The sequence below is a fragment of the Amblyomma americanum genome, chromosome 2, assembly GCF_052857255.1.
Source record: "Amblyomma americanum isolate KBUSLIRL-KWMA chromosome 2, ASM5285725v1, whole genome shotgun sequence".
Taxonomy (NCBI): Eukaryota; Metazoa; Arthropoda; class Arachnida; order Ixodida; family Ixodidae; genus Amblyomma; species Amblyomma americanum.
The window spans coordinates 207,621,210-207,765,388 of NC_135498.1; the positions used below are offsets into that span (position 1 = coordinate 207,621,210).

The 144,179-nt window shown below is 48.4% G+C and overlaps 1 protein-coding gene, 1 long non-coding RNA gene and 1 pseudogene across 2 annotated transcripts in view; 2 read left to right on the forward strand and 1 right to left on the reverse strand.

Moving 5' to 3' along the window:
• Positions 1 to 1,242, reverse strand: part of LOC144120347 (uncharacterized) — a 4,993-nt pseudogene extending 3,751 nt beyond the window's left edge.
• Positions 1,243 to 5,352: 4,110 nt separating this feature from the next.
• Positions 5,353 to 101,499, forward strand: LOC144120348 (uncharacterized). The gene is made up of 5 exons (XM_077652715.1): positions 5,353 to 5,362; positions 6,801 to 7,015; positions 31,442 to 31,615; positions 85,970 to 86,151; positions 101,235 to 101,499. Exons 1-5 carry the CDS (start codon positions 5,353 to 5,355, stop codon positions 101,497 to 101,499), a joined length of 846 nt encoding a protein of 281 aa, XP_077508841.1.
• A 39,360-nt stretch (positions 101,500 to 140,859) lies between these two features.
• Positions 140,860 to 144,179, forward strand: part of LOC144119434 (uncharacterized) — a 6,790-nt gene continuing 3,470 nt past the window's right edge. Inside the window, exon 1 of the long non-coding RNA XR_013312365.1 lies at positions 140,860 to 140,933. This is a non-coding gene — a long non-coding RNA (uncharacterized LOC144119434). The remainder of the gene's footprint in view (positions 140,934 to 144,179) is intronic.

Genomic DNA, 144,179 nt, shown 5'->3' on the forward strand with positions numbered 1-144,179 from the left:
ACTTGTAACTGCGCTAGAGATGTAGGTTCTGCACCGGGGAATGCTTTCGACTCCTGCTCTTGGTTAAACGAACCCTGAACTGTACGGGCTCGATTAGAAAACAAGTGCGGCAACAAACCACTTCACTCGCTCACTGTGCAATGCTCCTCGCAGATCGTAGCAGACCGAGCGCATCCAAAGACGCAGGATACTCTTATTCGTCGATCGCAAAAGAACAACACATCTATGCTTATAGCATAATCGAGGAGTACAGAACTACAAACGGAAATGTTGAATGCTTGGTAATTAAACATCTAAGTTTCAGCTCGCTGCCATCTACAGAGAGCCAGCTGTCTGTATACGCGCCTTTATGGACATTCTTCTGGAATTACTGCAGTTTTCTCAAACAAGTAGGTTTCCTTTCTTAATCGTTCGTGACCTAAACATAAACGCATGTAGTAGTCATCAATACGGGATGGAATACAAGAGGTTGAATGTGTTGTATGGATGTGAGAACTTGGTTGCTGTACCCACACATGTTAGTTCTAGATCACCTTCAACCATAGATGCTTGCGTTACGAATATCAGCCAATCAGAACTAATGGGCAGAGTTATAATGTGCGACATAGACGATGATCTTCTCGTGTTTAGTATTACTAGTCGCCTTACACGCAGAAACCCTCCAGGGGTACAAAAATACCGGAAAATAGACGACAAATTGCTCCGGAAAATTTTTTTTTAGGTTAGGCTATATACTGGGCCAATGTGTACGATTGTAATGAACCTAATGAAGCATGCAAAAATTTTACAGCAGGTTAAAGGTTTGATATGATGATGCGTTTCTATTATGCAAGAAAAATAAAGTAATAAAAAAGCCACGGATTGCTGCTACACTTTACAGAAGAAGAGAACAAATGAGACGTACCATACTTTTATTGCTCAACAGAACGTAAACCTTTTCAACGATTTAAAAAGGTCTTGGCAAAGGACAGTGTTAATTGGAGAGGCATGGGAGAGGCCTTTGCCCTGCAGTGGGTGTAGTGAGGCTGATCATGCTGATGCAACAAACTCAATTCAGACTTAAGGAAAGAGAAAGAAAACTATTACCAAAGCTGCTTTTGCCGCCATCATACCAACGCAAAATATAAATTGGGAAACAGTGAACAAACTCACCAGCAGAAAGAACGTAAGGACAAACCTAGAAGAGGTGGAGATAAATGGAAATAAGATAGCGGGACAGAAGTTGGCTACCATGAAGACCATGACTACCATGAGTATTTTATACAATCAGCGAGGGCAGATAACTCAACCGCAGGCAGTAGACAATCGACAACACACGTTAAAGGGACGCTGAGGAGAAATTGAAGTTGTCTTGTATCCATAGAATACCAGCTCCTGATCACAAAAACGCCACTCTTCCTGAAAACAAAGCTCTTGTAATGTAGAAAATAGCAAGAACCAAAATACAGGTATCGCCGCCACAGGCCAATCTGGCATGTACAAGCGTGATGACTTCCTAGGACAAGAGGCGCCACCATGGAGGAATTTTTCTTACTTCATGGATGTCACGAATCTCTGAGACTTGCTAAGGAAGGTTGCGCACCGCACCGCTACCCGGCAGAAATCACGGAGTCTCCGTTTGCGTCGCGTTTCACGTCACTCCGTTCTGTGTCGTCATAAGAGTTCTCCGTGTCGTCATAAGAGTTCTCGAGTTTGAATCGGAGCGGCGGGAAAAAGTTTTCGACTTCGAATCCAAATTTCTTTGAAATAAATGCATCTTTCGCTCCAGGACAAGCGTCAACAAAGCCATGAAATGCCGAACTATCAGATATTGCTAACAAAAAAATTTTGATAGGGTTCTCCTCAGTGTCCCTTTAAACCCGTGCCAAATTCGCTTCTTTTCCATGATTCTTCGCTGGAAGACGCTGAAGATTTACTTAGTAAAACAAAAAGTGTGTTGCCGCTGGGTATGATGAACTTAAGGCCAAACCAATTAAGTACCTGTCCCAGTTGTTAAAAAAATGCTCTCGCACACACTATTCACTTAATGTTCCACACTGATATCTTTCATGAGCAACTGAAGATTGCAAAGGTTGTGCCGATATACAAGTGTGGAGGTAGAAACGCCCTTACAGACTACCGACCAATATCAGTATTACCTGTTTTATCAGAAGATTTTGAATGCGCTAATAATGACTGTAAGACAAAGTCCTTAGAAAAATATAGTATTATATCTAGTTCCTAGTTCGGATTTAAAAAATCAAATTCTTCTTAACAAGCACTACTTCACGTAAGGGAGAAAATCATACGGAGTATTGAAAATACGGATTATACATTAGGGCGGTTTCTTGACCTGCGAAGAGCATTTGACTCGGTTATTCACAACATGCTACTTCATAAGCTGGTATGCTGTAGAATACGTGCCACTTCACTAAAATTAATACAATATTATCTTGACACATGCTTCTAATTTACGAATGTGAATACTTACTTCTCTGCTTGGTAGATCGTAACGAATGGAGTACCGCAAGAATAATTATTAAGGCCTACGCTGTTTTCGTTATACATCAATGATACTACTGCATTTGCCAACACTCCCAGTATAATTATGTTTGCGGACGACACCAATGTATTTTTTTCTGCATCGAAAAAAGGCGAAATCGAAGAAATGGGTAATGGCTTTCAACACGCAATTTCTGAATGCCTAAATGAAAGCTGCCTACAGTTAAACAATTTTAAAACTCAATATATTATTTTTTCTCCTCCAAATAAGCGTGACAAACACGTGATGCAAATTATATATAAAAGAACGAGCATTCAGCAAACATCCGAGCAGAAATTTAGGAGCTTGATTCCACGAAACTCTAGCAAGGACATGTCATGTAGAGCAGTTGGCCGCCGATATAGACCGATCGATCGGATGCATTAAAATAATTTCGCTAATGTTTTCTTTCCGGTTAAAAAAAGCTCTCGTTTACACTTCAATTAATTCAAAGCTTTCCTGTTGTTCGCTAGTTTGGGGCATCACTACTCAGCATAACTATAATAAATTGATAGTATTACAAAAACCAGTGGTGCGTATTTTTGACAATTATATAGGGGGCATCCACGATTTACGCAATAGGGAGCTATTTGTAAAGCACGACATGATCATGGCCAACCAAATATACTTGTATAAAATAATTCAACTTATACACGGCACACACAAATACAAATATCTCGGCGTAACAGTTGATCGCCAGTATGGTTTCAAGCACCAAACAAGAATGCTCCCGAAGGTTAGAACAAATCACGGTAAACAGTCATTGATACCTACCAAACAATCTATATCCTAAGTAAACATGAGTGCTTAATATGTTGCACAGATAGCGTTGCTAAATTAAAGAGAACGGAGAGAACTTTCCTTGCGACAAGCTCACGCGTTATGTAGACTGTTTTTTATTATAATAAGAGCATTTCCTTTCTGATTCACTGCATTTCTGTTTTGTATCGATAGCTACATCACGGTAGATTTAGAGCCTTCAGCGTGGCGGCGCTTTGGCGGTGGCGGCGCCGCCGAGCTGTCGCGTAGTTGGTCGCGTGCTGCAGAGCAGCTGCCGGTGGTGCGGCGCCGTGGCTGGTCACGTGGTTCATCACGTGGTTGGTCGCGTGACCAGCCGCGTGGCTGGTCACTTGACGCGGAGCAGCTGCTGCTGCCGGCGGCGCAGCGCGCCGGCGAAGCCAAGCTGCAACGTCTGTGCGCATGCGCCGTGTCAAGTGGGACGAAGATGAAGAAGGAACGTCCAGAGGAACGGAGCTGCGAAAGACTGACTGCATTTCAACTGAGCAACTTCCACTCGGCCACCTGTAGTTATCGCGTCACTCCAGAATTAACAAGAGCTAAACCACCGCCAATTTTTTTTTATGCGCTGTGTGTACTGCGGCATCAGTGAGCACTGAATACCTGTAATGCGTTAAAATTCTTACGAAGTTTGTCTGGGCATACGATTTTTTGTCAACTCTGTATGTGTGAAGTAATGCTTGTATTTTTTTCCTGGTATATTGTAAGTTATTTTCTTTTTGATGTCGAATGAAAAACCGAAATTTCTATGCCAAGTGCACCTTTTTTGCTACTCTGTAGGAACAAAATGGGGGCAAAGACCTCGACAGGCTGTATTAGCCCTTACTTTCTGTCTGCGCAGAAAATTCCCTGAAAATAGCATGTTTTATTTCATTTGATTTTTTTTTTGAAACAGCTTGTGAGTCACACTAAATGAGGAAGAAGATACTGCAGAAAAGTGCGTCGCGGATTTCTCTTCATGCAGAAATCAGCCAATGCGAAATTGCTGCGTTGTCTTCCTGTGCGGCTTTTTTCTTCGGAGCCACCAACCTGGTGACGTCCACTTGTGCACTCGACACTTTTTAACCGGTGACAAGACCCACGCTGCTGGTGGATCACGCCTGAAGGCGAAAAAACAACGAACATGAGAGCTTTGGCACACGGACCGAATGCGATCCAGCGTTTGTCTACCAGCCGGCGTCGACGACGTCGCGACAGTTGGCAGGTGTCATGTCACGTGACAGAGGCTTCTTAGTCTCGCTTCGATTGGCGCTAACAGCGATATCACAAAAATGACGTCGATGCGTGGAAGTTCCGCGAGGGATTTGAATGCGGAACGGTTTCGGGTATTTCATTTGCGATTTTTTCTAGAATGCAGCCACGTTTGTAATCACAAAAAAAAAACGTTGGTAGTGTTTCCGGGGTAGTCTATCCATATCTCGAAGTTGGCCATTTTCCTTAAGTGTCCCATTAAACTGTTCTCTGTGAGCGTGCTCACGATTCCGCGCACCAACGTCTTCTCTAATATAAAAATGGCCGCAAAATGATGAATCACCCCCTTATTTGTTGCTCTGTCTTGCCCTCCCGTGCTTGATAGCCTCTTCCGTCTACTTTCGCTCATGCTAGCGAAGTGATATTGCACCCTTTGTAATGGGCGGGCATTGCGGAGAACGAAGACAAAGGCGAAACGAAAAACAGAACCAAATAAAAAATAAAATAAGAAATAGCACGATCTGGACGGATCTACACTAAGTGCCAACAATGCTCACCGCATCGCTAGAAACGAAGTGTCCAACGCCATCTAGAGATTTCACCCCATGGAGGGTGGCGCCCTCAGTGTTCAACGGCGGAGTGCACTGTTACGTATGCGCTTAAAGTTGCATCGTGACAGTGCGATGCAAATGGGCTAGTTGCGGTTACTGAGCTGACCGCGCACAACACAACGCCACCATATCAGCCACCATTTCGTTATATGTACAGCCTTCCTGATTTTTAATAATATAGCTCGAGCGTCGCCCAAACTGCTGGTCAGCGCCTTATAATGGCAATTAAGCATGCAACAGGGTGAGAATTCGCGTACGCGCACGAAGGGAGACCGTCGTCTGCTACGCTGTTGCGACCACAGGGACACACACACACTGCCACAATATCTGTTCGGAAAAAAACCGCCGGGCAGCAGAGCACATGTGCATGACTATACTCGCGGACAACTTTCTGTGGCTATGCAGTCGAAGCTACGAGGGCGAGGCGCGAGGCTTCCACAAGGGGGCTATTATCAAGCTCTCACGAGGGGGAGAGGCGTTTCATCCGGCGGCGCGCGCCCGTACACTCCGCAGCATAGCCAGAAAAAGCTGCCCGAGAGTTTAAGACGTGACACTGAGACGTGCTTTTTCCCTTTTTTTCCTATTACAGGAGGCCGCATTGGTGAAGTAGAGTTAAGTAAAAAATAAAAGGAAGGAAATACAGCTGCACACAGAAATCATTGCCTGGAATGCGAACCTTCTGATTTGAGCACATCTCTGCGAGGTCGGAACCCGATAAAAGCGGCACCATAAGGTTCGCATTCCAAGCGAATGTGGTGCAGCGATATATGTAGCAGGGCGGGGAAGGCTTTTCCCACTTAGGTGGCTGACGTCCAGGGCGCCGTTCCTGCTAGCACACGCAGTGCTTGCCCCAATGCCCGAAACAACAGCGTGCTGCCTATGATTTGTCCTAGAGCTGGACGAGACCAATACAGTGCTTGTGCAGACGCTAGACGGCGCGGATTGATATGTCCGACACAGCTTCGCACCACCTGTTGACCTTCTCCTCACGGCCGCCAGTTTTGTTGGTTAACCAACAGCCTCGAGCACAAGCTATGCCCTTTTTAGTGCACGCCGCGTCGGATTCCGCAGTGACTGGGGCACTTGTCAATACCGTAAAGCGCCGACTCCAATCCGTGCGCGTGCATGCAGCTGCCACCTATTCATCAACTCGGCTCTCGCAGTTTATGTAGTAGCGACAACCCCGGTAGGCAAGCTTGCATGAGACTGTCGTGCCTTAAAGTGCGACCAACCCAGGTGGCTCTGAACGATTCCGTTCGGCGCCACATCATGCGAACTAACAGCTGTGCCGCCAACATAGGGCAGGAACCGCTCCGGCCAGTCTCACGTGTCCTGTGGTGCCCAGGGATTTTCGCCAAAACGATGCTAAAAACCGCTTTCTACGCCTGTGATGTGTAGAACAAAGTCGTCGCTTCTGCCTGTGAATGCATGCAGCTTATAGGAGCGACAGCTTCGTTTGTGCTGCTGTACGGGTTGCAGCGAGTTTAAAGAAGCGTTGCAACTCAACACAGGAAAAATCGACACACAGACTGCTGACAAGCGCTGACCAGGTACTACATGGGATTCATCGACGAACAGTTGAGTAGTTTAAAGCCTAAAATATGTTAAACTAAGCTTCTCAACGACTGCCGCTACTTCATTCGAAGATTGTTCCGCGACGATCTTGTTTCCGCGCGCAGGGCAGCCCGACGGGACGGAGATTGTGTTCGTGTTGCGTGACTACTTCGCAAGGCTGGGTCTCGAGGCGTGGCCAATGGCCGAGCAGCAGCCGGTGGGCGAACGCGCAGTCGCCGAAACCACCGTTTCCCTTAGCCGCTGGCTGGGCCTGGACGCCCTGTTCCGGCTCTTCCTGGCCCCTCTGCTCCTCGACGGCCAACTGCGACACCTCTACCAGGTAGTGCTGGATCGCCTACAGGCGGCCCAAAGTAAAATCACTCTAGGGCAAGTTGAAAGTAAGCCAGCATCGATTGTTTACGGCATTTTAAGACAACGAGGCTCCTTCGCTCCAACTGAAACTGCTACAAGCTACACGCAGTAAAAAAAAAGAACGTTGCATTACGGCTATCTCCACCACTCGCCATTTTTTTCCAACGACAGCGTCGACGTCAAGGCGGTTTTTTGTTGGCGGATCATTAAGCCTATGCTACACCTCTGTAGACTTGCAGTCAGGGATCACGAAATAAATTTTGACCTTTACTGCACGAAGTTAAATTGAGCGGCAGAAAAAAAATGACTCTTTAAATCAATTTTCTGAGCCAAGGTTAAGAAGGCACCGAAGACCACTTCATCATCATCATCAGCCTGACTACACCCACTGCTGGGCAAAGGACTCTCCCATGTCTCTCAAATTAACTCGGTCCTTTGCCACCTGCGCCCACAATATGCCTGCGAACTTCTTAATCTCATCCACTCACCTAACCTTCTGCCGCCTCCTGCTACGCTTGCCTTCTCTTCGAATCCTTTCCGTCACCCTTAAGGACCAGCGGTTGTCCACGCTTTGAATGCGAAAGCATGTTTTAAATTTTTTTTCTTTTTCCTCTTTTTTTCTAATGACACACCTGCTCATCTTAATACAAAAGGGACGATTGTTGAGCTAGTTGGTTGATGATACTGAAACGAAACAGCGCGAAAACAGGGGCCTAAGAAAGGAAGAACACAGATACAGTAACTGTGTACAGCGCTGTATTTGTATACAGCGCTCGCTTACTACTGGGTGTATTTCGTGCGAAAAAACGTTAAATACATAAAGCAAGCACAAGAAAAAACACAACAGTGCTGATATGATTTGGTAGTATCTAAGAAAGCTGCTTCTTTCTTTGATAAGTGAAGAGACGGTTCGCTCAAGCATTCGCCTCTTCTGTGGTGGATGATAAAGGCTTCATAGATATCCCTTTGTACCTGGCTCGTATACGTGCTCAGCACTTTTCACTGTCCGAAATGAGGAACGCAACAACATGCAGTCATGTGTTTGGGAATAGCAACGGCTTTGCTATTCATCAAGTCATTTTCTTGCTCCTTTAATCTAGCGTTAATGCAACGACCGGTTTGCCCGACATAAGTAGCACCTCAAGAGAGAGGGATTTCATATATAACTTTGCTTCTACATTCCACATGTTGTGTCACGTGCTTTATATTGCATTCAAATCGTTTTTGCTGACCATCATGAAATAAACCCAGTTGTAAGTAACGCTGTGTCTGTGTACTTCATTTCTGTAGTCCCGTGTTTGGACTCTTTTTCGCTCCGACATTATTCTTTATATACTTGGTTGGGGCAACCTAAATAGATTGAAAAGTAATAAGCCCCTGCCTGCAGTCGTAAGGCAACGCATGTACTACGTTCATCGTAATAAAAGCTACTCTGTTTTGTGGCTTGTCTTTTCCGCGGTCGCCTTGCAATCTGAAAGTCCTGGGTTCGATTCTCCGCACCTTCGGAAGAAATTTTATTCTTATTTGACAAGGATTCCTGGTTTCTGGACGCCATTTTACCTTACGGTTCACTGCTGACGTAATGCGATACCCCGCTGACGTTATCAGGGATCTTCGGGACCACTGCTGCTGGTCAACGCTGACGCCTGGTTTTGTTGACGGTGAGCTATATTATGCTTTCTCATTAAAGAATGCGTATTTCGCTGCCGGAAAAACTTTGAAACGTTAGCTGTTGGGGTAACTGCTAATGCGCAGCGCCCGGGTTCGCATACTCTCGGTCTTCCTCGATCTATTGCATTATTTGTAGGCCCAGCACTGAACGAACACCAACAAATAGCCAGGAATGTCCATATAATAGATTTCTACTGGAAGCGCGCTTTCAAGCACATTTCATCAGTATCCCTTTGAAAGCGACGTCCCCTTAATGGAACGCATTAGAGAAATTATGAGGATGAGAAGCATGACAACTTCCCCGCTGACAGTGCACTTTTAAAATGTAATAGATTGCTCGCCATTTTTGAGTCAGGCTGCGGCTGTAACTCGAGAAACTCGACGATATTTGTCCTGAAAGACGCGCAACGCCAACTGGGACATATCCATTGTCGTTCACCTCGATGTTCTGCAGAAATAACCTGCCTACATGGCTAGAAATACATGCAGTGATTCACTTTTTTCGCTTTTGCACAGGCATGCGACATACCCAAAATTGCGATGACCAAAGTACTTCCAGAGTCCTTCAGTACTTCTTTATGTTCATGAAACGTGATATGGGATGGGCGTCGTTCGATAGTAGACAAGCTAGCAGTACGAAAGCATTTGAGGAGCGATTGAGAAAAATGGGGAAAAACAGTGGGCTAGGAAAGTTTTCAGATACCTGTACATAAGGAATGTTGACACGAATTAGAGAAAGCGAACTAGGAAATGGACAAGCAAATATCTCCACAGCAGTAGGGGGCAAATGAATTATCTGTTAAGAAAAAGGTTAAAGAAACAGAGAGATCTCTGTGGAAAACAGGGATGCTGACGAAATCGGCACTGGGAACATACAGAATCTTTAAGCAGAAAATTGCATAAGAAAATATCTATGATAACTGTAGGGGAATCTCGTTGTTGTTTGAGGCGAGGACGGGAGTTTTGCGGACTAAGACATATACAGTCAGGTACCACGAAATAGACACGTGCGTTGCGTGCGGAGAGGAGGAGGAAACGGCTGAACACTTGATACTTTTCTGTAAAGGCCTTCACCCTACAGTGGAAAGCAGCGGGGCTGATTTACCCAAGGCATTGGGTTTTAAGGACAGTGAATGGAAAGTAGATTTTAAGCGGGTAGAAGTTACCAAGCGAAGGTTGTCTGATTGGTGGCTAAAATCAAGACAAGAGTAAAATTTCATAAGTCATGGCTAGGTGGCTTGAGCCACCACCCGATTTAAAGGGTTCAGCCTTATCCATCCATTCATGCATCCATCCACATCCACATCTCCATCCATCCATCCATCCATCCGTCCATCCATCCGTCCGTCCGTCCGCCCGCCCGCCCGCCCGCCCGCTCATCCATCCATCCATCCATCCATCCATCCATTCCATCCATCCATCCATCCATCCATCCATCCATCCATCCATCCATCCATCCATCCATCCATCCATCCATCCATCCATTCCATTCCATTCCATTCCATTCCGTCCGTCCGTCCGTCCGTCCGTCCGTCCGTCCGTCCGTCCGTCCGTCCATCCATCCATCCATCCATCCATCCATCCATCCATCCATCCGTCCGTCCGTCCGTCCGTCCGTCCGTCCGTCCGTCCGTCCGTCCATCCATCCATCCATCCATCCATCCATCCATCCATCCATCCATCCATCCATCCATCCATCCATCCATCCATCCATCCATCCATCCATCCGATGGCTCAGTCGAGGGTGGTGGCTCGTGACGCCGTCGGAGGAGGACGCTTTTTTCGGAGCTCCAGCGACTACGCCCGAAGCTAAGTGCTTTTTGGTATTTGCGTTTGTACATGCTGTAGGGGCGGTAGTTTTAAACCATGTTAAGATCAGGAGGGCTAGCGGAAGTGCGTGTGCCGAAGGTTGATGTGTAGGAATTTTGGCGGGCTTTTACGTTGCGTAGTGCCTGTAGTTTTTGTGTAGGAATTTCGGTGGGCTTTTACGTTGCATGGTGTCGAAAGTTTTTGTGTAGGAATTTCGGCGGGCTTTTACGTTGCGTAGTGCCTAAGGTTTTTGCGTAGGCTTTTACTTTGCATAGCGCTGAAGGGTTTTGTATTAGAATTTTGGCGGGCTTTTACGTTGCATAGTGCCAAAGGTTATTGTGTAGGAATTTTGGCCGGCTTTTACGTTGCGTTGCCGGGCGGACGATGGGTCGGCAAGGTAGGAAAGTCAATGTGGACGGGGATAGGGAGTTAGTGCAGTGCCAAGAGTGCAGTGCCGTTGGTGCTATTTAGACGAGACCAAGTTCAAGAGCTTAGCCGAGGCAGATGGGGCTAGCTTCGCGTGCATATATGCAAGCATTTTGAGGAGACCGTTCAGACGTTCAATGGGGAATGGGCAACTAGGATTAGGAAACATAAAGGGGACCTGAAGGTGGAACGAGAGGAACGGATTAGGCTAGAAGCTCAGGTCGCCGAGTCGCAAAAGAGGGAGGAGGCTAATGCAAACTGTTGGAGCGAATTGTGGGCGAGCTGAAAGAGGAGCGGGAAAAGCGGGCCCAGAAAAAAGAGCAGGTAGAAGCGCTCAGGTCGCGGCCTGCAGGGCACCCCGGTTTGGAGCAGTGCCATGTGGGGGACGAGGATCGTCGATCCTACAGTGCTGTACGTAGCGCAGCAAGCTTTCAGTGGGGAAGACAGAGGGGTAAAATGGGGCGCGGAGACTCGCGACAGCAGCATACGGCAGCAGGAGAGACGGCTAGTGCGATCCGGAGGGCAACAGTCGCAGTTAGGAAGCGAACGGTTAGAACGCAGGAGGGTTCTGGTAGTCGGTGACTCGAACGTAGCGAGGGTTGAGGGAGGCGTTCTGAAGACAGTGAAGGCGGACAGGCGGGTGCAGGTGGAGCCCCAGTAGGGAAATGCATGGTAGTTGCAATGACAAAAGCCCAGGAGGTGGTAGGGGGCAACATTGATGGCGAACACCTTGTCGTTATCCACGCTGGTCTCAACGATGTGCTGAATTGGAGGAGCCAGAATCTCGAGAAACAGAAGTGGGGATGCGTTGGCTTAGAGAGCACAATCCGAGTGGTCAAGACGCAGGCTAGCGAAACGAAAAGGAGGGTCATTGAGGCTAATCATGTCATTAGGTTAACGAGTCAACGACTAGGATACGGGGTAGTGGATGTTAACAGGGAAGTGTACGAAGTCAAGCCCCACCCTTTTGCACAGAATGGCATTCACTACGGTGGTGCCACTGGCAAGAGGGTGTGTAGGATATGTCTCCAGGCTACAGCCTTTTTGAGGGGCCCCAGAGATCTGAGGCGACCAGTTTAGAGAAGGAGGAACCAAGATCCAAGGGACGATGGAACCATAGGAGAAGAAAGAGACACAAGCGCGAGGGCCAAGTTAATTCTTATATAGGTTTCATTAACATGCAAGGTGGCAGGAATAGACTGAAATGGGAGGAAATAGAAGACCAGTTAAGAGAGCAGGAATTAATTGTATATGGCTTAGTGGAAACGCATCTTAGAGACATGGAGCAACCACCCTGTAACCCAGACTACGCATGGGAATGTTAAACAGAACAGAGGGCAGCGGAAAGGGGGGGGGGGAGTGGAATTGGGACATTCATTCATAACGGAATGAAATTTCCAAGGGGTCAAACTGGGATGCAAGGAGCATTTATGGCTAAAAGGAAAAGTTGCTGGGGAGCAAACACTCTTTGGCTTTGTATACCTATGGACAGGAGCTGATGCCAAAGAAGAAAAGAGGAAAATGTTTGAATGTATTGCAAGCGACATTGATGAGTTAGGAGGACAGGGCGAGATAATTATATTAGGCGAAATGAACGCACATAGAGAAGACCTGGATGGGCACTCAGATTCGACATGAAGCAAGCTGCAGGATATGTATGACCGGCATGGTTTAGTTGTATGCAACAGTACCGAGAAGTGTGAAGGGCTCATAACATGGGAGCCCTTTATTTCCTAATTCTTCGGTTAATCCACGTCGTCTTCTTCCCACCTCTTTCCTTCAAAATTTTATTTTAGACTCCTTATAATACGTGACAAGGGCACCCTCTCTCAAAAGTTTATCCATGAAAAACTGCTCACGTCATACTCATCTTCAAGGCATCCACCAAATCGACTATCTTCTGTGGCGATTCTGGACCCAGCACACTACACACCGCGGATGTCCAGCACAAAGCAAGTGCACACCGCTAACATAGCACACCAAACTACGTTTTCAGAACACTAACACTCCATTGCCGTTGTCCGTGCGGTGTCCTTAATACACATGTTATGGTCCACAACACAATCCCTTGTATAATCACATAACACCAACAACAGCAACAACCACAACAAGATAAATCCCAGAGATACATTATTACAGCAACAACAACAAGATACATCCCAGAAATACTTAGAGCTGCTCAGTTGGCACTATCTGCAGAGGGCTCTAATTTGTAGCATATGACCTCCATTTTGCCTTTCCCGCCCGAAAACATCTCTCCCTTGATTTGGAGTAGAGCTGTGACCGTCTGTCTTCATTCACATTGGGCTTCATTAGTACCTCATACCCCCCTGCATTTTTCTCCCCACTGCACGTGGGCACCTCGGCAACATGATCTGTCTTCTCGGCCATTACCGAGCATGCTACCTTGGGGGCGTATCATGCGGCACCCCTTTCTTCGCACTTCTTCAACATATTTACATGGAAACCCTTCTTAGTGTCATTTATCAATAATTCATAATCCATGTCATTTTTCTTCCGCGTCACAAGGTACGGGCCTTTCCATTGCATAAGTAACATATTATGATCCGTGGGCAGCAGGACGAGAACCCTGACGCCCGGATTCAGACTCCTGTGAATGGTTTTATTTTCATAATATCCCTTATGGTGTTCACGCGCCTTTTCCAGGCCTTGATGGGCAAGCCTGCACGTTTCCTTTAACCAGTCCCGCAACTCAAGAACGTACGTGTATGTTGTCTTGAGATCTGATGCAATCTCTTACTTATGCCAAAAGCTGATGCCAACAGCTCCCTGAGTATTGCAAGTGGACTTCTAACGGTTCTCCGATATAACATCTCGGAAGGCGAGAAACCAAGACCCGTTTGCGGTACTTCGCGGTAAGCGAAGAAAAGAGCTGGGAGATATATATCCCAATCAGTAGGTCTCTGCAGGCACATTTTCTCGATCATAATTTTGAGGGTGCCGTTGGACCGCTTTACAAGGCCATTACACATGGGATGGTAAGGCGTCGTCAGTAACCGCCTTACTGACAAAGGCGGTTAACCTCCTTCATTAATTCCGATGTGAAGTTCGAGCCCCGGTCATTCAAAATATCCCTCGTGAACCTCCAACGCGAAAACATTTCCACAAGACCCGCCGCCACTTGGACACTGTCAATAGTTCTCAGTGTAATAGCGTCAGGATAACAAGTGGCCACGTCAACCAGAGTAAGCACATATCTATTGCCTTTGGCGGATACTGGAGAGATTGGCCCCACAATGTCAATCGCCACTCGCTGAATCGGTAGGTCGATGGCTGGCATCTTGCCCAGAGGTACGGGACCAACTCTTCCCTTCGGAACTGTGCGCTGGCACACGTCACATGAGCGAACAAAGCGCTTAACGTCACTCTGAACACTCGGCCAAAAGAACTCCTCGGTGATCCTAGACACCGTTTTTTGAACACCCTGGTGTCCGGCCTTAATGGCGTCATGACGTAAGCTCAACACGGTCTCTCGCATATCTCTCGGTAACACCAGCTGTTGGACAAGCCTTCCTGAATAAAATATGCATTCCCTGTGCAGAAGACCATTTACTAATTGATATTCGAAGGACGTACGACTCTTCTTCCTTTTCACATTTTCTCCGACTCTTTCGAAGCAGGTTTTTCTCTGCCTATCTGCCTCCTCTCTCTGCCTCTTTGCCTCCTCATCATAGAGACGCATCGCCTCTTCCTTGCTTAACCCTAGCTTGAGCGCCAGTACAAACGTTATTGCCAAATCCATACTTGCTGCCGTCGAGAGATCGGAAATATCCTAGACAAATAAAAAAAGAAACAGGGAAATGAATCCTGGCACAGACTCGCCACTTATCTTTGTCACGGATCTCCCCGGAGAACACCCGGACCGAAAGAATGGACTAGGCGACAGGTGCACCCACACAAACGGACATTTAATAAACCTTACGTTACACACACACCAGAACACAAAACTAACAAAATTAACAAAAACACAAAGAATTAAAATACACACGACCCGGGAACACTGCTACCAGCGTCTACTATTAGCGTTCTACTGTTAGTGTTCGGCGTTCGTGCTCACGGTTGGTTCGGTGCGGCTGCGGCGTTGTATGGATCCAGTAGCCGGCGTCCAGGCGGCGTTCGATGTGCTTGGGCTGGCGTCGCTGGCGGCGTCGCTGGCTGCGTCGTATAACCTCCAGGTACAAGCGCCCGTGGAGGTGATGCCGGTGTTGGCGTCGGGGGCACCACCCGGATGGGTGGCAACAGCGCTGGAGACACACCTGGCCGTAGCAGGTGGTAGCGTCTTCCGTTGACTCCCCGAAACGGACTCAGGCACGGCAAGAAGTCCACGATGCGAAACCGCAGAACGCGGGCTCACCGGAGCAGTAGCCGGAGTCGCTCTCTTCCAGCCGATGTGTCCCTGACCCGCTGGAGCCTCCGCTTCTCTGTTCTTTCCCCCGTGCCTCGCTCTCCCTCGTTTTTTTATAGCCGTGGCGTTACTCCACGTAAGCCTTGTCGTCGTCTTCTCCTTCTCTTCTCCGCCAATCATCTCTCTCAACCTCACCGAATGCTTCTTCTTCTTCTTTATTCTTCGGTTAATCCACGTTGTCTTCTTCCCACCTCTTTCCTTCATAATTTTATTTTAGACTCGTTATTATACGTGACAGTCAGCCCGAAATAAATTTTTTTAGGCGCTATCTTCGCTGTCGTTCTGCTCCGCGGATTGCAGTAACCACTTCATAACATCTGGTGGAGGTGCTGCGTGGCCTTCCATGTTCCGGTCGCCCCCTTCAAGTCGTGACGCCAGCTCTCAGCGCTTCTCACCCGACGGCGAGCCAGCAGCTCAGCGAGCCAGCCGACGTCTCCGGCGAGAAGAGCCTGAGTTCGGGACCGTGCTGGACTGCACCAGACAGCGAAAAGACGCTGCTACGAGCACCGCAACCTCGCTGAAGATGTTAACACCGATCATACAGCAGCTGCCGCGGGTGCCGCCAACATTCAATGGTTTGGCTTGGTTTATGAAGATTTAACGTCCCAAAGCGACTGAGGCTATGAGGGACGCCGTAGTGGAGGGCTCCGGAAATTTCGACCACCTGGGGTTCTTTAACGTGCACTGACATCGCACAGCACACGGGCCTCTAGAGTTTCGCCTATATCGAAATTCGACCGCCGCGGCCGGGATCGAACCCGCGTCTTTCGGGCCAGCAGCCGAGCGCCATAACCACTCAGCCACCGCGGCGGCCTCCAACTTTCAATGAATCCCTAGGCGAAAATCCCAAAGAATGTTTGGACCAATTTTTGCGCGTGGCATCATTCAAGAAGTGGGATGGTGCGGCAAAAATTGAACACTTATTTTTCTCATTGGATGGCTCCGCAAGCATGTGGTACGAAAACCACGAGTTGTCCCTAACGACATGCGAGCTATTCAAGAAGAAACTACTCAAGGTAATCAGTGCCGTGAGGAAAGAGAGCCAAGCGACTCCTCGACTCCAGGATCAAGCTTCCGAATGAGCCCGTCCGTCGTTACGTCTAAGAGATCAAGCGCCTATATCGCCGCGCTGACCCCGAGATCACCGAGGAAAAGAAAGTTCAGTTTTTATGCGCGGCGTAAAACAACAACTATTTGGTAGCCTCGTCCACCAGCCGCAAAAACAGTCGAATTCATGCAAGAAGCCTGCACGATTCAGAGACCCTCGACGTCCAAGCTCGGCAGTAAAATCGCCCTTCCTCTGCCTGAGCAATCCGATCGGACACGACGACCACCACCAGCGAAAGCTTGCGGGAAGTTATCCGCGAAATCGTCCGAGAGGAGCTACGCCGATTACTGCCACCCTACTCACAGCCGCAAGCAGCGACTCTGATGGATGTGGTACGGGAAGAAGTTCTACTGGCAATTAGCACCCCGACGGCCACAGAACCCCGGACCATGACCTACGCCGCTGCAGTAAGGACTCTTAAGCCCCAACGACAACCCCTTCGTGCTCTCCGAGATGAGCCACCCTTTCCACAACGCCGCCTCCCAGCACCCGCCCGCCCAGCCTATGACCAACGCACAAGCCCCCGGAAATGCGACGCCTGGAGGACTTCCGACAATCGACCGTTGTGCTTTCATTGCGGTGAGGCAGGGCATATTCTTCGTCACTGCCCGTACTGACGTATCCGTCTGCAAGGATTTGCCGTTGACGCCTCACAACCACGCTTCGGCGAACGTCCGCTATAAATCAACGAGTACCTGCGTCGAGAGGAGTACACGCTGAACCGCCTTTGCGCTCACCATCATCGACAACCTCGCGCTTAGCGTCGCCACGCCGCAGCTACTCAGCCGCGGTACGAGGAAGGTCTCCCAGCGCCAGTAGGGAAACTATAGACAGCAACCTCTGGAGTTGAGGTTGCTCACGAGCTAAAAGCCGAAGATCCTCCACTGACCACGCCCCATGAAGACGCTGCACCCGCTACGCCGCATGAAGAACCTACACTCGCTGCACCGACGCCGCACAAAATGACAACCCCGACCACGACGCAAACCGCCATCAAAACGACGTCACCACCCAGAAAAGCTTCGACCACACGCCGCACCCGCGACTCGCATACGCGACGAAGCCGTGACCCGACGCCGAGGGCGACATGCAATCCAATCGCCAGGAGATTCGACTTAGAAGTGACTGTCGACGGCCGGAAAGTTACCGCTCTAGTCGACACCAGAGCCAATTACTCGCTGATAAATGGAACATTCGCTGCGCAGCTGAGAAAAGTCACTACGGCTTGGGACAGCCCAAAAGTTCGCACCGCAGGCGCCACCTCATTACACCATCAGGACGATGCACACCACGAGTGACTCTCAAAGGACATACCTATCCTGCGACCTTCGTTGTGCTCCCGCAATGCTCCCGCGAAGTGATCTTGGGCATGTATTTCCTTAATGAGCATCAGGCGGTCATCGACCTGCGATCCAAGCTGATCACGCTTTCGGCGGACGAGGCAATCCCTTCGATGAAAAGTCTGGAAAATTACGTTGCCCAGAGTGTCCAGGAGGAAAAAGTGAGCTTCCCACCCCGTTCAAGTGTTATCCTGGCCGTGGGCACCACGAAATCCAATAACGCTGAAGCCATCATCGAGGGGAATATGCAGTTTCTTCTAGACCGAGGAATGAGCATCGCAAGAGGAATCGCACTTTTCCGCAATGGCCAGGCCGAAGTACTGCTCAATAACTTCGGCGAAGAATACCGGCACATTAACAGCGGAACGACGATTGCATTCTTCGACGAAATATCCGACGTACGAGACTCCTTCGCCATCTCCGACCCATCCGCAGAAGATTCGCTTGACCAAAAGAACTCGCAAACTTTCGACATCAACCCAACAGTTGCGATCCTGTCTCGACTGCGCCAGTTGAGATTCCGCCTTCAGGTGGCGATGAGAGGAAGCTACTTGATGATAAAATCGGGGTTTCTTGATGACCCGGTGGTTCTACTCGCAAACATTCACATTACTCAAGGAAAGGAGAAGGTTAACTATTTATTTACAACATAGGTAAAAAAAACGAGAAGAAACAAAGCAAGGAGAAAACTATTTACATGACTAAACCGTGGATCAGACGAATTCAGCCCCCGCTCAACCCAGAGCGCTTGGTTTTAAACCCTCTGTCTCCGCCCTTAGCGGGGACAGCAACCAATAAGATAACAAACGACACCCCTCACCAATCAGTGGTCAGGGAAAGGAAAATAAGGTTTCCGCCAACTAATCACAGATTGGGGAAAGAGTTCTGATTAAACATTTGGGAAAGGAGAGGTTGCAATCAAATAGACAAACAACACAAATGCGACTTCCGTTCCCCACGCCACCCACGGCACCACAGACGCTAGAAACATGTGCCGACGAGGCGATGACTCAGGTTGTTGACAGCAACAAAGAGAACACAGTCGTTAAGGGAAGTAGACAGTCGTTACAGGAATAGTGGGTTTCCGGTCACTCGGCTAATACTCAGCCGTATCTCGTGCGCCCCCGAAACCTCGTCCACTCCTTAACAACCACATGTCGTCAGCTGTACTTGGTTCGCGTTTTTCCCGGCAGGTCATGCCCGTGACGGCGCGGCGTAAACGAGGACGTCCGCTGCACAAAGGGGAGGCAGGGACGGGACGGGCCCCTTTGTTGGGGACTTCCGACCCTGCTGGAGCGGCCTGCGGACACAATATCAACGAGTTCGCGGAAAGGTCAGCGAACTCCACACCAACCCTGCCCCGGAACAGACAAGACCAGATCCGCAATCGGCTTCGAAGCTACATCGAGTGTTTTTATCGCCGAAGGTCCGACAAACGCCAATTGCCAAGCATCGCATTATAACGGACCAACACGTCCGACCTCTCCGTCAAGGACCCTACCGTGTGTCACCGCGAGAACGACAAACCATCTGGGACCAAGTCGAGGAAATGTTTCGCGACGACGTCATCCAGCCTTCAAACAGACCATGTGCGGCACCTGGTTGTTCTAGTGAGAAAGAAAGCCGGCGCACTTCGATTCTGCGTGGATTACCGCCACTTGAACAGCATAACAAAGAAGGACGTCTACCCCCTCCCACGCATCGACAACACACTGCACCGGCTCGGTAACGCCAAGTATTTCTCATCGATGGACCTCAAGAACGGCTACTGGCAAATTGAGGTGGACGAAAGAGATCGCGAGAAGACAGCATTCATCATTTCGGATGGGCTCTTTGAGTTCAAAGTGATGCCATTTGGTCTCTTTTCCGCCCCAGCGACGTTTCAGCTAGTAATGGATTCAGTGTTGGCAGGCCTGAAGTGGCACATTTGTCTGGTATAATTAAATGATATCGTTGCCTTCGCCTCGAACTTTGAAGAGCACCTCAAAACATTTCGAACAGTACTAGACGTCATCAAGTCGTCTGGCCCTTACCTTGAAAGCACAGAAGTGCCACTTTGCCTATGAAGAGCTGCTGTTTCTAGGCCACATCGTTAGCAAGGAAGGAGTACGCCCAGACCCGCAGAAAACAGCTGCTATTGTACAGTTTCCACCGCCGGCCGATGAGAAAGCTCTGCGCAGATTCCTCGGGCTGTGGGCGTATTCCCGACTATTTGTGAAAAACGTTTCGCGCATCGCCGACCCCTGACCCTACTGACGAAGGCAGACGTGCCATTTAAAAAGAGAAGCGCCGCTAGCCGAAACCTTCAAAGAACTTCAGCATCGTTTACAGTCCCCACCGATCCTCGTGCATTTTGATGAAAACGCCAATACTGAAGTTCATACCGACGCAAGCAGCGTTGGCCTAGGCGCCGTCCTCGTTCAAAAAAGCGACGGGCTGAAGAAAGTCATCGCATACGCTAGCCGTTTCTTTTCCAAGGCCGATGCTAACTATTCGACAACTGAGGAGTGCCTTGCCATCATCTGGGCTACGTCGAAAATCCGCCCCTACTTGTACTCTCGACTGTTCAGGGTGGTCAGCGATCACCACGCGCTCTGCTGGCTTGCCAATTTGAAGGGCCCTTCTGGCCGCCTCATTCGATGGAGCGACAGCCAACATCAAATGACATATGACGAGCCGACGGCCGGACATCTCAGATTTACTCGCACACTCCACTGCATTCAAGTCAAGTATTACTGGTCCCGACTGTATGCCGATGTTGCGCATTATGTGAAAACTTTTCGAGATTGCCAGCGACGTAAGACCCCTCCCACACAAACAGCAGGTTTTCTGAACCCCATTGCACCTCCCTCAAGGACCTTTCAGCAGATCGGCATGGTCTTGCTTGGCCCCTTTCCAAAGTCGAAGTCTGTAAATAAGTGTATCATCATAGCGACCGACTACCTGACCCGCTACGCCGAGACGAAAGCCCTACCGAACGGAACGGCAGCAGAAGTAGCCAAATTTTTCGTGGAGTGCATTCATCTGCGACATGGTGCCACCGATGTGCTCATCACGGACAGAGGAACAGCGTTCACGGCAGAACTAACGCAAGCCATCCTGCGTTACAGCCAAACCAGGTACCGGAGGTAAACTGCACACCATCCGCAGACAAACGGACTGACCGAGCGCCTGAACAAAACGATCGCCGATATGCTCGACATGTATGTCGATGCCGAACACCAAACTTGGGAGGTCATCCTGCCTTACGTCGTCTTCGTCTACAACACCGCAGTACAGGAAGCCACCCAGATGACGCCTTTTAGACTCTTCCATGACAGGGAGGCCACGACCACGCTAGACGCCATGCTGTCCAACGATACTGGAGAAGAAAACGTCGACGTCGCTACCTACCTTCAACGGGCAGAAGCTCGAAGGCTTCCCCGATTATGGATCAATTACCAGCAGCGGACCGACGCCAGAAGCTACAACTTACGAAGACGCAACGCGGAATACTAGCCAGGAGACCAAGTCTGGCTTTGAAAGGCCATTCGCCGCCGTGGATTGAGTGAAAAGCTTTTGCGCCGCTATTTAGGCCCGTACAAGGTTCTTCGTCGGCTAAGCGAACTGGATTATGAAGTCATCCCTGACACAATGACTGCATCCCAGCGACGCCACGTACGACTAGAAGCTGTCCATGTCGTCCGTCTAAAGCCCTATTATGCGCTGTGTTTCTACCACACTCTGTTTTTATTTTCGCACGATCCGCTTTATTTGCTGCTAGTCGTCTTATTTGTTTTAATGTATGGAGCCCATGCTTTTTTGAGAGGGCAGTAATGCCGCGAATGTTTGCTGGTCTGTTCATTCTTCAAAGCTGCCGCCACGCCACTTTATTGCTTTGTTCGCGATGCAAGGAGCGACCAGATTTATCTCGATTGATCGCGTCCAGGCAGAGCTGATTCTAAGTTCTTCCAGAATGTTCTAGTAACTTTGCACGCTTTATCTTGAAAGTTCGCTATAAGCTTTAAATTGAGCACGGCCGACAGCAGCGGGCATTGTGTTCGGCGACCGCCGAGCTCGTTTATTGCTACGCCGCCGCCGAGTGATTCAGTCCATTGTGGGTGCAAGTCAGCCCAAAATAAAGTTTTCTTTAGACGCCATCTTCACTATCGTTCTACTCCTCAGATTGCAGTCACCACTTCGTGGCAATATGCAGTCGACAGATAATACGGTTAGTCGCTGGGAACATAGGGTGAGGCCATAGAAAGCGTTTCGGCAGAGCTCCAAGATTTGCAGCGTTCGGGGCGGCCAAGACTCAGCTCATTTGCGAGTACCGACGCCTAACGAGTCGGCAGTTGGCGCTGAAGCTGTCACTCAGCAAACGAAGTGCGGATGCAATCATCCCTGCTCTTGATTACTCAAAAGAGTGTTCATGATGGGTTCCGCGCTGTGTTACGGTGGACCGCAAATCGCTGGGAAAAAAAACATTTTTCTGGGCTGTTGAAATGTTTCGAAGCTTAGGCGCAAGGGTTCTTTTCCAGGATTGTGAGAGGTGAAGAAACCTCGGTTCACCATTTTGAGCCCGAAACCAAACGACAGTCGATGGAATGGCGTTATCCTCAATCTCAACAGAGGAAAAATTCAAAGCAACTGCTTGCGCCGGTAAGATTATGATCACTGTGTTTTGGGACTGTGAGAGTGTCATACTCATTCATGTGATTCCATGAGGCAGCACCATTAATTCTTAAGGTTATGAGATGACATTAATTAAACTCAAGAAGCGCTTACGGCGACTTCGGTGCCATTACAACCCAGGTGATTGTTTAATTTAACATAACGCTCGGCCTCACACAAGTTTGAGAACTTCGGAGCATATCCCTAAACATGGGAAGGACTGTGTTACGCCGTCCGCCCTACAGCCCTGACCTAGCTTCATAAGACTTCTACCTCTTTGGGCCATTAAAGGATGCCAATCTAGGAAGGCATTTTGAGGATGACCAAGAGGTGATTCGCACAGTGTAGCAATGGCTTCGTGACCAGAACAAGGAGTGATACGGACAGGGCATAAACACACTTGTGTCTTGCTGGAGGACGGCCACAGCATAGGACTGAGATTGCGTTTAAAAATAGGCAGTGTCGGAGAACTATCGTTATTTCGATTCTGTTAGTTTCTTTGCGTTCAATAAACAATTGCTGAAAAAATAGTGGTGCATTACTTTCTGGGCGACCCTCTTGTCCTTTCCAATGTGCGCAAACAAATACTGGCAATTTCTCGCAAATGTCGAAAACCACTTGCCTGCCGGGGGCAGGCTCAGCGGCGTTCCAGTAATCGCCTTATTCTAGGTTGCGCATGCCACGTGACATATTCTGTCCCACCTGCGCTGCGGCGAGCGCGCTCACCGTTCGTCGCTTGTCGCTGCTCTTGCCGAGGCGGGTCGGAGAAGGCCACGTAACTTGAAAAAAAAAAACCTCTCACAAAAGACAATGGGCAAGAGAAGGAGTGTTCACGCCATAACTACTGGACTATCAACTGAGACTTATTAGAATAAAACATAGTCCCAGCAATGTCAGCAGAGCATGCGCAACATCCGCATCACAACTCACAGCGAATAGGGCGTACAAGATACACATCTACCGTGACCGGCCTAAAAAAGCGGATCCTTTCTCGAGTAAGCGCACCGAGGGTGTGCTACTGCAATCTTGGCCGGACAAACTGATATGGTATGCTTCCAAGATTTCTCGCTCTTGCTTTTCCTTGCCTCTACCAAGAATCGTTACATTGCTGAACAGTGGATAACACCCAAATTCATAGCAATGGCGAGGCGAGTTGGCACCGTCATCAGTCCCCAGGGAGGAGTGGAGCTCACGCAGCCGGTCATTAATCCACCGACCGGTTTGGCCTCTGTATACCCTCTCGCATGTGAGGGAGAACTTGTACACGACCTTTGCGACACACGCCGTGAATCGGTTCTCGTGCTGCGTTGTGCAAACGTGGTTCCTTTCTCTGCCTCGAGAAATGCGCGAGCACAGACCCGAAAGCTCGCAAGGGGCAGAAAAAACCACACTCACTCCTTGCTTCGCCGCAACTTTTTTGATGCTGTGGCTCACTTATGCACGTACGGCATGACCTCAAGTTTCTTGCGTTCAGTTGCTCCAACATCAACCCGTTTCGTCCCTTCTTTCTTGAGCTTCTGAAGCAGCGATTCAGCCACTGCTTTCAAAAGAGGCTTAGTGAACCCCGTGGCTTCCAAACGTTAGAACTGATTGTCAAGGCTCCTTTGAATTGCGTGGTGACAGCTTTTTTCCAGTGCATTGCGGAATCAATTCATCGCAATCCCTCTCTTTATAACCTTAGAGTGTGCAAAACCGAGAGGCAACAGAGCGTTCTGGCTTCAAGGTAAAAACATCCAGCATAAATGGACATCGTCAAAGAAGGTTAGTTGCTGTTCTAGGAACCTGATAGAATGATTGTTAGGGAGTAGTTCATGAGTGAATTTAAGGGTGCGTGAAGAAGTTTTAAAAGCAGTCAAAACATCGTCTACTGCACCAGGCAGAGTGTCATTAGGCAAAAGCTTTAAAGGTACTAAAAATACTCCACGTGCCGAAAAACTTGTCCCTTGTCTTTTGTGTCCGTTTTTTTTTCAAGTTACTATGAGCCAACTGGCCCGCATTTCAACCCTTCTGAAGGCAACGTAGCATGTGCCCCACTGAGCAACGCACCGCAGGCACGCGGTTTTTTAATTGTACGAGAAATGGCCAATATATATTTGCGGAAAACTAGCGGGGTATTCTATTTTCTAAATTCTAAATACCACGCTATCAAAAGGAGCCTTGAAAATCAGTTCCAACGTTTGGAAGCAACGGGGCTCCCTAAGCCTCTTTTGAAAGCAGTGGCTGAATCGCTGCTTCAGAAGCTCAAGAAAGAACGGACGAAGCGGGTTGATGTTGGAGCAACTGAACGCAAGAAACTTGAGGTCGTGCCGTACGTGATAAACTGTTACGGCTATTAATAATGACCAGAGATGGGCAAATACCCTCACTTTTATTTTTACCCTCACCCTGACTTTTGAATTTGTGGCCCTTCCTCACTCTCGCATTCATTTTGAAGTTATCCGGTCCTCGCTCACCCTCACGCTCACATAAAACATTTTCTGGTCCTCCCTCGCCCTCAGATCGTCGGCCCTTCCTCACCCTCACTAACAACTGCCTTAACATTTGAGTTATTTTTGTAGTCGGCAACTTCTGGCGATATTACTGAGTAATGAAGATATAATACAAGCCCTCAAAGCATTACTGGACGCGAGCCTAGATGCTTATATTGTTGTGAGTGCGTGTACGTGTGTGTCTTGTTTGAGATAATACGTGGGACAAAACCGTGACAGTTACAAGTTGAGCCGAAAAATATCATTCTGCCTTTACTTCTGGCACGCACTGCATGCATACAAGTGCCCTGCAGTTATTACATTTGGTTTTTATCCATGCACTGCTAAAATGAGTCAGTGCGTTGTTATGTCTGTGTCCAAGCACTAATATATGCCAAGAACATTTAGAAAATATTGCAGTCGCCTTTACAGCGACAATTACAAGAAGTTATATGCACAGAATTGACACAGATCAAGGAAAGTTTGTAGGTCGCTTAATTACCATTACCCGATGACACTGCGACAGCACTTGGTCTTTATAATTTCACTGCTTCTAATGTCCCATCAGAACAACAGCATGAGAGACTGGCAGTTTAACATGCGTGATAGCGGGTACGTCACGAAGACGCCGACATTGCAAGCAAAGCTTGAGAGCTTGCCAGTTTGTACAGGCGTGATGAAAAGATTTCTCTGAACTGATTGTTCATCTTAGGGAAGTGTATGAACCGACTGCTGCGTTGCGTCTGCTCCGATAGCGGACTCAACAGGCAGCAAAAAGCCGAGTCAGAAGTCGGGCTGCAGGCACTCGGACATCGTGGTCGACGCCTTTGCAGAGACGGGTCAGTGATTTATTTACATCGACTCTATGACCAGCGAATTCAATTCATTCTAACTCCAGGTCACCGCCTGAATACAGCAGTTAGCGAGTGGCGTCAAGGCCATAAACGAGGCAATCTCCCCTGCGGCGGTGCACCCCACCACCGTGATCCCCCCCCCCCCCCCCCCAAAAAAAAAAATCTGTTCAACATGGCTCCTCGCTAACAAATTGAGGACTGACAGTGGAAGTGAAGGAGCTTTAGTCGCAAGCGAGGGACCCTGCAGTTGCATATTCAAAGCCTCACTAGCCTAAAGGATGTAATAGCTCACCAGGAAGCTAGTCGCGCGGCGAAACTGCCGTGGTTTAAGGCATCCTGCCATAGGGTTATGATGCGACGGCGCCGCCCGCCTCGTTTACTGCCACCTTTGTGCATCGCAACATCACAGCTATACAAAACACACCAGAGGACACTAAAGAAGACTACACACTAGTGGATACAGTACCAAGGAAGAAGGGGGACGCAAACCTTTTCGTGTATTGCTCCCCGAAGAAAAAGGGCACTGGCCTGGTCAACCTGCTGGTCAAAACCCTTAACCTTGCATCCAAAACACAGCTGCTGGTTGTCGACGACTAACGCGCAACAACAGTCATGGGGGTAAAGGAAAGCTACCCCTAAGGAAATATGCTATGGGAAAGAATACAGAATCTAGGACTATCCATCCTGAATAACCCTCCTGGAATGCACACGTTAAGCAATAGTGTCCGCGTGGATACCTCCCCGGATCTGGCTTTAGCCAGAAACATTAAGGACGCTAAGTGGTCTAACACAGGCCACCATTAGGTAGTGATCACTACATAATATCTACATCATTTCACACTACATTATACAAACCCTCATTCATAAAATCAACGGTTACAGAGCGGGATAGGTTTAGGGATTTACGCCGCTTAACCGCTCCCAGAACCATAACCATCCTTTCGGAATGGGTCGATTGCCTCAATAAAGACACAAAAGCTGCCACCGTCTAGCAACCGGTTGAGGAACAGAGTCAGATTTCTGACTCTATAGGCTACTGCACACGTGGGAGGGCCACCTAAGCCTGCAGAAGCGGTGGAAACAGCAAAAACACAACAAATCTCCGCGCAAACGAGTTGCACAACACGATCGAAAGATAAAGGAGTACACACTAGAACTCCAAGAAAACCAGTGAAGCCAAATATGCGATAAAATGAACGGGTGGATGGGCTGTAATCAGACGGGGCAGCTACTACGCCACCTATTAGACCCCACCCAGACCACGTCTACCCAACGCAGTCAGCTCACAAGACTGGTACACCAGTACACGGGCAATAAGAAAGAGATCAGGAACCTACATAAGCGATACCTCAACACTACCCCGGGTAACCCACTGCCGGATTACCCCAATGACAAGTTAGACGCAGACATCATGGATGCCAAGTTGTGGTACACCCTCAGTCAACTCCGCACCACCTCCGCGGCCGGACAAGACGGAGTTACAAACGAAATTCTGAGGAACCCCGACCACAGCTCGGTCGTAGCTCTCACAGAGCTCATGAACGCCTATTGGCGCGATGGCAAAATCCCACAGGTTTGAATACACGCTAAAGCCACCTTCATTCCCAAACCGGCCAAGAAACTCTCTATAGAGTACCTTAGACTCATATCAATCACTTCCTGTAGAGGCAAGTGAGGGAACGCACCTACAATTGTTTGCGGAAGACAGCGACCTATTTCCCCCCACGATGATATCTTCAGAGCGCGTCTATCTACACAGGATGTCTTGCTCGAATTCAAGTCAGACATCACTGACCCCGTGCAAGGAACGGGCACGAAGGCAGTGCTGGGGCTAGACCTCAACAACGCATTCGACAACGTCTCTCACGAGGCTATCCTCACGAACCTATCTGACATTAATCTCGGGGTACGGGTATTCACATATATCTGCTCCTTCTCAGAGAGGGCCGCGGGGTTAGCAGTGGATGAGATCAAGTCTGACCCCATCCCCCAGGGGGCAGAGGAACACGTCAAGGTTCAGTCCCCTCGCCTTTGCTGTTCAGTCGGTCCCTCATGAAACTTGCCTCAAAACTCGCCGCAATGCCCGATTGCATCATACTCTCCACGCGAACGACATTACTCTGTGAGTAACCACAGGGACTGAAGGCCAAGTGGAGAGTACACTGTAGCAAGCGGTAGACACGGTCGAAACATACATACGCCCAAGCGGCGGGCTTCCCGTGCTCTTATAAAAAATCTGAACTCTTCGTACACAGGAACAAGTCCAGAGGCATACACCTAAAAAAATACGTTCCCCCGCCCCCTTTAAACGTATGCGTATCAAGTTTGCCGGTGAAGGAGGTTTCCACCATGCGCATCCTAGAGCTATACATGAACTTCAAACCAACCGCAAAAAAAAAACCCAAACTATTGGCAAAAACCACAGACGGGGCTTCAAAGAAAAGGATATTTTTCGTCAGGTTCAGGCCTTCGTTCTAAACAGAGTCGTATACTCAGTCCCCTACATCCGCCTTTATGCAGCGAAGAAGAATAGAATCGATAGTATCGTCAGACGAGCGTACAAGGCTTCCCTCGGTCTACCACGTCAAACGTCAACAGAGAGGCTCTTAGGGCTCGGCATACAAAATACGCTAGATGAACGATGCGAAGCACACCTCTCGACACAAGCGGAGAGGCTCACTCGCACTAGTACGGGCAGAGCCATTCTCTCCCGACTAAGAAATGTCAACGCAACTCCGAGAGGAGGCGCGACAGCTCAGCTACCGAAACATATTCTAAGAACCTTCTTATAAAACCACTTCCCAAGAACATGCATCCGGTGCACGACGAGGGCCGTCGTCTAGCCAGAGCACGCGCTCTGCACGAAAACTACGGACAGCACTCGGGAGTGGTGTACGGAGATGTTGCGGAGTACCCACTCAGCAAGGCCTACGCATTGGTGGCGGTGGATGGGCCCGACACACTGCCTGCAGCCGCGACTGTCAAAACAAGCTCCCCTTGAGATTGCGGAGGAGGCGGCAATATAGCTTTAGCCATAGCTAATACCACCTCGGATATTGTTTTCAGCGACTCAAAATTCGCAGTTCCCAAATTGGCGGGATCCCAATAGCACCCATCACCCTTAGCTTTCTTAAAAAAGCAGCCCAACCTACCAGACAGGTCGAACTGATTTGGGTGCCGTCCTACTCGGACAGTCTGGGGAAAGAGGAAGCTCCCAATAAAGCCCGAGGTTTCCTCAACCGGGCAGGGGGCTCGCCTATTCATCCAGGGTTTACGAGAGACGGCATGACCTCTTTCAAGACATTACCCACCACTACACCTCGGGCAGGTGAGTTTATCCCCCTCCGGCTAAAGCGCTTTCCAAAGCAGAATAAACCACGTGGAGAAGGCTTCAAACGCGCTCCCTCACGAACCCCGCGCAACTGTCACACATGTACCCCTCGCAATACGAACCCCTAAGTTTCAGCTGTTGCGGACGCACCACTTACGGCCACATCTTATGGGATTGTAAGGAAGAACCGCCTTCGGCGGATCTAGTACAAATCCCTTCTCTCGAGGGGTGGGAGGCTGTGCTGGCCAGCTCAGACCCAAAGACGGAAGTCCGGGCCGTCGAGTGGGCCAACCAGGTCGCCAACAGTCATGAACTAACGGCCACCTAACACAACCCTCCGGTCACCGAGCTCTTATTGACGAAATAAAGCGTATTTTTAATCAATTACATGGTGATCAAGAAGATTTCAGTACAGAAAGAGTGCACTGCGGCTCTATTGAAAGGGGTCCTTTGTACCCAGGTTCCTAGTTGGAGAATTCAGTTTAATTAAAAGCGTCCAGTCACTATTGTTTTGGTCACGTATCCAGCCTTCGAAGCCCGTCCATCAGGACGCCCCCGACAAACTCTCACCACTTCCGGCAAAATGCTGTCCAGGCTGGTGCTGCAGCAGTGCTAACAATCACGGAAGGCGGCCCAAGTGGTGGCGAAGGTCAGAAACCTGAAGCACTGCTCTCCGTGGGAACTAAATGCCGAAACGGTACTCGCGGATAAGGTTCCGCACTGGGGAAGACTAGAAGCCTCTTCAGAGCCGCAAGTATGCAGGCGCCGTTGCTCTCTGTAAAACCTTCTGCCGCGTCCGCCGTAAATCACGCAGACCACCGCCGCCCACCGTCGCCGCTGACGCACGATACCATGCCGCTGTGGCTCAAGTGGACAGCCGCGATGAAGTTTCCTAGGCAGCGGACGGCCATTTCAACGCAGATCTCTCGACGAACATAAACAATTTGAAACCTAAGAGCAGCAAGAACCCGTTGGAGCAACCGGGAGGATTTTTCCAAAACGAGATGATGTCCATTTGTTTTAAAACCCCCGTCTCGAATCTCAAAATATTTCGAGACGTAGCACGACCGACATTAAGCCTTACCTCGGGTCGAGTGCTTTATTGGGAGGTGTTTCGTGGCGTTTCCTAAAAGCTTTGTAAATATTTTTTTAATGTATATAGAATACATTTTCAGTGTAAATATCATCATGCTAAAAAAGCTTTGGCGACCGCGTAGCGGCCTGAAGCAGCGGCCAGCGGGACTGATTTTTTTAGCGCCGCTGTGGGTTAGGAAGCCGCGCCTCCAGCTATGACGTTTTTTTTATTGTTTCGCCAGTATCTGCCCCAGGTGATATACCGACTTTCCACCGCAGTTAGGCATTTATCCTGTCGCTTTTAATTCAGGAAACTTTAAAATCAAACGGGTAGCTAAAATGCAGCATTTGGGTTGAATAATGGTAATCACTAACTCCCAGAGGCTGGAGTGAACGAATCCTGTGGTTGCCATTTTAGTGCCCTAACGCTTCCAGCCGAATGAGGACTGTGACGTCAATGTGTGCTTACAGGTCACGTGAGGCATGAAAAAACTCCAATATAATCGCTGCTTCCATACTCGTCATTCCGGCCCTTGAGGAAGGCTGGCTCAAGCACTGCAGTAAATTATAACTATGAAGCAGCAATTATATAGAAGTTTTTCCATGCCTCACGTTACACAAAAGTACTGTGACGTCACTGCCATCGTTTGGCTGTGGAAACCAAAACCGAAACAAAATGACAGGAAATATTCGAATATAAATTATTAAGCGCCCGTAGGCGAATATTCCATTGTGATTCATGCGTACTAGTGTGTTCCGCATCGTTGTAGATAAAAAACTTGCCACCAATATTAGGTGTCTACACTCATTAAAAAGTGAAGCTTAAGAGTCCTCCAATTCTTTTTACTTTTATTTATGGACAATGGTGCGATTCACGCTGCATTTGAGTGTCATCCAAAGAAAATTATTCGGTTTGGTCTTGAGCCACTGACCCGACCGTGTCGTCGAGTAGCCGTGAAATCTGTTCACGGAGCGTCCAGAGCATATCAATGCTCTCGTTAACTTGTTGCACAAAATTTTGATGTATAATGTGTATGAAGTATACAGCCAATCAACGACAGCCGTCTTCTCTGAATGACATATAGAGGCGCACCACTTCAACAAGCAATGAGGGACCACCAATTTTGCTACTATTTTTATTCTGATGTCACAGTCTGAAGCTCCTGGCGGTGTCGGCCCTTTGTGTTTAGGGAACTGGGCGGCAGTATGTGCAGCGCGTTTCGCTGGGCCGCAGGTGGAGCAGCCAGCCCTTGTGGTTTCCTGGTGTGACCTGGCGAGTCCGCAGTCTTCCCCCGTCAAGCGGCTCCGGGCGCTGGCGAGCGAGGCGGTGCTCCTTCTGGCACCGAACTCGCCCAACGCCTTAGACGCCGAGAACAGCGCCTTTCGCATCGCATGCACGCTTACCAAGGTGAAGCTACTCTGCTCTAGCCATGGCGAATGTGTTTCAACTTCAGAATTGGAATAAGGTTGTGCCAGGCTGGTTTGAATGAAGGTGAATGCGTTCTAGTCAGCTGTTCCCTCTGTGCTACTCTTGTCGCGAGCTCAAAATTAGCGTTCTGTTCTTTTTGGGAAGATTTGTGTTAGTTGTTTTCTGGAATTAGCTAACGAGTAATCAGCACGAGGTACGCCCATTCTGACAGCTTCACTCAAAGACGGAGATAACGAAGACCAGACGACCTTACCGATGAGATCTGAAAGAATGGTTTCCTCGGAAGTCTTATGATCTGTCGAGAGCTGTGTCGTGCATGCATTCGCTTATACCGGCGTAAACTTCGCTGCAACGATTGGGAGGCTTGCGACGGTCTTTAGAACGGTCTTCACGCCTTAGCCTGGACCTGCATATCCGCACATCTAGCGCACATGTGATAGTTCTGATTAACATATGAACTTCGAAGATACAGATCCCCCGTGTTACTTCGAGTGGTTCATTTTTGGGCTACATTGTGCTCGAAGGAACGGATTCTTGTTATCGATTTTGTTGTGCAGTGTGCCATCGACCTTCTTGAGCCTATGATGTCATTTCTATCCAAGCGAGCTGCAGGTAACAAAACGTGCTTCGACTACGCAATGATACCACCCTAAAACCAGCATGCTTTTCAAGGTGAAGTACGCCAAGAGCTCTAACACTGGTCGTATCAGCGAAGAATGCAGTATGCTGCTCTTTCGGCATCTTAATCCCGAACCCATCTCTACAATTAGGGAACGAACTTTGGCTGTTTAACTCAGCATTTGGCACGGATCAGCGTATTCCTTACATTGCAGAATATAACGAGTTTTTGACGGACAGTACGTGTTATGAGAAAGAACGAAGCCAGAATAGTAAACTAACATTAAACTGATGTAAACCTGAATCAGCAGCCGGGTGAAAAACGGTGCCTGGAGAGTATTATTGATTGTTACCACGACTATTTTGCTCCGATCTCCTCACTCACTCAGACAGACACAGCCCATCGAGCGCCAAATTACAGTCGCCGGCTATTAAAGATCGACGTGCAAACCTCGTTATCATGCCTCTTCGAATAAACATGATGTAATCCGCCGGCGAGTTAAAGAAAGGTTTTAAAACGACGGCCTACGGCCATGGGTGAGCCCACGGGCGTCGCCTGGTGTTCTGTTAGCAAAGAAAGACTGAACCCTGTGGTTCTGCATACATTAGAGAGCCTGAAACAAAGTAATGAAAAAGTCATCCTCTGCTTCGCATTGTTGAGAGAAAACAGATGCAAACCATTAATTTTAAATTTACCCAAGGTTTCGGGACCAACTCTGTCCCTTCACGGGTGACTAAAGTGTGCCAGCAGCAGCAGCGGGTTGCTGTCTTCGCTCTCCTGTTGTGAGCACCTGGCGCAATCCTCTAACGTGCGCGTAGCGAAGCGTTCCTGGAGTCCTATTCATCGCCTCCTTTGTGAGCCGTATGTGCCATGGCTCTACATGTCGCCTCTTGAATAGGTTTGGTTCCACGGCCGAGACGCTCACCTCTTCGAAAGCTATCCGGTGGTCGGCGCGCTTGCAGTGTTCGGCGAGGGGGTTGGATTCTGAATTCTTTAGCCGGATGCCATTTTTGTGTTGCCTTATTCCTAGGTGGAGGTTTTTTGTTCCGCCGATGTATGAAGCCGGGCACTCTGAGCATGGAGTTTTGTAGATGACACCCGGTTGTTTTTCTCTGGGGACGCGGTCTTTCGGTCGTGGTAAGAAACGGCTTATTGACGAAACAGGTTTGTGAGCCACGTGGATTCCATTCCTTCCGACTTTACGTGTGCGTGCTACTGCCTCCCTGATTCCCCTCACATATGGAAGCACCCAACCTAAAGAACCCAGCCAGACGGACTTAGTTTGCTTTATGGGTTTTGGGGGTTTAACGTCCCAAAGCGACTCAGGCTATGAGAGACGCCGTAGTTAGGGCTCCGGGAATTTCGACCACCTGGGGTTCTTTAACGTGCACTGACATCGCACAGTACACGGGCCTCCAGAATTTCGCCTCCATCGAAATTCGACCGCCGTGGCCGGGATCGAGCCCGCGTCTTTCGGGCCAGCGGCTGAGTGACATATCCGCTCAGCCACCACGGCGACTCAGACGGACTTCCGTCAAAAATGGTTTCGTTCTGCTACGCATTGATTCGCTATACCAGCTGCTTTACGCCACCTACTTTTCATCGACCGATTTAAGCAGTAGTTGTTGAAAGACTGAAGCAGACGAACACAATTGGGAGAAGACTGCCGCTATTCTGAATTTTTAGCATAGCGAAGATGTATAAGTGGATACGTGTACCGGCTTGGTGGACGCCTGTTACGCACACGAAGTGACATGTGTGGGGCCACAAGGGCCGGCCGCGCGAACGCAGAAGGGATCTGGTACAGCGGTGTACGTATCCGCTAAAACGCCTCCTGTATGCTGAAAACGTCTATTAATTGGGACGATCCGTACGCGTGTAGAGTGCTTGTCTCCTGTAGCCTTTGATGGCCTGAAGGACCCTGTTAGAGTCTAGACGGCCGGTGAGAACAGGTTTATTGCCGACGGCTTGTCAGTACACACACAACAGAACATAAAGAACACGCCCCTCCCCCCCCCCCCCCCCCCCGCCAGGGCAGGCTATTTATACCATTGTGGTGGCGCTGAGGTACAGACGACCATGGCCCCCTGCTGGTTATAATATGCAACACTTCCCCCCCCCCCTTATTTTGGATCGCTACCAAGCGATCATTCGTACCCATACCTTTCGTGCACTCGCCGGGTCCTAGTGGGTCGCCGCAGGGGCACTGGTCCTACTGGCTGTTGTGTGGAAGTCTGCTCGCTTACTGACCGCTCTCCCAAGGGGCCCGACGCCTACACGGACGTGCCGATGTCTAATGTACCTTTACTCGGTGAAATTTCGGGTACCGTCTCGCTTTGAGGCTCTCCATTCTCCGACAGCGGCATCTCAAAGCAGGGAACCCTTGACGATTCTACTTAACATCTTGTGTGATCTGCATGACAAAACCGAAGAACCCCGCCTACACGTACCAGGAACGTCACTTTTGACACCTTCTTAACAATTTTTGCAAGCCACCAGCTCACCCTTTCGTTGCAAACGGTGCGGACATATACCTCTTCGCCTGGCATAAACTCGCGGCCTTTTCCCTTTCTCGCATCTGCCGTGAGCTTATTTTTCTCACATCTGTATTTCCACACCATCATTCTGCATGGTTTCAGCATGGGCAGTCTGGTCCAAATTTTTCGTCCGAGAAACAGTTCTCATGGAGTTGATTCTGTGAATGAATGAGGCGTCGTCCTGTATGAAAACAGAAAATTATCGATCCAGTGCGGTAAGGATCGCCTTCAACCAGCTCTCTCATTTTCGAGCTGTAATTTCAAGATACCTCTCTTTGCGGTCTGCACAAGTCTTTCTACTGCATCGTTGGACTGAAGGTGATATGGTGGCGTGAAAACTAAATTTACACTATTTTGGGCTTAGAATTGCTGAAATTCGCTGCATCTGAATTGTGGACCGTTGTCTCTAACCACAACACCGGGTAGGCCATGCGCCGAAAACAGCTCCTTACCGCCTCCACAGTGGCGAAGGCTGATGTGCCATGCATTACTTTTTTCTCGAGCCATTTTGAGTAGGCGTCTCCCAGCAGTAGCAATGATTTTCCTTCTACTTCCGCAAAATCCAAATCAACCCTTTCCCACAGGTTTGCAGCTGTTGGCCAAGGTTGAATCGGTATTGACTGAGCAGAATTCCGCCCACTTTGACAGACCTCTCATGTTCGTACTATGTTCTCTAGAGCTGTGTCACGATTTGAACACCAAATCCAACTTCGGGCTAGCATTTTGATTTTCGTCATTCCTGGCCTGCTCTCATGCATTAAAGACAGAACACTGGCCGGCGAACTTTCGGAATAACAACCCGATAGTTTCACAACAAACAACCCTGCTTCATCGACAGCTCATGTCGACGATTAAAATACGGGCGGTATTGCGCTTCTGTTTCTTGCGGCCAACCTCGCCACGTCCTGTCGACTACGGCTCTCAAAACCCCCTCCCTGCTTGTTTTTTCAACTACTTCCTCGGCTTTGAAGGGAAACTCCGATAGTGACGAAATAAATTTAATTTCCTGTTCGTCGCTAGCAATGTTTTCCAGTGGTACCCACGATAAACGGTCTGCGTGGCCTACTTGTTGACCCTTCTTGTACTGATAAGAGGCCAATAAATTTTTCCATCGCTGCACTTTTGCAAAGCCTACTTGACTGCTGTGTCTCCTCGGATCAAATAACTGCGTCAGCGGCTTATGATCAGTCACTATTTCGAACTGCCTACCGAGCAAGTACTTGTGAAAACTTTTATGTCGAAGATTACGGCCACAGCTTCGCGCTAAATTTGGGCATAGTTTCTTTCGGCCGCTGTACGCGTGCGGGATGCGAAAGCGATGGGTCTCTTGTCGTGACCCTCAGTATGTGCGAGCACCGCTCCGTGGCTATATGCCGATGCGTCACACGTCAGGCGGAGCGGTTTGTTTCCGTCGGACAAATCTAGCACTGACTGCTCACTAGCACTGACTGCTCACTTAGAGGAAACTTGCATTTCTAAAAACTACTGTCACACTTTTTTGTCACTCCCACAGACAATCTCTTCTGAGCAGCTTGTAGAGTGGTTCTAAGGTCTTTGCTGTTTGGGAAAAGAACCAAGCGTAAAAGTTCACCAGTCTCAGGAAAGCCTTCAGTTCGGAGACGCTAGTCGGGGTTGAAGCCCTCAATATGGCTTCTACTTTATCTTTCGTGCAATAAATGCCGCCGGCGTCGACTTCGTGAACTAGGTAGCCGACGTGGTGTTTCAGAAATTCGCATTCATCGGCGTTGGCACGTATGCCATGCTTCCGCAGTCTCTGTAGCACCTGTTCAGTACGTCTTTGCGGTCGGCGTATGCAGCACCGCCCTCGAGGCTGATGTAACTTTGCTGGAGAGATCACCGATAAGTTTTTCTGCTGCCATGAAACTTGCTAGCGTGGCCGTAATTTTGAAAAAGAGAGACAGAAACAATGTAATTATAGGCCAATATCCGTTTTGCCCTTGTTCTCTGAAGGGCTCGAAAGTGTTATTCATTTCCGTGCTCATAATTTCATACAAAAACATTATTATAAATGGCTGCCAGTACGGGTTCACCAAAAATAGATCAACAGAACAGGCAGTACATGATCAAATCGAGTATATATTAAGGAATATTGAATCCCAGAAGCTTACATTAGGAATTTTGTAGACTTTAGTAAGGTTTTTGATACGCTTAATCATAGTACTCTCTCTGTAAAGCTTGAACATTACGGTATACGCGGTCATGCCCTTAATGTTTTCAAATCATATATGTGCTCGCGATCACAATATGTTTCCATCAATAACTGCCATTCTGAAGTTCTACAAATTTCAAACGGTGTGGCCCAGGGCAGTCTTCTAGGTCCTATACTTTTTAATATATATATATATATATATATATATATATATATATATATATATATATATATATATATATATATATATATATATATATAAACGACATAGTCAACATAATCAAAGAGATAAAATATATCATTTATGCTGACGACACCAGTTTATTCTGCTCCTCCTCAGATACGAAACAACTGACAGACACCGCGAACACAGCACTGGATAACTTGAGGGAATGGTCTTCATTAAATTAATTATTAGTAAACCGAGAGAAAACAAAGGCAATATTATTTCATTCCAAGGGCAAAGTAATCACGAATCCTCCACCAATCCTTTTCAGCGGCACAGAACTATAATACGTCGAGGCATTCACCTCCCTTGGCATATATTTTGCTCCCACAATGTCATGGAATACCCACATTAGCAAGATATAAACCACCCTGTCTAATTTCATAGGTATCATCGCTCGTAATAAACATATTTTGCCCGTGAAACCGAAGCTCGACCATTTTTATGGTTTTTTCTTCTTATATATAGGTGATTGTTACTTGGTATGAGGAAGTACTACTGTGTCAAATACACAAAAAATTTTACACTACAGAATAAAATGCTACGGATCATTTCAAATGCTTCTTTTGACGCCCCGACTCGCCCCGTAGGACAAAGTCCAACATAGAATCTTGGGTTGAATGTCAACATAGGACCCGCACCGGACTAGAAGAAATGAGTGTGCGCGGTGGAATATGGTGTCAGCCAGGTTGAAAACACTCGCCACGAAGAGGCCCGCACCCGAGTGGTGGGCGTACTAAACGCCGTTCATCGCGTACCTTCCCCCTCAGCGTTGTCACGTGTAGAATTTAACGCTATCAAGAGTCTCCGTGAAAATGAACACATTGTGATTCTACCAGCAGATAAAGGCAATGAGACTGTTCTCCTGGACAAGTCCGATTATGAAAACAATATGCTATCTCTTCTGGAAGACGGTGAAACATATGTCCGCCTCACGAAAGATCCAATACTAAAGCTGGAAAGAGAATTACAAAAGCTGCTGTCCGGCGTTTTTCTGGCCGTTCCTACGAACCATAAGGCACTCTACTACAGACTGCTTAGCCGCAACGGATCCGCACCTGCATTCTATGGATTGCCCAGAATTCATGAGCCAGACGTTCCTTTGCGTTCCATCGTGGATTACACTCGCTACCCTCTGCATAACCTCTCGAATTTCTTGCACCGGGTCCTTTCTCCGCTCGTTGGTCAGAGTACCAGTCACGTCCGCAATTCGTACGAGTTTGTCGAGAAGAACAGCAGCACCTCAATTGATGAAGATGAGGTGATGGTGTCGTTTCACGTTAAGACTCTGTTCACGAGCGTCCCAATAGACCTTGCTGCCAGCGTTTCCACCACTGCCCTCGCGGCCGATGTAACTTTGCCGGAGAGATCACCGATAGACGTACCGGACCGGCGCAGGCTAATAGAGTTCTGCCTATAGAACACGTACTTCGTTTTCAAGGGCAATTTTTACAAACAGAAGCACGGCACCCCCGTGGGCGCTTCAGTTTCGGTTACGGCTGCAAATGTCAACATGGAACACCTGGAAAAGTTGGCGTTGGCCTCCTTTGTCTCTTCCCCGAACTTGTTTTTCCGCTACTTCGATGACAGCCTTTGCATCATCCAAAAAGGCGTGGTGAGCGAGTTTCTGACCCATCGTAACAGCCTGGAAAGAGCCACTTAGTTCAGTATAGAAGAAGAATTGGACGGCAAACTACCATTGCTTGATGTCCTTGTTTCACGTGAAGAGCAGGATCTATCTTTAAGCGTATACCGAAAGAGACGCACACTAGCCGCTACCCCAATTTCAACTCAGTGCACCTTACCAACCAGAAGAAGGCCGTTGTTAGCACGTTACTGCAGCGTGCGAAAAGGTTGTGCTCGAGGCCCGAGGATGTGACCCTGGACGCGACAAAGGTACGGGATGACCTCAGGTACTGTGGGTACCCCAGGCGCTTCATCAACGCGGTGGAACGTCAGCTGTCAAAACAAGGACAACCGGACGCCCGCCCTCGGCTCAAGAAATGGGCTTCTGTGCCGTATATCCCGGGAACTAGTGAATGCCTAGTACGTGTCCTACGGGAGTATGACGTGCAAGTGGCACATGTCCCGGCCAGAAAGATGCACCATAAACTTGTAAAGGTGAATGACAGACTGCCAGAGGAAAGATTCCCCGGAGTTGTTTACAAAATCACCTGCGCAGACTGCAATGGTGTGTATATCGGGGAAACTGTAAACTACCGAAAGTGATTACAGCAGCACGCTCAGGACGTAATAAAGAACGAAAACATTCGCAACAACGCCTGAGCGGAGCACTCTGTCTTGAATGGCCACAAAATTGACGCTGACAAGGCAAGGATCATTGTAACGGAAAAAGTAGCAGCATCACGGCTACATTTGGAATCGCTTATCATACAAAGTACATCACACACTTTAAACCGGAACGACGGAAATCTAAACCCGATATACGCACGCTCCTTGCGCCGATTATTCCACTATATTTAAACGACCCGTGTTTGGTGATTATTTCATTGTGAACAAAGCATCCGTGTGGAAGCCGAAACTTCAAGAACGAACCTTTTTTCACTGGTTGGCGTCTCCTATTTTTCAAAAAGTCTCAGGCACTCGCGTTCGGTCTTTCCTGTTATGAGAACATCATCGAGATAGCACACTGTGGCCTCCAAGCCAACCAATATACGATCCATTAAGGATTAGAAAATGGCAGTGGCGCTCGCGACACCAAACGGTAAACGCGTGAAGGGAAAAAGGCCTGGGTGCGTGTTTATCTTTTGCGACTGTTGCGAATGGCTATCCATTTCAAGTTGCAAGTATGCCTTTGATAACTCAAGTACACTGAAACAAGTCCGCTCTGCCAATGACGCAAACACATCTTCCAACAATGTTAGCGGGAATGAGCTACTGTTATACAGGTATTTAGGGACACATGGTAGTCGCCACATAGCATGACGGCTATTCCATCACTCTTCAGAATTGCTACAACAGGCGTTGCCCATTGGCTTTCGCGTACCGGGTACAACATACCTGCCGCTTCCAATTCCTTCAACTCTTTTTCAACCTTATCTTTCATGGCGTACGGCACTGGCCTGGCTTTATAGAATACTGGTTGTGCTCCCTGCTTCAAAACAATAGAACCCTCGAACCCTTTTATAGTTCCAATTGGGGCCCGTGAATACGTCTTTGTACTTACCTAGCAGCAAATCCTGTTTAGTGATTGCATTCACTCTGAATTCCTGTGACCAGTTTAGTATAGTTGTGCTTCAAGCAGTCTCGGCCAAGCAATGCCGGTATTGTGCGCCCTTGTTCATTCGCAGCTACCACTAGCGGCAGTGTAAAAGAAGCGCCACCATGAGTTGCAGTCACAGTGACACTCCCCTTCAATGGCACACTTGAGCCATTGTATGTCCCTAGGCGAAATGGCACACGCTGATATGGCAGATCTGAAAATGTTTCACAAATTCTTCATCAGGTATAATAGATACCACTGAGCCTGTGTCTATTTCCATAGCAATGGTGTGCCCGTTTACGTTCATGTCAACTTTGTACGGATGAATTCTTTATCCAAGCGCGTACAATTCTAAAGTAGACACTTCTTCCGCAGTGAAATTGATTTGCCTTGTGGCACACATGCTAGCTAAATCTGTCCGAGAACAACTGTAGCACCTTGCCTTGATATGCCGACAGTCCTGCTGGTGATGGTGACCCCCACAACGAAAGCATGACGGTATCCTGTCCTTGTCAGCGGGAACTTTCATTGCGCCCGTCGTCCCCCTTCGCCGATTGTGGCTGGTCGACCGCATAGTCCCTGCACTGTCGCCACGTTTCCACCTGACGTCCTCCTCCGGTTCTAGTATCACGCTGGGTCCTGGTAGCATCTCTCTCGCGTGGCTCTCAGCGGCTTCCATGGACGTGGCGATAACGCACGCTTTATCCCACGTTAGGCCCTTGCCGTCTTCAGCGGCCAGAAGTTTGCACCGAATAGCCTCGCTGCGCACGCTCACGACAAGGTACGTGGACTCAGAGTGCCTGAGACAAAAACGTTTCAAACAGGCAGTTCGTCGCCAATCGCTGCAATTTCACGATGAAGTCGTCAGCTGTCTTCCGGGGTACCGGTGTGCGTTTATGAAGGTTATAACGCCCTGTGAATACCGAACAATTCGACGCGTAATGATTCAGAAGCGCCTGTTTTATCTCTTGATAAGTCGTCTTTTTGGGAGCCTGCGGAAACATCAAGTTCCTCAAAGTGGTATATGCGCCGTCGCCCAGTATAGTGATAAGCACGTCCGTTTTGCTTTGCTCGTCCAACTTACTCTCGCGAAAGCCTCGCACCGCTCAAGGTAGAAACCCATGTTACCTGTCGTGCTACAGAATTCCGACCGGCGCCCGATGAACGGCTGGTGGCCAGTGGACGGTGCTAGTTCTTGGACGTCGTTCATGATGGCAGCTGCGCTTTGATCCTAGAGTCACGGCCGGCGAATTCGTGGTTTCCTCGTCGCCATTGTTAGAGTCTAGACGGCCGATGGGAACAGGTTCATTGCCGGCGGCTTGTCGGTACACTTCACTTCACTTCATTTTATTCACCTTAAAGACCCCCTTCAGGGGGTATTACATAAGGGGTGGGTTGATATGTTGATCAACAAGTACAAGTGATTTCTTTGAAATAATTGCTTAGCGTATCTGAAAATGCAGACAGGTGTGTGATGGCAGCGATATCGGTGGGGAGGCCATTCCAGTCCACAACAGTTCGGAGAAAAAATGAACCTGAAAAAGTTGCAGTACGCGACACAGGGCGGGCGATCTGAAACGGATGGGCAGTGCGGTGAGATATGCGGTTCGGATGAGTAATGTAGGGTGATTGATTCAGAGAGCTATGGAAAAACTTGTGGAGCAAATAGAGGCTGGCAATGCGGCGGCGGTCTGCGAGGCTTTCAAGAGCGGAATTCTTCTTCAGAGCTGAAACGCTGGTGGTATATGAATATGCAGAGTGAATGAAACGAATGGCGCGGTTCTGAACTGATTCGAGTGCATTTGTTAGGTATGCATGGTGTGGGCTCCAGATGGGGCTGGCGTACTCAAGTTTGGGTCTGATGAGGGTTTTATAAGCGAGAAGCTTCACGTGTTGTGGCGCATGACAAAGATGACGTTTCATGAATCCTAGAGATCTGTTAGCAGATGATATGATTGTGGTAATGTGTGTTCGCCAAGAAAGATCGCTGCAGAGGGTGACACCAAGATTCCTAAACGATTGGACGCTTTCTATAAACGAGTTAGCAACTGCATAGGAAAAAATAAGAGGGTTGTGTTGTCGATGAAAGGAAATGAGTTTCCATTTGTTAGCATTTAGCGTCATTAGCCAGAGGTCACACCATTTATGGACGCTGTTAAGGTCGTTTTAAAGGGCCATTTGATCAGAAATGTTAGTGACAGTGCGATAGATTACGCAGTCATCAGCGAAGATACGAATTTTACCTGACACATGTGAAGCTAGATCATTAATATATATTAGAAACAAGAGTGGGCCGAGCACAGATCCCTGAGGGACGCCAGATTTAACAGGGAGAGCGCTTGAGCGGTGGTTGTTAATAGAAACGAACTGAGATCGGTTAGCTAGAAATTCTTTAATCCATTGCAGGATATTGGGGTGTAAATTTAAAAGGGCGAGTTTTAGTATTAGGCGCTGGTGAGGTACCTTGTAATGAACATGAACACGGCCCCCTACCAAGGCAGGCTATTTATACCATTGTGGAGACGCTGAGGATGGCTGGACGGACCGGTTACTGCAATAGCTTCACTTGAGCAAAGAGAGTGGGAAAGGCCAGAGAAGATGGTTCCTAGTGGCACGTCAACAGGACCAGATGATATTTCGATTATGGTTATAAAAAAGCTAGGACCAAAATCCAAGCAAACATTAATACAGGAAGTGAATAAAATGATAGTGGATGGGAAAGTCCGCGATGAATGGCGATGAAGTAGAATGAACATGGTATATACGAGAAAGCGGGACAAAGCTGACGTAAGTAACTACCGTCCCATAACAGTGACATCTGTGGTGTACAGGGTGGTGATGCTCATTATAATGGACAGATCGCAGGCTTGAGTGAAAAACGAGAAGGTGCTAGGGGAGCTACAAAATGTGTTCCGGAAAAAAAAGAGGTTGGAGGACAATCTGTTTTCGTTGACGCAGTGTATAGAGATTGCTGAAAAGGAACACAGGCCCCTATGGCTAGCATTTCTGGATATTAATGTAGCCAACGACCACGTTATTCAAGAGTATCTGTGGGACATACCGGGCACATTGGATGTGGAAGATGGTGTAATTAATCTTTTATAAGATGTATATAAAGTTACCAGAGTGCTTATAAAATGGGAAAAAATGTGTCAGAGCCTGTAGAGATACAGCGGGGGCTTTGGCAAGGATGTCCTCTGTCTCCTTTGTTGCTCATGCTGTACCTGCAAGGATTCGAGACCAAGCTAGAGAGGAGCGGACTAGGCTTCAACCTTTCTTTTTTCAAGCAAGGAGAATTGATTAAACAGTCATTACAGGAACTAATATACGCCGATGATATAGTGCTAATGGCTGACAGCAAGGAAAATTTACAGAAGTGGATTGACATATGTGGTACAGAGGGAGCTAGATTAGGTTTCAAGTTTAGTAAGGAAAAATCGGCAGTCATGATATTCAGTTATGAGGTCGGCGAGCATAGAATACAGGGGTTCACGCTAGTAATAGTGGATGAGTACAAGTATCTTGGGGTGTGGATAAATAACGGCGGTGAGTATCTGACAGAGCATGAAAATAAGTAATGAATAAAGCTAGTAGGAATGCAGATGTCTTGAAAAATAGGGCACTGTGGAATTACAATAGGTATGAAGTGGTAAGAGGGATCTGGAAAGGGGTGATGGTTCCTAGCTTGACTTTCGGTAATGTGGTCCTGTGCATGAGACCAGATGTTGAAGCAAGGTTAAGAAATTAAACAACGCTCCGTAGGGAGGCTAGCTTTGGGAGCACATGGCAATACACGAAATCAGTGGGTACAGGGTGATATGGGATAGGCTTCGTTCGAGAGCAGAGAAGCTAGCAGTAAGATAGCATTTGAGGAGCGATTGAGAAAAATGGGGGAAAATCAGTGGGCCAGGGAAGTTTTCAGATACCTGTATATAAAATATGTTAATATAAAATGGAGAAAGCGAACTAGAAAATTGACAAGCAAATATCTGGACAGCAGTAGCGGGAACATCAGCAATTATCAGTTAAGAAAAAGTTAAAGAAATAGAGAGAGCTCTGTGAAAAACAGGGATGCTGACCGAATCAGCACTGGGAACATACATTATTTTTAAGCACGAAATTGCCAAAGAAAATATCTATGATAACTGTAGGGGAAGCTCTTTGTTGTTTGAGGCCAGGACGGGAGTTTTGCGGACTAAGACATATAGAGCCAGGTACCATGAGATAGAAACGTTGTGCGTTGCGTGCGGAGGGGAGGAGGAAACGGCTGAACATTTGTTGGATTGATTGATTGATTGATTGATTGATTGATTGATTGATTGATTGATTGATTGATTGATTGATGGATGGATGGATGGATGGATGGATGGATGGATGGATGGATGGATGGATGGATGGATGGATGGATGGATGGATGGATGGATAGATGGACGGACGGACGGACGGACGGACGGACGGATGGATGGATAAATGAATGGATGGATGGATTGAAGGATGGATAACGCTGAACCCTTTAAATCGGGCGCTGGTTCAAGCCACTTGGCCATGACATGAAATTTTACTCCTTTCTTGATTTTACCCACCAATCAGATAACCTTCGCTTGGTTACTTCTACCGCTTAAAATCTACTTTCCCTTCACTGTCCTTAAACCCCAATGCCTTGGATCAATCAGCCCCGCTGCTTTCCACTGTAGGGTAAAGACCATTACGGAAAAGTGTCAAGTGTTCAGCCGCTTCCTCCTCCTCTCCGCACGCAACGCACAACGTGTCTATCTCGTGGTACCTGACTCTCTATGTCTTAGTCCGCAAAACTCCCGTCCTGGCCTGAAACAACAAAGAGCTTTCACTACAATTATCAAAGATATTTTTTTTATGAAATTGCCTGCTTAAAGTTTCTGTATGTTCCTAGTGCCGATTTCGTCAGCATCCTTGTTTTCCACAGAGATCTCTCTGTTTCTTTAACCTTTTTCTTAACTGATAATTGCGGGTTTGCCCCCGTTCTGCTGTCCAGATATGTGCTTGTCAATTTTATAGTTCGGTTTCTCTATTTCGTGTCAACATTCCTTATGTACAGATATCTAAAAAATTTCCTAGCCCACTGCTTTGCCCGATTTTACATAATCGCGCCTCAAATCCTATCTTACTGCTAGCTTCTCTGCTCTCGAACTACGCCCTTCCCATATCACTCTGTACCCACTGATTTGGTGTATTGCCATGTGCTCCCAAAGCTAGCCTCCCTACGCCGCGTTGTTTGATTTCTAACCTTGCTTGAACATCTGGTCTCACGCGCACTGCAGCACCGCATTACCGAAAGTCAGGCTAAGAATGATCACCCCTTTCCAGATCCCTCTTCTCACTTCATGCCTATTATAATTCAACACTGCCCTTTTTTATGACAGCTGCATTCCTACTAGCTTTATTAATTACAATTTTTATGCTCTCTCAGATACTCAGAACCTTTATTTATCCACACCTCAAGATACTTGTACTGATCCGCTACTTCTAGCGTGAACTCCAGTTCTATGCTCGCCACCTTCGTCATTAAATATCATGACTGCTGATTTCTACTAACGAAACTTGAAACCTAATCTATCGCCCTCTGCACCACATATGTCTATCAACTTCTGCCAATCTTCCTTGTTGTTTGCCACTAGCTCTATATCATCCGCCTATATTAGTCTCGGTAATGACTGTTTAATCCATTCCCCTAGCTTGAAAAAAGAAATGAAATACACCGGCTAGAAGTAGTTGGAGTTTTTCAAAACTTCTCCAACATAGCAGAGCCCATAACAAGCCTGACAATACATAAACGATCTTCGGGGCTCAGAGCAGGAAAAAAACCTTTAAAAAGCTTGGAAACCATTTACAAAGCACGCCCAGACTTGGATGCATCGAAGTGGAGGCCGACGAGGAACTGCGCAGAGAGGGAATCGATGTGATCCTTGGCGCGTTCGTAGCGCACTTGCGGTAAGGTATCGTACAGGGGCCTAGCCAAGGGAGGGTTTCAGTGTCAGAACACCCCCCTAAATTTTCTTAGCGCTGTATCCTCCCCGCCCCCTTCCTTTCGTCATTTTTTTCGCCCATTCTATATATCATGCCACGACCATATATTAATACTGCTCCTTTTCCTCGCCCTGCAGTCCGAATTGAATTTTAGACAGTGGCTATTATTTTAAGGAATGTTCTGGTACATTTTCGTTCTCTGTTCCTTATTCTCGAAAATATTGATGCACGTTGTCGCGGCTATATTAGGAAGCGGACGTTATTGCAGAAAACAGTCACTCTTCGCCATCGAACGACGAATGGCACCTCTCTTAACTATAGGCGCAGTTAAAACAAACGTATCTTTTCCCGTCAGCCTACTTTTTCATCCGTAGCATTGTCCTGAAATGACCATAAAATATCTCTAAAATAAAAATTGATTTTTTTAAAGCACTGTCGGGGCCTACCGCAGGTTCACATGCATGACGTAGAAGTTCTGACAAATTCCATTTGTTCGCAGTTGCTTACATTGTAGCAGAAAAGAAGTTTGTAAATGGTAAATATTGCAATCAGTCGCATTTTTTCGTACCAGTGACTTTTTGTGAGACAATAAATGTTCTTTACGAGTCAGGGCTCCGGAGACCTACGTGTACTACTTTTTTTTCTGTAGCTATTACAGTGAAGAAAACAACCGACTCTACGGCTTTATTAAAGCTGGACAATGACAAAGAAAGATATTGTTTAGGCGCTTCTCTATTACTTTTTATGTATTTTTTTACCGGTTGTGTATAACACCCCTGAAAAATATTTCTGGCTACGCCACTTGCATCTTCACGCGTGCGCTTACGAAAGGCCCACAGTTTCACAGTGCGAACTGAATTATACCCCATCCGTAAAGGAATGCCAAAATATTTAGTCGGCTAAGCAGAACGTTCAGTTGGGCGAGTTGGTATATATGCATCTTTTGTAAATCAGCGCGAGCAACGTCGGACAAAAACAAGAAGGACACGGGACGAGCGCTGACTCTCAACTAAGGTTTTATTAGCAACACCTCGTGCTTATAAAGGGAGAAACATACACAGAGTACATAACATGATGGGCTAAGTGAGATAAAACTTGAGGTAGAGAAGCACGCGACGCTCAAAGGCCACCAAGACAAGCTATCTCTTTGTCATTGAGAGTGACTGACGGTTTGCTCACACACTTTGGATCTTGACTGATATTGAATGCTTCCATTATTTCTCGCGTGCTTTGCTCACAGTGCGTGTACAGCACCTTCGTGCTGCGACACATGGCTGTGCATTTTTTTCTTCTTTTTCATTATTTCACACTTTTTACAGTGGCTCACCAAATATGAAAGTTCATAGTTGTTATCTAGATCATTTCTGTGTTCTTGCAACCTTTTGTTTAAGCACCGTCCTGTCTGCTCAATCTACCGGGCTCCGCGGGAGATTGAAACCTGGTACACAACCCCTTTACGACAAGCGACAATCTTGTTTCTGTCCGCGGTGCCATAACCTTTCTTTTTTTCCGACGCTTCCTTCTCCCTTTGGATCGGCGGACATAACTGCTTTAGTTTGATGGGAGCTAATATAGATACATGAACTTCATAACGACTTGCCATATTTTTCAGCCCATGGGTGATGCGATGTAGGTAAGGAAGAACAGCAACTTTTTTCTTTTTGGTTGTCACGAGTCTTCTTCGTGTCCTGCTGTTTAAACCACTTGAGCAAACGAAGGCCTCTGTTGTCGTGCAACTTGTGCACCCGGCAAGCCTAATCTTGAAGAGTTGAGACTGGAAACTGTCCCTGACATCCAAAAATAAAAAAGAAAAAAATTGCTTTTCTTCCTTACCTACATTGCATGACCCATGGGCTGAAAATGTGGCAAGTCGTTATGAAGTTAACGTACATACGTACGCATTACGTACGCTATTTTTCGAATTCAGCGTCCGTGTTCTTGCTTAGGCTAGGAAAAATAGCGTTCTCAACATGGCGGCGCCCACGTCGCCTGCTTGGGAGAGAATTCGTCAATGTTAGTGGGTTCTTAGGCATATTCATAGCCTTTAAATAGTACACGTGATGTTCGCTATGCCTACCCTCCCCAAGAGGAAAACGAATGAGGCATAAACTTTCCCAGTTTTCGATTCGTGTAATGATTCCACAGTTCATAACCTTAACGAAACACCGCCGACTGTGGATTGCCTTGATTTAGATTTTCACGCCAGGGCATCCTTTCCTAATGTACTCGTTTCGGCGGCAGGCAGAGGGGCCCAAAAGAAATCAGCATGACGCTATCAAAACCTCGTTCGGTTCAGTTACCTGCTAGAAATCGGGCCCTGACTCGACTTTTCTGGCCATGGAACTGGCTGTCTACGCGATACGACTTCGATAACCTTGGCTGAATGCGAATGATCTGTAACAAAATATTTGCACATCTTAACCGGATGGCGCCACGGCGGCCTGCAATACCGTTGCGTTCAGGTTGGCATACGATATACTAAAGGTGTTTATGCGATTTCTGCTTTAGCCTTCCGCTAAATGCTTGTGTATAGCGCACGTACACTCCATACGAAACTCTAAAACTCTCCAATATTCTTGTGGAAATCGGCCAGCCGGCTCTGAAGTTAAGACGATGACAACTGCATCACTCCTCCGACCACCTTAGACCCTGAAAGAAGATATTGACTGGGGACAGTGCAACGCGTGCCTCTTTCGGGCGCTGCGAGCTTCCAGTCAACAAAACCTGGGCTGCCAACGAGGACTACAGTGTACAAAAGGCGCGAAGCTTCAGTTCATCGTCGGCGGGGCGTGCAGCCGGCTCTGCGATGGCGGTGTCGTTAAAGCGCTTCTTGCTGTTCACGCCGGTGATTTCTTGCAACGCCTCATGCCGATATTCTCGTCGCAATAGCGATCCGGAACTGAATTTTCCACGGCGGAAAATGCATCACTCCTCCGTCCGCCTTAGAACCTGAAAGAAGTTATTCTCTGGGGACAGTGCAACGCCGGCGCCTTTGGATACTGCAAGCTTCTTGTCTACAAACCCTTTGCTGCTAACGAGGACTACAGTGTACAAAAGGCAAGAAACTTCAATGCATTGGTGTGGCGTGCGACCAGCTCTGTGATGGCGGTGTCGTTCAAGCGCTTGTTGCTGTTCACGCCAGTGATTTCCTGCAACGCCTCATGCCGATATTCTTGAAGCAATCGGCGAGCCTGCTCTCAATTTGCCACGGTGGAAAATGCACCACTCCTCCAACCTCCTTGGAACCTGAAAGAAGTCATTCTCTGGGCACAGTGTAGCGCCACCGCCTTTGTACGCTGCGAGCTTCCAATCAACAAACCCCATGCTGCTAACGTGGACTAGAGTATGCAAAAGGAACGAAGCTTCAGTGCATCGTTGGGGCGTGGAACAGGCTCGGCGATGGCGGTGTCGTTCGAGCACTTCTTGCTGTTCACGCCGGTGATTTCTCGCAACGCATTATGCCGATATTATTTTCGCAATCGGCCAGCCGGCTCTGAATTTTACACGGCGGAAAATCCATCACTCCTCCGTCCGCCTTAGAACCTGAAAGAAGTTATTGTCTGGGGACAGTGCAACGCCGGTGTCTTTGGATACTGCAAGCTGCTTGTCTACAAACCCTTGGCTGCTAACGAGAACTACAGTGTACAAAAGGCACGAAACTTCAAAGCATTGGTGTGGCGTGGGACCGGCTCTGTGATGGCGGTGTCGTTCAAGCGCTTGTTGCTGTTCACGCCTGTGATTTCCTGCAACGCCTCATGCCGATATTCTTGAAGCAATCGGCGAGCCGGCTCTGAAGTTGCCACGGGGGCAAATGCGGACCACTCGTCCGACCGCCTTTGAACCTGAAAGAAGTTATTCTCTGGGCACAGTGTAACGCCGCCGCCTTTGGACGCTGCGAGCTTCTAGTCAACAAACCCTGGGCTGCCAACGAGGATACTGTGTACAAAAGGCACGAAACTTCAATGCATCGGTGTGGCCTGGGATCTGCTCTGTGATGGCGGTGTCGTTCAAACCTTCTTGCTGTTCACGCCGGTGATTTCTTGCAACGCCTCATGCTGATATTCGGGTCGCAATCGGCCAGCCGGCTCTGAATTTTACACGGCGGAAAATGTATCACTCCTCTGTCCGCCTTAGAACCTGAAAGAAGTTATTCTCTGGGGACAGTGCAACGCCGGCGCCTTTGGATCCTGCAAGCTTCTTGTCTACAAACCCTTGGCTGCTAACGAGGACTACAGTGTACAAAAGGCACGAAACTTCAATGCATCGGTGTGGCGTGGGACCTTCTCTGTGATGGCGGTGTCGTTCAAGTGCTTCTTGCTGTTCACGCCGGTGATTTCTTGCAACGCCTCATGCCGATATTCGTGTCGCAATCGGCCAGCCGGCTGTGAATTTTACACGGCGGAAAATGTATCACTCCTCTGTCCGCCTTAGAACCTGAAAGAAGTTATTCTCTGGGGACAGTGCAACGCCGGCGCCTTTGGATCCTGCAAGCTTCTTGTCTACAAACCCTTGGCTGCTAACGAGGACTACAGTGTACAAAAGGCACGAAACTTCAATGCATCGGTGTGGGCGCGGGTCCTTCGCTGTGATGGCGGTGTCGTTCAAGCGCTTCTTGCTGTTCACGTCGGTGATTTCTTGAAACGCTTCATGCCGATATTCGTGTCGCACTCGGCCAGCCGGCTCTGAATTTTATACGGCGGAAAATGCATCACTCCTCCATCCGCCTTAGAACCTGAAAGAAGTTATTCTCTGGGGACAGTACAACGCCGGCGCCTTTGGATACTGCAAGCTTCTTGTCTAGAAACCATTTGCTGCTATCGAGGACTACAGTGTACAAAAGGCAAGAAACTTCAATGCATTGGTGCGGCGTGGGACCAGCTCTGTGATGGCGGTGTCGTTCAAGCGCTTGTTGCTCTTCACGCCAGGGATTTCCTGAAACGCCTCATGCCGACATTCTTGAAGCAATCGGCGAGCCGGCTCTGAAGTTGCCACGGGGGCAAATGCACCACTCCTCCGACCGCCTTGGAACCTGAAAGAAGTTATTCTCTGGGCACAGTGTAACGCCGGCGCCTTTTGGACCCTGCGAGCTTCCAGTCAGCAAACCTTGTGCTGCAGCGAGGACTACAGTGTACAAGAGGCACAAAGCTTCTATGCATCAGTGTTGCGTGGAACCGGCTCTGCGATTGCGGTGTCGTTCAACCACTTCCTGCTATTCACGCAGGTGATATCTTGCAAGGCTTCATGCCGATATTCTTGTCGCAATCGGCGTGCCGGCTCTGAAGTTAGCACTGTGGCAAAAGCATCACTCCTCCGTCCGCCTTAGAGCCTGAAAGAAGTTATTCTCTGGGGACAGTGTAACGCCGCCGCCTTTGGACGCTGCGAGCTTGTAGTCAACAAACCCTGGGCTGTCAACGATTTCTACAGTGTAAAAAAGGCACGAAACTTCAATGCATCGGTGTGGCATGGGACCTGCTCTGTGATGGGGGTGTCGTTCAAGCGCTTCTTGCTGTTCACGCCGGTGATTTCTTGCAACGCCTCATGCCGATATTCGTGTCGCAATCGGCCAGCCGGCTCTGAATTTTACACGGCGGAAAATGCATCACTCCTCCGTCCGCCTTAGAACCTGAAAGAACTTATTCTCTGGGGACAGTTTAGCGCCGCCGCCTTTGGAGTCTGCGAGCCTCCAATCAACAAACCCTGGGCTGCTAACATGGACTACTGTATACAAAAGGCACGAAGCTTCTGAGCATCGCTGGGGCGTGGAACAGGCTTGGCGATGGCGGTGTCGTTCGAGCACTTCTTGCTGTTCACGCCGGTGATTTCTTGCAACGCATCATGCCGATATTCGTGTCGCAATCGGCCTGCCGGCTCTGAATTTTACTTGGGTGGAAAATGCATCACTCCTCCGTCCGCCTTAGAACCTGAAAGAAGTTATTCTTTGGGGACAGTGCAACGCCGACGCATTTGGATAATGCAAGCTTCTTGTCTACAAACCCTTTGCTGCCAACGAGGACTACAGTGTACAAGACCAACAAAGATGCAATGCATCAGTATTGCGTGGAACATGTTCGATGATGGCGGTGTCGTTTAAGCACTGCTTGCTGTTCACGCAGGTGATTTCTTGCAACGCCTCATGCCGATATTCTTGTCTCAATCGTCGAGCCGGCACTGAAGTTGTCACGGTGTTAAATGCACCACTCCTCCGACCGCCTTGGATGCTGAAAGAAGTTATTCTCTGGGCACACTGTAACGCCGGCGCCTTTGGACGTTGCGAGCTTCCAGTCAGCAAACCTTGTGCTGCAGCGAGGACCACAGTGTACAAGAGGCACAAAGCTTCTGTGCATCAGTGTGGCGTGGAACATGTTCGATGATGGCGGTGTCGTTTAAGCACTGCTTGCTGTTCACGCAGGTGATATCTTGCAACGCCTCATGCCGATATTCTTGTCGCAATCGGCGTGCCGGTTCTGAAGTTGCCACTGTGGTAAAAGCATCACTCCTCCGACCGCCGTGGGACCTGAAAGAAGTTATTCTCTGGGCATAGTGTAACGCCGCCGCCTTTGGACGCTGCGAGCTTCCTTCCAGTCAGGAAACTCTGTCTTGCCAGCGAGAACTACAGTGTACAAGAGGCACAAAGCTTCAGTGCATCAGTGTGGCGTGGAACCTGCTCGGCGATGGCTGTGTCGTTTAAGGACTTCTTGCTGTTCACGCAGGTGATTTCCTGCAACGCCTCATGCCGATATTCTTGTCTCAATCGTCGAGCCGGCTCTGAAGTTGCCATGGTGACAAATGCACCACTCCTCCGACCTCCTTGGGATCCGAAAGAAGTTATTCTCTGGGCACAGTGTAACGCCGCCGCCTTTGGACGCTGCGAGCTTCTAATCAACAAACCTTGGGTTGCCAACGAGGAGTACAGTGTACAAAAGGCACGAAACTTCAATGCATCGGTGTGGCGTGGGACCTGCTCTGTGATGGCGGTGTCGTTCGAGTGCTTCTTGCTGTTCACGCCGGTGATTTTTTGCAACGCCTCATGCCGATATTCGTGTCGCAATCGGCTAGCCGGCTGTGAATTTTGCACGGCGGAAAATGCATCACTCCTCCGTCCGCCTTAGAACCTGAAAGAAGTTATTCTCTGGGGACAGTGCAACGCCGGCGCCTTTGGATACTGCAAGCTTCTTGTCTACAAACCCTTGGCGGCTAACGAGGGCTACAGTGTGCAAAAGGCACGAAACTTCAATGCATCGGTGTGGCGTGGGACCTACTCTGTGATGGCGGTGTCTTTCAAGCGCTTGTTGCTGTTCACGCCAATGCCGACATTCTTGAAGCAATCGGTGAGCCGGCTCCGATGTTGCCACGGGGGCAAATGCACCACACCTCCGACCGCCTTGGAACCTGAAAGAAGTTATTCTCTGGGCACAGTGTAACGCCGCCGCCTTTGGACGCTGCGATCTTCTAGTCAACAAACCTTGGGCTGCCAACGAGGACTACAGTGTACAAGAGGCACAAAACTTCAATGAATCAGTGTAGCGTGGAACCGGCTCGGCGATTGCGGTGTCGTTCAACCACTTCTTGCTCTTTACGCAGGTGATTTCTTGCAACGCTTCAAGCCGATATTCTTGTCGCAATCTGCGTGCCGGCTCTGAAGTTGCCACTGTGGCAAAAGCATCACTCCTCCGTCCGCCTTAGTGCCTGAAAGAAGTTATTCTCTGGGGACAGTGTAACGCCGCCGCCTTTGGACGCTGCGAACTTCTAGTCAACAAACCCTGGGCTGCAACGAGGACTACAGTGTACAAAAGGCACGAAACTTCTATGCATCGGTGTGGCGTGGGACCTTCTCTGTGATGGCGGTGTCTTTCAAGCGCTTCTTGCGGTTCACGCCGGTGATTTCTTGCAACGCATCATGCCGATATTCGTGTCGCAATCGGCCAGCCGGCTCTGAATTTTACGCGGCGGAAAATGCATCACTCCTCCGTCCGCCTTAGAACCTGAAAGAAGTTATTCTCTGGGGACAGTGCAACGCCGGCGCCTTTGGATACTGCAAGCTTCTTGTCTACAAACCCTTTGCTGCTAACGAGGACTACAGTGTACAAAAGGCAAGAAACTTCAATGCATTGGTGTGGCGTGGGACCAGCTCTGTGATGGCGGTGTCGTTCAAGCGCTTGTTGCTGTTCACGCCAATGATTTCCTGAAACGCCTCATGCCGACATTCTTGAAGCAATCGGCGAGCCGGCTCTGAAGTTGCCACCGGGGCAAATGCACCACTCCTCCGACCGCCTTGGAACCTGAAAGAAGTTATTCTCTGGGCACAGTGTAACGCCGCCGCCTTTGGACGCTGCTACCTTCTAGTCAACAAACCTTGGGCTGCCAACGAGGACTACAGCGTACAAGAGGCACAGAACTTCAATGAATCAGTGTAGCGTGGAACCGGCTCGGCGATTGCGGTGTCGTTCAACCACTTCTTGCTCTTTACGCAGGTGATTTCTTGCAACGCTTCAAGCCGATATTCTTGTCGCAATCTGCGTGCCGGCTCTGAAGTTGCCACAGTGGCGAAAGCATCACTCCTCCGACCGCCGTGGAACTTGAAAGAAATTATTCTCTGGGCACAGTGTAACGCCGGCGCCTTTTGGACCCTGCGAGCTTCCAGTCAGCAAACCTTGTGCTGCAGCGATGACTACAGTGTACAAGAGGCACAAAGCTTCTATGCATCAGTGTGGCGTGGAACCGGCTCGGCGATTGCGGTGTCGTTCAACCACTTCTTTCTATTCACGCAGGTGATATCTTGCAAGGCTTCATGCCGATATTCTTGTCGCAATCGGCGTGCCGGCTCTGAAGTTGGCACCGTGGCAAAAGCATCACTCCTCCGACCGCCGTGGAACCTGAAAGGAGTTATTCTCTGGGCATAGTGTAACGCCGCCGCCTTTGGACGCTGCGAGCTTCTAGTCAACAAACCCTGGGCTGTCAACGATTTCTACAGTGTATAAAAGGCACGAAACTTCAATGCATCGGTGTGGCGTGGGACCTGCTCTGTGATGGCGGTGTCGTTCAAGCGCTTCTTGCTGTTCACGCCGCTGATTTCTTGCAACGCCTCATGCCGATATTCGTGTCGCAATCGGCCAGCCGGCTCTGAATTTTACACGGCGAAAAATGCATCACTCCTCCGACCGCCTTAGAACCTGAAAGAAGTTATTCTCTGGGGACAGTTTAGCGCCGCCGCCTTTGGACGCTGCGAGCTTCCAATCAACAAACCCTGGGCTGCTAACATGGACTACTGTATACAAAAGGCACGAAGCTTCTGTGCATCGCTGGGGCGTGGAACAGGCTCGGCGATGGCGGTGCCGTTCGAGCGCTTCTTGCTGTTCACGCCGGTGATTTCTTGTAACGCATCATGCCGATACTCGTGTCGGAATCGGCCTGCCGGCTCTGAATTTTACTTCGGTGGAAAATGCATCACTCCTCCGTCCGCCTTAGAACCTGAAAGAAGTTATTCTCTGGGGACAGTGCAACGCCGACGCCTTTGGATAATGCAAGCTTCTTGTCTACAAACCCTTTGCTGCAAACGAGGACTACAGTGTACAAGAGCAACAAAGATTCAATGCATCAGTATTGCGTGGAACATGTTCGATGATGGCGGTGTCGTTAAAGCACTTCTTGCTGTTCACGCAGGTGATTTCTTGCAACGCCTCATGCCGATATTCTTGTCTCAATCGTCGAGCCGGCTCTGAAGTTGCCACGGTGTTAAATGCACCACTCCTCCGACCGCCTTGGAAGCTGAAAGAAGTTATTCTCTGGGCACAGTGTAACGCCGGCGCCTTTGGACGCTGCGAGCTTCTAATCAACAAACCTTGGGTTGCCAACGAGGAGTACAGTGTACAAAAGGCACGAAACTTCAATGCATCGGTGTGGCGTGGGACCTGCTCTGTAATGGCGGTGTCGTTCAAGTGCTTCTTGCTGCTCACGCCGGTGATTTCTTGCAACGCCTCATGCCGATATTCGTGTCGCAATCGGCCAGCCGGCTGTGAATTTTTCACGGCGGAAAATGCATCACTCCTCCGTCCGCCTTAGAACCTGAAAGAAGTTATTCTCTGGGGACAGTGCAACGCCGGCGCCTTTGGATACTGCAAGCTTCTTGTCTACAAACCCTTGGCGGCTAACGAGGGCTAGAGTGTGCAAAAGGCACGAAACTTCAATGCATCGGTGTGGCGTGGGACCTACTCTGTGATGGCGGTGTCTTTCAAGCGCTTGTTGCTGTTCACGCCAATGCCGACATTCTTGAAGCAATCGGTGAGCCGGCTCCGATGTTGCCACGGGGGCAAATGCACCACACCTCCGACCGCCTTGGAACCTGAAAGAAGTTATTCTCTGGGCACAGTGTAACGCCGCCGCCTTTGGACGCTGCGATCTTCTAGTCAACAAACCTTGGGCTGCCAACGAGGACTACAGTGTACAAGAGGCACAAAACTTCAATGAATCAGTGTAGCGTGGAACCGGCTCGGCGATTGCGGTGTCGTTCAACCACTTCTTGCTCTTTACGCAGGTGATTTCTTGCAACGCTTCAAGCCGATATTCTTGTCGCAATCTGCGTGCCGGCTCTGAAGTTGCCACTGTGGCAAAAGCATCACTCCTCCGTCCGCCTTAGTGCCTGAAAGAAGTTATTCTCTGGGGACAGTGTAACGCCGCCGCCTTTGGACGCTGCGAACTTCTAGTCAAAAAACCCTGGGCTGCAACGAGGACTACAGTGTACAAAAGGCACGAAACTTCTATGCATCGGTGTGGCGTGGGACCTTCTCTGTGATGGCGGTGTCTTTCAAGCGCTTCTTGCGGTTCACGCCGGTGATTTCTTGCAACGCATCATGCCGATATTCGTGTCGCAATCGGCCAGCCGGCTCTGAATTTTACGCGGCGGAAAATGCATCACTCCTCCGTCCGCCTTAGAACCTGAAAGAAGTTATTCTCTGGGGACAGTGCAACGCCGGCGCCTTTGGATACTGCAAGCTTCTTGTCTACAAACCCTTTGCTGCTAACGAGGACTACAGTGTACAAGAGCAACAAAGATTCAATGCATCAGTATTGCGTGGAACATGTTCGATGATGGCGGTGTCGTTAAAGCACTTCTTGCTGTTCACGCAGGTGATTTCTTGCAACGCCTCATGCCGATATTCTTGTCTCAATCGTCGAGCCGGCTCTGAAGTTGCCACGGTGTTAAATGCACCACTCCTCCGACCGCCTTGGAAGCTGAAAGAAGTTATTCTCTGGGCACAGTGTAACGCCGGCGCCTTTGGACGCTGCGAGCTTCTAATCAACAAACCTTGGGTTGCCAACGAGGAGTACAGTGTACAAAAGGCACGAAACTTCAATGCATCGGTGTGGCGTGGGACCTGCTCTGTAATGGCGGTGTCGTTCAAGTGCTTCTTGCTGCTCACGCCGGTGATTTCTTGCAACGCCTCATGCCGATATTCGTGTCGCAATCGGCCAGCCGGCTGTGAATTTTTCACGGCGGAAAATGCATCACTCCTCCGTCCGCCTTAGAACCTGAAAGAAGTTATTCTCTGGGGACAGTGCAACGCCGGCGCGTTTGGATACAGCAAGCTTCTTGTCTACAAACCCTTTGCTAGTAACGAGGACTACAGTGTACAAAAGGCAAGAAACTTCAATGCATTGGTGTGGCGTGGGACCAGCTCTGTGATGGCGGTGTCGTTCAAGCGCTTGTTGCTGTTCACGCCAATGATTTCCTGAAACGCCTCATGCCGACAATCTTGAAGCGATCGGCGAGCCGGCTCAGAAGTTGCCACGGGGGCAAATGCACCACTCCTCCGACCGCCTTGGAACCTGAAAGAAGTTATTCTCTGGGTACAGTGTAACGCCGTCGCCTTTGGACGCTGCGATCTTCTAGTCAACAAACCTTGGGCTGCCAATGAGGACTACAGTGTACAAGAGGCACAAAACTTCAATGAATCAGTGTAGCGTGGAACCGGCTCGGCGATTGCGGTGTCGTTCAACCACTTCTTGCTCTTTACGCAGGTGATATCTTGCAAGGCTTCATGCCGATATTCTCGTCGCAATCGGCGTGCCAGCTCTGAAGTTGGCACCGTGGCAAAAGCATCACTCCTCCGACCGCCGTGGAACCTGAAAGAAGTTATTCTCTGGGCATAGTGTAACGCCGCCGCCTTTGGACGCTGCGAGCTTCCTTTCTGTCAGGAAACTCTGTTGCCAGCGAGGACTACAGTGTACAAGAGGCACAAAGCTTCAATGCATCAGTGTGGCGTGGAACCTGCTCGGCGATGGCGGTGTCGTTTAAGCACTTCTTGCTGTTCACGCAGGTGATTTCTTGCAACGCCTCATGCCGATATTCTAGTCTCAATTATCGAGCCGGCTCTGAAGTTGCCACGGTGGCAAATGCACCACTCCTCCGACCTCCTTGGAACCTGAAAGAAGTGATTCTCTGGGCACTGTGTAACGCCGCCGCCTTTGGACGCTGCGAGCTTCTAGTCAACAAACCCTGGGCTGCCAACGAGGACTACAGTGTACAAAAGGCACGAAACTTCAATGCATCGGTGTGGCGTGGGACCTGCTCTGTGATGGCGGTGTCTTTCAAGCGCTTCTTGCTGTTCACTCCGGTGATTTCTTGCAACGCCTCATGCCGATATTCTCGTCGTAATCCGCGATCCGGCACTGAATTTTCCACGGCGGAAAATGCATCACTCCTGCGACCTCCTTGGAACCTGAAAGAAGTTATTCTCTGGGGCAGTGTAACTCCGCCGCCTTAGGACGCTGCGAGCTCCTAGTCAACAAACCATGGGCTACCAACTAGGACTACAGTGTACAAAAGGCACGAAACTTCAATGCATCGGTGTGGCGTGGGACCTGCTTTGTGATGGCGGTGTCGTTCAAGCGCTTCTTGCTATTCACGCCGGTGAATTCTTGAAACGCCTCATAACGATATTCGTGTCGCAATCGGCCAGCCGGCTCTGAATTTTACTCGGCGGAAAATGCATCAATCCTCCGACCTCCTTGGAACCTGAAATAAGTTATTCTCTGGGGCAGTGTAACGCCGCCGCCTTTGGACGCTGCGAGCTCCTAGTCAACAAACCATGGGCTGCCAACGAGGACCACACTGTACAAGAGGAACAAAACTTCAATGAATCAGTGTAGCGTGGAACCGGCTCAGCGATTGCGGTGTCGTTCAACCACTTCTTGCTGTTTACAGAGGTGATTTCTTGCAACGCTTCAAGCCGATATTCTTGTCGCAATCTGCGTGCCGGCTCTGAAGTTGCCACGGTGGCGAAAGCATCACTCCTCCGACCGCCGTGGAACTTGAAAGAAATTATTCTCTGGGGACAGTGTAACGCCGCCGCATTTAGACGCTGCGAGCTTCTAGTCAACAAACCCTGGGCTGTCAACGAGGACTACAGTGTACAAGAGGCACAAAGCTTCTATGCATCAGTGTGGCGTGGGACCTGCTCGGCGAATGCGGTGTCGTTCAACCACTTATCTCTATTCACGCAGGTGATATCTTGCAACGCTTCATGCCGATATTTTTGTCGCAATCGGCGTGCCGGCTCTGAAGTTGCCACTGTGGTAAAAGCATCACTTCTCCGACCGCCGTGGAACCTGAAAGAAGTTATTCTCTGGGCATAGTGTAACGCCGCCGCCTTTGGACGCTGCGAGCTTCCTTCCAGTCAGGAAACTCTGTCTTGCCAGCGAGAACTACAGTGTACAAGAGGCACAAAGCTTCAATGCATCAGTGTGGCGTGGAACCTGCTCGGCGATGGCGGTGTCGTTTAAGCACTTCTTGCTGTTCACGCAGGTGATTTCTTGAAACGCCTCATGCTGATATTCGTGTCGCAATCAGCCAGCCGGCTCTGAATTTTACTCGGCGGAAAATGCATCACTCCTCCGACCTCCTTGGAACCTGAAAGGAGTTATTCTCTGGGGCAGTGTAACGCTGCCGCCTTTGGACGCTGCGAGCTTCTAGTCAACAAACCCTGGGCTACCAACGAGGACTACAGTGTACAAAAGGCACGAAACTTCAATGCATCGGTGTGGCGTGGGACCTGCTTTGTGATGGCGGTGTCGTTCAAGCGCTTCTTGCTGTTCACGCCGGTGATTTCTTGCAACGCCTCATGCCGATATTCTCGTCGCAATCGGCGATCCGGCACTGAATTTTTCACGGCGGAAAATGCATCACTCCTCCGACCGCCTTGGAACCAGAAAGAAGTTATTCTCTGGGGACAGTGCAACGTCGGCGCCTTTATACGCTGCGAGCTTCTAGTCTACAAACCCTGGGCTGCTAACGAGGACTACAGTGTACAGAAGGCACGAAACTTCAATGCATCGGTGTGGTACGGGACCGGCTCTGTGATGGCGGTGTCGTTCAGGCGCTTGTTGCTGTTCACGCCGGTGATTTTCAGCAACGCCTCATGCCGATATTCTAGTGGCAATTGGCGAGCCGGCTCTCAATATGCCACGGTGGAAAATGCACCACTCCTCCAACCTCCTAGGAACCTGAAAGAAGTCATTCTCTGGGCACAGTGTAGCGCCACCGCCTTTGTACGCTGCGAGCTTCCAATCGACAAACCATATGCTTCTAACGTGGACTACAGTATGCAAAAGGAACGAAGCTTCAGTGCATCGTTGGGGCGTGGAACCGGCTCGGCGATTGCGGTGTCGTTCAACCACTTCTTGATATTCACGCAGGTGATTTCTTGCAAGGCTTCATGCCGATATTCTTGTCGCAATCGGCGTGTCGGCTCTGAAGTTGCCACCGTGGGAAAAGCATCACTCCTCCGACCGCCGTGGAACCTGAAAGAAGTTATTCTCTGGGCTTAGTGTAACGCCGCCGCCTTTGGACGCTGCGAGCTTCCTTCCAGTCAGGAAACTCTGTGTTGAAAGCGAGGACTACACTGTACAAGAGGCACAAAGCTTCAATACATCAGTGTGGCGTGGAACCTGCTCGGCGATGGCGGTGTCGTTTAAGCACTTCTTGGTGTTCACGCAGGTGATTTCTTGCAACGCGTCATGGCGGTATTCTTGTCTCAATCGTCGAGCCGGCTCTGAAGTTGCCACGGTGGCAAATGCACCACTCCTCCGACCTCCTTGGAACCTGAAAGAAGTTATTCTCTGGGCAAAGTGTAACGGCGCCGCCTTTGGACGCTGCGAGCTTCTAGTCAAGAAACCCTGGGCTGCCAACGAGGACTACAGTGTACAAAAGGCACGGAACATCAATGCATCGGTGTGGCGTGGGACCTGCTCTGTGATGGCGGTGTCGTTCAAGCGCTTCTTGCTGTTCACGCCGGTGAATTCTTGAAACGCCTCATGCTGATATTCGTGTCGCAATCAGCCAGCCGGCTCTGAATTTTACTCGGCGGAAAATGCATCACTCCTCCGACCTCCTTGGAACCTGAAAGGAGTTATTCTCTGGGGCAGTGTAACGCTGCCGCCTTTGGACGCTGCGAGCTTCTAGTCAACAAACCCTGGGCTACCAACGAGGACTACAATGTACAAACGGCACGAAACTTCAATGCATCGGTGTGGCGTGGGACCTGCTCTGTGATGGCGGTGTCGTTCAAGCGCTTCTTGCTGTTCACGCCGGTGATTTCTTGCAACGCCTCATGCCGACATTCTTGAAGCAATCGGTGAGCCGGCTCTGAAGTTGCCACGGGGGCAAATGCACCACTCCTCCGACTGCCTTGGAACCTGAACGAAGTCATTCTCTGGGCACAGTGTAACGCCGCCGCCTTTTGACGCTGCGAGCTTCTAGTCAACAAACCGTGGGCTGCCAACGAGGACTACAGTGCACAAGAGGCACAAAGCTTCATTGCATCGTTGCGGCGTGGGACCGGGTCTGCGATCGCGGTGTCGTTCAAGCGCTTGTTGCTGTTCACGCCAGGGATTTCCTGAAACGCCTCATGCCGACATTCTTGAAGCAATCGGTGAGCCGGCTCTGAAGTTGCCACGGGGGCAAATGCACCACTCCTCCGACCGCCGTGGAACTTGAAAGAAATTATTCTCTGGGGACAGTGTAACGCCGCCGCCTTTGGACGCTGCGATCTTCTAGTCAACAATCCCTGGGGTGCTAACGAGGACTACAGTGTACAAGAGGCACAAAACTTCAATGAATCAGTGTAGCGTGGAACCGGCTCGGCGATTGCGGTGTCGTGCAACCACTTCTTGCTGTTTACGCAGGTGATTTCTCGCAACGCTTCAAGCCGATATTCTTGTCGCAATCTGCGTGCCGGCTCTGAAGTTGCCACGGTGGCGAAAGCATCACTCCTCCGACCGCCGTGGAACTTGAAAGAAATTATTCTCATGGGACAGTGTAATGCCGCCGCCTTTGGACGCTGCGAGCTTCTAGTCAACAAACCCTGGGCTGTCGACGAGGACTACAGTGTACAAGAGGCACAAAGCTTCTATGCATCAGTGTGGCGTGGGACCTGCTCGGCGATTGCGGTGTCGTTCAACCACTTCTTGCTATTCACGAAGGTGATATCTTTCAACGCTTCAAGCCGATATTCTTGTCGCAATCTGCGTGCCGGCTCTGAAGTTGCCACGTTGGCGAAAGCATCACTCCTCCGACCTCCTTGGAACCTGAAAGAAGTTATTCTCTGGGCACTGTGTAACGCCGCCGCCTTTGGACGCTGCGAGCTTCTAGTCAACAAACCCTGGGCTGCCAACGAGGACTACAGTGTATAAAAGGCACGAAACTTCAATGCATCGGTGTGGCGTGGGACCTGCTCTGTGATGGCGGTGTCGTTCAAGCGCTTCTGGCTGTTCACGCCGGCGAATTCTTGAAACGCCTCATGCCGATATTCGTGTCGCAATCGGCCAGCCAGATCTGAATTTTACTCGGCGGAAAATGCATCACTCCTCCGACCTCCTTGGAACCTGAAAGAAGTTATTCTCTGGGGCAGTGTAACGCCGCCGCCTTTGGACGCTGCGAGCTTCTAGTCAACAAACCCTGGGCTGCCAACGAGGACTACAGTGTATAAAAGGCACGAAACTTCAATGCATCGGTGTGGCGTGGGACCTGCTCTGTGATGGCGGTGTCGTTCAAGCGCTTCTGGCTGTTCACGCCGGCGAATTCTTGAAACGCCTCATGCCGATATTCGTGTCGCAATCGGCCAGCCAGATCTGAATTTTACTCGGCGGAAAATGCATCACTCCTCCGACCGCCTTGGAACCAGAAAGAAGTTATTCTCTGGGGACAGTGCAACGTCGGCGCCTTTGGAGGCTGCGAGCTTCTAGTCTACAATCCCTGGGGTGCTAACGAGGACTACAGTGTACAAAAGGCACGAAACTTCAATGCATCGGTGTGGCGTGGGACCGGCTCTGTGATGGCGGTGTCGTTCAAGCGCTTGTTGCTGTTCACGCCAGTGATTTCCTGCAACGCCTCATGCCGATATTCTTGAAGCAATCTGCGAGCCGGCTCTGAAGTTTCCACGGGGGCAAATGCACGACTCCTCCGACCGCCTTGGAACCTGAAAGACGTTATTCTCTGGGCCCAGTGTAACGCCGCCGCCTTTGGACGCTGCGAGCTTCTAGTCAACAAACCCTGGGCTGCCAACGAGGACTACAGTGCACATGGGGCACAAAGCTTCATTGCATCGTTGCGGCGTGGGACCGGCTCTGCGATGGCGGTGTCGTTCAAGCGATTCTTGCTGTTCACGCCGGTGATTTTCTGCAACGCCTCATGCCGATATTCTTGTCGCAATTGGCGAGCCGGCTCTCAATTTGCCACGGTGGAAAATGCACCACTCCTCCAACCTCCTTGGAACCTGAAAGAAGTCATTCTCTGGGCACGGTGTAGCGCCACCGCCTTTGTACGCTGCGAGCTTGCAATCAACAAACCGTATGCTGCTAACGTGGACTACAATATGCAAAAGGAACGAAGCTTCAGTGCATCGTTGGGGCGTGGAACCGGCTCGGCGATTGCGGTGTCGTTCAACCACTTCTTTCTATTCACGCAGGTGATTTCTTGCAAGGCTTCATGCCGATATTCTTGTCGAAATCGGCGTGCCGGCTCTGAAGTTGCCACCGTGGCAAAAGCATCACTCCTCCGACCGCCGTGGAACCTGAAAGAAGTTATTCTCTGGGCATAGTGTAACGCCGCCGCCTTTGGACGCTGCGAGCTTCCTTCCAGTTAGGAAACTCTGTGTTGCCAGCGAGGACTACAGTGTACAAGAGGCACAAAGCTTCAGTGCATCAGTGTGGCGTGGAACCTGCTCGGCGATGGCTGTGTCGTTTAAGCACTTCTTGCTGTTCACGCAGGTGATTTCTTGCAACGCCTCATGCCGATATTCTTGTCTCAATCGTCGAGCCGGCTCTGAATTTTACACGGCGGAAAAGGCATCACTCCTCCGTCCGCCTTGGAACCTGAAAGAAGTTATTCTCTGGGGACAGTGTAACGCCGCCGCCTTTGGACGCTGCGAGCTTCTAGTCAACAAACCCTGGGCTGCATCGAGGACTACAGTGTGCAAAAGGCACGAAACCTCAATGCATCGGTGTGGCGTGGGACCTTCTCTGTGATGGCGGTGTCTGTCAAGCGCTTTTTGCTGTTCACGCCGGTGATTTCTTGCAACGCATCATGCCGATATTCGTGTCGCAATCGGCCAGCCGGCACTGAATTTTACACGGCGGAAAATGCATCACTCCTTCGTCCGCCTTAGAACCTGAAAGAAGTTATTCTCTGGGGACAGTGCAACGCCGGCGCCTTTGGATACTGCAAGCTTCTTGTCTACAAACCCTTTGCTGCTATCGAGGACTACAGTGTACAAAAGGCAAGAAACTTCAATGCATTGGTGTGGCGTGGGACCAGCTCTGTGATGGCGGTGTCGTTCAAGCGCTTGTTGCTCTTCACGCCAGGGATTTCCTGAAACGCCTCATGCCGACATTCTTGAAGCAATCGGCGAGCCGGCTCTGAAGTTGCCACGGGGGCAAATGCACCACTCCTCCGACCGCCTTGGAACCTGAAAGAAGTTATTCTCTGGGCACAGTGTAACGCCGCCGCCTTTGGACGCTGCGATCTTCTAGTCAACAAACCTTGGGCTGCCAACGAGGACTACAGTGTACTAGAGGCACAAAACTTCAATGAATCAGTGTAGCGTGGAACCGGCTCGGCGATTGCGGTGTCGTTCAACCAATTCTTGCTGTTTACGCAGGTGATTTCTTGCAACGCTTCAAGCCGATATTCGTGTCGCAATCGGCCAGCCGTCTCTGAATTTTACACGGCGGAAAATGCATCACTCCTCCGTTAGCCTTAGAACCTGAAAGAAGTTATTCTCTGGGGACAGTTTAGCGCCGCCGCCTTTGGACGCTGCGAGCTTCCAATCAACAAACCCTGGGCTGCTTACGTGGACTACTGTATACAAAAGGGACGAAGCTTCTGTGCATCGCTGGGGCGCGGAACAGGCTCGGCGATGGTGGTGTCGTTCGAGCACTTCTTGCTGTTCACGCCGGTGATTTCTTGCAACGCATCATGCCGATATTTGTGTCGCAATCGGCCAGCCGGCTCTGACTTTTACTTCGGTGGAAAATGCATCACTCCTCCGTCCGCCTTAGAACCTGAAATAAGTTATTCTCTGGGGACAGTGCAACGCCGGCGCCTTTGGATACTGCAAGCTTCTTGTCTACAAACCCTTTGCTGCTAACGAGGACTACAGTGTACAAGAGCAACAAAGATTGAATGCATCAGTATTGCGTGGAACATGTTCGGTGATGGCGGTGTCGTTTAAGCACTTCTTGCTGTTCACGCAGGTGATTTCTTTCAACGCCTCATGCCGATATTCTTGTCTCAATCGTCGAGCCGGCTCTGAAGTTGCCACGGTGTTAAATGCACCACTCCTCCGACCGCCTTGTAAGCTGAAAGAAGTTATTCTCTGGGCACACAGTAACGCCGGCGCCTTTGGACGTTGCGAGCTTCCAGTCAGCAAACCTTGTGCTGCAGCGAGGACTACAGTGTACAAGAGGCACAAAGCTTCTATGCATCAGTGTGGCGTTGGACCTGCTCGGCGATTGCGGGGTCGTTCAACCACTTCTTGCTCTTCACGCAGGTGATATCTTGCAACGCTTCATGCCGATATTCTTGTCGCAATCGGCGTGCCGGCTCTGAGGTTGCCATGGTGGCAAATGCACCACTCCTCCGACCTCCTTGGGATCCGAAAGAAGTTATTCTCTGGGGACAGTGCAACGCCGGCGCCTTTGGATACTGCAAGCTTCTTGTCTACAAACCCTTGGCGGCTAACGAGGGCTACAGTGTGCAAAAGGCACGAAATTTCAATGCATCGGTGTGGCGTGGGACCTGCTCTGTGATGGCGGTGTCGTTCAAGCGCTTGTTGCTGTTCACGCCAGTGATTTCCTGAAACGCCTCATGCCGATATTCTTGTCGCAATCTGCGTGCTGGCTCTGAAGTTGCCACGGTGGCAAAAGCATCACTCCTCCGACCGCCGTAGAACTTGAAAGAAATTATTCTCTGGGCACAGTGTAATGCCGGCGCCTTTCGATGCTGCGAGCTTCCAGTCAGCAAACCTTGTGCTGCAGCGAGGACTACAGTGTACAAGAGGCACACAGCTTATATGCTTCAGTGTGGCGTGGAACCGGCTCGGCGATTGCGGTGTCGTTCAACCACTTCTTGCTATTCACGCAGGTGATTTCTTGCAAGGCTTCATGCCGATGTTGTTGTCGCAATCGGCGTGCCGGCTCGGAAGTTGCCACGGTGGCAAAAGCATCACTCCTCCGACCGCCTTGGAAGCTGAAAGAAGTTATTCTCTGGGCACAGTGTAACGCTGGCGCCTTTGTACGCTGCGAGCTTCCAGTCAGCAAACCTTTTGCTGCAGCGAGGGCTACAGTGTACAAGAGGCACAAAGCTTCTATGCATCAGTGTGGCGTGGAACCGGCTCGGCGATTGCATTGTCATTCAACCACTTCTTGCTATTCACGCAGGTGATTTCTTGCAAGGCTTCATGCCGATATTCTTGTCGCAATCGGCTTGCCGGCTCTGAAGTTGCCACGGTGGCAAAAGCATCACTCCTCCGACCGCCTTGGAAGCTGAAAGAAGTTATTTTCCTGGCGCAGTGTAACGCCGCCGCCTTTGAACGCAGCGAGCCTCCAGTCAGCAAACCCTGTGTTGCCAGCGAGGACTACTGTGTACCAGAGGCACAAAGCTTCTATGCATCAATTTGGCGTGGAACAGGCTCGGCGACTGCGGTGTCGTTCAACCACTTCTTGCTGTTCACGCAGGTCAATTTGTCAAATTTCTGAATGCCTATCGAGTTTTCACTCTGCTTGTTCCGCCCCCGTTCGCTCTCACGGAGTCGGCGGCACTCTTTTGAGTCGACAACGGCGTCGTTTTGTGCTTTTGCGTCAAATCGCTTTTACTTGTTGTTATTGTTCATTTTTAGAGGCGTAGAGGTGAAATCGGGCCCTAATAATAGTATTCTGCAGCAGCTCGTCTCTAGACAAAACGAAATTAAAAATAAATTATTTGCCATGGAAGCCCACCATGCAGAATATATGACAGCCATGGCGTTGCTTATAAGGCGGTTAGCTACACTAATGTCTAGAATGACCAAATTTGAAGAAATTAGAAATGTTGTTGCGGACTGTAGGACACATTGCGAAATGCATCAGTCCGAACTTCAGTCGTTAATCACTAAAGTCGACGATCTCGATAACTGTAGCAGACGACGCAATCTTATTTTCTTTTGGCATTGATGATAAAAAAGATCATGGAACATTTGACGCGGCTGAAAACAGCGTCTTTTAAATCTGCAGGCAAGATTTAGGCGTTGATGAAGTCCAAGTAGAAAGGGCTCACCGCCTTGGGAAGCTCAGCGAAGGAAGAAGTCGACCAGTGATTGTATGTTTCACGACATACAAAGATAACCAGGCTGTTATTACAGATGCCAAAAAGTTAGAAGGCAAGACCGTTAGTATTTCTGAGGATTACTCTGTAAACGTGAGAAGAAAAAGAAAGTGTTTGTGGGAATATACCAAATAGCGAAAGAAACCCACTGATTAAGTGCATCTAAAGTATCACGCACTGTATTTGAACAAAGCAAGATATGGTTACAACGAAGCGCTCGGGCAGGTCGTCAGGGACAACTAACAGCCACCATCAAACCGATATAGACTTTTAACATTGATTGTTAACTGCTGAAGTATTAAAAACAAAATTAATGAATTTTCAAATTCTGTTGACATGGTGAAGCCCTCTATGATTTTAGGTCCCGAGTCATAATTGAATGGACAGTGAAGTTTTTCTGATGGCTATACTTGCTATAGAAAAGACCCCGATGGTTGTGGCGGAGTCGTTTTGATACTAGTCAGCAAACACATTTATTCCCGCAACATTGATATTGATGTTGGTGAAATTGGGGCAGTGTAGCTAAAAATCAGATTACAAAACGAAAACACGGCGTCGGCATGCTCATTCTATAGACCCCCAGGTGGTCACACAAATTTATTTTGCAAAATCAAAGAATCGGTGGAAACTATTATTAGTGACTGTTTGACTATCGGTGGTGATTTCAATCTGCCAGAAATAAATTGGCCACAGCATTCCTCGTTAATTAATATCAACAGCGGGTGCGGAAAAAAATAATGGAGATTTTTAGCTCCTTTTCACTAACCCAATTGGTTGAGGAACCCACCCATGAGAACAATGTATTAGGCCTGGTGCTGACCAACGAACTCATGGCAGCACGGTCTACTCTAGTACTACCGTGTATACGCGACCGTTAGCCGGTCATCTGCGAAATTAATTTACAATATTTATGGTTCGCTAAACAAAAAGAGCGGCGCATATACTCGTACTCGAAAGCACGGATGGCAGAGATCTCGTTTTCACTTGATAGGTACTTGGATGTGTTTGAAGCATTAGCCGAATGCCAAAGCATGCAGGTATTGTGGAACTTAGAAGGACTTTGGTGTAGGCCAGTTGGTGTGACATCGTGAAGAGAAAAACCTCAAAACAGGGCGGGACTGAGGCAGGCGACAACACAGGGCGGTACTGACAACTGAGCATTTATTGAAACACAGCAGAGCTTATAAGGATCAGTCGCGCGTGTAATCTGGAAAGCAATCATAAATCATAAAAAGAAGATGAAGCATGTAGAAACAATTCAATGGCAACCATGACGAAAACATTCAGTGCGGCAAAAGGAATGAAACCGAGAAAGAATGATACAACTAACCTGCGCAAAACCAAGCAAAAAACAACCTAGTGAAACGCTGACAAAAAAGCTAACTCTTTCTGAAAAATAGACACAGAAGGCGTGCTGACACACTTATCTGGCTACGATTCCAGGATGGCAACAGCCTCGACAATTTCCCTTTACAACTGCCCCTTTCTTCTTCCTATGATCTCTATGATCTCTGATCGTCTAGTCCCCGTTTGTTCGCGCCGTTTTTTTGCATTATGTATCACCAACTCGCCCGCTTATCTATCCTGTTGGATCTCTGTACAATTAAGCTTAGGATAGCAGCCTTTACAACTGCGACAATGAACGGGCAGGGCAGGTCCTCCGGGCCTACTCAAGGAGCGCGCATGCTCTTGCAGACGAATGATTAAACATCTGCCAGTTTGTTCGATATAAAATCGACCACAGCTGAGGGGAATCTTTTAAACTACCCCGTCGCGCATGAGACGTATTTTTTCGAATGCCTCATGCCGCAAACTACATGCGTTGAAGTCTGCTTCCTCACCGAATTAAAAAGTTTTGAGAGCTTGCAGGGCGCAGACATGACCACGTCAACGCCATATCTGCCTGAGATCTTCTTAAGATTGTGGGAAATACTGTGAAGATATGGTAAGACAACACACTTATTTCGACTAGGTGGCTCATGGGAAAAGTTGTCTTCTTTTGCCGTCTGGCGAAGCTTTTTGAGCAGCGATTCGGCCACAGATCTTAAAAGGGAGCTTGGAAAACCCGCCTTTTCGAGTCGCTCAAGTTGAAGAAGAAAACTGAGCTGCAATTTGTGATGGCATGATTTCAAAAGCGCAGACCTAAAACAAGAAGAAGCCAAGGCCCGTTTAACGAGCTTTGAATGGGATGAGTCGAACGGCAATAAAGATTTCTTCGATCTCGGCTGAAAAGCCCAGCATACATGGTCATGTTGATTAAAATCGAATCTTAAGTCTAAAAACTGGATATATCCATCTTGCGGAAGCTCAAGGGTAAAATTTAGAGAATGTGAACATCCAGAGAACACAGCCAAAAGCTCATCCGCTACGTCAACTAATACATCATTAGGTGAAAGCTTTAAAGGGAGAAGAAAATTATCCACGTATCTAAAAACGCTAGAAATGAAGGCATGGGTCAACTTGCGTTTCAGCACTCGATCTAAATTGGCCAGAAAGATTTCGCACAGCAGTGGGGCAACGCTGGAACCAATACAGATTCCTTTCTTTTGAACATAGTGTTTACCATCAAAAGAAACAATCGTTGAAGTTAAATAGAACCTGAGCAGCTCCAAGAAGGAATCCACAGACACACGACAGGAGTTCTGGAAGTCAACCACGTCACCAGCTTCGATGACCTCCCTTACAACGCTGAAAAGTTCTCCATGCGGAACAGAATAAAATAACTCTTCGACATCAACAGACAACGCAAAATTAGCACCAGGGACGGCTGTTTTTAGCAATTCGACCAAATGATGAGATCCGTCAATATTGAAAGGGTCTTCAGGCTTTAGGTTTTTAAGATGGGTTCGCAGAAACCTGCTGACTTCGCCCTGCCAACTTCCTCTCTCTGTAACAATCGCCCTGAACGGACAGGCATTCTTATGGGTCTTTTCCGTAAAAAAGATGTTCAGGACATCAGACTTGGTAACCAAGACCTGCTTTTTCAGCATCTGCAAGTTGAGTCCATCTAAATGAGCAATTGCCTTGCTCGTGAACTTAGACGGCTTCTGATTGACGGCCTGGAAGTTCTTGGTCACTGCGTTTGATGCTTTTTCCTCGAAAAGAGTCTGCGGCAGTACTGTAAACCTCCCCGCCTTGTCCGACTGAACAAGAGCGAGATCGTGCTCACTAAAATAACCGGCCACTTCATCTAGCACTTTGGAGCTGTCAGCTGTCAGTGTCCGTTGATGTCGAAGAGTTATTTTATTCTGTTCCGCATGGAGAACTTTTCAGCGTTGTAAGAGAGCTCATCGAAGCTGGTGACGTGGTTGACTTCCAGAACTCCTGTGGTGTGTCTGTGGATTCCTTCTTGGAGCTGCTCAGGTTCTATTTAACTTCAATCATTGTCTCTTTTGATGGTAAACACTATGTTCAAAAGAAAGGAATCTGTATTGGTTCCAGCGTTGCCCCACTGTTGTGCGAAATCTTTCTGGCCAATTTAGATCGAGTGCTGAAACGCAAGTTGACCCATGCCTTCATTTCTAGCGTTTTTAGATACGTGGATGATTTTCTTCTCCTTTGAAAGCTCTAACCTAATGATGTATTAGTTGACGTAACGGATGAGCTTTTGGCTGTATTCTCTGGATGTTCACATTCTCTAAATTTTACCCTTGAGCTTCCGCAAGATGGATATATCCAGTTTTTAGACTTAAGATTCGATTTTAATCAACATGACCATGTATGCAGGGCTTTTCAGCCGAGATCGAAGAAATCTTTATTGCCGTTCGACTCATCCCATTCAAAGCTCGTTAAACGGGCCTTGGCTTCTTCTTGTTTTAGGTCTGCGCTTTTGAAATCATGCCATCACAAAGTGCAGCTCAGTTTTCTTCTTCAACTTGAGCGACTCGAAAAGGCGGGTTTTCCAAGCTCCCTTTTAAGATCTGTGGCCGAATCGCTGCTCAAAAAGCTTCGCCAGACGGCAAAAGAAGACAACTTTTCCCATGAGCCACCTAGTCGAAATAAGTGTGTTGTCTTACCATATCTTCACAGTATTTCCCACAATCTTAAGAAGATCTCAGGCAGATATGGCGTTGACGTGGTCATGTCTGCGCCCTGCAAGCTCTCAAAACTTTTTAATTTGGTGAGGAAGCAGACTTCAACCCATGTAGTTTGCGGCATGAGGCATTCGAAAAAATACGTCTCATGCGCGACGGGGGTGGTTTATAAGATTCCCCTCAGCTGTGGTCGACTTTATATCGGACAAACTGGCAGTTGTTTAAACATTCGTCTGCAAGAGCATGCGCGCTCCTTGAGTAGGCCCGGAGGACCTGCCCTGCCCGTTCATTGTCGCAGTTGTAAGGGCTGCTATCCTAAGCTTAATTGTACAGAGATCATAGGAAGAAGAAAGGGGCAGTTGGAAAGAGAAATTGTCGAGGCTGTTGCCATCCGGGAATCGGAGCCAGATAAGTGTGTCAGCACGCCTTCTGTGTCTATTTTTCAGAAAGAGTTAGCTTTTTTGTCAGCGTTTCACTAGGTTGTTTTTTGCTTGGTTTTGCGCAGGTTAGTTGTATCATTCTTGCTCAGTTTCATTCCTTTCGCCGCACTGAATGTTTTCGTCATGGTTGCCATTGAATTGTTTCTACATGCTTCATCTTCTTTTTATGATTTATGATTGCTTTCCAGATTACACGCGCGACTGATCCTTATAAGCTCTGCTGTGTTTCAATAAATGCTCAGTTGTCAGTACCGCCCTGTGTTGTCGCTTGCCTCTGTCCCGTCCTGTTTTGCGGTTTTGCTCTTCACGAGGAATTGTGGAACATATTCAAAACAAAAGTTTTTGAGTTGCGTGATCAGTATGTGCCGTCTTGGGTAATGATGCAGCGGCGCAGCAAAACTAAACCTTGGTGTACAAGAGAGGTACGGAGAGTAACCGAAAAACGAAAAAGCGCTTATGCTGCCTTCAGCAAGAATCCTTCAGTAAAGCAAAAGCAAAAATCGAAAGTCATAAGTGAAGAATTGAACACCGTTCTTAAACATGCGAAGGATACATGCTTTGACTCATTTCATTTACGCGTCAGAGAACACCCCAAATAAGTGTTGCGGCTTATCAAATTAAATGGTGAATATGACGTTTCCATTGCACCACTTGCCGTGCACGGTGACATTATTGATGGAAGCCTAGATAAAGCCGAATTCTTTAACTCGTTATTTAAGTCTGGGTTTTCTGCCCATAGGACGAAAACAGAACTGTAGTTCATTCCGGTATATTGCTCGGTGGGCTAATGCATGATATTGTTATCGATAAACACGGCATCGAGACAATATTACAGCGGCTCGATAAGTCCAAAGCCACCGGCCCTGATGGATTGCCGTCTGCCTTGCTTTCCGCTTGCGCTATTCTTTTTCCAAATTCTTCCACATTATTTTTGTATATCACTGCAAGAGAGCGCTTTGCTTCTAGACTTGAAAATAGCAAATGTTGTACCGGTGCACTGATCAGGACCTCGGAATATCGTTAGCAATTACCGACCAGTCTCTTTAACAAGTTTCGCTTGTAGAGTTCTCGAGCATATGTTTTACACTGGCATTTGAATAAATAATCTGTGTTGAGTTCTCCACAGCACGGTTTCCGTAGCGGCTTTTCTTGTGTTACCCAACTTAAAGAATTCCCCCTTGATATAGCAGGTGCTTTAAATTTGAGGTGTTGTTGCTGTCTGAGCGGTCTTGGAGTTTACAAAAGCTTTTTATGTTGTTTCCCTATCGCTGTTGATGGAAAAGCTGTTCTCGTATAACAAATGAATCAGTGATCAGTGGCATAGCACTCGAGGACAGCGAAGCCGAAATAATGCAGCAGATTGTTACCAAGTACAACCCCCTCGCCGCGGGGGCGAAGCGTATCGGAAACACGACGACAGTAATCGTAGTGTTCAACGGTATCAAGGTTCCCAAGTATGTGCGTTACGGATCCACGCTCTACCCGTGCAGTCTCTACAGGAAGCAAATAGAAGTTTGCAAGGTATGCGGCAAGGTCGGCCACAGGCGCGACGTGTGCCCCACACCGGACGTTCGCGTTTGCCTTGCCTGCGGTGTTTCTAATCCAGGAGAGGGCCACAAGTGTGTCCCCAAGTGCAAGCTCTGCGGCGAAGAACACCCCACCGGGGACCGCCTCTGCAGAGCCAAGTACAAGGTTCCATACGTCGTACGGCGACGGCGATGGGAACGCCGTAACGCCGAAGAAGAGCAAAAGCAAGCACTCGAATCAAGCTCGTTTCCACGCCTCGGACGCTCCCGCTCGCGCAGTGCGTCCCGTAGTGGATCCCGCAGCGCGTCGCGCCATGCCTCACGCCACGCTTCCCGTCATGCCTCGCGCAGCGCATCCCGCGGCCGTGACTCATCTGACGGAAACAGCTTCGGCGTTCAGCGATCGCGCTCCCGTGACAGAGTCAGCTGGGCCGACGCCGCAAAGGGCGGAGTTAAAAGCAGCAGCGCTAGCTCCAGCAGCGCCACTAGTGGCCGAACCACGCCGAGCAGCTGGCAGGCGTGGATTACCAGCCCCTACTACAAGGAACTCGAACAACTCCGCGCAACCAACGCGACGCTGGTAGAAACCACGCGCCGGCTCGCCCAAGAACTAGCCGAGGCCAAGAAAGAACTCCAAGCACAGCGAGCCCAGCCAGCCACTGTCCCAGCTCAGTCATCCGAGACACGTACACCCGCCGTTATCGCCGAGCAGAAAACCGACACGCCATCACACCAAGGCACACAATCAATGGATACAACCCAAGACGAGCCCCAGCCGGAGCAGACCACTGACCCAACCCCCAAGAAACGAGCACGCACCTCATCACGACAGTACAGGGACCTGACCCAATTGGAAACTCAGCTCGAAGCAAAAATCGAAGCGTTCGCCAACACCTACGCCAGCACGGCTGCCGTCACCGACCAACGCCTGGCGCGGCTGGAGGAGCTGATCACCACGTCCTTCTGCACCATACAAGAGCGTTTCGCCTTCATTGAACAGACCCTTAAGCCCATAGTACGCAGCCCAACCTTTGTGGCGCAATTCTCCAACCACCCATACCTTCAAGAAGAGACGCAAGCCCCAACTCCGACACAATCATGTCCCAGCCCCAAGCCACAATAGGATCGCTACCGGGCCTTACGGTCTGGCAGTGGAACTGCAACAGTTACAACAGCAAGAGAGCAGTGCTGCAACAACACATCACCACAGTAACCAAGAAACCCGACATCATCCTGCTGCAAGAAACGGCGACGGTGACCCCCACCCTCCCTGGGTATCGCGCTCATGTTAGCCCGGCGGAGGGACGGGGCGTCTGCACGTTCGTCCGCAAAGGGCTCACGTTCATCGAGCACCAACTCAAACACGGCCGCAGCAGGGTGGAATATACCTTCACCGAAATCATCCCAAACAAACGGAAAGGCAGCCTGTTCATCGCCAACATCTACAGTAACCCCAAGCACCAAACACAGAAATACAAGACCCTACTACACACAGCCAGCACCCAAGCCAAAGACAACACGTTGCTGATCGGAGGGGACTTCAACGCCGCCCATCGAGCGTGGGGTTACGTGAAGGATACGGCCAAGGGACGGGACCCATTACAAGATATCCTGGACCACAACTGTGCCCTGATCACGGACCCCGCTCATCCCACCCGCATCGGCAACTCCGTAGCACGAGACACCACACCAGACCTTACGTTCATCAAGAACTACCACACGGGCAAAGTAACGTGGCACAACACCGGCGTCGACCTAGGCAGCGACCACTACATCCTCGAAATTACGATACCGAACCAATTCCGGGGCAACACCATTATGCACAAGTGGACGGACTGGGACGGCTTCCGTAAGGGACGTCCCACCACAGCACAAGACATCACAGACATCTAAACCTGGACGGAGGAGCTTTGCGATGCTGTGCACTCGGCCACCAAAACCATCGAAACGGACGAGGACGTCATCGCCATGGATAGCCGCCTGGCCCATCTGTTCGAGGACAAACGTTCGATACAGGCGCGCTGGAAGCGGCAACGGTGGAATCGCAAATTGAGAAAGAAGGTAGCCGACTTAAACAGGGCCATTGAACACCACTGCAAGGTCCTGTGCCGTCAGCAATGGAACGAAATCTGCAACCGAGCTGACAGGCAACTGCATCGCGGTTGCACCTGGAATCTATTTCGGCACCTCCTAAACGAAACCAAGACCAAGTCACACCAGCGCGACCGCCTCGCCCGCCTCCTGCACACCACCACACAACAACAAGGAAAAGACGCCGTTATCAAGAGCCTGGAAGCCAAGTATCTGCCGGACACGCCAACGGAAATCCACCCGCCGTACGGGGGGATGCCCAACGCGTGGCTCGACCGAGACATTACCGTGTCAGAGGTACGAGTAGCGCTGCACGAGCTCAACACCCGCTCAGCAGCCGGCCCCGATCTCGTTACCAACAAGGTGCTACGAAACCTCGACAATGCATCGATCGAGGCACTAACCCGTTACTTCAACGAATGCTGGCGTTCGGGCAAGCTCCCCGGACAGTGGAAAACGGCAAGAACAATCCTGATCCCGAAACCGGGCAAACCACCGGACATCGGCAACCTGCGTCCCATCTCGCTTACATCCTGCGTGGGCAAGGTGCTGGAGCACGTGGTGGCCAACCGGTGGCAGGAATACCTGGAGAAGGAAGGCATCTATCCGGACACGATGATCGGCTTCCGACACAGACTCAGCACACAAGACGCCATGCTACAACTAAAACAAGAAATCATCGACAACAAGACACAAGACAGCAAAGTAATTCTGGGGCTCGATCTACAAAGCGCATTCGACAAAGTCAAACACTCAGCCATATTAGCACAAGTATCACGACTCAACATGGGGGTAACGAGCTACAATTACATCCAAGACTTCTTGACCAACCGCACGGTGGAACTGCACGCCGGAGACCTCAGGCTCCCCGAACGCAAGCTCGGTAGCACGGGTACCCCGCAGGGTTCGGTCATCTCGCCGTTGCTCTTCAACCTCGTTGTGATTGGGGTAGCGAGGGCAGTAGCGGGGACCGGCGTCCGGCATACGATCTACGCTGACGACATTACCCTGTGGGTGGCCGGCGGCACCGACGCCAGCATCGAGCAACAGCTACAAGCCGCGGTTACCGCCATCGAGCAGCACCTTGACGGCACCGGCCTAGTGTGCTCGCCCGCCAAATCCGAGCTGTTCGTCCTCACACCATTACGACCGGGACGGAAACGCGCTCCCCCTCGGGAGTGCGATCACATCAAGATCATGACCGCATCGGGGCAACGCATCCCCGAAGTTCCCAAGATCAGAGTCCTGGGCCTGCTGCTAAACAAGAGCGGCCGCAACGACGAGACCATCAACAAACTTACCACCAAGGCAATGGACGCCATCCGGCTCATACACCGAGTCTCGACACGACGGGCGGGCATGCGTGAAGACAGTCTCGTGCGCCTCGTCCAGTCGTTCGTGATCAGTCACATCGCCTACGTTGCGGCCTACCTCAACTGGCAGGTCACTGACAGGAACAAGATCAACACGCTGATCAGACGGGCTTACAAGACGGCGCTGGGCTTAACGGAGACCACGAGTACGGCTCGGCTCCTGCAGCTCGGCGTCCATAACACCCTAGAAGAAATAGCCGAGGCGCAGCTCACCGCGCAAATGGAGCGCCTCTCTACCACCAAGACGGGGCGTAGTATACTGACATCCCTGGGTTACAACCCCCGAACCCCCAGCCGGCAACCATGCGAGATCAGCGAGGAGGCGCGGGCTCACATCCATGTGGACCTCATCCCGAAGAACGTGCACCCCGAATACAACCAAGAACGGCGGCAGGCACGGGCCAAGGCCCTCATCGAGAAACACGCCCAAGACCCGCACGCCCGGTACGTGGACGCAGCGGAATACAAACGAGAAGGCTTCGCGGCAGTGGTCGTTGCGGCGGCTACCGGCACCACGACAACGGCAGCGAGCGTGCGGTGCACGGACGCCACAGACGCCGAGGAGGTTGCCATCGCTCTGGCGATCTCCGAGGCCGAGTGTCACACCGTGCTCAGTGACTCGAGGAACGCCGTGCGCAACTTTGCCAAGGGGCGAGTGAGCGCGCCGGCGGCCGCCATCACCGGCAAGCTCCAGCCCCAAGACCGCCGCAGCACCATCCGTATCAAGTGGTTCCCGGCGCACGCGGGCGAGTGTGCATCCTCGCTGAACCACAACGAGACGGCCCATTCGGCGGCGCGAGCGCTTACCCTCCGCGCCCCCGAGAGTGACCGTTCCGTGTGGTGGTTCGAAACCAAGGACCGCGTAACCAGTTATGGCGAAGTTACCATGTGTTACCGCCTAGCTCGACGGACAATGCCGCCTCCCCACCCGGCACTCAGTCGGGAGGAGGCCGTCATCCTAAGACAGATACAGACCGGGTCACTCCTCGCCCCGGCAGTGCTACACGTACTTCACCCAGAACTCTATCCGAGCGATGTGTGCAATGTTTGTGCAGCTGGTCCGGCGGACCAATGGCACATCATGTGGGACTGTGCCAGGTTCCCGACCGAGGCTACCTCCAGGATATACCCGCCCGAACTTCAAAGTGCAGTGCAGTCTGCAGACAAGGACATTCAACTATGCGCCGTCCAGCAGGCCCGGGGTGCGCTCGAAAAGCACAAGCCTCACGACCCACCACAAACGGGCCGAACGGGGGTAGTGCAGAGGAGGGCATAACCCCGGGTCGACGCTTGGCCAACGTCACGACGCGTCAAACCGTCGGTTGCCGGCATTTTCAATAAAGTTTTTCCTACCTACCATGAATCAGTTATTAACCTGATAATAGAGTATTTTAATTTAAGAAGCCAACAGGTACTTATAAATGGAGGGCAGTCGAATGGTGTCGGTGTGTGTTCTGTTGTATAGCAAGGGTTCCTTCTGGGCTCACTGTTGTTTTTAATTTATGTGTATGACAATTGTGATTGTATTTCCTCTACTGTACGGCTATTCGCGGACGATTATGTGATGTACAGGTGAATTGTTAATCTAAATTACTGCATACAGTTGCAGGAAAACTTAAATAGGGTTGCCGTATTGTGCGTTACAAGCTACATGCAAATTAACCTAAACAAAACAGTGTACATGTGCTTCACTTGAAAAAAAAACATCTCCTTAATATGCTTATAATATTAATGGAACAAAATTAAAGCCATTGACTGAGCAAAAATATCTAGGCGTGTACATAACAGCCAATCTCACGTGGAATCGACATCTTGATTTTACTGCAGCATAATCCTGCACAGTTTTAGGGTTAATCCACAGAAACACGAAGCGGTTGCCTGCTGAAACAAAAACACTATTATACAAGACGTCTGTGAGGTCTGTACTTGATAATGGGCGCACATTGTGGTATCTGTGCACAGTGAGTAATATTCCTAACATAGGAAAAGTAAAGAACATGGCAGTCCGCTTTGTCGTTAACAACTACTCAAAGAAGTTCAGTGTAACATCTGCAAAAGACAGCCTTGGCTGGGACACGATTGAAAACGAAGAAAACTCCTTGGTATGAGATTATTTCACAATATCTTCCATTCCAAAATCAGGTATATAACCCGGTCGGTACATGCTGAGTCCAAATTACATTTCGTCGCGTATAATTCAGAGGTACAAGATGAAAGAAATGTACTGTGTAGCAGACCTCTTCAAAATGTCATTTTTTCTCCGAGGTATCAGGAAATGAATTCGACTTGATAGCGCTGTTCCAACTGTCGTATCAAATAACTATTTTTGTTTCTATGCTGAACTGATCCTATTGTTGGGTATTTCTAACTGCCGATGTAATTCCTGCATTTACGCTCCTCCCTTGTATTTTCTGACCCCCCCCCCCCCCCCTGTAATGCCGCACAAGCGCTGTGGTACAATGAAAAAGAAAGAAATAAAGAGCAACCTGGGTCGCATAAGTCCCACCGGTGGCAGCACCTGCTGTCGCAGGGCATTGGCGCATCACTTATCCGCTGCACCACGCAGCCGGGAGCGGTTTGACGCCCATGGATCTGCGAATGCAAAGTCGAGAATAACCAGTTCCGCAAATGTGGGCATTAACCTATTAACGTTTTGACATCATGTCCTTGAGGAGGAGCCTCAGTTTCTCTTCGAGTTCTTCCATTGAGGGCGCTATGTTTTCGAACTACTTTCATTTCGAACACTCCGCATCAATTATCGATAGATAAGCCCGCGAGCAGAGATCGGCAAACACCAACATTTTCGGCTTTCGTTCCCCACCATTAAAGTGTTGGCCCCCTCACCCTCATTTTGTAAAATTCGCTGGCCCTCTGTAGCGGTGCCCTCACTTCGTAAAATTCGGTGGTCCTCACCTCACTTTGCCACCCGCCCTCACCCTCATAATCTGCAGTTTTAACATTTGAGTTATTTTGGCTTATAGCCGTTACGTGGTGATGTTACTTAGTCGTACTAGCCGCAAGCTATTGTTTATGGGGGTGGCTTCAGCTGTGTCGACCCGCGCGGTTCATTTAAGATTCGCACTCCGAAGTTATGAGTAGGCAAGAATGTACGCATGAGCTATTATACGGGCCACACACACATGCTTTAGCCGATCACTGGGAATACCCGGGTCAGTCTGGTACTCTTCATGGCAGCTACTAAAATGAACTGCACCAGAGAATGGGGCCGTGAAGAGCGCAGCAAAACTTCCAGCGACGGCCAATAAATAGCCAATGAAAGGCGACTGCAGGACAGGTGCATCCAGCCTTACCAATCGACACAGGACGACGCCTCCTGTTCCCCTGCCGCTGCCTCCTTCCAGCCGTTTCACCCTTCGTGGAGTACTTGGACATTACTGGGCTGGTTTAGATTTCGTGAGGCAGCATACGGTCAGCTAACCTCGAAGCCCTGAGCTAACGGCACCCTCGTGCTCCCCAAATGGCTCCCCCTCCATCCCAGCATGCTCAGTAGTCACCCAGAAAGGACATTGTCGGCAAGGAAGAAAACACATTAATTGCGCTCAATTTCATTACACGTGGAGAATTCGATAGCAGTATAATAACCGAAGTTTAAGACAGACCTCACCGCCGGACGAGGGCGGGGAGGTGGAATTTGGCACGTCAGGCTACCTGATGACTTCATAACTCGACCAATCAGTGAATTTTAGGACATACCTCAACACTGACTTGACAGCTCACCGGGTCTTTTCCGCGATGAGGCTTCCGTTTTATTCGATGCACGTGGAAAGAGGGGGTGGGCAAGAGGCTGCAGGGCGGCACATCACGTTACGTGATGACAACATAACTGTCTAAACCGGTCGACGAATTATATGACTGGCCACAATACCGTTTTTTCCTGCATTTTTTAATAGAATACAGGGCCGGGTTTTTTCCGTTATATTTTCTTCTGGTAGTGACATCAATAAACTTATCACTGATTGCAATGCTACCATAGTCAAACTGCAGCAATGGTCCTTATCGAATTATATGAAGATTAACGAAAATGAAACAAAAGCAGTTGTCTTCCGGCTGAAAAACAAACCTGTTCCTCCTCATGCCGATATTGCTTTAAACTCTCATCCTGTTGACATTGTTGACCAGTTTAAATGTCTAGGCGTTATATTCACTGCCAATCTGTCCTGGGAATCGCATGTGAATTTTGTATTAGCCAAACTTGCTCGAATAACCGGTGTAGTCGGTCGTCTCCGGTACATGCTTTCTACTAAAACGAAAATATTGGTCTATATTTCTCTTTTCTATCCACATGTCAACTATTGCCAACAACTTGTCTGGGGCACAACTACTTTCTCTAACAGAAAAAAATATTCCATATGCAAAAACGGTATCTACGCCACGTGTACAATGCTGGTTATAATGCAACCACTGCAGAATTCTTTTACAGGGCACATGTTATTACAGCGCACAAGCTATAACGCTACCGTATGTGGGCTAGGTTTAAATATGAAGTGAAAAAAAAAATATTCATAGCCTTGATGCATTGGCACATTTAGAAAGAAAATGAGAAATGTTATAATACTAGACGTGGAGAAAACGGGAAGGTTGCTGTACCACGCTTGAATTCTGGTATGGAGCATTTGTGTTTTTCTCTGCCATCTGTTTTAAACTATTATCAGTCGCTGAATTTTGATTTATTTAGGTTTTCCACTGTTACACTTAGAGAGCTGTTTGCTCATTGACTAACCTGATTTCATCTATTCTGGTGTTTGTTTTATCTAGCACAGGACTTTTTCTTTTCTTCTGCATTTATCAAGTGTCTTGATATGCTTATCGCTTGTTCAGTCTTTTGTGCTGACGGTGTTTGATTGATCTGGCTCAGGAATTTTTCTTTTATTTTGCTTTGATCAAGTGCCTTGATTTGTTTATCGCTTGTCTATGCTCTGGTGCTGTCTAGACGCTGCCTTATATATGGGTCTGCGGAATCGTCAAGCTGCCAATTGGCAGCTTTTTTTCCGTAGCCTCTCCATCTGTAGCACCTGGTGGAAAATAAAGATTTGATTTTATTTTATTTGATTGATAGGTTTTGTTGGCCTTTGTGGCTTAACGCCTCAAACCGATTCAGCTTATGGAGGACGCTGTAGTAGAAGGCTGCACGTAATTTCGACCACCTTTGGTTCTTTAACGTGCACAAACGTCGGACACTACAGATGTCTTTAGCGTTTTTATTCTCCGAAATTAGACCGCGACGGCCGGGATCGAACTCGCGTCTTAGGGTCCATAGCTGATCGCCTTAACCATTGAGCCACCGCGGCGGCCTAGGCTCCTAATCCTGTCGCATCAGTAGTCACAACGGGCGATGTGGTGCCGCCAGTGCGGGTGGGCATGGGCCGCGTACCTTTGGGGCACTCACTCGTTGTATGAGACCGGGCCACATACGTCACTGGCCTCACGCGCGTTGCACGCACCGACTGCCTGAACAAAGTCCTCGCTGCAAGTAAAGAAGGATCGGCGTGCACGCGCTCAAGCTAGATCTCGGAAGGGACGCGAAGAGATGCACTGCGGGAGAGACGGGACAGGGAGACCTTTATCTGAGCATTTATTTCGTAGAACGAGGGGCAAAACGGAAAAAGCGAGAAAAGAAATACCTGCAAAATTGCTGAGAACAAACAAGAGAAACGAGAAAACCTTGAGGGGTGGCATAAGCTCCGCCTTAAGAAAATGACGCGATAGCGTTAATGGCTCCCTCTTCGGCTTTACACTCATAATCTCGGGTGGAGCTCATATCGCTACTGCAGTTTTGAACACGTTACCAAAAGTAAGTAACCAATTAGAATTACAATTACACCATCTGAGATGCACCTCATTACAGCGGTCAGTTGCTGCCGCAGGAGAGTAGCTGAACAATTACAGGACAGTAATCAATTACTATTGCGTTACTTTTCTTTGAACATCATTGCCGTAGCACAAACTCTCTCAGACAAGAATAAAGTACTGCGGCTTGCTTGACATATTTTTACGCGTTGTTAAAATTCAAAACTAATTACTTTCAAAATTATCGTTGCTGATTTTGCAGCATTTCTTCGCGAATACAGCAGCGGCCACACTGAGCACTTTCGATGTAAGAGCTAGAAAGCAAGGCGGTCCTATATCGTAAAAACACCTCGCGCACCAGCTCGTAGTTTCGCAATGCTTTGATGCCAGTTTCTTCGACCTCTATGAGGCGCCCCGCTTCATTTCTGTCAGTTTACTCATATATACTTTAATTCTATCTAGAAATCGTAGCGATCAGCTTCGGTGATCAGTGTTATGTACAGAAGTCCCGAATATATACAGGTTCCTCAGTTGCTCCAGTGCTGTGCGAGATATGCTTGTCAGCGATGAAACGAAGGATTCAAGAAACATTTACTTGCCTACATGTGAGAAAGGTGTGCCGCTGCGTAGACGACTGCCTACCTTGCCTTCTTACAACAGGTGCAACCTGGGAGCATAGTGACTACCACTAGTAAAATCCTACTCATATACAGCTCATAGCCAGGTGAACTCAAGTTCACCTGCGTGTTTCCTGTTGACAACGCGATGCAGTTTTAGATGTCATCGTTAGGTTTTCTGAGTCACATGTGGGCTGGAGGTACCACGCCAGGTCCAAGAAAAGCGCACTACCTTTCCATAGCGCTAAAACGGGCTGTAGCTAGCACTAATCATCAGGAAGCTCTTAGTAAATCTTGCCCGCACATTTTGATTGGTTTGATTTGATTTATGGGGGTTTAACGTCCCAAAGCGACTCAAGCTATGGGGGACGCCGTAGTGAAGGGCTCCGGAAATTTCTACCGCCTAGGGTTCTTTAACGTGCACTCCCATTGCACAGTAGATGGGCTTCTAGAATTTCGCCTCCATCTAAATTCGACAGCCGCAGCCGGTATCGAACCCGCATCTTTCGGGTCAGAAGCCGAGAGCCATAACCGCTGAGCCACCGCAGCGGCCCGCAGCTTTTGAGCCAAAGCTTCGTTGACTTCCCTTAGTAGCCCTGGTTGTCTAAGTGCGTTTATTTCCAGCATTTCTGAAAGCCTGCTTTACAAAACAAGAAGCACAGACAAAAAGCGAAGCACGAAAGATGCACGGAAGAAGCAAAGCGCGAAGCGAACAGCCAGGCTTTTCCGCATTTCCACAGGCTGTCGCACAATATTAAGAAGATGGCAAGTAGATATGAAATCAACGTGGTTTTTCAGCCCGTACAAGCCCGACACAAGGTACACAAAATGCAGGAGCAATCTTATCTATGACATCCCACTTACTTCCAATGGTTTTTACAAAGTACAAACGTGAAGATACAATAAAGATAGAGCATTTAAGAACACAAATTTAACGTAAAAATATCTCCGGCGGTTTCTTCGCATACCATTATAACAGTTGTGATTGTAAGCCGCTCTTCAGGAAAACCAAGTTTTTTGAACAGCCTGAAGACAAACTGAAGCCAAACATTATCCACGGTTTTCTTATCCCTAAAGCGTAAGGGAAGTGTGCCAGCACACCCTCGGCTTCCCGCTTTGATAAAAGAGCTGTAGTATCTGCACGGACACTTGTAGGTTGCTTCTTTTTTGGGGATGGTGATTCCTCCCTTCTTTTCTGCGATTTTCATGTGTGTTGATTACCCATCGACTGGGATCGCTTTTTTGTCATTTTTGACAATGCTTTGCTCCGAATGGTTTTAACTCTCTTCACTGGTGCCTTGTTGTCGCCTTTTTCTTCTCTTTTCACTCAACATGGCTAAGAGGTTTAGGATTCTGCAGTGATAAACACAGGTTATCTGATGTTTATTACAGGTTATGAGCCAATTTCATAGCAATTTTCTTGTTTTTGTTTTGCTGTGTAGAACTGAGGCGCGTGCGGTTAGTAAGCAATGAATGCACGGCGAAATATACGTTCATCGCTTCATCGTATGGTGGATGTTGGGCATGGGCGATGGTTGTACCTTAAAATATGTCGCTGTGAAGCAAATGAATCAGTTGGTAGTCAGCGCCCGTCTTGCAAGTATTCCTTCTCATTGTCCACTCCATCTTTGCGATGTTTCGGACAGTTCAAGGAAAAGGAGGCATTCATATGACTTCTTAAAGGCAGGACCTGTGGCTCGTCTAATACAACTCTGGGTCCTTGTCAGTTTAAGAACTAGGGTTTTGCGCTTTCGTTGAGTTTTAATCTCTTACATAATATTGGCCGCTTGTTCTTACCACACACGTGCTGCAGGTGCGATCTCTTTGTGGCGGTGAAGAGAGATCCGGCAGCTTGACTCTCATCAGCATGGCAAGCCTGCCGTTCGTAGTCCAGGCCGCTGTACTAGATGTGGCTGGCCGTTCAGAGACGAGTGTGAGCCTCCAGTGCCATGCCCTGCTTCATCACTTGGAGTCACTCTTTCAACCCGGAAACCAGTAAGCACCTAGGCATTAGTATGGGGGTAACTGTGCAGATGCACAGCAGAAATCACACTGGGCTTATTTTTCTCCAGAACAGCAAAAAAGAAACAACTGAAAGGTAGCTCTGCTTTTCTGTGCCTGACGCGGCAACTGTTTTGCATTCAACTCGTACGACCTCAGGGACCTTGTATAGACCTCAGGGACCTTGTATAGACGACTAATAAGAGCCGGCTGCAGAAAGTTTTGTGCATGAAATATGTGCCGAGAAATACAACACATAATTTATTGAAAAGAAATATTTTATTACTATTCTCTCACACCACCCAACGAACCCTCGCTATTTTTCTGAAATGGCGCTTTCATTCACGACAGAAAATTTAAATGAGCGAGTAATCGCTCAAGAAGTGAGATTTCCCAGACCCGGCTTACGTGTTCTAGAATATGAGCAATAGCGCCAGTGACAGAGAGCGTGCCTGTCTCGCTAAATTAATGCCTAAACTGGAGTCAGCGCAACCCAAGCAAGCCGCGCGAGTCAGAGATTGCGGTGGACAGCGCGTCAACACGCAGCGCGTCACAGACACCACTCGCCCAGCCTCCTTCTCAAAGGTAAGAAGCCCCTAGCACTAGCCTCTTTGGAGCAAGGCAGCTCTATTCTAGGTTCACTATAGAGAAGCATGCTCGCTAGTTAGGGAGGCCGCAAAGGCGCAGTCTGTCTCCGTATTTTTACTGCGGCGCGCTTCGCCGGCGAGTGGCCGCCGGTCCGGCGTTTCGAACTATTCTGTGAGCGCCTGTACAATGGTCTCATGTGTACAGCTGAGAAACTGCACTCTAGCTTCAGGCATTGTTTCCTATTATAATGCTGGAGAATTTTCTTCTGTATGAAATATCTGAGCCCCCTTACTTGCGATTGTAGCGAGCCTGGCGGATTCGTTTTTCGTCGATTGCATTGAAACATGGCGCTTTTTTTGCAATCGATCGTTGACTGGTGCGATAAATGGCTCAGGCACTACTCCACATAAACATCACAAACTAAAAGCTAGGGTTTTTATGAACTTCAGTTTCTTTACTTGTGTACTGGAAGGTTGCATAATAAAGTACAAGCCCACCGTTCGAGACGAAAAGGGTTGACTAGATTTGGGCGCGCATGACGGAAGCCAACTGTTACCGAAACCAAGGAGCATAGCGGTTCCTTTTTGGACGTTACGAATGAAAGATGAAGATTGTCCTGAGAGTTTTTGTTTTCTACGATGGACCTACCGGCCTCATGCTTGTGCCGAAATCAGTTCCACTGAATCGACATTAATCATCAGTTCATGGTATGGCACTTTTTGTGCGACATCAAACGCGGCCTGACACCAACAAATAACTTTGGCGTTGCGATTAAAGCGGCCATAATGTTGGACCACTGGCTAAAGTAGCCCTTTAAAGCCTGCGAGACAGAGCGCTACGCAGCGGCAGTGCGAAGAAGGTTCCCCCGACCCCCGTAGAAGAGAGTGACCGAGAATCAAGCGATTATCTTTGTTCGATCCAAGGTCACCACGCTTTCCAAGGATAAAGCCGTAGTTTCGAAAACAACGTTGAAGCAACACGTCGCACTGAGTGTCCTCCAGGTACAGGGCAGCGGGTCAACCGATCAAGCGTCATCGTCGCCGTAGTTGCCGAGGGTACCAAGCGAGTTGAAGGCAACATTCTAGGAAACACATTGTTGCTCTTAGACAGAGGTATCGACGTCCCAAGATGGATTGCCATTTTTTCGGAATATACGAGCTCAGGCGCTCGGGACGAACTTCTGCGAAGATTGCTGACACATCATCGCAGGCATCGCAATTGCTTTCTTGAGAGAACTAGCCGACATGTCAGACGTCTTCGCCGTGCTTTTTACATCCATTGAGGGCTCGTCTAACCAAGACCACATGAACCCTTTGACTTAAACCCAGCAATGCGCCGGAAAAGACAACACCAGAACCGCAGCCTTCTTCAAAGTTAGAGCGAGTGCTTTTTGCAATCGCAAAATGTCCAACAAACGCCGATATCTAAGCGCCACATTTTAACTCACGAACACGCTAGAACATTGTGTCAAAAAGCCTGAACATGTATCGTCGCGAGAGCGCCAAGCACTCCAGGACAAAGTGGAAGAAATAATCATCCACGACTTCGTTCTGCCTTCTAACAGCCCTTGGGTTGTTAGAACAAAACACAATCTAGAAAGCCGGCCAACGCGTTCCATCTTTTCATCGTACCAAAGGCGGTGTCATGAAAACCATATGCCAAAACAACTCACTAACGACAAAAGGTAAGTCAGTAGGGCAAAATCACAAAGTAAAACGCTGTTAAAGACACTCGAAGCGAGGATTAGGCCAGTTGAAAAAAAACAGCCACGGATTTTCCGCGGGGTAACAGAGACATGAGGTACAGCAAAATCAGTCGATCTAAGAATGTTATATTTTTTGTTCAGCAGTAAAATTAAAGGACCGCTAATGCATTTGTCACCAGTGTCAGTAACATGATAGACCTCAATTCCTTCTTTCTGGAGTTTACATTTTGCATGTGGTAAAATTGTGGCATTCTCAACAAAGGTTTGCATTTGTGTCACAGTATGCTTGGCAGGCGGCGTCATTCGTTTGTTGTATCTGGACAGCAGTAGGGGTCAAATCAGCAATTATTGGTTAAGAAAAAAATTCAAGAAACAGAGTGGGCTCTGTTGAAAACAGGGATGCTGACAAAATAGGCACTGGGATCATAGAGGATCTTTAAGTAGGAAATTGCCAAAGAAAATATCTATGATAATTGTAAGGGAAGATCTTTGTTGTTTGAGGCCAGGACGGGAGTTTTGCGGACTAAGACATTAAGAGCCAGGTACCACGAGATAGACACGTTGTGCGTTGCGTGTGGAGAGGAGGAGGAAGCGGCTGAACACTTGATACTTTTCCGTAAAGGTCTTAACCCTACAGTGGAAAGCAGCGGGGCTGATTTATCCAAGGCATTGGGGTTTAGGGACGGGGAAGAGAAAGCAGATATTAAGCGGGTAGAACTAACCAAGCGAAGGTTATGTGATTGGTGGCTAAAATCAAGAAATGAGTAAAATTTCGTAAGTCATGGCTAGGTGGCTTGAGTCACCGCCCGATTTAAAGGGTTGAGCCTTATCCATCCATCCATCCATCCATCCATCCATCCATCCATCCATCCATCCATCCATCCATCCATCCATCCATCCATCCATCCATCCATCCATCCATCCATCCATCCATCCATCCATCCATCCATCCATCCATCCACCTTCTATCCGTCCGTCCGTCCGCCCGTCCATCCGTCCGTCCGTCCGTCCGTCCGTCCGTCCGTCCGTCCGTCCGTCCGTCCGTCCGTCCGTCCGTCCGTCCATCCATCCATCCATCCATCCATCCATCCATCCATCCATCCATCCATCCGTCCGTCCGTCCGTCCGTCCGTCCGTCCTACTGTCCTTTTATGTTCAAGAAGTTCGTCGTTGATGCCCTTTCCCATTTGTATGATGTATATGCGATCACAGTTAAGAGGAATGCTATGCACAACATTGGTGGCGCATTCGATGTAACATTTTTCATTCCTCTTTCTCCATGACTCTCACTTCCTGGGCAGGACAGTGCAAATATTAGACAGCTTACGGGGGCGGAGAAAAGAACCTTCACATCACATCTGTGTCCTAACTTCTTCAAGTTGTGAGAAAATATATGGAAATATGGAGTGACCTTCATTTGCTGTCTGGGAACTGATATGCTCAAAGTATTCCTGTTACCTTTTTTTGCCTTGTGTAGAAGACTCACTGTGACACTGCTGACGACGACGTTGGGGTAACCTTCTCTCTCGAGACGGGCGATCTGGTTTCCGAAGCTGTCTTTCCTACGGTGTGGCAGCTGTTGTTGAGCGCTTCTCGAAGATCTGCCGCTATGATTCCACGTTTTATCAGTTAGGGTGGTTGCTTTCAAACGAACGAATACTTCTTTTGCGGATTGACTTATAGCAGAGACCTTATCAGAAATTATCCAAGCCTCCCAAGCAAGCAAAAGTTTTAAATGCATTAGTTTCAGCCTGTTTTCCTTCCTCCACATGTACAGAGGTCTGAATCCAATGCTTGGCTTCATTTGTGTGACATTAGTTTCCCGGAATATTGGTAAAATATAAAACTAGCGGAGCGGTTCTGTACGGTCTCAGGCCTCTTTAAGGGGGGTCTCACAACATAGCCGCGTATACTGAGTACGGTCTTACTATTGATCTGTACGCTGCCAGTACAAGTACTTCAGGAGCGCCGCGAAGAATCCGAGTGACGAGGGCAAGCATAGCAGCTCTCTTTAGTGGTACGATTAATATACTGAGTAAAAAGACCTTCCCAGGGAAGGACGCCCTTGTTCCCGGACTTGCGGGACTCTTTTGGAATATTTAATTAACGACTATGTACCTCGTGCTCAGAATGCGCTTTCCTTTGCTAAATGGTACGTGTTTAAGGCTTCTTCTCATCTGTTAGAAAGGTGATACAACCAAGATCTTCCCGGTGTAATTTCGTGTCACTGTCAGTACTCACTGGCCTGTATACTGCAGTCATCCTTGCATAATCTGACAGTAGAAGAATTATCAGATGTGATTTAAATGATGGAAATCAGAAAAAATAATGGGCCCAGTACCGAACGTTCTGCAACCCTGGAAGTTACTTCCACAAATCTATGTTGTTTCTCTCGAGAACGAGAGATTTTTTTCTGTTATTAATGTATTCTTAAATCCGCATTCTCAACTATTTTCTTCAATGCTGATAGGTGAGAGCTTTTGCCTTAAGAACTCTCTTTCTTTCCCTCGTTATTTCTTTCTTTCTTTCCTTCCTTCCTGACTTATCTTTCCTCTTTCTTTTTCTCTCTCTCGTCCTTTATTTCTTTCTCTCACTCTCTCCCTATCTCTGTTTCTTTCTTCCTTTCCTTCCTTATTTGTTTCTTTCGTTCTTTACCTCCTTGTTCATTTCTCTCCTTTCTTTATTTGTTGCTTCGACATCTGCCTAAGAGGGGGCTGAAGCTAAAGGGTCAATGTCGCCTGACGGGGCCGCAGCCCCCTGCCACAAGACTAACAAACGCGTTTAGTGTAAAACGGTGTCTTAAAATATACAAATATGTATCAGCTCGTAATCTATTCCCAGCCGCAGTGGGAAGATCAGGAAAAAGCTCTACTGATTGGGTGGTACATGACAGGTGAGTGAAACCCGTGTTTGTTCTAGAAGAAAAAAAAATATCTTGTAGCTTTTTCATCACATTACTGTTTGCTATGTGTAATGACCATGTGCAAAAGCATTTTGTTTTCAAAATTTATTTAAAATACTCACTGAAGCAATTGTCTTTCTCTGTAATATGAATTAATTCTTTTCCTTCATGTGAGACCCTCGCTTTTAAGGCACGTACTTTAAAGGCACACACTTTTATCGTAGCTTTACAATGATTTTGAACTGTTTATAGCCTTTTCTAGTTCTGAAGAGTGATCCTCTTTCGCCATGGTTATATTTTTTCATGCTGCCGACTAAATTGCTTTATACAGGGCTGAACTACGGCAGGATTGCTTTTATAAATGTGATATAAGCGATAACCCTTCTTTAAAGCTTTTTCACACCCTATTGATCCAGGGCTTATTACTTTAGAATTGTGTTGCATATAGTTACAAAGAATGCTTTTGAGTGACATTAGATAACACGTTTCTAAAAATAGCCCAGAAGGTATCGATGTCTTCCTACTGGATTTTATCAACATATTAATGGAGCGTTTCCTGTAATCCATTTTTAATTATTGCATAATAATCTATACATTTTCATTTCAGCGTGTCCAATTGCCTTGAACACGCTCCTGACTACTCCTGCTGCTCCGCCATTTGGATACGTCTTCGACGCCATTGCCATTCCACTTGCCCACTCCCGACAACTCGCCTCGCATACCTCCTTGCAGGAGTTCTACAACCGCCGTCAACGCATAGTCTATCTTTCCTAGCTCCTTCGTTTTGCTTTGGTCCCCATCTTTCCGCGTCGGCCCCTCAGAAAAACTTCTGTCCCGTTATGTTGGCCCGTGCCGTGTCCGGCGCCAGGTGACAGCCGTCACTTACGGGATCGTTCCGCCCTTCCCGGATGCCACCTCCCGCCAGCGTCAACTTGATGTTGCGCATGTCTCTTGCCTGAAGCACTACATCTGGCCGTGCCCAGTTCCGTTCTCAAGCACACCGTGACGGTGTTTTTCGGCCTGGCGGACGTGCAACGAATTATCCCTGTGAAGCCGACGCAGATGAAGTGCCTGGTTGGTGCGCGTGCTTTGTCCGGTGCTCGCTGTGATCTGTGTTCTTTGCCCTGGTCGTCCTTGCCTCAGACTAGCCTTTGAGCAACGTAACAATATTATCCATTTAATATTGTTCGAAAAACTTAGAATCTCTGAGTGACCACAAATATCTCGGCGTATACATAACAGCTAATGCCTAATAGAATCGGCACATTGATTTTGGTGTGAATAACGCGCTACACACTAACAAAACGAAAGCGCGCTGGTCCTGTGTCCCCCGTTCCAGTTGTCGTGTTGTGAGTGTGTAGCGCGTTATTCACACCAAATGTACAACCAACTAGCACACACTGCTGCTTTGCCTACATTGATTTTGCTGCATCAAAATCAATGCATCATGTTAAATTTTATCGAAAGAAGCGAGAAACAATTTCCTGCTGAAAAAGAGAGACTTTTGCACTAGACTTCTGCAAAGTATGTTCTTGGATAAGTATGCAGAGTGTGATGTCCCTGCGCAGTGACTAACATTCGTAAATTACAAATAATACAGAATAATATAAGCTGTTCTGTTTCTAATGCCTACTAGAGTATCTCTGCGCAACTGCTGTAAAAACTCGCTTGTCTGGGATCAACTTGAAATTCGCGAACAAATCTCTCGTTATAAATTATTTCGCAACCAGAAATTTTAAAACAGGTGTCAAGCCCGCTGAGAACATCTTGAGAACCGATTAAATGTGATCACTTTTGGATCATATAAACTGGGTCAAGGAAACCTACAGCGCAACAAAATTTTTCAAAATTTCACTTTCTCTCGAAGTATTAGGGTGTAGAATAGACCAGTGTGTGCCTTTAGGAACGGTTACATGAAATGATTAATTTGATATTCTGCTAACTTCTCAGTGTTAGCGAAGCGCTAAATAAAACGATTGCTTACGTGCTCGCTATACAGTGTTGTGCGTTTTTATCGTGAACACTTAAAAAAATTTCCCCGCCTCAACCGCGCCCCGCCGCGGTGGCTCAGTGGTTAGGGCGCTCGACTACTGATCCGGAGTTCCCGGGTTCGAACCCGACCGCGGCGGCTGCGTTTTTATGGAGGAAAAACGCTAAGGCGCCCGTGTGCTGTGCGATGTCAGTGCACGTTAAAGATCCCCAGGTGGTCGAAATTATTCCGGAGCCCTCCACTACGGCACCTCTTCTTCCTTTCTTCTTTCACTCCCTCCTTTATCCCTTCCCTTACGGCGCGGTTCAGGTGTCCAACGATATATGAGACAGATACTGCGCCATTTCCTTCCCCCCCACAACCAGTTATTATTATTATTACTCAACCGCCGGCTCATTTGCCGTGAAACTGCACACAGAGCATGCGTATTATGGTAACTTTTGTATCGTAGCATGTTTCACAACGGTGCTTACTTAGTTGAGCCGTGCATGATGCGAAAACGTAATCGTCTACGTAGAGATCGGAAACCAAAACCCGCAGACGACGCTTTTTCGCTGAAGGGCGGTGGTGGCGCCATCTGTTTTGGGCAGTGGAAATCGTCACTACAAGGCCGCCGAGGCGAGCATTGCAAACAATATTCTTTAAAAGGTGAAGCCTCGTTAAATCATTTGTTCTGATATTTTTCCGCTTAATTAGTCGAAAATGTTGTAAGCGCTTCAGTAGAAGCAGACTTTGATTGTTAAACATTTCATTCGCCGGGAAGAGCTTGGCAAGAGGTCGCGTTAAGTGGTCGAGAGTACATAGCCCTCGACGACTTTGTCAGCCCACTCCACCGCCAAAACTTGCGTTCTGGGGTCAGAGCTAGCCAGCACGGTCTCCCACCGCTCGAGAGAAGGAGCTGTAACTAGATCACCCGGAGGTGGCTCTATTTTGCAGTCCCACAGGATGTGATCGTAGGTAGCACGTTGGCCACAGTGTTTGCAGTTTGGGTTGTAAAGATCTGGATAAATGTGCGCGAGGAGTGATGGGGTGCGTATCGATCTCGTCTGTAGACGACGCCACGTAACCTCTTGTTCTTTAGTAAGTCTTTTGTCTGGAGGGGGGAAAATTCTCCTCTCTAGTTTAAAATGATTGGTGAGATCATGATATGTGATCATTGAGTCCTTCGTGAAATTCAGGGAGCCAGACTCATCCACTGCCCGGTCGACGAAACCTCGGGCTTTATTGTGGGCTGCCTCGTTCCCCGGATTCCCCGAATGGGCTGGGACCCATATCAATTCGGAATAATTTGGTGAGAATTTGGTTGCGGTAAGGATTCTAAGGGAGGTGTTTGTAATTCGCCCTTTAGCGAAATTATTGATACCCATTTTGGAATCGCTGAGGATGATGCTCCCTTGGGTATGTGCTAGGGCGAGGGCTATAGCCGCCTCTTCTGCCGTTTCAGAGGATTTCGTTTTGATTGTCGCCGAGACGATGTGGTCACCATTCTCGTTCACAACCACAACTGCAAAGGCATTGGTATTTTTGTATTCTGCCGCATCTACATAAAGTGTTGCAGCGCACTGTCTGTATTTCTTATGTAAGGCTTTGGCTCGTGCTTGTCTTCTACCCTCATGGTGTAAGGGTTGCATGTTTTTGGGGAGTGGTTTGATTAGTAGGGCCGTCCTATAGGCGCGGGGTAAGTGTACTTTAGCATCGTTATTCGTAGGTTGAAAGTTAATTCCGAGCCTGGTAAGAATACTCCTGCCAGTTCTGGAATTGGCTAATCGCGCTGTTTGAGCCATTAAATTGGCTTCTTTCAGTTCATTGTAGGTGTTATGTATTCCTAACCTCATAAGCCTTTCGGTTGAGGCATTTAGTGGGAGTCCTAACGCAGCCTTATAGGCCTGCCGTATCATTCTATCCAATTTGTCCTTTTCTGCTTTCGAAAATTTCAGATAAGGGGTGGCATAGAGTATCCTGCTCAGCGCAAAGGCCTGCACTAGGCGGCATAAATCTCTTTCCCTCACCCCTTGTCTGCGGTTAGCTAGAAGCAGACGAAACGACAGGAACGGCATATTCAAACGGCCCGCGCTCCTTGCAACGCTCTCCTCGACGGCCTTGTCGTGACGCTTTGCGCTACCGCAAACAGATGGCGCCACTGCCGCCATTCAGCGAAAAAGCATCGTCTGCGGGTTTTGGTTGCCGATCTCTACGTAGACGATTACGTTTTCGCATCATGCACGGCTCAACTAAGTAAGTACCGTTGTCAAACTTCCTACGATACAAAAGTTACCATAATACGCAAGCTCTGTGTGCAGTTTCATCGCAAATGAGCCAGCGGTTGAGGCGGGGAAACTTTTGAAAGTCTTCACGATAAAAACGCACAATACTGTATATGTCGGAGCAGAATACAGACCTGGGATGCCATCTTTCCTTACGCCGTTTAAGCCGACAACAGTTCAGGACGCTACGCAGATTACGCCATTTAGACCTTCTGCCGAACGTCGGCGACAAAGACAACCTGGACGTCGTCTGCATACATAGTGCAGAGCAAGCCCGACGGCTGCGGATTACGGTCCAACAGCGCACCCACTACGCCCGACGCTACAATCCACACCGACGCCACATGGAATACAAACCTTCTTACCGTATATTTGCTTGGACGCCCATTCGCCGCCACAGACTGAGGGAAAACCTTCCACTACGTTACCTGGTTCCGTATGAGGTCACTCATCGAATTGGGGAACTCGACTCCGAAATCGTCCCGGACGGAGGCGCCGCGACGCCGCGCACGGCCAGGAGTTATACATGTCGTGCGTCTAAAGCCATACTATGAGCGAACATAAACCCTTTGTGTCTATACTCTAAGAGCTGATTTCTCCATTGGCCACGTTTATATTTACTAATATTTTCGTTAAAGCACGCGCCGATGCTTCTTTTAGGGTTGAGTAGTGTCGCTAAGCTATATACGCTTCGTTTGTCTTTAGCAATTATTGCGCGATCGCTTCGTTTGATTCGTCCCGTCTGCACACGCTTCGGACTAAGCCTCATTGTCAAAGCTGAACGGTCGCTCCTCCAAGCCAGGATACTTGAATGCAAAGAAAATCTTAGAGCGCTGGAAAATGAAGCCTTTTTCGCCCGTGGCCTCCTGGAATCGCGCTTTCCGGAGGAAGTTCCTAGCATTCAGCTGCATGCCACTCATAAAGCAACCATGCTGTCTCGGTCCGCTGACCTTGCACGCAAAAGCAAGTTACGTCAACTCCTTCCGCTTCCTTCAACTACAGAGAAAGCTGCGCCTACAACGGCGCTCCATAACCTTTGTTCTTATGAACCTAACAGCGCCGAGCTTTCTGTTTAAACCTGGGGCTAAATTTCAACACTGGACCTACCTTGGATGCCAAAAAACTTGTGTGTGCCATGGAAAATGATGTTAAACAGGTTGAACGTTCACGCCGAGATGAAGCAAAGTCTCATGCTGTCAGCGTCCTCTGCAAGTACCGCCCGCAGCCGTACACGTCGCCGGTGACCACTGAACAGCGACAAGCTGTCAAGAGCCGCCGCAATAACGAGGATCTGGTTATACTTCCAGCAGACAAAGGAAACACCACAGTCCTTCAGGACCGGAATGACTACATATGCAGAATGCAAAGCCTACTGCAAGATGATGCCATCTACTCTTGTCGCGACAAGGACCTGACCGCAAAGGTGCAGCGCGCTTTACAAAAACTTCTTTCTGGCGTGTCCAAATTTGTTCCTCCTACCCACAAAGCACTTTACTTCAAGCTGTTATGCAAGAACGGTTCGGCCGCCGCTCTCGACGGGCTTCCAAAGGTGCACAAACATAGTATGCCGATGCGTCCCATCGAAGACTACAGTCGTTCTCCTCTTCACAGTTTATCCAGCTACCTTCACCGGAGGCTCTGGCCAATTGTCGGTCTTGGCTCGACACACATACGCAACTCGTTCTGACTTCATGAAGAAGGTAAACGGCGTACCACCGGACGATGACGAACACATGGTTGCGTTTGACGTCAAGTCGCTTTTCACATGCGGTCCCGTTTACCTGGTCGTACAAGTTTGCACTGCAGGCCTTGAAGCTGACAATTCTTTACCACGAAGGAGTCCCACTGATGTTCCATATTTCCGCAGGCTCTTACTGTTCCGCCTTCTTTCCGATAACTTCAGCGTACGCCAATGGGCGCCTCTATTTCAGTGACTCCCGTGAATCTGACTATGGAATTTGTCCAGCACCGTGCCCTTGAAACATTCCCATCACCACCAAGAATTTTCCTTAGATATGTAGACGAATGCTTTTCCCTCATTCGGAAAGGTGATTTGCTGGCCTTTTCGTCCAATTTAAATTCCATTGAAGAAGCGATTGATTTCACCGTCGAAGAAGAAGTGAATGATGCGCTGCCTTTCCTGGACATATTGGTAAAACGAAACAATGTAAATCTATTATTCAGCGTTTACAGGAAGCCTACCCACACCGGAAGATACCTCAGCTTCAAAACTGTTCACACAGCCAATCAAAATAAATCTGTTGCCACGACTTTGTTCAAATGCGCAGAACGAATTTGCAGTTTTCGTAATGATCTGACAGTGGACTTTGATACCCTACGGCAAGAACTCGCGCGCAACGATTATCCAGGTGCCTTTGTGGCACCCGTAGGAAATCAGTTATCTTGCCCGACACGTGAAACTCCCGTTTTGTCCTCTCTAAAACGCACCGCTGATCCCTACACACCCGGAATAACCGAAGCCTTGTCGGGCATTCTGCGCACATTCCAAGTTCACGTTGCCCATGTCCCCACAAGAAAACTATACGGCATGCGCTGGTTAAAGGGAAAGACGTTCTCCCCAAAGAAAAATACTCCGGCGTTGTTTACAGCGTCCTGTGTTCCGGTTGTGACAGCGTCTACATCGGCGAGACTAGTGATTTTAAAAGGCGCTTAGAAGAACATTGTAATGGTGTTAAAATGCAGAAAGTGAACTCTAATGCTACCGCCGAACACTCCGTATCAACTGGCCACGATATTGACTGGGGTAGCGCACACGTGCTGGCAACTGAAAAGAATCTGTACTGTCGCCTTCCCCTCGAATCATTATTCATTCAAACTATTATTCGCACCCTAAATCGCAACACTGGCAACCTAACCCTCGTATATGCACGCTTCCTGTTTTCAAAGGTATTTAAATCCCGATTCACTTCCTAATCCTTCTCATTGTTAACAAGGCCCCTTACGGGAGCCGAAACGTGATTTTTTTTTTACTTTTGGTCGGCGTCCCCACTTTTTAGGTCTTATTATGATTGTCCCCGACATGACGAGTTTTCGTCCAACTCTCCACCTCAACCTGATTACTGATTTTTACTAAAAACTGCACAGCTACTATAGTCCTCCATAAAGTCAGCAATAAAGTTCCAATAAGGCAGGGCGTCAGGCAAGGAGACACGATCTCGTCAATCCTGTTCACCGCATGTCTACAGGAGGTATTTCGAGGCCTGAATTGGGAACAGTTGGGAATAAGAATAAATGGAGAATACCTAAATAATCTGCGATTTGCTGATGACATTGCCTTGCTGAGCCACTCAGGAGGTGATCTGCAATACATGATCAATGAGTTAGACGGGCACAGCAGATCGATGGGTCTAAAAATTAACATGCAGAAAACCAAGGTAATGTTCAACAGATTAGCAAGGGAATAACAGTTCACAATTGGCAGCGAGAGCCTAGAAGTTTTGACGGAATACGTCTACTTAGGGCAGGTAGTGACCGCTGATCCGGATCATGAGAGGGAGATAACTAGAATGATAAGAATGGGGTGGAGCGCATATGGCAAATTCTCGCAGATCATGAGTGGCAGTTTACCAATTTCCCTCAAGAGGAAAGTGAACAACAGCTGTATCTTACCGGTACTCACCTACGGGGCAGAAACGTGGAGGCTAACGAAAAGAGTTCAGCTTAAGTTAAGGACCACGCAGCGAGCCATGGAAAGAAAAATGATAGGTGTAGCGATAAGAGACCGGAAGCGGGCAGAGTGGGTGAGGGAACAAACACGGCTTAATTACATCCTAGTCGAAATCACGAGAAAGAAATGGGCTTGGGCAGGGCATGTAATGCGAAGGCAAGATAACCGGCAAGATAACGGAGTGGATTCCAAGAGAAAGTAAGCGTAGCAGGGGCGGCAAAAGGTTAGGTGGGCGGATGAGATTAAGATATTTGCAGGCAAAGGGTGGATGCAGCTGGCAAAGGACAGGGTTAATTGGAGAGACATGGGAGAGGCCTTTGCCCTGCAGTGGGTGTAGTAAGGCTGATGATGATGACGATGATGATGAGATGATGACTAAAAATGATGATGCCATAAGCTTAGCATGGCTAGCGGATAACTTCCCTGTTTATAATGTTCGCCATTCCGATGTGTGGTACGTCGCCAAAAGCCGAACCAATTATGGACACCAAATGCTGAAATTTCTACTGCCCACACTTTTAAATCATGTATTGAAAGAAACTAACAATGGCATAGCTTGTATATCACGAGAATAACTGTGTGAAATGTTTTTAAATGATGCCATACTATGACGTTTTTTTCTTTGCCTGGTGTTTTCCTGTTCCAACGATTTTGCTGTATGTGTTTTGCCAAGTGTATTGTAATTCCTTAGCCGCACGCTTCTATGCTGCCCGTGTGCTAGGGGGTCAGGGCTACTCAAGATCTCACAGCTTTTGCCTGCCCTCCTCGTAACGTTTTTTGTTGCGGAATAAAATTTCATTTGATTTGATATGAATGACGCGTGGTGCGGCCAGGTTTATTAGAATGATCACAGGGGCACAAGACTGCTTGTACGTAGAGATTGTTGTAGCGCTTCCCACTCTTTACCTGGAAGGTTCTTTTATTACTCCTGTACCAGAGGGAATCTCAATGCCCATTGAGTCCATGACCATTGGAATTTTCAAAGGCCATCCAGATGTACCACTGCCACACGGCAAATTTCAGTGATCACTGATTGAGTATTCAGTCAGCGATCCAACAGATGGCACTAGGGTTATCAGCATCGAGTGAAACGAGCCGAATGTAAGAGCAAGTGCTTTCTTTATTGAGACTTCTTTTGGAAAAAGCTTTTCAGATACTTCACAGTTGGGCACAATCTAGAGACGGCGACACGGGGCGACGATGGGCAGCGATGTGCACTTCGTTTCAGACGCGTTCACTTTTCGCCCGCGAAGTTGCCACAAATCAGTGGCCGTCTTTATCGTGTTCATATACTGTTGTTGTAGCTAGTGTCGTTGCGTGGCCCTTCGTGGTCTCGGCGGTCACAAAGTGCGCTAAAAGGCGAAAAAAAGAACAGAAACGCAGCAGAATTCCGCGACGCCGCTCAACAAGAACAGTGTAGGTTTGTTCACGTCTAACCGGTGGACGTTCTGCGCAGCTTGCATTTTACTCCGGAGTAAACAGTTGTTTATGAACCGGCTAATGTAGTCTAAAAATATTTGCGTTAAATCAAAAAGGTATTTTTGTTTACTTAGTGTTTTCGATGTTGTTTTTCAACGCATGTGGAGTGCGACCACAGTGCGAGTTTGTTTGCAATGGCCCTTGATATTGCAATGGCCATTCAAGAACCTCCATTCAATCGATGTCCATCGAGTTCAGTGGCCATTGAAAAGCGCTGTGTTGCACTGGCCGATTTCTATTGAGTCAATGGACATCGGACTCAATGGGGGTTGAAACTGCCCCTGTGACAGAGATATTAGTCGGCTTTAAATTTAGCTGGTGCTCTCGCCGTCGTCGAGCTGTTTAGTGCTTTTGTGGGCGCAAGTCTGTGGAATGAAAAGTTGCCTTTAAAAGCTTTGGGTGCCCTCCTGACTGTGGAACTGCTCACATCACTAGGTAACGTTGTTACTTCCGCTTTGCAGTGCCTCACTAATGAACTTCCTCGGGTTCCGCGCCCTCCTGCACTTGTCAGCTGCCGTGCCCGGTCGCGAGGAGCTGCTCGAGGCTCGGATGGAAGAGATCACAGGGCGCGCCCAGTACCGTTGGCCGAGGGCCCTGGTCTGCCTTCGGCTTACCGAAGCGCTGATGCCCGAGCTCTTCCTATACGACTATTACGCAAGATACTTCAACGACAGCTCCATAAGCGCTGTGAGAGATGTGGACGCACTATGGGTTATGGTTCTTTGAAACTAGTTTTTTTGTCCACTAACGTTAGTCACACCCCCGAATGTCATTCTGTTTTCTATCCCCATCATTGTGTGCTTTCCACTGGGCATCGATATGCGACTCCTCAAAGATCGTGCAGGGGACCCGCAGCATGGAAAAAGAGGAGTGCTTTACTTCTTCAGGCACTTATATTCTTTAGAGCTCCTTCAACCAGGTGGCAGTACTTCACTATCGTAAATCTAAACATGGTGCTACTCTTGATATTCGTCATCGTCACCAGCTTGACTACACCCTCTGCAAAGCAAAGACTTCTCTAATATTTCTGCAATTAACCCTATTTTCATTTTCCTTTCAAGAACTCGCTGCGGTGTCCCTAATATAAGTTGAACCTTTTTTACTTTGGTAAATGCCGCTGTGATTCGAATCTTTGATACGGATTTAGACGATTTCGGGGCTGAGCTCCCCACAGTTTTTCTTTATTATAAGGAAAGCTGGCGCTATACATGCATATTTTTAGGACCCAACCTCTTGTGGAACCCGATAGCAAATGCCTTAGGCTGCAGTCTAGTTACAGTACCAGCGAACTGGCGATTCTGAAAATCCATGCATTATTCCATCAACGCTGCTTTTTTGTATACTAAGTTTAAGTAAGTAACATTATTTTGCAGGAAGTATTACGGTTAATTCCTGCGGGTGACGTAAGGCTAAAGGCTCGGAAGCCTGACGATTCCTCAGCCACCACACACTTATTTAAAGCCTGCAGCAGAACAATCACATTTTCTTTAGATAAAACACTTACGCGGTTACAACAGCACAAACGTAATTCTGCACTTTCAGATACAACACAAGGAGTAGAGCAATTAAGCAATACTTTGCATGGAAACAGCGCAGCAGACGGGATTAAGAATGGAAGACATAAACATGGGCGCTGACGTTCAACTGAAAGAAATTTATTGCAGCAACGTTAATATATAAAACCCAAACATATAATAAAAGCATGAAACCTTAAAACTAAGTGACAAGATTCTTCTAATCAGCCATCGAGAAATCTGATTTCTTTTCTTGTCAAGTTAACAGAAGGAGTGATGACGCACTTCTCCCCTCGTTGATGAATGGCATATGCCTCAAAAAGTTCTGGGTGAAGCTGGTTCTTGTATCTTGTAAGAACCTTTGTCCTGTCTAAAGTGGCAGTGCACTGGCATGAGCTCTCGTGTTCAGACAAGTTCTTCCTTGCGCCTTATTTTATATCTTTATTATGCTCTCTGAGCCTGTCATTCAAACAGCGCCTTGTTTGCAATATGAATGCTGATCGACACGATAAAGGAATATCGTAGACGTCTTCTTTTGTACAATCAACAGGAGCTTTTTCGTGTTTCTTCCCACGCTGTTTTGGCAACGTATCTGCTCGATTGACCAACAAGATCCTGAAATACTGAAAGACAACAAGATCATGAAAGACTTCCGGCAAGCGGACACAACGACGCAGGAGCACGAGGGAAGGGAGAAAACTGTTGTGATCCCGTACGTGCACGGCGTGAGTAATCCGCTGAAAAAAGCCTTAGGGCGGTCCGACGTCAGGTTGATTTTCTCAGCGCAAAACAAGCTGGAAAAATTTTGCAAGTTGGTCAATTAAGCAGATACGTTGCCAAAACAGTGTGGGAAGAAACACGAAAAAGCTTTCGTTTCGCATAGTTAGTTCTAAATTCTTTAATCTTTTTTTAGCGTTTATATTTTGATATGTCGAGGAAGTATGGTGGATGTCATCCGTATACAACTGTTTTTTGAATATGTGTTGCATTAGCCTTAAATTGTACATTTTATAACTGGAAGGATGTTATATTTGGAGAATAGAGGCTGCATGGCTAGGTTTTTTATGGAACATTTGTAGTTTTCTTGGATTCGAAGTATGCACTTCAGCACAATTTGTATTTTCTCATAATTACTTTTGGTGGTAGTTCCCCAAACAAGCATGCCGTGCAACAATTTGAAATAAAATAACGTGTGATAAATTGATCTTCTCAAGCATAAAGGTAAGAACTGTAACAGAGTAACCAGGTGGGCTAGATGCTGTATTTCAGACATAACTTCACCAGCGAAAGCACAAGACACCAGGAGAAGAAGAACACAGGACAATGCTGGACTAACAACTGAAGTTTAATCAAGAAACGGCCAACCTAGAACACTAGAAGACGCATGCGTATCAGAGAGTAAAAAACTAAAAAACAAAAATATAAGAGGCGATTCACCAATGAGTGAATCACCTCATTGGTGAATCACTCGTTATGTATTTGTTTTTTAGTTTTTTTAGTGTGTCTGATACGCATGCGTCTTCTGGTGTCCTAGATTTGCCGTTTCTTGATTAAACGTCAGTTGTTAGTCCAGCGTTGTCCTGTGTTCTTCTTCTCCTGGTGTTTCGTGCTTTCGCTGGTGAAGTTATAATGGCAAGATGTAAGATACTTTGGTTAGGCATCCAACTAAACGCGCGAGTTCCGAAATAAGCTGATTGACATAACTCCAAGACAAATGTTCGTGAAACCATACTCCAAGGACCTTATGCACCTGTACTAGAGGCCCGTGTACTGTGCGATGTCAGTGCACGTTAAAGAACCCCAGGTGGTCGAAATTTCCGGAGCCCTTCACTACGGCGTCTCTCATAGCCTGAGTCGCTTTGGGACGTTAAACCCCCATAAACCATAAAAAAACCTTATGCACCTATACCTTTTCCAAGTAATGGTCTTCGAACATGACCTGAATACCAGTTAAATTTTTGTTGATGGGCCTCAATACTATGTATTTAGTTTTTGTTCATTAAGCCGTACATTATTTTTTTTCCAGCCATCGCGACAATTCCGCCAGATAGGCATTAATCTCCTCTCTCATTTCCTGAATGTTTCCACCTGTTCAAAATATGCTTGTGCCATCAGCGAATAGTATGATGTTAGGTGTGTGTATTAGCTCAGTGATGTCATTAATATACAATAGAAATAGAACTGGTCCCAGCATTGAACCTTGTGGGACACCTGCTTTTGTGAGCAATTTTTGGGACCTCACTTTGTTCAAAAAAAAACGTACTGTTTCCTCAGTGTCAAGAAACTCTGGAAGAGATCGAAGCTGACACACTTAATTCCATATTTGCTCAATTTTCTAAGAATGATATGATTCACCGAATCAAATGTTTTTCGCAAATTGAGAAATATACCTAAGGTATACAGCCTCCTATCAAGGTTATCAATAATTTAAATTTCACATTTATAAGTGCATCTTCTGTTGTTTTATTTTTTGAAAACCATATTCAGATGGCGACAGTATGGTATATTTATGAAAGTATCCTATCATACGCTTATGAATACACTTTTCATAAATTATTGAAAATGTGGGCAGGAAAGAGATCGGACGATAATTTGAGATATCATTAATAGGACTACTTTCATGGGCAGGAATTACTTTGGCCATGTTCAATTTCTGTGGAAAGATTCCAGTCAGAAACAACAAGTTTATTAAGAACGGAAGTAGTGGACTAATATTTGACAAGACTTCTTTTACTGGTGCTATCTTAATATCGTCACATCCACTAGCAGCATCGGCATTTAGTTCTTTTATTAACATGTCGCCTTCACCCGGGCTGACATCAAAGATTGAGAATTCGTTTGACTAGTTTCATCATAGGTACAGTTTTCTTCAACCTGGTCTGTTTCAGGTATTGCTGCATTAAAAAAAGTAGTTGTTAATAGCATGAGCTGGGGTTGGCCCTCTAAAATGATATTATTAATTTTTTATCTGTTGAGGCGTGCTATCAGCCTGGTTTCTTTCTCTAAAGTAATTCACCTCTTTCTATATTTCTTCGGGTCGGACTTTATTCTGGAGAATAGTGATTCATAGTAACTTGTTTTGCTTTCTTCAGGTCGCTATTTAATTTGTTCAGAAACTTCCTAAACTCAAGAAATAAAGCGTAATCTTTGCTCGAGAGAAATTTATGGAACATTGTGTTCTTTTGTTTTATTATTTGATGAAGCCCTACAGTGATTCAAGGCTTACGAATTTTCTGTTTCCGCATTTTTGCCCTTAGCAACAAAAATGCAGCATTATAGCAGCATAAAAAATGTCTAGAAACAGGTCGTACACCTTATCTGCGTTTTCTTTCATATACATTGGAGACCAATCTGCTTGTTCGATCAGTGCTCTAAATTTCCTCATTTATGATTCGCATATACTCCGATGCTCAAAATAACAATTTCTATCCTTGACTTTCTGAATTAGACGTCTGGTGCCAGTGTATATTGGCTGACGATCACTTAGAGCACTTGCCAGGACCCGTGCTGTATAGTCCGAGTCATTAAGATTTGTTATTGCAACATCTATAATTGTGGAACAGTTCAAAGTAATACGGGCAGGTCTGTAAATGACATTTTCACAGCCATACTACATGATCAGATGTATCAGGTCCCAGGCAGGTAAATCATCTTTGAGCAAGTCAATTTTCACGTCCCCTAATACAAATTATGCTTTTTTGTGCAATTAAAATGCTCGAGTAATTCTTCCAGACGCGAAACGAAGCGTCGCTTAATTCTTTTGGGGGGTCTATAAATTACAGCAAGAAAGAAAGAGTCTCTTTCAACAGCTAAACATTCTATACCACCGTCGCTGTGTGTGAGAGTGTCAACGACTTAAAAGGAATAATGACGCTGGAGATAAATGGCCACTCCCTCACCTCTGCCTCTTTCTGCCCGGTCAAGTGGAATTGGAGTATAGCTGTGGAATAGCGGACACAGATCCTTTACTGTAAGCCAGGTTTCGCTGAAGAAGAGTGCGTCAAAGTTTATCAGGCAAGATTTCAAGTAGTCACATAATTCTACATGTTTCTTTTTTATGCTCCGGACATTTTGGTGTAGTACTACCAAATGAGAATGCAAGTCACGGATATCTGCAGTATGCGTCTGCAGCTGCATTTCTTGTGCGGTGGAACATGCTCTGTATACAGAACATTTGGTGCGCTTGGTTACGAGATAAGTTCTACGTCATGAACGCTTAAGATTTTGAGGACGTGAGATGTTACATCTTTGCTGGCAAAAAGTTTTCCATTGTTCACCCAGACAAACTTTCATTTCGCAGCTTTCTTTTTTGCAACAGCTGCTCCAAGAAGCTGCTTGTTTTGTCGAGTCAAGTGTTCATTAATGTAGACTGTGTTCTCTGTTTCTTCGTGACCAAGCTTGGTGGTAACAATCTTCTTTTTCTTAGCTCTCGTGAGCAAAGTGTTCCGCTTTGCACGTTACACAAACCGGACGATAATGTTCTGTTCATGTTCTCGTTTAGTATTCTCCCTGTGGCAGAAGTCGATATCAGAATCGGCAACCTCTTCGCCCACAATCTCCCCTATCAGTTTGATAACTTTAACCGAGTCAAGTAATTCGGGCACATCATTGATTTCTTAGTATTTTCCTCGTCTGATCTAGTTCCTCGACTGTTCTAGTTCTTTGATTCTCCCCTTTAGCCGCTGATTTTCAGCTTTCAGATTTTTGTTTTCTTCACTTAGCGCTTGAATTCCAGCCAGGAGTGCTTTAGGGTCCTTTGCTACCTCCTTCTCCTCATCACAAGTGTCACTGCAATAAGTTATGCTCATTCCAAGGGGTCTTAATTTAGCAAGCACTTCTCAGAAGAAGTCTTCGATCATCATAGCGGTTTCTTTTCCTCCTTGTTCATGACGCATGTACTAGGATTTTACCAACCCAATTACACAATGGCAGCACACTGTCAAGAACACTGTTCGGTAGCATTGCAGAAAGGACAAAACCGACACAACGTAATAGGTTGGCCCCCCTCACCTGCGAAGATTTAAGGTGTAATTTTTGGCGTACCGTCGCTGAGTGCACTGATGCCAGACTGTGAAGAACCACCGGCTGCCGACGTATACGTAGGTATACCAGGCAGTCCCAATGTTATTTTCGGCACAGTCTGTCGTCGCTCGATTCGATGGCTGGCAGCAATGCTTCCCTCGATGATGCGCGGCACACCATGCGTGGTCACAGCCTGTGATAGCGGGGAAGTTCCAGCGTCGAAACACAGACGGCTTCCTGCGGTGATTCTTGGTGCAATTTAGGCATCCCCATGAGGATTCATAGCACACACAATTGAGGGGACACAATACGAGCGCTAAACTTCTACTGAATGAACTTTATTTGGTCCTGGCAGCCTTATATTAAGCGACTCAGCGAGCACCACATAAATGTTAGAGATCAGGGGCCAAGTAATTTGGCTCGGCACTGCCGTAGTCACAAGTGCACGTCTAACCTCGACGAGTGTTCAGTATTAAGAAAAAAATAGCGATCAGAAAACAAGGGAATAATTGAAGCTGCAGCAATGGAAAAACGGGGATTGGAAAATTGTATCACTCATTCTTCGGTGTTATCAAGGACAGGCATATATTTCTCATATTCAAGCAGTGGGCGATAGTGTGAAACTTGGTCACTGATTGGTGATTTTTATAGTTTTTTTATCTCTTCCCTTGACACAACATGACTTTGACAAGATAATTATTGTTAGTAGGTTATACTTGTACCTTACGTGATCTTTATAACGCTGTCAGTGTGAAACAAAGTTCATTCAGAGGAAGTTAAGCGCTCGTGTTGTGTCCCCTCCATTGTGTGCTCAATGGATTCTCATGTTGACTACCGACTAGTCCGAACCCTCACCCCTATAAGATAGGCGTCCCGTCGCTCAGTGAACTCCCGCCGGACTGTGAAGATACAGCGGCTTCCAGCGTATATGTATGTATACCAGGCAGTCCCAGTGTTCTTTTCGACGCAGTCTCTGCCGTCGCTCGATTAGATGGCTGGCAGCAATGCTTCCCTTGATGAAGCGCGAGACATCATGCCTGGCCACAGGCAATGATAGCGGGGAAATTCCAGCGCCGAAACACAGACGGGTTGCTGCGAAGATTTCAGGTGAAATTCTAGGCGTCCCGTCGCTCAGTGCAGTGCCACCGGTCTGTGAAGATCCAGCGGCTGCCGGCGTATATGTAGCTATACCAGGCAGTCCCAGTGTTCTTTTCGGCGCAGTCTCTGTCGTCACTCGATTAGATGGCTAGCAGCAATGCTTCCCGCGATGATGCGCGGCACACCATGCGTATTCACATCCTCTGAGAGTGGGGAAATTCCAGCGTCGACACACAGACGGGTTCCTTCCTACGAAGATTTCAGGAGCAATATTAGGCGTCCCGTCGCTCAATGCAGTGCCGCCGGACTGTGTAGATCCAGTGGCTGCCGGCGTATGTGTGTGTAGTAGGCAGTTCCAGTGTTCATTTCGGCTCGATTAGATGGCTGGCAGCAATGCTTCCCTCGATAATGCCCAGCCCCCCATGCGTGGTCACAGCCTCTGATAGCGGGGAATTTCCAGCGCCGAGACACAGACGGGTTCCTGCAAAGATTTCAGGTGCTATTTTAGGCGTCCGTCGCATAGTGCACTGCCGCCGCACTGTGAAGTTCCAGCGGCTGCCGGCGTATATGTAGGTATACCGGGCAGTCCCAATGTCCTTTTCGGCGCAGTCGCTCTCGTCGCTCGATTAGATGGCTGGCAGCAATGCTTCCCTCGATGAATCGCGGTACAAAACGCGTGGTCACAGCCTCTGATAGCGGGGAGATTTCAGCGTCGACACACAGACAAGGTTCCTTCCTACGAAGATTTCAGGAGAAATATTAGGCGTCCAGTCGCTCAATGCAGTGCCGCCGTACTGTGAAGATCCTGCGGCTGCCGTCGCATTTGTAGGTATACCAGGCATTCCCAATGTTCTTTTCGGCGCAGTCGCTCTTGTCGCTGGAATAGATGGCTGGCAGCAATGCTTCTCTCGATGATGCGCGGTAAACCATGCGTGGTCACATGCGTGCAATTTTAAGCGCCCCGTCGCTCATTGCACTGCCGCAAGACCGTGAAGATCCAGCGGCTGCCGGCTTATATAAAGAAAGCAGGAGCTCCCAGTGTTCTTTTCGGCTCAGTATCTGTCGTCGCTCGATTAGATGGCTGGCAGCAATGCTTCCCTTGATGATGCGCAGTGCACCATGCGTGGTAACAGCCTCTGATAGCGGGGAAATTCCAGCGACGAAACACAGACGGGTTCCTGCAAAGATTTCAGGTGCAATTTTAAGCGCCCCGTCGCTCAGTGCACTGCCGCCAGACCGTGAAGATCCAGCGGCTGCCGGCTTATATATAGAAATCAGGAGCTCCCAGTGTTCTTTTCGTCTCAGTATCTGTCGTCGCACGATTAGATGGCTGACAGCAATGCTTCCCTCGATGATGCGCGGTACACCATGCGTGGTCACAGCCTGATAGCGGGGAAATTCCAGCGACGAAACACAGACGGGTTCCTGCGAAGATTTCAGGTGCAATTTTAAGCGCCCCGTCGCACAGTACACTGCCGCCAGACCGTGAAGATCCAGCGGCTGCCGGCTTATATATAGATAGCAGGAGCTCCCAGTGTTCTTTACGGCTCAGTATCTGTCGTCGCTCGATTAGATGGCTGGCAGCAATGCTTCCCTCGATGATGCGTGGTACACCATGCGTGGTCACAGCCTCTGATAGCGGGGAAATTCCAGCGACGAAACACAGACGGGTTCTTGGGAAGATTTCAGGTGCAATTTTAAGCGCCGCGTCGCTCAGTGCACTGCGGCCAGACCGTGAAGATCCAGCGGCTGCCGGCTTATATATAGAAAGCAGGACCCAGTGTTCTTTTCGGCTCAGTATCTGTCGTCGCTCGATTAGATTTCTGGCAGCAATGCTTCCCTCGATGATGCGCGGGACACCATGCGTGGTCACAGCCTCTGATAGCGGGGAAATTCCAGCGACGAAACACAGACGGGTTCCTGGGAAGATTTCAGGTGCAATTTTAAGCGCCGCGTCGCTCAGTGCACTGCGGCCATACCGTGAAGATCCAGAGGCTGCCGGCTTTTATATAGAAAGCAGGACCCAGTGTTCTTTTCGGCTCAGTGTCTGTCGTCGCTCGATTAGATTTCTGGCAGCAATGCTTCCCTCGATGATGCGCGTGACACCATGCGTGGTCACAGCCCGATAGCGGGGAAATTCCAGCGACGAAACACAGACGGGTTCCTGCGTAGATTTCAGGTGCAATTTTAAGCGCCTCGTCGCTCTGTGAAGTGCCTCCGAACTGTGAAGATCCAGCGGCCGGCGGCGTAAAGGTAGGTATACCGGGCTGTCCTAGTGTTCTTTTCAGCGCAGTCGCTCGATTAAATGGCTGGCAGCAATACTTCCCTCAATGATGCGTGGCACATCATGTCTGGCCAAAGCATCTGATGGCGGGGAAATTTCAGCGTCGAAACACAGTCGGGTTGCTTCCTACGAAGATTTCAGGAGCAATATTAGGCATCCCGTCGCTCAGTGCAGTGCCGCCGGACTGTGAAGATCTAGCCAATTCCAGCGTATATTTTGGTAGTAGGCAGTCCCCGTGTTCTTTTCGGCTCAATCTCTGTCGTCGCTCGATCAGATGGCTGCCAGCAATTTTTCCCTCGAATATGTGTGGCGCACCATGCGTGGTCACAGCCTCTGATAGCGGGGAAATTCCAGCGTCGACATACAGACGGGTTCGTTCCTAAGAAGATTTCAGGAGCAATATTAGGCGTCCCGTCGCTAAGTTCAGTGCCGCTGGACTGTAAAGATCCTGCGGCTGCTGGCGTATAAGTAGGTATACCAGGCAGTCCTAATGTTCTTTTCGGTGCAGTCTCTCGTCGCTCGATTAGATGGATGGCAGCAATGCTTCCTTGATGATGCGTGCCACACCATGCGTGGTCAAAGCCTCTGATAGCGGGGAAATTTCAGCGTCGACACGCCGACGGATTCCTTCCTACGAAGATTTCAGGAGCAATATTAGGCGTCCAGTCGCTCAATGCAGTGCCGCCGGAGTGTGTAGATCCAACGGCTGCCGGCTTATATGTAGGTAGCAGGAGGTCCCATTGTTCTTTTCGGCTGAGTGTCTGTCGTCGTCGATTACGTGGCTGGCAGCAATGCTTCATTCGACGATGTGCGGGCCGCCATGCGTGGTCACAGCTCTGATCGCGAGGAAATTCCAGCGTCGAAACACAAACGGGTTCCTTCCTTCGAAGACTTCAGGAGCAATATTAGGCATCCCGTCGCTCAGTGATGTGCTGCCGGAGTGTGTAGATCCAGCGGCTGCCGGCGTATAAGCAGGTATACCAAGCAGTCCCAGTGTTTTTTCGGCGCAGTCTCTGCCGTCGCTCGAGTAGATGTCTGGCAGGAATTCTTCCCTCGATGAACGCGGCACACCATGCGTCGTCACAGCCTCAAATAGCGGGAAAATTCCAGCGTCGAAACACAGACGGATTCCTTCCAACGAAGATTTCAGGAGCAATATTAGGCGTCCCGTCGCTCAATGCAGTGCCGGCGGACTCTGAAAATCCAGCGGCTGCAGGCGCATATCTAGGTATACCAGGTAGTCCCAGTGTTCTTATAGGCGCAGTCTCTGTCGTGGCTCGATTAGATGGCTGGCAGCAATGCTTTCCTCGATGATGCGCGGCACACCATGAGTGGTCAGAGCCTCTGATAGCGGGGAAATTCCAGCGTAGAAACACAGTCGGGTTCCGTCCTACGAAGATTTCAGAAGCAACATTAGGCGTCCCGTCGCAAAGTGCACTGCCGCCGAACTGTGAAGATCCAGTGGCTGTCGGCGTATAGGTATGTATACCGGGCAGTCCAAGTTCTTTTCAGCGCAGTCCCTCTCGTCGCTCGATTTGGTAGCTGGCAGCAATGCTTCCCTCGATGAGCGCGGCACACTATGCGTGGTCACAGCCTCTGACAGCGGGAAAATTTCAGCGTCGACACGCAGAAGGGTTCTTTCCTAAGAAGATTTCAAGAGAAATATTAGGCGTTCAGTCGCTCAATTCAATGCCACCGGACTGTGAAGATCCATCGGCTGCCAGCGTATAGGTAGGTATAACGGACAGGCCTAGTGTTGTTTTCGGCGCAGTCGGTCGATTAGATGGCATGAAGCAATGCTTCCCTCGATGATACGCAGCACACCATGAGTGGTCACAGCCTCTGATAGCGGGGAAATTTCAGTCGACACGCAGACGGGTTCCTGCCTACGAAGATTTCATGAGCAATATTAGTCGTCCGGTCACTCAATGCAGTGCCGACGGACTGTAAAGATCCTGCGGCTGCCAGCGTATATGTAGGTATACCGAGCAGTCCTACAGTTCTTTTCGGTTCAGTCTCTCGTAGCTCGGATAGATTGCTGGGAGGAATGCTTCCCTAATTATGCGCGGCACACCATGCGTGGTCACAGCCTCTGATAGCGGGGAAATTCCAGCGCCAAACAGAGACGGGTTCCTGCGAAGATTTCAGTTGGAATTTGAAGCGCCCCGTCGCTCTGTGCACTGCCACCAGATTGTCAAGATCCAGAGGCTGCCGGCTTATATGCAGGTAGGAGGAGGTCCTAGTGTTCTTTTCGGTTCAGTGACTGTTGTCGCTCGATTAGATCGCTGGCAGCAATGCTTCCATCGATGACGCGCGTGCCGCCATGCGTGGTCACAGCCTCTGATCACGAGGAAATTCCCGCGCCGAAACACAAACAGGTTCCTTCTTACGAAGATTTCAGGAGCAATATTAGGCATCCCGTCATTCAGTGAAGTGCCGCCTTACTGCGTAGATCCAGCGGCTGCCGGAGTATGTGTAGGTATACGAGGCAGTCCCAGTGTTGTTTTCGGCTTTGTCTCTTTCGTCTTTCCGTTAGATGGCTGTCAGCAATGCTTCCCTCGATGATGCGTGGCACACCATGCGTGGTCACAGCTTCTGATAGCGGGGAAATTTCAGCGTCGACACGCAGACGGATTCCTTCCTGCGAAGATTTCAGGAGCAATATTGGGCGTCCAGTGGCTCAATGCAGTGCCGCTGGACTGTGAAGATCCAGCGGCTGCCGGCGTATAAGTAGGTATACCAGGCAGTCCCACTGTTTTTTTCTTCGCAGTCTCTGCCGTCGCTCAATTAGATGTCTGGCAGGAATTCTTCCACCGATATTGCGCTGCACACCATGCGTGGTCAAAGCCTCTGATCGCGAGTAAATTCCAGCGTCGAAACACAAACTGGTTCCTTCCTACGAAGATTTCAGGAGCAATATTAGGCATCCCGTCGCTCAGTGAAGTGCCGCCTGACTGTGTAGATTCAGCGGCTGCTGGCGTATCTTTAGGTATACCAGGCAATCCCAGTGTTCTTTTCGGCGCAGTCTCTCTCGTCGCTCGATTAGATGGCGGGAAGCAATGCTTCCCTCGATGATGCGCGGCGCACCATGCGTGGTCACAGCCTCTGATAGCGGAGAAATTTCAGCGTCGACACGCAGACGGATTCCTTCCTACGAAGATTTCAGGAGAAATAAGTGCCGCCGGACTTTCAATATCCGGCGGCTGCCGGCTTATATGTGGGTAGCAGGAGGTCCCTCTGTTCTTTTCGGCTCAGTGTCTGTCGTCGCTCGATTAGGTGGCTGGCAGCAATGCTTCCTTCAATGATGCGCAGGCCGATATGCGGGGTCACAGCCTCTGATCGCGAGGAAATTCCAGCGCCGAAACACAAACAGGTTCCTTCTTACGAAGATTTCAGGAGCAATATTAGGCATCCCGTCATTCAGTGAAGTGGCGCCTTACTGCGTAGATCCAGCGGCTGCTGGGGTATCTGTAGGTATACCAGGCAATCCCAGTTTTCCTTTTGGTGCAGTGTCTTTCGTCGCTTGATTAGATGGCTGACAGCAATGCTTCCCTCAACGATGCGCGGCACACTATGCGTGGTCACAGCCTCTGACCGCGAGGGAATTCCAGCGTCGAAACACAAACAGGTTCCTTCCCTACGAAGATTTCAGGAGCAATATTAGGCATCTCATCACTCAGTGAAGTGCCGACAGACTGCGTAGATCCAGCGGCTACCGGCGTATATGTTGGTATACCAGGCAGTCCCAGTGTTCTTTTCGGTGCAGTCTCTTTCGTCGCTCGATTAGATGGCTGGCAGCAATGCTTTCCTCAATGATGCGCGGCACACAATTTGTGGTCACAGCCTCTTATAGTGGGGAAATTTCAGCCTCGAAACACAGACGGGTTCCTTGCAACGAAGAATTCAGGAGCAATATTAGGCGTCCCGTCGCTCAATGCAGTGCCGGCGGACTCTGAAAATCCAGCGGCTGCAGGCGTATATCTAGGTATAACAGGTAGTCCCAGTGTTCTTTTAGGCGCAGTCTCTGTCGTGGCTCGATTAGATGGCTGGCAGCAATGCTTTCCTCGATGATGCGCGGCACACCATGAGTGGTCACAGCCTCTGATAGCGGGGAAATTCCAGCGTAGAAACACAGTCGGGTTCCGTCCTACAAAGATTTCAGAAGCAACTTTAGGCGTCCCGTCGCAAAGTGCACTGCCGCCGAACTGTGAAGATCCAGTGGCTGTCGGCGTATAGGTATGTATACCGGGCAGTCCAAGTTCTTTTCAGCGCAGTCCCTCTCGTCGCTCGATTTGGTAGCTGGCAGCAATGCTTCCCTCGATGAGCGCGGCACACTATGCGTGGTCACAGCCTCTGACAGCGGGAAAATTTCAGCGTCGACACGCAGAAGGGTTCCTTCCTACGAAGATTTCAAGAGAAATATTAGGCGTTCAGTCGCTCAATGCAATGCCACCGGACTGTGAAGATCCATCGGCTGCCAGCGTATAGGTAGGTATAACGGACAGGCCTAGTGTTGTTTTCGGCGCAGTCGGTCGATTAGATGGCATGAAGCAATGCTTCCCTCGATGATACGCAGCACACCATGCGTGGTCACAGCCTCTGATAGCGGGGAAATTTCAGTCGACACGCAGACGGGTTCCTGCCTACGAAGATTTCATGAGCAATATTAGTCGTCCGGTCACTCAATGCAGTGCCGCAGGACTGTGAAGATCCAGCGGCTGCCGTCGTTTATGTAGGTATACCAGGCAGTCCCAGTGTTTTTCCGGCGCAGCCTCTTGTCGTCGCTCGATTAAATGGCTGGCAGCAATTCTTCCCTCGATAATCCGGGCACACCGTGCGTGATCACAGCCTCTGATAGCGGGTAAATACCAGTGTCGAAAAACAGATGGGTTACTTCCTACGAAGATTTCAGGAGCAATATTAGCGTCCCGTCCCACAGTGCAGTGCCGACGGACTGTAAAGATCCTGCGGCTGCCAGCGTATATGTAGGTATACGAGGCAGTCCTACAGTTCTTTTCGGTTCAGTCTCTCGTAGCTCGGATAGATTGCTGGGAGCAATGCTTCCCTCAATTATGCGCGGCACACCATGCGTGGTCACAGCCTCTGATAGCGGGGAAATTCCAGCGCCAAACAGAGACGGGTTCCTGCGATGATTTCAGTTGGAATTTGAAGCTGCCCGTCGCTCTGTGCACTGCCAACAGATTGTCAAGATCCAGAGGCTGCCGGCTTATATGCAGGTAGGAGGAGGTCCTAGTGTTCTTTTCGGTTCAGTGTCTGTTGTCGCTCGATTAGATCGCTGGCAGCAATGCTTCCATCGATGACGCGCGTGCCGCCATGCGTGGTCACAGCCTCTGATCACGAGGAAATTCCAGCTTCGAAACACAAACGGGTTCCTTCCTGCGAAGATTTCAGGAGCAATATTAGGCATCCCGTCGTTCAGTGAAGTGCTGCCATACTGCGTAGATCCAGCGGCTGCCGGAGTATGTGTAGGTATACGAGGCAGTCCCAGTGTTGTTTTCGGCTTTGTCTCTTTCGTCTTTCCGTTAGATGGCTGTCAGCAATGCTTCCCTCGATGATGCGCGGCACACCATGCGTGGTCACTGCTTCTGATAGCGGGGAAATTTCAGCGTCGACACGCAGACGGATTCCTTCCTGCGAAGATTTCAGGAGCAATATTGGGCGTCCAGTGGCTCAATGCAGTCCCGCTGGACTGTGAAGATCCAGCGGCTGCCGGCGTATAAGTAGGTATACCAGGCAGTCCCACTGTTTTTTTCTTCGCAGTCTCTGCCGTCGCTCAATTAGATGTCTGGCAGGAATTCTTCCACCGATATTGCGCGGCACACCATGCGTGGTCAAAGCCTCTGATCGCGAGTAAATTCCAGCGTCGAAACACAAACTGGTTCCTTCCTACGAAGATTTCAGGAGCAATATTAGGCATCCCGTCGCTCAGTGAAGTGCCGCCTGACTGTGTAGATTCAGCGGCTGCTGGCGTATCTTTAGGTATACCAGGCAATCCCAGTGTTCTTTTCGGCGCAGTCTCTCTCGTCGCTCGATTAGATGGCGGGAAGCAATGCTTCCCTCGATGATGCGCGGCGCACCATGCGTGGTCACAGCCTCTGATAGCGGAGAAATTTCAGCGTCGACACGCAGACGGATTCCTTCCTACGAAGATTTCAGGAGAAATAAGTGCCGCCGGACTTTCAATATCCGGCGGCTGCCGGCTTATATGTGGGTAGCAGGAGGTCCCTCTGTTCTTTTCGGCTCAGTGTCTGTCGTCGCTCGATTAGGTGGCTGGCAGCAATGCTTCCTTCAATGATGCGCAGGCCGCTATGCGTGGTCACAGCCTCTGATCGCGAGGAAATTCCAGCGCCGAAACACAAACAGGTTCCTTCTTACGAAGATTTCAGGAGCAATATTAGGCATCCCGCCATTCAGTGAAGTGCCGCCTTACTGCGTAGATCCAGCGGCTGCTGGGGTATCTGTAGGTATACCAGGCAATCCCAGTTTTCTTTTCGGTGCAGTGTCTTTCGTCGCTTGATTAGATGGCTGACAGCAATGCTTCCCTCAACGATGCGCGGCACACTATGCGTGGTCACAGCCTCTGACCGCGAGGGAATTCCAGCGTCGAAACACAAACAGGTTCCTTCCCTACGAAGATTTCAGGAGCAATATTAGGTATCTCATCACTCAGTGAAGTGCCGTCAGACTGCGTAGATCCAGCGGCTAACGGCGTATATGTTGTATACCAGGCAGTCCCAGTGTTCTTTTCGGTGCAGTCTCTTTCGTCGCTCGATTAGATGGCTGGCAGCAATGCTTTCCTCAATGATGCGCGGCACACAATTTGTGGTCACAGCCTCTGATAGTGGGGAAATTTCAGCCTCGAAACACAGACGGGTTCCTTGCAACGAAGAATTCAGGAGCAATATTACGCATCCCGACGTTCAATGCAGTGCCGCCGGACTGTGAAAATCCAGCGGCTGCAAGAGTATATATATGTATACCAGGTAGTCCCAGTGTTCTTTTAGGCGCAGTTTCTGTCGTGGCTCGAATAGATGGCTGGCAGCAATGCTTCCCTCGATGATGCGCGGCACACCATGCGTGGTGACAGCCTCTGATAGCGGGAAAATTCCAGCGTCCAAACACAGTTGGGGTACGTCCTACGAAGATTTCAGGAGAAGTATTAGGCGTCTTGTCGCTAAGTGCAGTGCCGCCGGACTGTGAAGATCCGGCGGCTGCCGACGTATAAGTAGGTATACCAGGCAGTCCCAGTGTTTTTTCGGCGCAGTCTCTGCCGTCGCTCGATTAGCTGGCTGGCAGGAATTACTCCCTCGATGATGCGTGGTACACCATGCGTGGTCACAGCCTCTGATAGCGGGGAAATTCCAGCGACGAAACAACGACGGGTTCCTGCGAAGATTTCAGGTGCAATTATAAGCGCCCCGTCGCTTAGTGCACTGCCGCCGAACTGTGAAGATCCAGCGGCTGTCGGCGTAAATGTAGGTATAACAGGCAGTCCCAGTGTTCTTTCCGGCGCAGTCTCTGTCGTCAGTCGATTAGATGGCCTGCAGCAATGCTTCCCTCGATGATACACGGCACACCGTGCGTGGTCAAAGCCTCTGATAGCGGGGAAATTCCAGTGTCGAAACACAGACGGGTTCCTTCATACGATTTCCGGAGCAATATTAGGCGTCCCATCCATAAGTGCTGCACCACCGGACTGTGAAGATCAAGCGGCTGCTGGCGTATAGGTAGGTATACCGGGCAGTCCCAATGTTCTTTTCGGCGCAGTCACTCTCGTCACTCGATTTGATGGCTGGCAGCAATACTTCCCTGGATGATGCGCGGCACACCATGCGTGGTCACAGCCTCTGATAGCGGGGAAATTCCAGCGTCAAAACGGAGACGGGTTCCTGCGAAGATTTCAACGGCAATTTTCGGCGTCCCGTTGCTCAGTGCACTCCCGCCGGACTCTGATGATCCAGCGGCTGCCGGAGCAGGTATACCGGGAAATCCCAGTGTTCTTTTCCGCGCAGTCGCTCGATTAAATGGCTGGCAGCAATGCTTCCCTCGATGATGCGCGGCACATCATGCGTGGTCAAAGCCTCTTTTAGTGGGGAAATTCCAGCGTCGACACACAGACGGGTTCCTTCCTAGATTTCAGGACCAATATTTGGCTTCCCGTCGCTCAAAGCAGTGCCGTCAGACTGTGAAGATCCAGCGGCTGCCGGAGTATACGTAGGTATAACAGGCAGTCCCAGAGTTCTTTTCGGCGCAGTCTCTGTCGTCTCTCTATTAGATGTCTGACAGCATTGCTTCCCTGGATGATGCGCGGCACACCATGCATGGTCACATCCTCTGATACCGGGGAAATTTCAGCGTCGACACGCAGACGGGTACCTTCCGACGAAGATTTCAGGAGCAATATTAGGCATCCCGTTGCTCTGTGAAGTGCCTCCGAACTGTGAAGATCCAGCGGCCGCCGGCGTAAATGTAGGTATACCGGGCAGTCCCAGTGTTCTTTTCAGCGCAGTCGCTCGATTAAATGGCTTTCAGCAATACTTCCCTCGATGATGCGCGGCACATCATGTCTGGCCAAAGCCTCTGACTGCGGGGAAATTCCAGCGTCGAAACACAGTCGGGTTGCTTCCTACGAAGATTTCAGGAGCAATAATAGGCATCCCGTCGCTCAGTGCAGTGCCGCCGGACTGTGAGGATCTAGCCAATGCCGGCGTATATTTTGGTAGTAGGCAGTGCCCGTGTTCTTTTCGGCTCAGTCTCTGTCGTCGCTCGATCAGATGGCTGGCAGCAATTTTTCCCTCGAAGATGTGTGGCACACCATGCGTGATCACAGCCTCTGATAGCGGGGAAATTCCAGCGTCGACATACAGACGGGTTCCTTCCTAAGAAGATTTCAGGAGCAATATAAGGCGTCCCGTCGCTAAGTACAGTGCCGCCGGACTGTAAAGATCATGCTGCTGCCGGCGTAGATGTAGGTATACCAGGCAGTCCTAATGTTCTTTTGGGTGCAGTCTCTCGTCGCTCGGTTAAATGGCTGGGAGCAATGCTTCCATCGATGATGCGCGGCACACCATGCGTGGTCACAGCCTCTGATAGCAGGAAAATTCCAACGTCGAAACAGAGTTGGTTTCCTGCGAAGATTTCAGGTGGAATTTGAAGCGCCCGTCGATCTGTGCAGGTAGCAGGATTTCCCAGTGTTCTTTTCGGTTCAGTGTCTCTCGTCACTCGATTAGATGGCTGGCAGCAATGCTTCCATCGATGATGTGCGGGCCGCCATGCGTGTTCACAGCCTCTGATCACGAAGAAATTCCAGCTTCGAAACACAAACGGGTTCCTTCCTACGAATATTTCAGGAGCAATATTGGGCGTCCAGTGGCTCATTGCAATGCCGCCGGTCTGTGAAGATCCAACGGCTGCCGGCGTATATGTAGGTATAACAGGCAGTCCCAGTGTTCTTTCGGCGCAGTCTCTGCCGTCGGTCGATTAGATGGCTGGCAGGAATTCTTCTCTAGATATTGCGTGGCACACCATGCGTGGTCACAGCCTCTGATAGCAGGAAAATTACAGCGTCGAAACACAGACGGGTTCTGTCCTACGAAGTTTTCAGGAGAAATATTAGGCGTCCCGTCACCAAGTGCAGTGCCGGCGGACTGTGAAGATTCAGCGGCTGCAGGCGTATAGGCAGGTATACCGGGCAGTCCAAGATCTTTTCGACGCAGTCTCTCTCGTCGCTCGATTAGGTGGCTGGCAGCAATGCTTCCCTCGATGAACGCGACACACCATGCGTGGTCACAGCCTCTTCTAGCGGGGAAATTCCAGCATCGAAACACAGACGGGTTCCTTCCAACGAAGATTTCAGGAGCAATATTCGGCGTCCGTCGCTCAATGCAGTGCCGCCAGACTGTGAAAATCTAGCAGCTGCAGGCGTATAGGTAGATATAACGGACAGTCCCAGTGTTCTTTTAGTCGCAGTCTCTGTCGTAGCTCGATTAGATGGCTGGCAGCAAAGCTTCATTCGATGATGCGCGGCACACCATGAGTGGTCACAGCCTCTGATAGCAGGGAAATTCCAGCGTAGAAACACAGTCGGGTTCCGTCCTACGAAGATTTCGGAAGCAATACTAGGCGTCCCGTCACTAAGTGCCGTGCTGCCGGTCTTTGAAGATCCAGCGGCTGCCGGCGTATAGGTAGGTATAACGGTCAGTCCCAGTGCTCTTTCGGCGCAGTCGCTCGATTAGATGGCTGGCAGCAATGCTTCCCTCGATGATCCGGGGCAGACCATTTGTGATCACAGCCTCTGATAGCGAGTAAATATCAGCGTCGAAACACAGATGGGTGTCTTCCTACGAAGATTTCAGGAGAAATAATAGGCGTCCAGTAACTCAATGCAGTGCTGCCGTTCTGTGAAGCTCCAGCGGCTGCCGGCGTATAGGTAGGTATACCGGGCAGTCCAAGTGTTATTTTCCACGCAGTCGCTCGATGAGATGGCTGGCAGCAATCCTTCTTTGATGATGCGTACCACACCATGCGTGGTCAAAGCCTCTGATAGCGGGGAAATTTCAGCGTCGACACGCCGACGGATTCCTTCCTACGAAGATTTCAGGAGCAATATTTGGCGTCCAGTCGCTCAATGCAGTGCCGCCGGAGTGTGTAGATCCAACGGCTGCCGGCTTATATGTAGGTAGCAGGAGGTCCCATTGTTCTTTTCGGCTCAGTGTCTGTCGTCGTCGATTACGTGGCTGGCAGCAATGCTTCCTTCGATGATGTGCGGGCCGCCATGCGTGGTCACAGCTCTGATCGCGAGGAAATTCCAGCGTCGAAACACAAACGGGTTGCTTCCTACGAAGACATCAGGAGCAATATTAGGCATCCCGTCGCTCAGTGATGTGCCGCCGGAGTGTGCAGATCCAGCGGCTGCCGGCGTATAAGTAGGTATACCAGGAAGTCCCAGTGTTTTTTCGGCACAGCCTCTGTCGTCGCTCCATTTGATGGCTGGCAGGTATTCTTCCCTCGATGATGCGCGGCACACCATGCGTGGTCACAGTCTCTGATAGCGTGGAAATTCCTGCGTCGAAACACAGATGGGTTCCTTCCTACCAAGATTTCAGGAGCAATATAAGGTGTCCAGTCCCTCAATGCAGTGCCGCCGGACTGTGAAGATCCAGCGGCTTCCGGCGTATAGGTAGGTATACCGGGCAGTCCAAGTTCATTTCAGCGCAGTCGCTCTCGTCTCTCGATTAGATGGATGGCAGCAATGCTTCCTTGATGATGCGTGCCACACCATGCGTGGTCAAAGCCTCTGATAGCGGGGAAATTTCAGCGTCGACACGCCTACGGATTTCTTCCTACGAAGATTTCAAGAGCAAAATTAGGCGTCCAGTCGCTCAATGCAGTGCCGCCGGACTGTCAAGATCCAACGGCTGCCGGCTTTTATGTAGGTAGCAGGAGGTCCCATTGTTCGTTTCGGCAGAGTGTCTGTCGTCGTCGATTACGTGGCTGGCCGCAATGCTTCCTTCGATGATGTGCGGGCCGCCATGCGTGGTCACAGCCTCTGATCCCGAGGAAATTCCAGCGTCGAAACACAGACGGGTTCCATCTTAAGAAGAATTCAGGAGCAATATTAGGCATCCCGTCGCTCAGTGAAGTGCCGCCGGACTGTGAAGATCCTGCGGCTGTCGGAGTGTATGTAGGTATACCAGGCAGTCCCAGTGTTCTTTTCGGCGCAGTCTCTGTCGTCGCTCGATCAGATGGCTGGCAGCAATGCTTTCCTCCATGATGCGGGGCACACCGTGCGTGGTCACAGCCTCTGATAGCGAGGAAATGCGAGCGTCGAAACACAGACGGGTTCCTGCGAAGATTTCAGGATCACTTTTAGGCGTCCGTCGCTCAGTGCACAGCCGCCGGACTGTCAAGATCCAGCGGCTGGCGGCGTATATGTACGTTTATCAGGCAGTCTCGGTGTTCTTTTCGGGGTAGTCCCGGTCGTCGCTAGATTAGAAGGCTGGCAACAATGCTTCCCTTCAAAGTAACGTGGTGACTCCGCTGTGTGTGTTTTGTTGTCCTTTTTGGGATGTGGCTCTCACGCTGTGGCAATGTTAGCTCCAGTCACGCCATTAAGGTCAGCGGCACCCGATACAGGGTTAAGTAGCACCCCCCCCCCTCCCCCCGTCTCACCTCTTCTATCCTCGTGGCTGTCTTTATTGTGGGTCCGCTCTGTACCCCACGACTTTGTTAATGCGGATGTAAATATCTGTTTTTTAAGAACTCCAGGTAACGAACATGTCCCACGAGTGATAAATCAGCAGAATATTAGATCACAAGCGCATATTTACATTCTCATTTCTCAAACAGCAAAAAAAGCGCGTGCTGTTTTTCTTATAAAGACGCATTTGGGAAAAAGTAAACAGCACATGCGATTTCGGGCATATACATGTACAGATAGAGACCATAAAAATAAAAAGGCCTCTTGAACCACGGCAAATGCAAACATTGTGCTTCTAGAAACACTTTTATTCGTATGGACAGCAATATTTTATAAGAGGTGAGGAGCCAAATGCCACAAGGACTGTAATGATGTGACACTGCTATTTCGTATACTATTTGCATAGTGAAACCAGTGAAGAAAAGGTGAGAGCAGACAGAAGCGCCTTCCTGTGTTCTACTTGTGTTCGTGTTTCTTTCGCTGTTTCCATCAGTTCAGCGTAAGGAGTATTTAAAATTTAGAACATGCGCGGAACATCTGCACTTACAGCCGCAAGAATGAATCAGAGTAAACAAATAGTGAAACAAAACAAGTAATGATAGACCATGCACATGATCACGCGCGCAGGAACATGCATAAGAATGACAACTCACAACTAAAGAGGCGAACAGCCGAAGGAGAACTCGAACACACAGGAAATCACTGAAGTCGCAAAACAAGCAAGCAGTCATTCAAGGCCTTCCATGGACTACTATAAAACACTAAACTTGCAGAGGTGTCATGGGACAAATAAGCCTGCCGCACAAAAAAATAAGCATATCACTCGACGCGTCCGTTAAACAATCATTAAGAATCTACGAATAATAAAAAGTGGCAACACTTAGAAGCCAGCTTGCTTTACTTAAGTTATAAGAAAATTATGAAGATTCTTTAAAAAGGTAACATTCATGCAAAGAGTGCAACGCGGAAATGAAACAACTCCAAGAGTCGAAGTTTTCCTTGATTGCGTTCATGCTGCGAAGTTACCAATGCGCACTGATTCCATACCAGCAGAAATTATTTGGGCCGAAACGAAACTTTGGAGCTGGAAGGTGGCAGGTGTCACCGGGCTTGGCTTTTAATGAACTCGTTTTAACCGTGACCTAATTGCCTTGTTTAGAGGGAGAAAAACGTAAAACCTACATAATCCAGTACGTGAATCCCTTGCGTACATTTCCTTTCAATTGCACGCTCTGAAACACTAGGCCTTGCTAAGGGCCCCCTCCTACTTAATTATCGATTTTTGTTGTTTGTAGTGAGTACGTAGTGATGAGGGACATGCTGTTCAGCCACTAAGCTACAGGCATTCCTTACCTTTTGATGTTTTCATGGTTTCAGGCGGCTGTGGGGCAGAGCCAGGGACCAAGAAAGGCACAGACAATAATAAACTCCTTTATTGACGCATGCTGGAGGCATCCGGTAGGCTTAAAGAAGACGCTGAACACTGGGGCAACGAAACTGCCAGCAGGCCTCGCTAGAGAGAATAGAGTGAAGTGCACTTACAAGAAAGTAGGGCAGTGGGACGGCGTGGCTGGCGACGGGTGTCGCATAATACGCTCCGGCACCCTGGCTCCCGATCCGATCAGTATCGGGCATGCACTCTGCTGCAGTCCTCACCACGGAAATAATTCGTTCTGCGCAGATATCAGAGACTTGCTGCTCTGCGTCTCAGAGAAAATTACGCACCGTTTTGCGTTATCACAGAATTCTGTGCATTTCGCATCTGCATGAGCGTTATTGCTTCTGGGCGTTTCGGTGTGGCAAAGGGAAAACAGTGATATTCTGCCACCGCTCACAGTCACAGCCGGACTGACATCCTTTTCCGGCGTTTTGGCCGATCAGTTGAAATTGGAAACGGTTGTTTCGAAAGCGATGAAACTCGGAATACGGGGCCTGTCAAGCGCAGCACGGCCTCCAAGAAGTTCGCGGCGGAGTCAGCAGCGAAACGGCCAAAGTCAAAAGTTTGCAAGCTTGGCGTCCTCTAAGGCAGTTGAAGAAATGCGCGCCCCCATTCATAAGAGCAGTTCAGCGCTGCAGTTCTCTTCGCCATCATGAGACAGTTTGACCAATCAGTAGATTCCAGAGGCAAGCAAAAAATGTTTCACAGAAAAAAAAAACGGGAGGAGATTTTAGGCACGCAACAATATCGATTTTTCATTGTAACACTGCTTCAACGGTACGCCTTCAAGGTCACAGCTCTTGTTACGGGCAGCCAATTTGATGTTATTTTTAATGGAATAGCCTTACCGCCACCTAACAATCCTCATTTCGAGAAATAAGGTTGTAGGTCGAGGCGAGAATTCTTCAATGATGCACGTCCGTATGTAGCCATGTGTACGTGGAACAGGAGCGCGAATAAAGGATCAAATTTTTAAGAGGGTCAAGTGTATTTGAAAAACGTGAAATATAACGCTCTAAATGCGCTCCACAATTTCCTGGGGTTCCGAGCGGCTGCATCGAATGAAGGCTGCGAACTACGCCCAACGCATACCGAGGACTTACAGTCCGGTTGTTAGGATATGTGTCCGGAGGTAAAAGCTATCCGATGAAGTTGATTTTCTCTCTCGATCTTATGAGCGAAGTAGGGTGAGATGACGATGGTTAAAAAATGCTTGCCCTCTTCTAGATTCAGTATTGCGCAAATTATATTGCGCAATAAATATTGCGCACCAATCAGAGAGCGACTCGGTGGCGCACTCCGTAATTTCTGACTGTCTGAATTTAGCACTGTCGGTTATCCGTGCAGGGCCAAGGTTTCTGCGAATTTTCGTCGATGTGAGCGAGGTGCTGAGAGTGCAGTGGTCACAACTTAGAGTTTCTCCGAAATTGGTCCACGTGACATTGGTGACATTTTTGACAAGGGTCAGGTCGAGAGAAGTGTCTCTCGTGATGCTGTTTCCCTCTTTCGTCGGATAAGCCGGATCGGTGAGGAGTTCGAGGTCGATAGTTGTTATCGCCCTAGCCACTGAGGCTCCTCTTGCCGAGTTGATGCGGTATCCCCAGTCTCTGAGCGGGGCGTTAAAATCTCCGATTACGAAAGGTTGGTTGCTTTTGCGCCTTTTGCTCCTCCACCGTTAAGAAATCAGCTCTCGCTGGGGTTGGTGCTTTGTACATATTTGCGACGAATGTGCTTTTTCGGCCACGCTTACCAGGCACTATTTCGACCGCTAAGTGCTCTATATTCGGCACAGATAACGTGTGCTTGACAACTGTCCAATCCTTTGCAACCAGGGTTACAACCGTCGGAATGAGGGGATGAACCTCCATGTAATAATATGCCGGCACGGAGGGGGCTCTGTGGGCCTTGACCTCTTGCAGGCATATCAAATCGGGTCTGATAGGAGATTTAGAAATGAATTGCCTGAGGCAACCTAACTTTCGTCGGAACCCCTGCTGTTCCATTGCCAAATTTCGACGTGTTCGGCTTGTTTTTCCTCGGCGCCGGTTTCGGTGGGGTTAGGTGCTGCACCGCGATCCTGGTCTTTGATAGGGAATGGCTCCCAGACTGGCTCGCCTTCCTGCTGCCGTGGCTGGTCGTGCTCTCGTCGTCTGAGAAGAACCAGCAGCCTTTGTGGACTCCCAGCATCCCGTCCTTGCGGGACTTCCGGCCTTGGCCTGGGCTGACTGCAATGGAGGAGACGGGAGGTTGGCGCACAGCTTTCAGGCGTCGCGGGCATCCTCTCGCGCCGGATTCGTGCTGGTTCCCGCCGAGCCCGCACTTGGGTTGGCATTTGTGGGTCGCAGGTGGGTCGCTGTCTCCGCAGACGACACACCTTGACTTTGGGGTTGGGGCATACGTCGAGTCGGTGGCCCGGTTGCATGCACGCCGAGCAGAACTGCCGCGCCGGACGATACGGATGACACAGAAATTTCGCTCCTCCTTGGTAGACCGTTCGGCGCACAAATGGTCCATCGAAAGCGAGAAGGGCCGTTGTGGAGGAGCCTTGAATCCGGGCGTGTATGATTTCGAATCTTCTGTCTCTCGAGGGGACAGCGCGCGCCCCCCTCGAGACTGGCCGTGGTGGCCCTGTACCTTCTTCCATACATACATACATACATACATACATACATACATACATACATACATACATACATACATACATACATACATACATACATACATACATACATACATACATACATACATACATACATACATACATACATACATACATACATACATACATACATACATACATACATACATGCATGCATGCATACATACATACATACATACATACATACATACATGCATGCATACATACATACATACATACATACATACATACATACATATTTTTATTTTCCAGAAATTTGAAAGGGCTCCTGAGCTAGAAGCTATGAGCTTGACTAGGCCGAGGAGGCCCAATACATGGCAGTAGCGTGTCTTTACAAAAAATATATAAACATTCACCCAAAGAGTTCACAAATGAAACTGATCGATACTATTTCCATAGCATACACATGACATTTAGCATACATGATGCATATCAGAGAAAAGAGATCTCACACAAAGCAAAACAACAACAAAAGAGTAATAACACCAATGTGCTATTCAATATGAAATATCGCTAACAGAACAAAATAGTAATAGAAATCATGTATTAGCAAAATAGGAATACAGCTGCTTGACACTGTATTCATGAACAGAATAGTATTTGTTGAGCGCAACAGGAAGGTTATGGGTCAAGGACTGATGTTTATATAAAGTGCGTAAGCGCGGGATTCCCCATTTCTTTGTGTTTCTTGTGTTTAGGTTTGAATTCGTAATGCGCTGTTTTAAAGACGCCAACAAAGCTATAGTGTTTTTTATTTGTGGGGAGGAATAGCAGGCTGCCTGTAATAAACGAAAGTCGTATATGTTATCTATGGGAATAATGCTAAGGGAGGAAAATGATTCTTAACAAGACGACATAGGTGCAATATTTTCGATGCAACGGACAATCATCTTCTGAATAACTGCAAGCTTGCTTAAATTAGATCTTGTGGTTGTGCTCCAAACTAAAGAACAATATGTTAAGTAAGAGTTAAAGAGGGCATTATATATTTTAAGCTATATATGCCCGATGCGTTCGCGTCAGCCCGGCCGCACAGCAGACTCGCACTGACCGCGATGCCATTTTAAGTCAACGCCTGCTTCTCTGCGGATTACATCGCATTGAAAGCCTTGACACCACCGCTGCTATATTTCGTTTCAATTGCTTTCAGGTTAGACTGATGACTGATTCCGAGCAACCACGATTGAGGTGCAGTGTCGACAGCACTGCAATATTCGGCAGCGCAGTTGAGCTTATTGAGAATAATGAAGTACCATTAGAGTTTGAGAAACAAGTCTCTGATTGACTCAGATAATGAAATGAGCTATGTAATTTACATTCACTGTGACATCCACTACTGATTGGTCGGCTAGAATTGCGAAAGCGCAAACTTACTACACATATCAGATAGTGCTCTACATCCTGCAGGATCGACAGTGCTTTACTTTGTGTAATACCCTCGGAGAACCATAGCTCTAAGCATACAAAAAGACGATGGGTTTCTTGCTAAGCATCTTCCACAGGTAGAGGACTTACATTCCAGGATTTTCATGACGCCACCAATTACATGAAATATTTTAGTCGCATTTTTTGCAAATGCTTAACTCTAGAAAGGCCGCCGCAGTGGTTCAGTGGTAATGGTGCTCATCTGCTGACACAAATGACTCGGGTTCGATGCTGGATGCGGCGGTCGCATTTCGATGGAGGCGAAATGCTAGAGGCCCGCGTAGTGCGCGATGTCTGTGCACGTTAAAGAACCCCAAGTGGTTGAAAATATCTGGAGCCTTCTACAATGGCGCACCATATAGTCTGAGCTGCATTGAGACAATAAACCCCATTAAAATCTCAAGATTATTTCCAGAAATTAAGGGTTTAGCGAAGTTATGAAATCCAATAAATATATATAGAGAAATTTTAACCACTCTCTATTTTTCTTTTTATTCGTCCAGAACAGGGTTTGAGATTTTTGAAATGCAACAAAATAAAGTTAAAATTTTTTAAACCACTGTAGGAAATAAATTGGTGCAAATAAATACAGAAAAGCTTAGGTGAAACAATGTGAAAAGCGACATAAGCACTCTCAGAAATACGACGTCGCTCCCACAGCATACACACACGCAGGAGAAAAACAGAAACAAAATTGACACGCTGGACCAAAGATCAGCATAACAAACGAAGACTTAATTTTTCGATGCTAGCTCCAAGAAGTTTACCGTAGACCATTTCCTATGACTGATAGAGCGCATTCCTTCCCTCTACATAAAGACATAAAGCAAGTCCTACGAATGATGGCACGTTCACAACACCCCAGTCAGTGTAAACTCTTTCCCAGTTCACACTCATGAATTTAATTCCACAGTGCGCGCATTTCCAGCAGACCCTCTATGCATGAGCGAGCATGCACGATGTCCAAGGAAAGCGTTAGAATGAGTTCGGTACCTTGACTGCAGTGTTTTATAGCTGTAATGATATTGGGAAACACCACTCTCCTCGCTCACTGCAAACTGAACCACAGAGCCGCGTTGGCTGCGTCCGCCTTTTGCCACCGCTGTTAACTAGGTGGCGCCACTCGCGCGCGTTAAGCTGCAGCGCACGGAGCGTATAGCGCCACAAACTTCACTCTCTACCTGCAGTTTGTCTTCTCTTTTTACGCAGATTCCGAAATCGTTGAGCGAAATCCACAAATATTAAAAACAGGTTGCCTTTCTTCTTGAGGTGCAGATTAAACATTTTACTTTTGCATGAAGCTAAACGTACAAGTATAATTGGGTACGTTTTCTGGCCATAATGGGGCAAGCAATGTGCTATCATTGTTTTGAATCCATCTTTGTGAAGATACTCCTTTCACGCTGTCTTCCTGCAGACCGGAAATCTGATCAGAATCCTCGTGTTTGCGAGTACTTCTGTTTTCTGATTATCAACCTTACTCCCCCGCTCTCGGACTTGTTTACTCATATTGCAACAAACATGCTCAGCCAGCTTCTCAAATTTTCTTGCCGGCATTTCAGTGAAAGTTTACTTATTCCCCTCTCTATTCTTCTTGTTCAATTGTTGTTGTTGGATGGTTCTTCTTTCTTGCTAGTGCGTCCTATCTCTCTGCTTCGCCAAATAAACCTCTGGAGTTGGCCTGATGAACTCAGCATGACCTAATTTAGCACTTGAATAGTACGTGAAAAAAGTACAGTGCAGTTAAAGTTATTGCAGCAGCATATAACAGAATAAGTGAGCGGGCCCGCCACTGGACTTAGCACAGTCTGTTTTGCTAAGCCAGCATGCGGGAGGAAGTCCGTCCCCGGCAGAGCTCCAACCTCAACTGCCACCCACGCAGAGCTCGCGGTCGTCGCAGGGTTTTCTTCTTAAGAAAGAATTATTATTTCAGCACTCCCCCGTTCCCAAAGGCACTTAATGATCCCACGGTTCTGTGGAATGCAAACACTCCAAATGGGGCTGGTATACTGACGCGCCAGGACCCCAGCTCGCAATGTTAGCAAACCCGTTCGCGCAGAAAAGCGCAAATCTACGACAAGTGGCTCCGGGCGCCGTTAAAGGAAAGAAAGGCAAACCCAGACACCTAACGGAACCGCGGGGTGTGGTTAGGTGAAGGCGTCCGGAGCCCCGTGCGCTAAATGATGCGCGAAGCGCCGTTCAAGGAGACACACGGCGCTTCCCATGTCAATGCCAGAACGAGACCCGACAAAAGCAATACTACACGCATGCTCACTCCACACGAAGTCCGAGTTAACCAGCGCAAACAAAAACATCGAAAGCCATGTGATGTACGTGCGGGCCGTCTCGCTTAAGGAACCTGGGCCCCGCGCTCTGTACGAGTTTCCCCTCTAAGGCGCAAGGCGTCACGGCGACGCGGCTCGGAGGTGGAACGGTACAATTCCGAACGACAAACAAAAGTTTTGCCTTGAAGACGCCGGCGTCCCAACGAAGCGGCTCGGGCATGCAAATGTAAAAAAAAAGAAGCAAAAGAAATGCTTGCAAGCGGGTGCGAAGGACAACCTTCCATGTCCTTCCAGAATTGTTTATAATTTACAATTGTTTCTATTTTCGTTTCATTACTAAGTATCGTTTGCTTATCCTTCTAGAAGTGCGTAGAAAATGGATTGCATCTTAAATGGCTCTTTCAATATTTTTTGCTGCGTTTGGATTATTGATCTGTGGTCAAATTCGGAGTCACAACATAGTTCTTGATGAAGTTTTACATAAGTAGGCGTCAGTAGTAACAGCTAATGACGTGCGGGAAGCCACATAATGCGCCACCACGGATTGTGGAGTTGAGACCACTGTCAGATTAACCGTGGTGTCCCTTATAAAAACGAGAAAATGGCGCGAAAAAAACACGCACCAATACAAGACTCAAGGTTAGAGTAACTCCGGTGTCCCGTGTCCTGGAGTTGCGCTATTTCTTTTTCAGAAATATTACTGTATGTAAAGAATTACAGCAACAAGCCTGACAACATGTTCCATTGAAATCATTTAAAAAAGATGTGAAAACAGGAGGAGCATCGTGAGTATTGCGGTGCTAGAAAGTCCATGTCAAATTCCTGAGACGGCTGCTGGTTTTAATTCCCTATTCAGCTGCATCGTCTCACGTCAGAGTGAGGACCGTATGACATGTTTGTTGCACGCGTGAAAATACACCCTCGAGTCAGGAAACTTCGCCATTCATTAATTTTGTAGGGGGCATGGAGAAAAAATTGGTTGTTGGGGAAAGGAAATGGCGCAGTAACTGTCTCGCATATCTCGGCGGGCACCCGAACCGTACCGTGAGGGTAGGGGCAAAGAAAGGAGAGAAAGAAGAAAGGAAAGAAAAGATGCCGTAACGGGGGTCTCCAGAATAATTTCGACCACCTGGGGATCCTCAAGGTGCACAGACATCGTACAGCACATGGCCGCATTCTTAGTTTCGCCCCAGCGCCTTCAACACTGAGCCTCCGCGGGGGCGCAAGCGCCAGATAACAGATCTGTTGTGAGACAGTGGTTGTTTTGCTAACGACGAAGCTTCTGCTGCCCTGTTCAATCTGGACGGGCAAGAACAGCTCGATAAGCAATCGGCTCCTTGAGGGGCTGCGAAGTCGTTCCTCGCTATTCGCTCATCAAGCACGTGTAGCTTTTAGTGCTAGAGCATTGAATGGCTCACTTGCGAAAAATGCGTTCTGATAAGGAACAGGTGCGGAGCGAGAGAACAGTAGTTAGGAGGAGCGAGCGGCTAAGAGAGGTGCCTGCGCGCACAGCCTGCTGAAGGTGGATAGGTGCACGTGACGGAGTGGGCAGCTTTAGCGGTGGCCGGTGGCGCGCGCTAAAACGAGCAGTGGAGGGTCAAGATGTCAAGAGACGCAGGCGGATTTCTCCCTCGATTGCTTCGCACATGCTTTCAAAGGCTCGCCTCACGCATGCTTTGCGCCGCCGTCAAACAGATGTCTAGATGTTGCGTCCATTATAATTGCGTGGCGTACTCAAGAACGAGAATAAAACGCAGCTGTATTGCCCAGAAGAGTTCCAGGTTAACAGACAACGAGTGCACGGCGAAAACAGAGCAGCGACTGACTACGATGCTGCCAGGAGAGAACAATGGAAACTGACTCGTTCAGCCGTGGTCACTGCGCGCGTTCGGTGCGTGCACGGACAGTGGTGAGCAGCGGCGGTCTCGTTTTGCATTGAGTCGCCTGTGGCGACTGGGGCTGCTACACAGGCCCCTCGGCTAGTGAAGGAGCCCGCTGAAAGGGGGCCTGAGCGGTACAAAGGGCCTCTCGTTGGTTCTAGCGTGGTGAAGAGCTTCAGGTGGCAGCGACTGACTGCGATGCTGCCAGAAGATAGCGCTGGAAAAAAAAAAAAGATTGGCAGTGGCTTAGCTCGGCTATGCCAGAATATACGGCTGAGCTTGTTGTGGTCACTGTACGTTTAGCAATGAGAGACATCGGGCTCCATGTCGGCGGTCCTGCGCCGTCCATTACACTTGGCGGTCTGGCATCTCCGTTTGGCAAGCCGTTCTCCTCTCCGTTCGGGCGTCTCCGCTGCTCTATTCGCCTTCTTACGCTCATTCTCGCTTTGTTGAGTAGCCAAGCGTCAGGCGACGACCTCAGGATTGGAATAATTAATCTTGCCTCTTTTACAGGCAGCTGGAGTGTCCTTCTCTGCGTCAATGTCAAACGCTGTGATACAGCCGCCCATTACATCTTCGCATTTTATGCGCAATCCTGCGCATGTAACGCACGGTTCGGGTGCTAGAGCGGCGTGCGGCGAGGCGACAACGAAGCGCGCGGCGCACCTTTTGGGCCTATCTGGTTACCATGGTACCGGCGCTTGCACTCAACTGCTCATCGGCGTGACGTCACGCTTGGCAGCGACGGTGGAGCGGGCGCGCGGCCGCGGCGACCACCGTGACGGCGACGGCGAAGCGCACACCGCCCCTGCTGCTCCTCTCGAGTTGCGATGGTAACGGCTCATGCAGACAACTGGCCTATCCCAGCCACCACGAAATTCTCGACTGGTAGCTCAAAATTGTAGAGGCTCTTAAAATCAGTACTAGCAGTACGGAAGACTGTCAGGAAGGCATCGGTGCCCTCCTCAAAAAAGAACTTGCTTTTCTCCGCAATAGATAGCCCGCTTTTGTTGTTCTATTCCGCTAAGTTATGATATGATTCAGCTTGTGCCTCTCCTTGATGCAATATTTACTGTACCTATGTGCGTGCTCTTTTTTCCCACACGTGATGCTCTGGAATTTGTACGCTTGCGCCCTTTCTGCTTCTTAAGGCGGTGTATTTCTGAAAATACAGTTGCAAGTTCGCGCTCATGTGTGTGTGCGTGTTTCTCTCCCCCGTCCTGTCTTATTCTGCGCAAAGTTTTCCTGAATATAACTCAGTGTAGCTTTCGCTACAAAAACGGTTAAATAAAGAATGGAATTCTCTCCAACAAGCGCGCCAGACATGTGCACGACTGATAGGAAAGCAGGTATACACGCTTCGTGAGCTGCGTTTCAAAGGTACACGTAGCACCCTCTGCGGAGAGGAGCTGCAAAAACTGCCTGTACTCGCCCAGCCTCCCGCCGCGTCGTCAGCCAGTACCCGCAATGGCGCAGCGCGGTGCAGCCGTGAGCGGCGGACAAAAGAAAGCCACTGCTGTGTATTGTTGCGTCTACTGATGCCACAACATGTTCGGCAATACTGTCGGAAAGCTTCCCAAGAGCGGAATATTATACATTTCCATGGAAGTCCTACGAAAACGTGAGGAAAGGGCGCTGGATCAGAGCGGTGCAAGGTAAAAAACTGCTTCGTGTTTTTCGGGGGTTCCCTTTCTTCACGTGTTGAGAACTAATTGCTGTGTGCCCGCTTTTTTTTCTTCGTCAGCCCGGATGGGGAGTTACGGCAACCGATGCGGGACCGGACACGCATCTGTAGCTCCCATTTCGTGGGATATGGCAACAGCACCATCGCCAGTCATCCTGCTAACGTTCAAAGGGTATTTCCGTCTTGATACGAAAATGGTGACGTTGTCTCATCTGAATCAAAACTTGAAAGATTCGACAGGTGAGCAGTAGAGAAGGGCTGATGGTGAACCATTTAAGCTCATGCGGGGCAAATATCCGTTTTGTTGGCGCTCAGGCTGCTAAGTTTTTCTTTGGTTATGTGCGGCATTTGCAGCTTATGTCGGTTGTGTAGTCAACTAACGTGCTTGCCCATCAAAATGTTTTAGACCTCAGCGATGAAGGCAGTCGCTTGCAGCTGCACCTCACCAAGGTGTAGAAGGCAGTGCACTGCAAGTATGCGCCCAATTGTGCAGATGAACCTGCGGCACCAGTGGACTCCTCCGCAGCATCTATGATTGGCCAAATTTCTTTTAAACTCCGTATACAACTTTTATTCATGTGACTTCGCATCTTGTCAAATAGGACACAAGAAAATTGTGCATTTTAGTGTACCAAGAGAGTTCTTGATTTTCCCACTCGGTTTGTTTTCATTGGTGCGTACTAGCCAAAACATGTATTCGACTGCATAATGCCGCTAACGGTAGCCTTCTACATGTATTTCCAGACTATTCAAACTGATGAAGATTCTTCCAGAGGCCCCTGCAAACTGTTTCTCTCTGTGAGATCCCAGGTTTCGGCATCAACACTTAACACTGCCGACTGGGCATACAAGCTGAGACCTGCAAAATGTCTGCTTCCACTGGACTAGAGGAGAGAACGTGCACATTTCTTGGGTACCACTCTCTTGTCGGAAGACCGGATTCCTTTAGACAATTGTGTAGGGTGAACACAAATGTTTTTTGCTTTTTTAATGTCTGTGCTGTCCCCCATTTTTGTGACTGAGGTTTACGTGCCAATTTCGCAAAAGCTCGCAATACTTTTGATGAAAATGAAACTTGGACTAAGTTTTGCCAGCATTGTATTCCTTTTTGGGCTTCATCGTACTACAGTCAGCCGAATATGTTTCTATTTTAAGCAACCTGTTAAGTGCGACGCATGAGTGGATACCATGCCCATCTCTTGAAGCCGTCCAGGCAACAGCGGCTGCTTGTTTTAGGATTCACTGCCCACGCTGCCGGTACATAACTGATTGTACTCATCTCAGGACAGAAGAGCCGTCGAGGGTAGAACAAAGGCATGCTCTTTTTTCCCATTATAAAGGCGGCTTTACTTTAAAAAATTTTTATTGGTATGTTGCAAAATGGAACTGTTAAATTTGTTTCGAAAACCTATGCAGGTCTTACCTCGCTCATATTGCCAGAAACTCAGGATTCCTGGATAGGATAGAGCCTGAAGATGTCGTGCTGACTGATAAAGGATTTCCTGGCATAAGGGCACCCACACAAAATTAAAGTGGCATTATGGTTGTGCCTCTCTTTTAAAAGGGGAATGCACAGTTCACCTATGACAAACTTCAGCAGACTTATCATATTGCGCAAGTGCGTGTGCATCTTGAAAGAATAACCCAAATAGTTAAGTTGTGTACTATTGTGAATTCAAGAGTGTCAATTGACCTGATTCCCCAAATGAGTGAAATAATGCGGATGTTCTGCTTTCTTGTCAACATTCAAGCGCAAATTATAAATGTTCCCGATGCTTTTGACGACTGATTAGCTTGAATTCTTTGTGGCACGCACCTATATTTTGTTTCGTATTTCAGGTGCAACGCTGCCCAGGCTTGCGCTTTTGTTTGTGCTGCCTACATATGCGACCAAAAAGTAGTGCGTTCCTACTGGTGAACGACACACTGTAAATGCTTTGCTTGCAGTTTTATTACATGATCCATTTGCCTTGAGCTTGATTAAATGCGCTCTTATTGATGACGACAGGTTGCCGCTTTCTCCTAACTTAGACCACTCTGCCACTAAACAACCGCGGAGTAACACACCTCCCTTTATTTTTTCACGCGGACTACTTTCGTACCTTTCAGAGTCCACTTGAAACTGGGTAGATTTTTTGAATCATGTATGCCAGATAAATTCACATGCAGCAGCAAACAAAGTTTTTATTTCAATGTCATTGCGCACTGCCACATGTAGATATGTACTTTTTTTCTGGTTGGTTTCAATTTTTCGTCGTCGATATTACAACGGGAAACTTGATGTATAGATTTTTTTGCCTTGATAAAAGTGTCCACATTGATAAGGCAGAGCTTTGTTTTGCACAACGGTTTGAGTACTGTACAGCGATCGCATGTATTACAATATGTGTAGTGTAATATATGCTCAGTTGCAGCAGTTGTAATTTGTTATGGTGTGTTTAAGTGTGACATTTTATGTATGTAATTCATTTTAGTAAACTTTGACATGTATTGTTTTGTTACACCTATTGCACTGTGGCAGGCCGCCGCGGTGGATCAGTGGTTATGGCGCTCGGTTCCTGACCCAAAAGACGCAAGTTCGATCCCGGCCGCGGCGGTCGAATTTCGATGGAGGCGAAATTCTAGAGGCGCATGTACTGTGCGATGTCAGTGCACGTCAAAGACCCCAGGGCGGTCGAAATTTCCGGAGCCCTTCACTACAGCGTCCCTTGTAGCCAGAGTTGCTTTGGGACGTTAAGCACCCATAAATCAAACCAAACATGAAGCTCAAAATTCGTTCGACGTAATAGCTGGCCTCCTACCACACAGCCCAAGAAGGGAATATTAATTTTTGGCAAGTTCGCAGTACAAAGCCTTGTAAGCTGATGTGATGAAATTTAAGCTAATGAATGAATAAATAATGTAAGCAGAAGGACGGGGACTGGGGAGGGCTTCTAGGATATTAGGAATGAACACTTGGGGTGCGGTGTGATCTTATGTGGAAGTTTTCTTTTTTGCCCTCACGTATCTTTTTCTGGGATTGTTATCGGTTTTCATGTTGTGTTTATGTCAAGTGATCTTGTGGAGCTGAATTCTTTGGCGAAAGCTCAGAAACCGGTGAGGTTATGGAAATTTTCTACCAGGTTCGACCGATTTGTTTTGTAGGAACAGATTACTTGAGTCTGATGCATGATACGCATGAAAACGTACCCTTGGAAATCAGAAACCTCACGAGTACGTGATAACTTCCCTATACATCCCATATCTTGAGCAGCATCCAGTTGAGAAATTAATGGTGGGTGTAAAATTAGTTTTTGGGGAAAGAAAATGGCGCAGTACCTGTCTCATTTATCGTTGGACACCTGAACCGCGCCGTAAGGGAAGGAATCAAGGAGGGAGTGAAAGAAGAAAGGAAGAGAGATGTACCGTAGTGGAGGGCTACGGAATAATTTCGACCACCTGGGGATTTTTAACGTACACTGACATCACACAGCATACGGGCGCCTTAGCGTTTTGCGCCCGTATGCTGTGCGATGTAAGTGCATGATTACGTATCTTGACTCTGCAGGAGGACGACGCCCGGCGCAGGAAAAGGTCTTCTTTCAGTCCTCCTCTTGCTGGCGTTTTATAGACGATCTTCCCCGTATTTGATAGGATTTTCTATTATCCGTGGTGCTCTGCCAATGCTTTTGAGATCCTTATCTCTGTGGATAGATCGGTCAGGAACTGTTATACTTCGGTATTACGGAATGATGTTTGAAAACACCGCACCGCACACACCAGATTCAGGGCAGCTGCCCGAAGAAAACCAAAGGAAAGAAAAATTTGATGGGGGGGCACGAATGATTGGGCGTTGCTTTTTGGTGCGTAAGAAGCCAGAAGCAGTCTAATGTGTTTGCTCCGCTGATGGACCTTCAAGCATAAAGCAAAAGGTTTTGGTAGAGCCACCAGGATCCACTCTTTTCCGAACACAATAAGCACCACGCACAGCATGGCTTCGGGAGTGCAAAGCCACATTTGCTCGACTTCAGATGCCCATTTGCTCCACATCACCTGCGGTGATTTTTGAAAGAAAGCTTCGATGTAAACCTACACCAGAGATAGCATTATCATCGATGTGATTCTTCGAACAGTGTGTAGCGGCCACAAGCTTGCTTCGTTCTAGACGCAATCGCCGCCTAGCCCAAGCAAGCCAGGAAAAAAATTGGCGGTGGTTTAGCTCTGGTTAAACCTGGAGTGACGCGATGGCTACTGCAGGCCGAGTGGAACCTGGCAACGTGACCAACAACGTGATGAACCACGGGATCAGTCACGGCGCCGCGCTGCGGGCAGCTGCTCCGAGCAATGTGAGCAACCACGTGACAGCGTGGCGGCGCAGCCACAGGGTCGCGGCGCCGCCACGCTGACGGCTCGAAATGCTACCGTAATGTAGCGGTCGCTACAAAACCTATTCGAATGTTCGATTTTGTTTTCAGCTTCCTCCTTCTCTAAAGAAACAGCACCCTGCAACTGCAAAGCCATGGTTCAATACTAAGTATTGTCATCGAAAAACATTCGAAAAAAAAAACTGCCACGATAAGTGAGCTGAGGAAACCGTGTTTGCAGTGCACATTTTCATAAGAGTGACGTTGGGTCGTCTTTGTTTCTCTTAGCGACATCTTTCGTTCTGCACGTTCTGTGACGTGCTCGCTGAGGATGCTTCCGTTCTGCAGATAGGATTTGTGGGAACCCTCCAAATCCTCAAGAATTAGCGAATTTCACTTCGGGCGTCATTTTGCATTAAGGGAAGTGTTTATGCTAAATCTCTGCTAATTTCGGAATTTCAGTGCTCTCCACTCAACCTTTCGCAGAAAGACGCCCTAGTACAGTGGCTGGTCAGCAATTTGCCGGCCGCTGCCGCGAACTCGCCCTGGGGATCCACGTCTTCTTACATCCACAAAATTCAACTCCATGTGAGAAATTTTCACTTTGCATATTTGTTCAGCCAGCAGTGGCCAATAGAAAGCAGCTGCGATAATATATAGGTCGCGCTGCTCGGTTTAAAGTAGTTAGCTGTTGATCTAGGTGGTTGTCAGACGTAATAAAAGCAGTCTAGAGCCAATATGTACAACAGACATGAAGTAAAAGGTAAGTAAACACGGACGCTTACTCTCAACTCTTTAATGAGGAGGTAACGATGGACATATATATGCTTCCAAAACATTTCCGCGTGCGCACGCCTACAAGGCAACAGAAAAATACAGGTAAAAGGTCTTATCCCAGAAACGTGAAATGAATTTTTCCTCAGCCTGATATAGATGAACAGATGTGTCATTGAAACCGTTTTAACCCGCATTTTTTATGTGAAAGGCTTCCAAGATTTTACGAGCTGTTTGTTGTCTGCCTCTGCCCGAATCCTCGTATCGCGAAACCATGGTATACAGTTGATAAAAACCATGCAGTGTTCAACATGTTACTCACTGTCATTATTATCTATGTTTTTCGCATGCTCGGTAAGTTGGTCGTTAACACAACGCTCGTGTGGCCAATGTAGGATTTTTCGCAATACAGGGGCTTTCGTAGATTGAGGGAGAGCGACTTGTTAAACACTGCAGGGCCTGCGCCAACTGTATACCACGGTTCTGCGATGTGAGGATTCGAAGCAGAGGCAGACAACAAACAGCTCATGAAATTTTTAAGCCTTTCAGATAAAAAATGGGGGTTCAGACTGTGTCAGTGACATATCTGTTATCTCTCTGAGGCTAAGGAGAAATTCCTTTCACGTATCTATGATTGGACCTTTAACCGTACTTTTCTGTTGCCTTGTACGCGTGCGCTTGCAGAAAGGCTTTGGAAGGGCGTTCATGTCGATCGTTTCCTCGTCATTAAGGAATTGAGAGTAAGCGTCCGTGTTGTCTGACGTCTTCTTCCTTGTGTGTTGTACCTCTTGACGCTAGAATTTTTTTATTCTGACTGCTCTGTCACTTGAAGAAATACGTACGGCCGAAGTAAATACTGCACTGCCGGTGGTCTAGGGAAGTTTTGTGAGTGGCACAGCACAAGTAATTGGTTCCTTCGCTTTCTTCGTAATATAAAGGAGGCAACTATAATTTCGAAACAGATAAATCGAAAGGGCTAGTGTTTTGCGGCTCCCGTAACAAGCAAAGCCGGAAGGCAGTTTTAAATTATACTAAAAATTACAGTTGGTCTAGTGCATCTCACAACGTAAACAGTCGTAGTCTTTTTTTCTAAAGCAGAATATATCGATGCAAGCTATAGAAACAGTAAAATCGGTGGCCACTTAAAATAGTTTGAAAGATTTAGTTGTGTCACTATCCCTCTATTCGTTACGCTGCATTGCCGCTACCTAATCAATGAGCCGAATAGCCCCTATTGCTAATTTTCATCAGGAGATATCCCATTACTAAAAGCTTATTTCACGGCTTCTGAGCAACGCTTTGCTATAGTTGTCTAGAGTTTCGTTTACACACAAATACTTTGAACACCGCCGGTGCATTTTTCGTAGTAAAAGCTCGAGTAGATATCACACCAACCTCCGACAGCAAAAAGCTTTACTTAAGTACCAGTACCAGATATAACGACCACACTTCGCAGGTGGGTGCGATGACTCTGCATCGCTATCTGCCCCCCTGGCTCTTCGACAGCGACAGAAGGAAAGAATTCAGCGACACGGTGAGCTATATTGTCGTTTTCCGTGATGCATCATGAGCAAGGCGGAAATTTGAGCGAGTTGGTAAGTGTTCATTTTCGCTCTTGTGTCCCGTTCGTGTTGCGCTGAGAGCGAAAATGAGCATCATGAGCGCCTTTGGATCTTCAACCACGGTGTAATGAGGACGTAAATAATGTCGGCGGTAACACAGAGCAAATGGACATCCCGCTAGTAACGAATAAGGATGTAATGAAAGCATTTCCAGCAATGCAAAGAAGGAAAGCAGCTGATGATGATCAGGTATTAGCAGACTTGTTGAAGGACGGAGGGGAGATTAAGCTCGATAAACTAACCATGCTCTATACGCATGCCATGCGACCTCGAGCGTACCATGAACTTGGAAGAACGCTGACGTAATCCATTAGAAAGGAAATCTCAAGCACTTAAAATATTGCAGACCGATCAGCTTAGTGTCCATTGCTAATAAGGTATTGTCCAAGGTAATCGCGAATAGAGTCAGGACAACCTTACACTTCAACCAACCAAATGATCAGACAGGTCTTCGTAAAGAATAATCGACAATATACCATATTAACCGTGTGAGTAAGGGGGTAGATAAATGTGCAAAATATAGACAAGGGCTCTTGGGCCCCGCAAAGCTTTGTCCAGCTCTTAGCCAAAAAAGACCATCCAGTTCTTTCCTAGAAAATAAAGATGTATTTTATGCCCAACTCCTATACTTCATCATTACATCAGCCTGGCTGTGCCCACAGGAGCACAAGAGCCTCTCCTATGTCTCTCCAATTAACTCTGTCCTGTGCCAATTGCGGCGGCCCTATCACCTAAAACGTCTTAATTTCATCTGCTCATTTTACTTCATGCTGCCTCCAACTCTTCACTTCCCTTGGAACGCAGTCTGTTATCCTAAGGGACCATCGGTCATCTTGCCTTTGCATTACATGTGTTTCCGGAGCTCATTTCGCACTCTTGATTTCGACTACAATGTATTTAACCCGTGTTTGATCCCTGAGGCACTCTGCTCCCTTCCTGTCTGTTAACATGACGCCTATCATTTTTTTTATAGCTTTCTGCGTTGTCCTTAACTTACGTTCAACCTTTTTCGTTACCCTGCAAGTTTCTCCCCACAGTGGCGCACCGGTAAGATACAGCTGTTATATACTTTTCTCCTGAGGGATATTCGTTAACTGCCGTTTTTGATCTCAGAGATCCTGCCTAATATATTTAACTCCATTGCTATTCTGCTATTTTTTTTCGCACTCGTTATTCGCATATGCGGTCACTATCTAACTCGCTACCAATTGTAAGCTGCAATTCCGTTCGGAGACTGTTCAAGATCACTTTTGTTTTCTGCATATTCATTTTTAGACCCATAGTACTGCTCTCCCTGTCTATCTCAACGATCTTATTTTGGGGAATCAGGATGCAGAACAGCCTTATGCAAAAAGAATAGACGACATTTTTAACGGCTGCACAGCTACCATACCACAGTCCTCCATGAAGTAACCAATAATTTCAATAATGAAGGCTGTCAGGCAGGGACACACGATCTCGCCGATGCTGTTCACCGCCTGTTTCAAGCAGGCATTCAGAAGTGCGGAATGGAGCAGTTGGGGATAAGATATAACTGAAATCACCTTAGTAATCTGAGATTCGGTGTTGACATTGCCTTGCTGAGTCAATGGGGAGATGAACGGCAAAGCATGATCAATGAGTTGGCCATGGAAGGTAGAACAGTGGGTTTAAAAATTAATATATAGACAACCAGAGTAATGTTCGCAGTCTTGGTAGAGAATAGCAGTTTACAAGGCGTAGCAACGTGCTGGAAGAGGTAATATTATACATTTATATAGGTGAGGTAGTGTCCGAAGATCCGAATCACGAAAGCGAAAAAATTAGAAGAAAAATGGGGTTGAGTGCATTCGGGAGGTTCTCTCAGCTCACGAACTGCAGTTTCAGAATGTCCTTTAAAAGAAAATTATTTAACAGCGTTATCTTAGCGGTACTCACCTATGGGGCAGAAACGTGGATGATAGCGAAACAGGTTGAAATTTAATTCCGCCATGCAAAGGAAAATGATAGGTCTGACGTTAAGAGACAGAAAGAGGGCACAGTCAGTCAGTAAGCAAAAACGGGGTAGTCATAACCTAATCTAAATCAATAGGAAGAAACTGGCTTGAGGTGGGCATGTAGTGCGAAGGCAGGATAAAGCATAATCCTCAAGAGTAGTGGAATGGATTCGAAAGGAAGGCAAACGAATCAGTGGGTATCATGACGTCAGGTGCGCAGAAGGATTAAGAATTTTTTTGGGGATAAGGTGGTTGCCGCTGGCAAAGAAAAGGGTTAATTGTAGAGACATGGGAGAGGCTTTTGCCCTGAAGTGCCTGCAGCCATGCTGATGATGACGATGATGTTGATCATCCACAGTGTCGTTGCTTGAGTTTATGCTACCGGACAGATATATATATGCTAGTAGATTCTACGGCTAAACATGAGTACTGCAGCAGATGATGAAGCATGCTCTATCTTGCCTTCTCGATCTTATTTTTGCATCGTTTCAATAACTCTAAAATATCATCGAATCCTTGGCCAGCGGTGTCCTGTGTTCCTTGTTCCTGTGTCTTCGTCTTTTGCGCTGGTTTCCTTCTTCAATCCTTGGCCAGCTTTGCAACTGGCCAAGGTTTCCATCCTGTTTTAGTGGCACTGAAACGGCGCGACGATAAGCTGCATATGTTCTCTTAGAGCAGCGCGAAAGACACGAGAAAGCAAAATGTACATTATAACGGCCACTTGAATTTGAACTAATTTTTTTACGCAGCTAATATATCTCAACGTAAAAAACGTAAAGAAAGCCGAATAATTTTGTTTGTTCTAAACCATTGAAGGTTTCTGGATTTGTCAACATGCCTCTGTCTTATTTGTCTGCTACTCGTGAAACACCGCTGTGAGCCTGCGCCAACTCGGGGTTCTTTATTTCGATTCTCTGTATCTTAAAGAAGATATCATATGCGAACGATGCTAGCGCATTGTCCACACAGAATTGCTAAAAATTTCGCCAAGGCCTACACGTTCTGCGCAGTTTTGTCAATGCCCCTCGAGTAGTGCTCTCTTAGATGTGTTCGCGAACATACTTCAGTCCTTTGTCAGCCTCTGTCCGTATGCGCCTTCCGAGTTTTCTCCCCCTTCGTACATTCTCTCCGTGAACAGTGTGGCCCATTGTTTTGCGCAGCAACCACCAAGTTAATTGTTAT

Coding starts and splice junctions, on each gene's coding strand:
- LOC144120348 (XM_077652715.1), top strand. Junction 7,016..31,441: donor AACTGCGACACCTCTACCAG/GTAGTGCTGGAT, acceptor GCTGGGCCGCAG/GTGGAGCAGCCAGCCCTTGT. Junction 31,616..85,969: donor TCGCATGCACGCTTACCAAG/GTGAAGCTACTC, acceptor CACGTGCTGCAG/GTGCGATCTCTTTGTGGCGG.